The sequence below is a fragment of the Cydia strobilella genome, chromosome 5 (genome assembly GCF_947568885.1).
Source record: "Cydia strobilella chromosome 5, ilCydStro3.1, whole genome shotgun sequence".
Classification (NCBI taxonomy): Eukaryota; Metazoa; Arthropoda; class Insecta; order Lepidoptera; family Tortricidae; genus Cydia; species Cydia strobilella.
In genome coordinates this window covers 8,340,907-8,485,085 of record NC_086045.1, presented here as the reverse complement: position 1 = coordinate 8,485,085, position 144,179 = coordinate 8,340,907, and the positions used below count along the sequence as shown (strand labels likewise).

Below are 144,179 nucleotides of genomic sequence, written 5' to 3'. Positions count from 1 at the left end.
GCGGAAAGCATTCAGTAACAATGTTGTCAGTAACTTGAGTGCATCTATATTCATTCATCCATGTATATGTATGTACGGGGAGGTTGCTTACTCGTACATACATCTACACGGGGTTCACAAATAATGTTTTAAGTTTATACATAGATCTATACCTACAATTTTAAATTATACTAATATGCAGAAGTTTTTACGAAAGTTAAATTATACCTAATTTTATTATCGTCCCTTATGCTTAAGTAATGCGTAAAGCGGTGTTATTAGGCAGATAATATTGAATAACCAATCACACTGTAGGGTAATTTGAAAGAGCTGTTCTTGTATGTACAGGTACACATCACATGATTCTCAATACTTAATGAGTATGAGTCCCTTGACATCGTTTGTTCACATACAACAAACAATACAATTCAAAAACAAGCGTTCAAGTTTAGACAAAGAGTGAAAATGTTTTGGAAAAAAAAATTAAATAATTTACCTGTTTTGCCTAACAATAATAGTTGTATGCATGAAACTACCAAAAAATTTGGGCAGTGTCAAATCTCTACTAATAGAAACGCACTTCTCAGTGTCCCTGCATTTGATAAATGGAGGAAATTGTGAGGCATAACTATGGATAACGACGGATGATAAATGAATGTGTCATGCCTCGCGGAAAAAGCAATAGTCTTCAAATCCGATCGTTTGTGTTTCTGCCGCTCAGAAACTGAGAATGATAGAGACCAGTATTACTTTGTCAGAAAAATATTTTTTTTGTTGTGTACCATGTAAAAAAATATTTCAAAAGCCCGATCGATTTGTCCCTGAATGGATTAGACTTACTGCCATCGGACCCGGTAGATAGCGGTGCAATTTAGTTTGTAATCATGAACTTCTTGAAGCTGAATCAAGCAGTAAGTGGCGCTGCGATAATAGTAAGTGAGAATAATTTTCTTTTAATTACAAACTATTAAGTAGTAGCTACCTAGACGTGTTTACGTACCTAGTTGACAAAGCCATGCCCCATTTTTAGGGTTCCTTACCCAAATGGTAAAAACGGGACCCTATTACTAAGACTCCGCTGTCTGTCTGTCCGTCTGTCACCAGGCTGTATCTCACGAAACGTGATAGCTAGACAGTTGAAATTTTCACAGATGATGTATTTCTGTTGCCGCTGTAACAAAAAATACTAAAAACAGAATATAATAAATATTTAAGTGGGGCTGCCATACAACAAACGTGATTTTTTGCCGTTTTTTGCGTAATGGTACGGTACCCTTCGTGCCCGACTCGCACTTGGCCGGTTTTTGTGTAATATGGAGTACTTACTTCAAACAAAATATAGATACACTCGCAAATTCACTTATCGATATAATGCTATCCAGTTTTAATTCAGACCACGGTCCATATAATATATATTCCAAACAAGAATACCGTGAAATTATAATAATAATTAGATCTGTAGAATTAGTTGGATTAAGATACCAGTTCGTCAGCTAGACATCAAAGCAATTTGCAATTAATTAGTCGATCATCGCAAAGCAACTTCCTATAGGTACGCTTCAAGCGTCTCGTCATCTCATAATAATATCTAGCCGACGATTACGTCTGTTACGCACGATATTATAAGCCCGTACAACACGACCGTACAGTAACACAATTATGCACTTCAGCACGTGGAGTTCTCACAAAACCTTGCAAAATTGTAGGTATAATTTGTATTCAGTGTAAAATTCAAATTATAAACTAATTCGTTCTAATTAGAATTTGATATGAAATATATTGCTATTTGAAAAGGTAATAAAGAAGATCATTAATAGTTAATTAATGGATAGCATCTACAGCACGGATTCTCACTTTATCTTCATTTAAAACGTAATAAGAATAGAATAAAGTTATTCTTAGCTAGTAATTATATTATGGACACATTCCAAATAACTTAGTTTTTCATTCTTCGAATGTTTATTAAAGTCATTTGGTATATTATATTATTTTGTACATTAATCGTATGTTAAAATAATAACACCGGGTATGTGACCTTCTTTGGATTTATTCCACATTATGGTATCATTTCTGCGTCGAAGTGAATCCTTTATACGTATAAGCAACAAATATACAAGTTAAAGAGCACAGCAGTGTGCTACTGAAGAAATTACGTGGATCTGCTTTTACACTCCTTTTATGGTAACATGCACTCGGACACTACCGGTTATTTAAAAAATGGGTCAACGCATTTCTTTCTGAGTACTTATATACATTATTCAACATATTTATACAAGTCTTACTGGTATGTTATGTATATTTAGATAGCATTCTGTATGTTTTTTGGGTTCCGTACCTGAAAACGAAAAAACGGAACCCTTATAGGGTCACTTTGTTGTCCGTCTGTCTGTCTGTTAAGACCCTTTATCTCGGAAACGCGTTTAGGTATCGAGTTGAAATTTACAGGGAAAGTACAGGGAAAAATTACAAAACTATAAATTTATAAAAAATCAAAAATATATAAATAAAATAAGAAATAAGTTCAATTTGTACGGAACCCTCGACTCGCACTTGTCCAGTCTTTTATAATACACGTAGAAATACACGAAGTTTAAATAATATGTGTTCGAATCGATAATGTTAAATCAATGTACGTTCATTGATCTTTCATTTTTAAGAGTCCGCAGCAAGCTCGGTTCTCCATACAAAGTTTTTATGGAGAACCGAGCTTGCTGACTTTCGCATGCACGTATCTTGCGAAAGCGATTGTTGGAATTTAAACTTCATACTGCAGATACTATACAGAATACAAATCAAATATATTAAGACTGCTTGGTCAATGTATTCTTATGTATATGTTAAAGGTATATTTAATTATTATACCGGTGTCATTTTATCGATTTGTAAAATATTCCTATTTTAATGAACAAAAATATATATTTGGTCAGCCAAAATGGATACTTGGTTATCAAATTAAGGTTAGCAAGTATTTCTAAACCTGCCGGCCGGCCGGGATGAAGCTGTTGGATCTGGGTGGCTCCGGCGCTGCGGAAGAGCAACCCTTCCGCCCTCGCGTGACGAAGCACGGTCACAGCTCGCGAGGGCTGCCCTCCCTCCGCGCCTCCGTTTTCGCAATTGCTCTCTAGGACATAGGACAGACAAGACCACGTGGATAGTGTGGCGCTCTAATTCGGTTTTAGATGATCTTGACATTTTGATAACCTTGCGATTTTGGTGACCTTGAGATTTTAATGTACATAATATTTTCGTGATCTTCAGATTTTGGTGACTGATGATTGTGGTGTGGTATAAAAGGTAACTTGACAAAACACTATTTTTTGACATCTGTCATTATCCTTTATGTCATGGTAATTTCATACGAACTTTAACCATGGATATCTCCACAACAACATGGGGTTCCGCGCCATAGGGGTTGAACTGGGAGATAGATCTCTCCCCTCTCCCCCCAAACACCCCCCTCCAAAACGACGGTCCATATTGTAAAGCCTGCCGCCTGCAACTCTGCCGATTTTTCAAATTAAACGTATCGTAAACGTATATCAGATTACCATTCCATTAATATGCATACCTCTCAATTAAACTACTTAAAGACATGTTTTTTCTACCAATCAAGTATTAAATCTTACTGCCAAATTAATTATTTTGCAGTTAGACTATTAATTAAGCAGATAAATTATAACAGAAGCAGAGCGGCAACGCACTTACAATCCCTCTGGTGTTGCGGGTGTCCATGGGCGGCGGTAATCGCTTACCATCAGGTGATCCGTCTGCTCGTTTGCCTCCTATTTCATAAAAAAAAGAGCGATATTGGTTATAATGTTGACCGTTTGTGAATTTTTGCTGAACAAGAGTTGTAGCTCGATTTTTATTTATTGCCAGCAAAATTTTTGTATCCTGTCCCAATGATTTAATGCAAATGTAGATAAGACACAGGAACTCAATAACGGTTCGAGAAGCGCGGAAGAAAGCAGACAAACTCGTTGCCGTAGAGAGAGCTATTCGAAATCTAATAACATTGCCTTCCCTGTTGTTTAACTTATATCGAAAGAAAATATCGGTAAATAATTCTCATACAGCTTATTCGTACGTTTTTGTTATCATATGGTTGCACACCATGTTGAAGTTATACCTTGTGTGGGATCAGACGACCAAAACAATTGTATTTAATTTACGAGAAATTTGATGTCGGTGGTAATAAGTCCCAAATCGGTTTTGCAAAAAAATTGGGTTTGAAAGTACCTTTTATAGTTACAAGTAAATAGAAAATACTTGATTAAACCTATAACTTACCGTGGCACATGAAGGTATGAAGGTAACCTATATGATTGTAATATAAAAATATGTTTTGATGTAATCTTCCGTAATACATTATGAGTAGGTAAAGTGATTGTGAGTTACTTCGTCTTCATCACGCCGTTCGTAGTAGTTTTTTTAATCCAGCAGGCCGGAGAGAGAAGTATCTTTTTGTTCTTGTAAAAAACAAAAGGTTTAGCTAATGGACAGTTATGAAATAAAACCAAAACTGCAAACTATTAATAAAAGATTACCTTAACTAAGGTAATTTGGCCGATAAAAATGTTTAGATCGTGATAATATACAATTTTATTAGAACAATATATAATAAATATACGTATAATAGGTATAGAGAGTGTAAACAAATTAACGTGCTCGTAAATACGGAAGAACGTTAGCATAAACGTGCCGACCCCATCAAACCAGTCGTTGTCAAAAATATGTGTAAATCAAGAAACAAAAGAACCGGTTAAGAATGATCCGGATACGTCGACTGCGGTTCCGTGTTGAAATATCTGTGAATTAGTAAATCGTACTTCCCTCATACGAAAATAATAATCATATTCTTAGTAGTATATATACTTTATCACGCTAATGTTTTAGGTGTTCCAAGCACTTACTTGACCGACAAAGCGACGTATCTAAAGATTAGAGAAATTCAGTTTCTTTTAAAGCATTTATTAGCATCACCAGTCTAATATGTCCTACTGATTCTCAGGCCTCCCACTCTAGGATCGGTCACATATGATTATCCCCACGCTAGCTCGATATGGATTGGGGACTCTCACTTATTTCCATTTGTGTTCAGTTATAATATATAGTTTTCGTAAAGATGTTTTTTATTCACTAAATAGATAAATAACATATGATGTTTCGTTCGTACGTTCATAAAATTTCATTGGTCGAGCTGGCGTTCGAACTCACGACGCGCGACGCCAGTTTAGAAACAGTTCACATTGCCACTCGGTTACCATTAAACAATTTAGGCTTAGTAAGTGCCTTCGTGCCAACAGAATCTACATTATTAGTCACAATAAACTTAAAGGTCACGTAGAAGTTACATTGCATAGCTATAACTTTATGGCTTACCTACATGGTGAAAATATATATGGCCTATATTTAAGTGATGGAAGTTCTTCATACGAGTACAATATAGCGAAACTTCACTGATAATATCAATTAGCTCACATAATTATAACCGTAACATGGAGGACAAACACCGGAGCCTGAGCGCCTACTTAATGAAAGACTATTCAATGCGTGGCAAATTTAAATTCTACATTCTATTGTACTTACTCGTACTAACAATTCGTTACGCCTTTGCTCTCAGATAGAATTACATATAGGTACGTCAAAACAATACTTATGCCATTTATTCATGTCCAATCAGTATTGACCCCTAAACAGATGAGTGTCGTTAAAAAATAACAAAGCATCAATGAAAACCTCTTTATTGTTTTCGCATGTAAAGTAACGGATCCCTACTGGCCGGCGGCGGCATACGAACGTGAGCTCGCGTCACGCGCACGTATCTATTAAGTAATGCCTTTATTTTGACGTGAGACAACGTGCAAGCTTCCTCGTTGTTAGTTCATAATTTTTTTCTGAATGAATCGATGCAGCGTCAAGGCCAAGTTTATATAATTAGGCCGTTCATCGATCTTGACACACGATTTTAATTAGCATGCAGACATGTTATATGACCAAGTACGCTATCGTAGCTAATTGATCGTAGGCATATTAAAAACAATGAGACAGCCAGTCAAATTACTTTTCAGTCTTTTTTCATTATAATTTTATTTTTATTTTTTTATAGAAAACATTCAGCCTAAATGGCCTAGAATTCTTTCAAAAATGGTCACATAATAGGCCTACACTTTCTTATATTATTACATAAACTTTTAAACCGAACGAACTTTTCACGTGAGACACTTTTAAGAGCTAGTTTATAATCATAACTAGGATGATGTTTACGAGAAAACGTGATGGTTTAGCATTTCTCAGCATTTAGGACTTATGATTATCATTGTATACTTTGTCTTCTGATTTTTAATAGCCTCGTTTTAATATGCGATAAATATTCAGATGAAACGCACTGCTGTAAATCACAAGCATCTAGTAGCTTCCAGGGAAAATATAAAAAGGAAATTATTCAGAGTTACAGAAGTAATAAAAAGAGTCGTAGCGCAAAGAATTGTAATTTATACTAACGTACAAAAGTCATTTGTCATCGCGATTGTTGTCGGCATCTGCCACGTGGAAATAATCGTCTAAATTCGGCGGCAATGTCGGTCCGAGCACCGGCCAATCCTCGGTCAGGTAATAACTTCAATCTGGCTCGCGAGCAAACTCCGAAACGGCCAAACTTACAAACATTATCTTTTAATCCGGGAAGCACACAAATAAGATGATGCCGAGAATTCTCTGAAATTGAAAAAACTTTAAATTATACAAAATGAACCGACGCAGAAGATCGTGGCCCTTATTTACTGTCTCTAAAGGTATAAGAATAATATCTCATTAAAATACTATTCCGGGTGGAAGTCGGATATCTCGTTCTTCAATCGTCTTCTTTGAAACTAAATCAGAAGATTTAACGGAAGACTTTGATAATACGGTATCACTACACCTTACAAAACAAAGTCCCCCGCTGCGTTTGTCTGTTTGTATGTTCGCGATAAACTTGAAAACTACTGAACGGATTTTTAGGCGATTTTCACATATCAATAGAGTGATTCTTGAGGAAGATTTAGGTATATAATTTGTTAAGGTTTTGTGAAACCCGTGCGAAGCCGGGGCGGGTCGCTAGTTGAGTATAAATGGCAGCTGTCGGATTCAATTAAATAAATGCGAAGGAGGGGTTAAACGGCGCTGCGCCACGAAAGGACAACATGTCTGAACTCGGTTCATAATAACACCATTAAAAACAGAAGCGATTTGTAGACACTAGTTTGCCGACACGTGTGTAGTGGTCATCAATAGCTTTATTAATTGCTATCGAAAGAGTAAACTAGAAATATTGAATACAACTTACTTTTACTTGCCCTTTTATCTTAATACTTAGGCATATCCCCAAGGCGTTAGTTACAAAATACTCATCCATTTTTAATAAGCACTTATGTCTAGGGCACATCAAGCGCTCGGAAAGGTACAGTCAGCTGCAGAGAAAAGGCACCCCCCCTGCATACAAAGTTCTGTAAATTAGTGACAAGTTCGTTGTTTTAGTAGACGGTGAGTGAGCTGACTCATTCATTGAAAATATGCAGTTGGTACCTCTGAGTAAACCGCGCGAAGGTGCCAGTTTGTTATAACCTACTTACATTTAGTAATTTATTGTAAGATGTGATGGTTTATTAATAACCTTCTTCTCTCTCTACAAATTAAGGAACGAATGAAAGACAGAAGTATTTAACGTACCTATAAAGGCCAAGAATTATTGCCAGTAAAAATAATTAACAGATCTTTTGACGGTGGAACCTTAATAATATGGTTCTTCTCACAAACCTCGAACTTTATCACACTAGACGTTACCAGCATGTTCTTATGAGGCACTAAGTTGTACAATTTATGTGCAGTGCCATGTTATCCTCAACGAAATTGGTGTACGGTACCTGCAAACTATATCTTTAAAATATTACTAGATGATGCTACCATGTAACTTGGTTACATTGATATTTACTTATCGTTTACTATCTACTTTATGAGTATCCTGAGTCTAAAAATACGCCCAAGGACCCCCGGTCTCATACGATATGAGTATATTGATTATATTTTATCCTGTTTATCTTTACCTTTTCTGATCCCTGCATGTATAGATACGTCAGAACTCAGAATAGTGTTAATTTTGGATTAAGAATAAATAGGTACTCCTACTTATCCCTAATATAATATAACTACATCACGAAGTCACAATTAAGGGTGTTATTTAAACAAATGAAACAAAAAAAAACAAGATGTATATTAAATACCAAATGTGTGATTAACTTAAGTTAAAAAGTATTATTAAATAACTTAGAAATACATAAAAAAAATATTTTATCGGAATTCATGTGTTTGACAATGGTCTTTTGGTTCTTAGATATCTTAAAGACCATATTTCATAACATAAAGAGTTCAAGGATAAGTAAACTACTATTATACTACTCAATGGCCAATATAACAACAACAATATCAATTTTATACTTAATTACCTAATGAAGTCAGTTACAGCTGACCAGGCACCAGGTGAAGCGTTTTTCATCTCTTCTTGTATTATGTTAATCATCTTACAAACTTTCAGAATAGAATGAAATTTAATTTCTTCATCCAACTCTGCCCGTTTAGAAACTTATTTACTTGACTTAATTAAATACTGATTAATTTCGGAAACTCATTCTCAGTTTCATTGAATAAAACGAGTTTAATTAACACTAAAGTTTAATTTGGCTCAGTTTAATTTGTTTTTGGAAAGCTTTTCAATTAATTTATTTTAACCTATTTTGTAGGGTAGGTAGGTTGTTAATAACTTGTCACAGGCTATGTTAGTAGATAGACTAGAAATATTAAGGAAAACAATATCTTGTAAGTATAATTTATTATAGTTTAATTTTTAATTTTAATCTAAACATAAACCTAAACCTTAATTCAAAAACACGTGGCATGCGTGGCGTGGTAATCTATCTTAGTCTAAGAGAAAGATAGTTTTAATTATTCTAATTTAGAATTTGTACACTAACACCCAAAGGCATGACTATATATAGGCTTCGATATAAAGAATTTATTGTTACTCAAATTATGTGGCTTGGCCGTTTCGTTACTACAAGAACTCAGCTCAGCCACTTGCGAGCACCCCAGCGACAGCAACGGAGTTGAAAGCAGTCGCCGTGGCCGTATCGGCCGTGGAGTTTTTTTTTTTTTATTACTACAAGAACTATTGTATAATAAAAAAAATATGAATAGTGAATTAATTTTTGTCGTCAACGTCAATGTTACGTTAGCGAAACAGCCAAGCCACATAATTTGACTAAGGTGTGGAGTTTCTGAAGTTAGGGCTTTTAGAGTTAGAAGCTTGGCTCTACAAGAGATCTGATAACTTTTTGACAGTGCGAGCCTTATGGTTTCGTCTTGGCAACATTTTACATGAAAATGTTTTTGGTGGGATCAGGTTGAGCGATCATGTCTCTGGTGTGTGTGACTGTGTTTCTATGTTTGTGGTAAGTGACTCTATAGTTTGCGACATGGTAGGATTTAAGGTTGCATTAGTAGTTGATGGTGCGGTTGGTCTCGTGATAGCACGGGTTTCATGGTCAGTTTGTAAGAATTTTCTTACTACTCGGCTAGATGGATAAAGGCTTTCTAAAGGAGGTGGAATGTTTTGAGTTTATTATTTATTTTTCATCCCAGGTAACGTTTTTTACAATATTCATATTCAGTACAGTATTCAAAATATTTCTCAATATTTTGGTGTATAATTTGACATTTGATCTATTAAACTATTCTTCTACTTCCGATATTTTCCCGCCAGAAAACCACTCTTTCGGTATCATGCCGGCACCCCCTAAATGCCATCACAATTCAACGACTATAATGAAGGCATTTATATGTAATAATAATATTAAGAGGAACATTTTTCCTAAACTCAATTTATTAGGGTTCCGTACCTCAAAAGAAAAAAACGGAACCCTTATAGGATCACTCGTGCGTCTGTCTGTCTGTCCGTCTGTCACAGCCTCTTTTCTTCGAAACTACTGGACCAATTCAGTTGAAATTTGGTACACATACGTAAGTTTGTGACCCAAAGACGGACATGTAGCGTAAACAAATGAATTTTAAACATGGGGGCCACTTTTGGGGGGTAAATGAGAAAATTCAAAAATAAAAAAATTCAAATTATATCGTGTTATATATCAAATGAAAGAGCTCATTGTGTGAATCTCAAATATTTTTTTTTTATAATTTTAGGATAAACAATTTAGAACTTATTAAAGAAAATAGGCAAAAAATGACCATTCCCCCCCCTTATCTCTGAAACAACTGTAAAAGACCAAGAGGAACATGCTAAAAGAGGTAACCAATAAGTTTATAATAGTTAGCTGAAAAAAATACTCAACGATTTATTGACGTTTGAACCTATGTTCCGGCGAATTCCAATTATGCTTATGAAGGAGACATTTCCGTACAAACATTCATTAACTTCCATTCACTCGTATAGATGTGACTTAGGACCAAAAAGTTGTACCAAAATCCTGAACAGCCGTAGTGTGACTGGCCGCGAAAAATTAAAGAATTTATTTTTTTCAGTTGTCGGAGCAAATTCGGTATCAATCTAATAACTTGATTAACTATGTGACTACTTTCAACCAAAATCATTACTTTTAATGTGTACCTTAAATTACATATTGAAAATAAATTTGTCTCTTTACTTCCGGGACACCCCATTACATTGCAAGTTAATAAAAAGCTTGTAATAATCATAAAACACCCCCCCACAAGCTGGACTGATGATCTGGTAAAGGTCGCAGGAGTCCGCTGGATGCGGGTGTTGCAAGACCGATCATTGTGGCACTCTTTGGGCCATGCCTATGTCCAGCAGTGGACGTCCTCTGACTGATTTTTTTTATACCACGTCGGTGGCAAACAAGCATACGGCCCGCCTGATGGTATGCGGTCACCGTAGCCTATGGACGCCTGCAACACCAGAGATATGCGCGTTGCCGACCCTTTAAAAACCTGTACACTCCTTTTTTGAAGAACCCCATACTGTAGCCCCTCCCAAAACCGGGACCGGGATATAATGATTATGGTGATGATAAAACGTATTTACCTAACCACCAAATGCATGCAATTTGCATATTATATTTATTTTAGTCACTAATATGATATCTGCCATGGATCACTCTACTTATGGGGTATTGTAATATATATTTGAACATTATCAGGAAATCTATTCGGTGATCAAGAGTCAACCTACCAGTGTGCACGAAGCTTATTCGCACAGGGTCAGTCCAATACAGCTCTCTCTTCGACCTCCGACCCCTAACATACCTACACCATCCACTTACACAACTATTAGTTATGCTATTAAGTCTATTATGTCACTCATACTAGCTCGGAAGTCTATCCACATTATTAAGCTGCTGCTATTAGGTATACTTTACTTCTATTGTTAATTAAGTAGTCAGGTTCAATTACATAAACGTTTTTCTTTATATTTCTCATTATATTCTGGCGTACCAAGGATAGAATATAATTAGAGCATTATTAAACAAGAAAAATGTTTTGTAATTAAACTTGAACGTCATGGACGGATTTCACGGATTATTCCCGGTATCAGTAGAGAGATTTATTGTCACGTCTTATATAGACGTAAGTACCTAATAGTCAATACAAGTAATTTCCAGACAAGCAATAGTTATGTAGTAAAACACGCGCAATGCTTTTCATTTAAAATTGCTCTTGACAGTATGAAATTGATATTACCTAATAATGCTTTAAGGCGACTAACTTTCCCCTGACTACTTAATACTTACTGTACACATACTTAGTTTGATATCTCGAACCTTTAATCAAAACCTTATCAATTTATAAATTCGTCAGTACCTAAATAGCCCACCCCAGAGTCCTAATGTTGTATCTACGACGAGTAGTTAAGACTCACAAGAACCCGCCGCCAAAAATCGCACCCATACATTAGAAGTTACGTTCTCATTATAAAACGACATGGATCTTTGTAATACAATTTCGAGCAACTAAAACTAGTACTTACCATACCGTATATGTTACTTGAATGTTCATACCAAATTTAATGTTATTTCAGCATGTTTTAAAATGAGGGCGTCTTTGATTTTATGGTGGCGGCCAGGTTCGTGAGTCTCTTAAGAGGTATGCTATTTATATTGTCTTCGTCACGTATTAATAATAATAATAATAGGGCAGCTTGTGGCGAGCTGTTGGGGAGTAACGACCCCACGGACCAGAGTGCTCCCGAGAGTCGGTCAGGGTCTCCGTCTCCGGCGTGTCTTCGTCGGTCGGAGTGGACCCCAAAGGGACCCGCAGGACTCTCAGCTCTGGCTTGCCTTCATTGGCTGTCCAAAGAGGAGTCGCTAGAGCTATATGCTCCAGGGGTGGAAGTGAAAGATGCATAAGACGCGAGTTGACACAGTGGCTGTTAACAGCCACTGGGTAGAAAGCGGCGCACACCTCTCGACACCCCTGAGCCGCTCACACCGGTGTTGCTCCTGGTCGTCTTTACAACGGCAGTTTCAGGGGCCCATCTAGTCGGCGGCAAGTCACCACCTGCCTCGATAACTTGTGAAAACATTGTTATGGCAAGTGTCCGGACGTCTTTACAATAGCCCAGTCTCATTGTCCACCCAAACTTCAATCCATAGACCGGTATACTGCTCACTTTTTCTACAATAGTCCCAATCCCAATGCCTGCTGCGGCCGGTTCATGGGTGTCTATTGTTGCACCTGTGAACGGGTTCCAGCAGGCGTCCTACATGACATTAAAGCTCTCCAAGGGGCCTCTACGTGTTGGATCAATATCCCCACGCAAGCCTATCAAAAGACCGGGATTTATAGGCCCGTGAAATCCACAAGGAGATAATAATAATAATAAAACGTTTATTTATTTAGATAAAAAGATCCATTTTTGTTAGTAATCTACAAACTAAACCTAAAAACTATGTTAGTATTCGTACCTCACTAATGACAACGTATTTTTAATTCAGTGTTGCATTATTGAGCACTCATTCCTTACAGCTATTGTCTTCAGGAGGCTGTTTGGGCTGTCACGTATTGAACCTACTACGCCCCATTTCAACCAATGCTGACCGTGATTTCTACCTTTATAATTTGTATAATTATTAAGAACAACAAAGGTATAAAGTTCGAAACGAACGATTTTAATTAAAAGTTTCATCTGTTTTTGTTTCAGAAGGACAGAGCGGTACAGCCTGCCTGTTTGGTAAGTAAATAATTATTCCCGAAATAATGCCAGGTGTTAAATTACAATTCGAGTTCCAAAATTACTTTATATTTATCCGAACAAAGCCTTATGAAGTTTTTGAAGAATACTAATGAATGATGTAAACACACAGATACTGATAAAAAAAACAATTGATCGCAATAATTATTTAACCCTTTACCAGGCCGCGAAGAACAAGCGTGTCTTAAATAGTATTTTGTGCAACAGGTACATAATAAGGGTTCTTAAATGGACAGGCCCGAGAATTTTAAGACCTAATTATGTACGTTGCACACAATATTTTTTCTAAGACAGCAAACACCCAAAATTATAAATAAAATCAAAATAAATATTGGTTTGTAGGTCTTTGCCTAGAAATCAGAATAAAAAAAAAACAGCAGTTGCATAATATTCCTAAGAACACTGCTTCTAGGATCCTACAAACGGGTGCCTTCTTATGAAGTTCATTTCGATCTCATTGGCAGTCATTTAATCTACAAATAAGAGTGCTGGAGTAGAAAACGAACAAGACGTTCCATACGTATGAAACGTTCCATACGTATGGAATGTCTTGTACGAAATGGTAATAACAAAGGTTGTATATATTCCTGTTACCAGAAAAAAAGTGGGATACGGTAATCCCATTACCTGTCTGGGTAAACTAAGCTGCACATAATATTCCGTTTACTGTAAATCATTTAACTCCAAATCTCCTACTAGGCCAGGAAATGAATGCTCAAAAAAGGTTATAGAGGGAAATGCTTAAAATACAATTTTTGACTTCGTAACTTTGCTTGGACTAGTTAGGTGAACATATCAAAAGTCCCCGGCCGTAGCCCTTGAGCCGAGGGGGGGGGGGAGTGGGGTTGAAGGTTCCTTTTCTCAGTTTTTCGATTATATTTTATGCGTCTTAGCGACATGGCCACTTATACAAATTGAAAGGTGATTAGATAAGTAACAAGTTTTTTAGTTCATTTTTTGATCCTATAGTTTTTGAGATATCCGCTCTTGAAAGCTTATTTAGGGCTCTCAATATTATCTTGATATCTACATCAGTGAAGCTGATAAGCTGTATTTGGTATCGTTTTCGTATAAATCGGGGGTGCTGAATTCATTTATGGTATCATCATTGACACCATTCCTAAGTTAAAACAAAATTTAAAAAAATGCTTTTTATTAACTCCTCAATTTAGTTGAAATTTGGTACAGAGATGGTTTGAGTCACGGGACAGTACATAGGATAGTTTTTATAACCAAAATCATTTTTTTAGGGTGTGAAAAGTGGGGTGGAAGTTTGTATAGGGAATCAATAACCGCTGAACCGATTCAAATGAAATTTGGGATGGTCTACAATGTCGAAGTATATGTTTGATTTAGTTGAAAATGATACCAAACATGACTTCTCACCTAAACATAAACAGCTTCGGCGAAGAAGCTGAATTCCCCTCACACCCAATTTCACACCTTTAAAGTATGATTTTTGAGATAAAAACTATCTTATGTCCTGTCTCGGGACTCAAAATATCTCTATACCAAATTTGAACTAAATCGGTTCAGCGGTTTAAGCGTGAAGAGGAGTTTAAAAAAACAGGCATTTCTTTAAAGTTTATATGTTTTTATATCGGAATGGTGTCAATGTGATACCATAAATGAATTTGGCACTCCAGATTTATACGAAAACGATACCAAACATGGCCTAGTAGCTTCACTGATGTAGATGTCAGGATAAAATTGAGAGCCCCAATTAAACTTTCGATAGAGGATATCTCGAAAACTATTCAAGATATCGGAAAATTTGATTAAATTAAACTTGTAGCAAATTTAATCAGCTTTCGTTTTATATAAGTAGTCAGTCAATAAATAAGACGCAGTTTCCAAGATATGTTAAAAACCGACCAACCAAACCAAAGAAACCATCGTTATTGGTCAAAATGGCCATAATCATTATGATTATGGAAGCTTTTAACGATCGAAACCAAAATTTCATACCAAACATAGATCCAGCCTACCAAATGCACTTTCTGACGTTGCTTTTGATTTAAACGCAAACGCTGAGAACATTTGACAATTGACAATTATTCAACAGGGACCATATTGGTACCAATTCATCAAACGAATACTTCCATTCAGCGCTTATGACAACACATTGGTGCCAATCTTCTATGATACGCTACGTACATAAATTATCATTGAATGAATTATTTACACTTTTTCTTAGTCAGACGCACGTACAAACAAATAAATAAAATTGAATTAGAGTTTACCAAGGTCAAATGTGATAACGCTATTAGATTCGCTTGCATTAAATGCGAGAGATGCATCCAAATGAACCGTTAATTGGATTCAGCCCCGAAGGTGTCCCAGTTAGATTAACTCGCATGTCTTATTAAATTTGGCTCTGGGCAAATCGGAAACTATCGACCCCCGGGCGCCGGCGAACGTCGGAAATCAAACTAATCGATTTTCATTTCGCCGACAGGAAATTAAATCCTTTGAGAGTCGTTCTCGATAACGGATTTCAGCTAAGCACGACACGTGTTCAGCCACTGGCTTCATAATTTAGCTTGGGTTAGGAGTCCGCCCGGCGCAGGATATGTCAGACAAGTTGGTGCTGTTGGTGATACGAGTCTAAACGCTAATACAGGAATAACTTAAGACACCTCTAAGTATCTGAACGAATATGCTTTCAGTTGAGTAAGTTCTTATCGTTTGCGTTACTTATAGGTTTACTTTTTCGTGTCTCAATATTCTTTGGTCTAATTTCTACTGCCCGCGCGCCAATTCAGTGCATTCGGAGGTTGAGGAAGTGGGAGGGTGTGCGCCGCGCCCGTACGTACAAAATGACACCACTCGGTCATAACCGCAGAACGCCCAACATTCCTAACATTCCTCAGCCGTGCACGGAATTCGCGCGTGGACAGTAACTATGTTCTTGTAGGGTACCTTGTAGTTCATTAAAAACATAAGATGTTATAAAATCATAATATTACAAGAATTATAAATACATAAATATTATAGGACATAATTACACAAATTTGACTAAGCCCCTCTCAATAATCTTCGACAAGAAGGCTTGTGTTGTGGGTACTCAGATAGCGATATATATAATACCTATATAAATACTTAAATACATAGAAAACACCCATGACCCAAAAACAAATATTGGTGCTCATCACACAAATAAATGCCCTTACCAGGATTTGTACCCGGGACCATCGGCTTCCAATAATAATACCGGATCGAATCGGAAAATTTATCTGACGAAATTAAATTAGAAACTAATAAAACATTTAAAATTAAGTTGACACAATGGCTCCAAGAAAAATGTTTTTATAGTATTAACGAGTATTTGACAGAAATAATATAATTAAACATAATAATCATATTTGTAAATAGGTAGAATTCTAGATTTAAGTAGGTAGGTAAAAATAAGTGATGCTTAGCAGCACACTGCATGTATAATTTGCACACCTGCATGCAGGTTGGACATGTGGAACTACCTACATTATTTTTAAGACCTTTTATTGTAACCGTGTTCTTGCAAATAAATAAATTTATGATTTATGATTTTATGATGATTTCATAGGCAGGGTGACTACCCACTAGGCCAGACAGGTCGTCTAAAATGTTATATTGTATTAATGGTTGCAATAAATTTCCCATAAACTCGTTATTAAGCATAATTACGCGGCGTGCGCAAAAAATCCGATACAACATCAATACCGAAGCCACCTGCTCCCCACACTTCGTGATCACTTCCCCTTTTTATTCTACCTTTCAATTTAACATTTTAAATAATTAATATTTCTTAGCATTTTATAATTTATTGGGCATTTAATACTTGTTTGAAACTCACTCGGTTATGTCTAGTTTTTTTTCTTTATCATTGATAAGTTTCTGTTGAAATGTGTAAACATTTTGACCTACTAATAATGTACTTGAAAATATTAAAAAACAAAAGTTTATTTATTTCAAAATAGTGACCTATATATATATCACTTCTGTAACACTTAATTGTAAGCATTAACAATATCAAACTTGAAATAAGAATTAAAAACTTGCTTTGTAACATAAAACCATAATTATTTGCTAATATATAGCACTTTTGGAGGACCCGTGCTAAATCGCCTTTTCATACAAACGTAGTCCTCATTTTCCTCTCTGGATATTAGCATTACTGAAATTAATTTGACACGATTTGCTGTATAACAAACACAGCTATGCCCCTACGTTTGATTTTTTCGAATTTTGAATGATTATAAGCGCATTTACAAATTTGCATGAAATCCGTTTTTCGCTCCCAGTTTTTACAATAATCAAAAATACGAAAAAAGTCAAACGTAAGGGCATAGCTATGGTTAATACACATCAAATCATGTAAAGATATTTTCCATAATGTCAATATCCAGAGAGGAAAATGGGGAGTACTACGTTTGTATGGAGAAACGACCGTACCCTTTCCTTTAAAATTTTGTCTATTTCTAACACAGACTGATTTGACAGACGATTATGAATAACGCCATAAATATATAAGCCCGTACTCCAGCTGCCTCATGACGACGCAAATAACAGAAACTATATTTTACGGGAAAACCGTTCTTGACCAATTTTAATAATACTCATCGAACCGTTGCGCTTTTATTAAATTTTCTCGTCGGCCCATCTAACACTCGATCCGAGGCTTTATATGAAATTGAGTTTCTATTTATTGTACTAATTATTTGGAATTTGGTTGGTGCGGTTTTAATCATTTTGTGTCTATCAGAATATCTCATTGAAAAGTACTTAAGTATTTCAGTCACATTAATATTAAATGAAAGATCTGAAAAAATGTATTCGCACCGTGAAATACTATATTACAAAAACCGGACAAGTGTGAGTCGGACTCGCCCGCCGAGGGTTCCGTACAAATTTAATTTTTAGTATTTGTTGTTATAGCGGCAACAGAAATACATCGTCTGAAAATTTTAACTGTAGCTATCACGGTTCATGAGATAGAGCCTGGTGACAGACAGACAGACGGACAGTGGAGTCTTAGTAATAGGGTCCCGTTTTTTCTCTTTGGGTACGGAACCCTCAAAAAGCAAGGAAAAGGAGCTTCACTCTACACCACGTACCTTTTTTTCCTTTTCCATTAATACGGTTTAATTTTGGATTTAATTTAATGATTATTCCCGGTATCAGTAGAGAGATTTATTGTCACGTCTTATATAGACGTAAGTACCTAATAGTCAATACAAGTAATTTCCAGACAAGCAATAGTTATGTAGTAAAACACGCGCAATGCTTTTCATTTAAAATTGCTCTTGACAGTATGAAATTGATATTACCTAATAATGCTTTAAGGCGACTAACTTTCCCCTGACTACTTAATACTTACTGTACACATACTTAGTTTGATATCTCGAACCTTTAATCAAAACCTTATCAATTTATAAATTCGTCAGTACCTAAATAGCCCACCCCAGAGTCCTAATGTTGTATCTACGACGAGTAGTTAAGACTCACAAGAACCCGCCGCCAAAAATCGCACCCATACATTAGAAGTTACGTTCTCATTATAAAACGACATGGATCTTTGTAATACAATTTCGAGCAACTAAAACTAGTACTTACCATACCGTATATGTTACTTGAATGTTCATACCAAATTTAATGTTATTTCAGCATGTTTTAAAATGAGGGCGTCTTTGATTTTATGGTGGCGGCCAGGTTCGTGAGTCTCTTAAGAGGTATGCTATTTATATTGTCTTCGTCACGTATTAATAATAATAATAATAGGGCAGCTTGTGGCGAGCTGTTGGGGAGTAACGACCCCACGGACCAGAGTGCTCCCGAGAGTCGGTCAGGGTCTCCGTCTCCGGCGTGTCTTCGTCGGTCGGAGTGGACCCCAAAGGGACCCGCAGGACTCTCAGCTCTGGCTTGCCTTCATTGGCTGTCCAAAGAGGAGTCGCTAGAGCTATATGCTCCAGGGGTGGAAGTGAAAGATGCATAAGACGCGAGTTGACACAGTGGCTGTTAACAGCCACTGGGTAGAAAGCGGCGCACACCTCTCGACACCCCTGAGCCGCTCACACCGGTGTTGCTCCTGGTCGTCTTTACAACGGCAGTTTCAGGGGCCCATCTAGTCGGCGGCAAGTCACCACCTGCCTCGATAACTTGTGAAAACATTGTTATGGCAAGTGTCCGGACGTCTTTACAATAGCCCAGTCTCATTGTCCACCCAAACTTCAATCCATAGACCGGTATACTGCTCACTTTTTCTACAATAGTCCCAATCCCAATGCCTGCTGCGGCCGGTTCATGGGTGTCTATTGTTGCACCTGTGAACGGGTTCCAGCAGGCGTCCTACATGACATTAAAGCTCTCCAAGGGGCCTCTACGTGTTGGATCAATATCCCCACGCAAGCCTATCAAAAGACCGGGATTTATAGGCCCGTGAAATCCACAAGGAGATAATAATAATAATAAAACGTTTATTTATTTAGATAAAAAGATCCATTTTTGTTAGTAATCTACAAACTAAACCTAAAAACTATGTTAGTATTCGTACCTCACTAATGACAACGTATTTTTAATTCAGTGTTGCATTATTGAGCACTCATTCCTTACAGCTATTGTCTTCAGGAGGCTGTTTGGGCTGTCACGTATTGAACCTACTACGCCCCATTTCAACCAATGCTGACCGTGATTTCTACCTTTATAATTTGTATAATTATTAAGAACAACAAAGGTATAAAGTTCGAAACGAACGATTTTAATTAAAAGTTTCATCTGTTTTTGTTTCAGAAGGACAGAGCGGTACAGCCTGCCTGTTTGGTAAGTAAATAATTATTCCCGAAATAATGCCAGGTGTTAAATTACAATTCGAGTTCCAAAATTACTTTATATTTATCCGAACAAAGCCTTATGAAGTTTTTGAAGAATACTAATGAATGATGTAAACACACAGATACTGATAAAAAAAACAATTGATCGCAATAATTATTTAACCCTTTACCAGGCCGCGAAGAACAAGCGTGTCTTAAATAGTATTTTGTGCAACAGGTACATAATAAGGGTTCTTAAATGGACAGGCCCGAGAATTTTAAGACCTAATTATGTACGTTGCACACAATATTTTTTCTAAGACAGCAAACACCCAAAATTATAAATAAAATCAAAATAAATATTGGTTTGTAGGTCTTTGCCTAGAAATCAGAATAAAAAAAAAACAGCAGTTGCATAATATTCCTAAGAACACTGCTTCTAGAGTCAAATTTTCTCGTCGGCCCATCTAACACTCGATCCGAGGCTTTATATGAAATTGAGTTTCTATTTATTGTACTAATTATTTGGAATTTGGTTGGTGCGGTTTTAATCATTTTGTGTCTATCAGAATATCTCATTGAAAAGTACTTAAGTATTTCAGTCACATTAATATTAAATGAAAGATCTGAAAAAATGTATTCGCACCGTGAAATACTATATTACAAAAACCGGACAAGTGTGAGTCGGACTCGCCCGCCGAGGGTTCCGTACAAATTTAATTTTTAGTATTTGTTGTTATAGCGGCAACAGAAATACATCGTCTGAAAATTTTAACTGTAGCTATCACGGTTCATGAGATAGAGCCTGGTGACAGACAGACAGACGGACAGTGGAGTCTTAGTAATAGGGTCCCGTTTTTTCTCTTTGGGTACGGAACCCTCAAAAAGCAAGGAAAAGGAGCTTCACTCTACACCACGTACCTTTTTTTCCTTTTCCATTAATACGGTTTAATTTTGGATTAAAATTAGAAAATCTGCTATAAAATACTTGGATTCAAGCGGAATACAGCAAAGGACGGCCTCATCCGAGAGAAAATATGTCGTCCTCTTTCATGTTTCAGGGAATGTTATTATAAATAAATTCTTATCAAGTATGGTATATTGGGATGTTTGAACACGGCCTTCGATGAAATAACCTTTGAATAAAAATGAATAGACGTTATTTATTTGGTTGAGCATCTTTTATGATACTGACAGTTAATTTGATACATTTAAAGGATGACTCACGGTAGATCCGGTCGGGACCGGGCCGGAACTTCCGGCGCTTCGTTTTCTATGGAAAGCACCACGTAACCACCGATCAGCCGTCATAGAAAATAACATGTCGGACGCCTCGGCACGGGCCCGGCCCGGTCTAGCGTGAGTCATTTTTAAGCAGGCTTCGTTAATTTAAATATCAATCTGTTATAGGTTACCGAAACTACATATAGAAAAGTAAGTAACTATATCTTGCATTGAAAAATCAATGTTTGTTACTACTTTACACTTCGACATGGCCACAGCAACCTGGTTACGGGGTCCCTTTGTTTGTCATAATTATTGGAAGTCATAATGTAATGATTGTCATATTATCTTTAATCATAATTCTGAAACCGTTAACTTTTCAGGATTTTCCTCGGGTTATCCTATAGATAGTTTTATAGGTTAGTTTAGGTTATGTTTGTTTTATGGCAATCCTGAAAAGTTACACGTTTCTGAGAAAAACCAAATTATGACTAATGATAATATGACAATCATTACATTATGACTTTCAATAATTATGTCAAACAATAGAGACCCCCTGTGTACCCGTACCATGAGTCACTGGCAGTGTCAAAACTGACATATACTCTAAAGTCTGCGTAATTTACTTTCTATACATCTCGCTCGCACTAATATGTACGACCGAGATGCATAGAAAGTAAGTTACGTTTACGCTGGCGTTTATGTTAGTGCCGAACTGATGGTAGCCGTACTGGTTACACATTGTTAATCGTACCTAAATCACGCTTAAAGTTGACATGTTATTGAAAAATTAATGTGGGTTGACATATTTTTGCTAAACAGCCTCTACTTCTCTACCTTAAGTAAATCTTAATATTTAAGTTAAGTTAATTTATTCAATAAGTTACATTAGTTGTTTATATACTCTCTTTGAAATATACATGTGTGAGCTAAACATCAGTCAATGTCAATTATCCTTGTTGTAATGTACTAGTGTTGATGTATTATCCGTTGGTGATCCTTAAATAAAAAAATAAAAAAAACAGCATCCTATGCGCTGGTCGCCGCTGCAAAGGTACAGAATAAATAATAGTACTAGGTATAGAAGAATCACTCTAACGAAACGCGTATATTACGACAGATATGACTGCCAGGTGGCGCATGCGCGAACAGGCGTCCATTCCGTAGAGCGGTGCGCGGCAATTACTATGGCTAGACCTCAGAACTGGGGGCGGCCGCATGTACTTGTAGCGGCGCGACGAAATCGCGGAGTGAGTAACGCCTGGCAAAGGCTACGTTCAGCTTATGGTAGGGCCGTGTCGTACGGCTGCGATCGTGGCCCTCAAATGGTCTCGCCGGAAGATCAGCGCTGACTTTCGGGTCAGTACTATGCTGAGGCGAGACCATTTCGTGTTTATCTTCTACCTATTTCATGTATGCTTGTAGTTTTTAGTTATACTTTTGTATGTAATTTTTGTTTTAAGTTTATCACGAATAAAAAAATATTTGATTCTGATTCTCTTTAAATTTAAAAGTTGACACTAGTAACTCCAAATCTGTGTAGTTGCCTAAATTCGTTGGTCCATTGGCATTGTAAATGTATATCTCGTAAAGTGCGGCCGACAGTGTTTCTGTTTACTATGGCGTTAAGTTCATCCCGTCACTATTAATGTTGTTTATAAAAGTAACCCGATATACTAAGGGTACGCTGACGTGCCCCCAACACTTCGATTTGTCCGCGGCAGCAGGCTCCGTCCCCCGGGAAATTAAGAAACGAGATACCACTGACCACGTCTCGATGTTGACTCGTATGCGAGTGCGTGTTCACGTCACAATGTATTTCTAATAACAGACGATTTTTTATTTATGTGCTGAGCTGATGATACGAAAAATAATACATTTTAAAAATACCGATAGGAAATAGCCAATGTGACAGTGGCCGTGACGTAGTATCAACTATAACTACTATAGGCACAGAGCACACGTGTAGGTACATATTTAGCTTACGTATGAAATATCAGTTGCTATAATTTACCAGTCGCTTTACGGTGGAGAAAACATCACAAGGAAACTGGACTAATCCCAATAAGGTTCCTGGACCTCTGGGTTAGAAGGTCATTCATATGACAGTCGCTTTCGTAAATCGAATGGGATAAGGTTACCGATCTAACCCCAGGCCTCCATAGTGAGCGGTGGCAAAATGATGAAGATCCCGTACCTATTTAAAAAAACTTAAACTACGTAGAAGTAAATAAATATTATGTTTTTACAGATTCCAGTCAGCAACAGCAATAGGTAGCTAGCGAAAGGGGTGTTCATTATGACCTGAACAATCTTACGTGTCGTATCATGTAAATCATGTTGGATATTTGGCCGGCTCAGGCAGTTTTGCTACTGATTGTACTAATAAGCATAATATTATTTAAAACGAAATAATTAACCTCGTACCCATACCTACGTGTACTTTACTCGTTAGAACGTTTTCACATTGTCCGATCCGATATCGGATGTATTGTAGGATCCTACATCCGCGCAGTCAGGCCGCGTGGGCGCGCCCGGGCGCCGTCTTTAGCGGTCACGCACACTACAACAAGCATTATGCCTACACATACGCACACAAACAGATATTATCGGTCCGACAGCTGACGGGGGGCTCCGACATGGCTGAATTTATCGGAGGCGCCTTTCCGATATCGGATGTCGGAAGGCGCCTATGACAAAAACAGCTGCAGTATGTTTCACATAGGCAATAACTTTTTTAATAACTATGAACCGTCGAGTAATATTCATGATTCCATTTTACTCGTAGTTATTTCAAAAGTTTTTAGTAGTAAAATATGAACGTTTTGAAATCTCACAGAGTGAAGCCAAAAGAGTGAAGCCAAATTTGCTCTACTTTATAGAGATTACGGCCTCTGCGTGCCATCATTATAATGTACCTACCTACTCAGTAATAGTTGAGCTTTTATGGTTGCTTGTGGAACTTTTTGAATGCACTCAGTATCGAAGTTGGTGGTTAAACTAGAGCTTTTTGTTCCTCTAATGCGGTTATACGCTTTTATAGCACGGTCAGCGCGAAGCTGTCTGAAATTTATTATAGGTAGTATTTTATGCTGAAAAGCTTGTTTCCTAAATTATAAGTTCAGAGAATTAACGAAGGAAAAGTTTTTTTTTAATTCGGCTCAACCTCGTGTTTTTAATACTAACGTGTGTTTTTCTTGTTTAAACTGTTTGAAGTATTGTTCGTTAGCCGGTTCAAATTAATATTCTGTTAACCATTTGCTGGTCTTATTATTGCTCTACAATTTGAAAGAATGTAAATTAACCATTAAATACACGATTGTTTATCACCGTTCGGGATGAATAAATACGGAACAAATAACATTTTACAGATTGCGTGACGAGTAATTGTTTGAGCTCATATTAATCGTCTTTGATGCGTACCTAGTTGATGAGATGACTGTGTAAAATACTCAGCAAATGCTATTTGCATTGTGTAATGCCAGATTGATGGTTATTTCTTTCATTATTGCTGACGTTGAATGTTTGTTACCCTTCGAGGGGCAATGGCAGGCAGCCGACATATGGTTAGTTATAAGTTGTATAAGTCATAAAAGTTATAAGTTGTATACGTTTTATAGATTCCTTATAGCCCGAAAAAAAAATGTTTTTTTTATACTTTATTTTTGGATCAAAATTCTTTTCGTTGTCTTGTTTCTGACCACTCTGTCACGCTTATATTTCCGTCTTCTATCATATAAATAAAAAAGTCGAGTGCTATCGCATGTCTAGATTATATTTTACATGAGAAAAATTAAAAACTTAATTTCATCTCATACAAAAAGATACACTCCGTCACATTTTTTGAGGACAAAAAATAAGACAACGGAAAGAATTTTGACCCCTTTACGAATTCAAAAGGACAGACGAGGGAGCAGTCTCGGTAAAGCACGTGTTATCCGTCTAAGTATAGTGCAAATAACTAGTTATGATATTTTGTGTTTCTGGGACACCGATCGCATTTGCTTTGAAATGTAGAGGGTATACTGGGGACATTTGAGACAATTAATGTTTAACAGCCTCTGTACGTAAGTATTATATTTTTACAGTTAGAGATAATATGCGCCTGTATAATTAAAGGTTATTTATTTCGTTCTTAAATAAAATGTGTTTGAGAGGCCTATCACCCATGGTTACGTAATGATAGGGAATTAAAGAGAATGTAGAAGAGCGGTTTAATCGACTATAAGTAGGTGTGTTAATTAAAAACACTATGTGACGTCATTTGAAACACCTTAATATATTCGACAAAATAAAAGATCTTATATTATTTAAGCCCCGTATAAATATAATTGAATAACGAACAGGTGAATTCTTCTTAAAGTAAACAAAATGTGCTTATAAACGCACACGGTGTGCTTATGTATGTATAAACGCATTCTCTAACTCCCACGGCCTTTTATTGCAACTAGGACTTGGTATTCACCAAGCGTATTTACGCATAAAGGTTACATACAGATAGAGACTGCAGCAGTGTTACTGTTTGCAACGATATTGATTAATATTTCAATTTCCTTGACAAATTACGTTACTGACGTTGCGGCACTGATGTCGCGATTAGAACTTTCAATTAGTCAGTCAATTTTATCGAGGCAATTAACAAAGGCACCAACCGAGTTAAGAGGAAAACCCGGCCAAGTGCGAGTCGGACTCGCGTTCCAAGGGTTCCGTACATTACACAATTTAAACACTGTACTTTTTATGTGAAATGTCTTTAAAAAACCCGTAGGGGTCAGGTCAAAATCTAAGTAATTAAGTCCAAATCACGCTTGACTACACATTTCTAATAGGTTTGCCTGTGATCTATAGGTAAAGAACTATTTTGTGTATTTTTTTCAAAATTTTAGACACAGTAGTTTCGGAGATAAAGGGGGGGGGGAATGGTCATGTTTTGTTTATTTTCTTGAATAACTTCTGTTTATCCTAAAAGTATATAAAAAAATATATTTGAGTTTCTCACAGTGAGCTCTTTCATTTGATATGTAACGCGATATAATAGTTTGAAAAACTTTATTTTTTGATTTTCTCATTTACCCCCCCCCCCCAAAGTGGTCTCCATGTTTTAATTTTATTTGTTTACGTTATATGTCCATCTTTGGGTCACAAACATACATAAAGTATACCAACTTAATTGGTTCAGTAGTTTCGGAGTAAATAGGCTGTGACAGACGGACAGACAGACAGACGCACGAGTGATCCTATAAGGGTTCCGTTTTGTCCTTTTGAGGTACGGAACCCTATAAAGGACGGCCGCTTCTCCATACAAACGTTGTCCCCATTTCCCTCACTAGATAACGAAATTATGGAAAATATTTTTACATAATTTGATGTGTATTAACCATATCTAATCCCCTAAGTTTAACTTTTTTTAGATTTTTTTATTATTGTAAAAATTTGGTGCGAAAAACAGATTTTATACAAATTTTTAAATGCTAACTTTTATAATAATTAAAAATTCGAAAAAAAAACAAGATCATAGCTGTGGTTGGTATACAACAAACTGTCTCAAAATGTTTTCAAGAATGTTAATATCCAGAGACGAAAATGAGGACTACGTTTGTATGAAAAGGCATCTTCGCGCGGGTCCTCCACTTTCGTCTTAACGTTGCAACAGTATTAATGCAGTCGTCATCCAAATGTTGCCTTAAAATGTAAATACAAGCCTAGTAAGCACATAGCTGTGCGCACTTACAAGTATACAAACTTATATAACAATACTTAATAAAGTTTTTTTATTACCCATTATGATCAAGAAAAATGCTTTACCTACTGTGTTTTAAAGTAGTCATATATGTTCTAGTATATAGGTATCTAGGATATAATAAACTCAAGGTAAATGCACTAAGAATCTACACGAAGACCACAAGCCTGCATAAAATACGATTTTAAGTCATCACCGAGGCAAATAAAGGCAAGGATCCACGGCAAGCTTATTAACCCCGTTAAAGAAACCAATTTAAATCAATTATAGAAAAAAAAAACATGTCTTCGTATCAGTGTCCCATACTTAAATGGCTTAACACATGAGAGGTTCGTATTAAGTTCCGTCGTTTTGCGTGTACTGCGATTTAATAGTTGCAGTTCTTAAATGCCATTGAGCTATGTGGTCCTACATATAAGTAGTCTAACATTGACGAGTTAATCTTATATGTATAATTATAGTCAACTAATGTTGAGACCGTTATGGTACGCAGTTTTGTCTTGGAAGTTTCATCCCGCCGTGCTTCCCTTGACACGGAAAAGCCAGGTACTTGTATCTAGTGGAATCAGTCAACAAAACGTTGTTGCCGTATAATGCTACATTATCCATTTACGACTATGTCTCTAGTAGCTAATGTAGTATTTATTTACAACTATGTACCTCTAGCAAATGTAGCTGTATGTAATCCTTACTTTTCTATGTAGGTATATTGTAGGTGCGTTAGACTTTAATAATTAAATGATTTTTAATTAGTTTCAATCAGACAAAATTCGAATAAACTCAATATTGGTCACTAAAAGAACCTTATGCAAATCCTGGTCTTTATTTATTTATGTATTACATTTCCATAATCTACGACACTAAACAGCATCAGTGTCATAAAAAAATTAACTATGCATGTTTGTACAGACTAAAACAATAGCTTTGTGTGTATCTCTATTAGTTTTGCAAATTATTTACGCTTTGACATATTACAAATTACATTCACTTAACACAGTTTGTTATTTTGGTCAGATTTCATAATAGGCCTGACGTAAAGAAGATAAAAACAGTTACTTAGTTTGTAAAAATGCCATGGTTTCTCACAGAACAGCAATGTGTCAAAATAAACAAATGTCCGCTAGGAGCTAGTTTCAAACCATTTTTGGTTTAACACCTGCGTCTCGCTCTCGTAATTATTACGCGATAATGACGTGCAGTGTCAGAAAAAGGTTTCTTTTTTGACATTTAGTTGTCGCGAAATGTGCGAACATAACTGGCCCCTGGGCGCTTTTAAACTTTTCATGTGTTGCCTGTTTTTTACATCTCAGTAATTTACAGTTATGTACCACAACCAATTCTAACCAAAAATATTTGAGGTATTAGGTACATGTTTGTCGATATAAAGATAAAGTATCTGTAAAACAAATGAGTGAATCCGTGACACGGATTGTTCGAATATCAAAAAAGCGAAACTAAGTAAGAATATATAAGTAAAAATACCACCTTTTAGGAGATATTCAGTATCTTTCTAGCTACAAAATATGTTTAAGAGCCGTTTACATTTTGATCAGCTGTTCCATACTAAACGCCAAAACACGAAGTGTCAAATCGGCAGGTATTTTTTAACGCATGTGAAAGTAAAGAATGATATCAATGTCTTACTGTAAGGCTCAATTTTTCAGGATTTTTAATTACGATGCAATACTAATGAGAAAGTCCTAGTGATTTCAGTACGATTTTTCCTTAAAAATTCTATGATTGTTGATGTATAATTTTTTTTTATTACCCCAAACATAGATATAAAAAAAGCAATCTTGGTTACTCAGAATCTGCCAAATCCTATTTATTTTATTTATTAATTATTGTATATGTATATATAAAATATTATAGGTGTATAACTAATAAAAGTAATAAGTATGTATATGTATATATAGTCCTCCTCATCGTTTTCGATGACGGCGGCATGTATATGTATTGTCTTATTGATGTCGACTTAAATTTTAAAGGTATTTTTTCTACTGCTATTTAGTTTTAATTTGGTTTTTTGCACCTCCTAATTGATTAATTTATGAGTTTCATTTCCTCACTACCTAAAGGTTGTCGTGAAGAAATCGCTCTTTAGCGATAAGGCCGCCTGTTGTTCACCTCTGTCTTCATGTATTATTTGTGTTTCCATGTACATTTATTATGAGGTATTATCGTTATGCGTAGGTACACCCTTAAAATAAAAAATTAAAAAAAAATATAATTTTAATGTTGTCTTCGGTTACCGCGATAGTTACTCATGAAATAAAACTATGAAAACGGATTATATCGCGTATATTGAATTTATAATACATCCCGACGTTTCGAACCCTTTACAGCGTCACCCGTTGACCACGAACGCTGTAAAGGGTTCGAAACGTCGGGATGTATTATAAATTCAATATACGCGATATAATCCGTTTTCATAGTTTTATTTCATGAATATAATTTTAGTTTTGTCGGTTATTTATAATTACATCACAACCGGAATCAAACACCAGCACTGCTTGTTATAAGATTTAATAGCTGATCACATTATTTTTACGATCGACATTATTTTGTGATTGTAATTTCGTAATAAAAAAAAATAACTTTAGCTATTATTAATTTCACAAACCCAACGGAGTAGGTTAGGTAATTATTTTATTAAAAGACAATAACAAAACACTTATCAGCTTCTCTTGCTCCAGCTCCCTGAAAGAAAAGTTATCTATCATGTAAAATAAACAAAACGGAATTGATTCAATCAAAATCATCAATCTGCAACGGATTTAGTTAAACCGTATCTAAAATAAGGCGACAGCACATCAAAAGAGCGTTTAGAATACTTTCACTCGAACACACGCGTTAGTTAAAAGGAAAAGTGTCACAGTCATACTTACAAAACCTGTTCCTGTCAGCCTGTCTCATATCGTTAGAGAGAACAAATTATGCGTGGATATGAAAAAAGCATACAGAAACATCGCCCTCATTGTATAACGTGATGGGAATACTTTTACTTACAAAAGACGTGGAAGTTTTAGCTATATTTTTCTCACTGCTTTGGGAGTTTTAGAGGCTGGAGAACTTTTTCATTATCAGAAGTGATCGCGGTGCAGTCGCGCCGGTGTATTTATGAGCTGGCGGCGTTGTTTTCAACCATCTTCGGTTACTTAAGGTCTAAGATATGGACATTTTACATTGTATGTACTTTATAACGATGATTATGACTTTATAACGATGATTTCTCAATAACGTACTGTTTAAAACACCCGGGGGCCGACTTTTGAATTTCGACCGCACGATTTCGTGTATTTCGTTCAATAATATCTCCACTACTAGTCATTTAAATTCTACTCGAGGGGTACCACTAGATTCCCAATTTCTATCGCTCGTATTTCAAAAATTAGCGTCTCGCCGTTTTCCACCGATTTACTAGTGACGAAATCGAGCGATTGAAATTCAAAAATCGCCCCCCTGGTTTTACTTATCATGTTAGTTTATTGAATATTATTGAAGAAAATGACGTCATTCGAACGGTACACTTAGATATAAGTGTACGTTCGAATTAGCCTGCAAGTCTATTTAAAGCCGAAAATGATTTTTATAATATGCATGAAAAACTACAAGATCCTTTTACTCTAAGAACAAATTAAATTATTTTCTATGAAAATATTAAGATCCTTTTACTAAAAATGCAGAAAAAATATTACCTACAAATTTCTAAAATAACACTTCACATTTTATTCATACCTATACAAAAAAAGAATATGTTTTAGTGACCTTTTGATAAAACTACCATAAACGATAATTACCTTACAAAGTTAATTTCCTTTTAACAGCCTCATCGTGCCCATACACTGTAGCAAATAGTTGGAAACTATTATTTTTTTAAATATAAAGTGCGTAATGCGTAGATACTAGTTGGTACAAGAATTTGCAACGTAAATCGTAGCCTAGAAGATTATAAGACCGTATATTCACATGAAACTTGACGTTCTATTACCTTTTATATCTAGCGAGAAGTTATTGTATTCGGCCCTTGGTGTTTCCTGCGTTGGAAAAGTAATTAAGATTCTAGGTGAATAGTAGGTCAATGTCCACGTGACGCGCCGCTTAACAGTCACACTTGAACGTTGTGTTTATGCAAATGTAGATAAACGTTGCAGAACAAGCAAAACTATATCATTGCAATATTTGAAACCAACACTGCGTTTAATTGCTACAGTGTTCTATTATTTTTAGCTGGGGGAAAAAACTGTCAATATACCTAATATCAAAATAGGGTATTTGACTACTTAGTCTAATCAGTTTCTTTTTTCGAACTGTCAAAACGATTTGCTACTATGGAATTATATGAAACTAGTATGTGACGTCACGATCAAATTAGGTACCTACTTTTTATACATAGTTTTATACTGGGTTTAAAATAGAAAACGTGTCTAAAAAAATCTTTTTTACAAAAAAAAATAACAAATTAAATTAACAAAAAAAGCAAAAAATAATAAACCTTTTTTATTTAACCTTAATAACTAAGTTCTTAAACTAATGTAAGTATACCTAAGTGATTTTGAGTCGGCGCCAATCAATCAAGTTCTTCATTTTGTGTGGTGGTGGTGGTGGTAGTGGCGCGTATATAACAAAAAAGAGATCCTTCTCGGTTTTTTTTGTCGGTTAATAACGGGAACACCCAAATATTCCCAAAAAAAATTCACGATTTTTATAACCACGATTTTCATAATCCCGATTTTTATACGTCCGAAATATCAAAATTACGATTTTAAAAACACGATGGAAGATAATCACGACTGTGCTATTTCCGAATACTTAAAATTCGATTGTCACTTGAACGAAAGCTTAAAGTTCCAATTTTACATTTTTCCGTAAATATTATTTTCCGAATTCTTAAATTTCGAATAATCTTCTGGTGCGTTATTTCTTGCATGGTTTAAAATAATTTATTTTAAATACAGTCAAATACCATATTTCCCAAGTCATCAAAATTTGGTATCTGATTTGACATACCTTACCATTTTGCATGTAGTACCTACGTACACTCAGCGTCAAATACTCTGTAGCAGTCAATGTGGCCAAATAGTTTGATACACCATACTAAATATATGGTGTACCGAACTATTTGACTACTTTGGTTGCTACAAAGTATTTGACGCTGAGTGTACATACTTGAGCAATTTCGATACATGGAAGCAATTAGTCTTGCGGAGGATAAAGAAACCTGAGGGACCTTCAATCATTTATTGTATTAAAAGATAATGTTTGTATGGAACGAGTATGCCTCTGTACCTACAATAAAGATTATAATCTGTATTTTTGCCTACGCATGTATAAATTAGTTTTCCGATACCATTTATGCAAACACATTAGACTTTACCTAAAGAGCATAACGCCAGCTTCACATATCGTATCGTAAACAATGTGTTACAATAAAATGAAGATCATTCTCTGGATTCCAACCTTCTGAATAGAAAACTCAACCTTCACGCTTGCTGGGCAATCATTAGTTGTGATTATTCTGTAAATGATTACAGTACAGCGCAGGAAAAGGAAGTGGCGCTAGAACTCAGGCACGTTCAAGGTGTCGGATTATAGCTCTTATTACGCACTTGGAAATAGAATTTACTGTAATTATCGAGCCTTATTTTGATATAGATCAAGTAATTACCACTTGTCTTTATTTAGCTGAATTGAATTAGGCATAAATCGATAACTAATTGAGCGTGAATGTGTCTGTCAAAAATTTTAATGACCTGACCCGTAAAGCAATAAGAATAATTTCTAAAGATAATTGTGTAACACAAGGCAAACTGAGTAATTATTTGACTTTATATCTAACTCTAACTCTAACTCTAACTCTAAGCTACCTGGAATTCGAGAAAACAAATGTTAAATAAAAAGACAATTTATATATATATTATATAAATATGTATATTAACATTCGTTTAAATATTTTGCATGCACATACTAAGCATTGAAGTATCAATCCCTCACAATGGTATAAATAATATTTTATCGCATGAGTAGAGCCGAAGCAGCTAACAACTTTCTGACTAGCCCTCGTGGAAGTATACTAATCCATTACCTTTCTCCGAGATTATTATTCGTTAAAAAATGATTGTTAGGTAAAACAAAATGGTTATTTCGCAAGTACTTTCTAGGCCCGCCGCCGCCTCCGGCATTGAACATTCCGCGCTATCATCTATCTATGATCGGACGTTTCGACATGGCGTTTCCTCAGCAGGCAGGGACGCCCCTCATATATTTTCATGCTCCCGTGACCGCCTAATCCGTTGCTTGTTCACGTAAATTGAGCTATAAAATCGTTTGCGAAAGTCTTAACACCAATGCCACCAAAAGAAAATCGGTACTACACTGTGCACAATGTAATAATTCCATTATAATTTCGCAAAACCATTTGGTGCTTTACTATGTATAGTACTTATTCTATGTTGCTAATGCAAGTTAATTTGAACATTTCCAGTGACACAATCGTCGATCGACGGGTATATAGGTATATGTACCTAGTTACAAAAATCAAAAGTGACATTTTGTATTAATACCAATAATGTATTCGCAAATTTATGGAAGCATTCAGAGACGGGCGTACGAAACGACCCTTCAATTTCCTTTTCAGCCTGAATCTATTCATGGAGCGAAAGCATTTCCTTGCGCCTCCGAAGTTCCAATCAGGGACTTTCGAATAAAACGTAGGTATTATTATAGGTAAAATAAGTCCTTATAATCGAAGGCGCGATGAATATTAAAACAGTATTCTTTCATTACCTCCAGTTTTTGAAGCGGAAATTACGTTTCTCGTTTACATAAAAAATGGTAACGCGTAATTGAGAACAATCAGATCTAAATTCTCAAACATAATCATAAATCGTGGAGTCCGGTCGTCCGATAATTAAAATGGAGTATATGTATATACCTACAGATATTCTGTATTGAAATACTCGTAATAACGGCATGAAATATATAATTTATTAAAAAAAAACAAATACCCATTTGTATTTGTCATTTGTAAATATAGGTAAATAGCTTCTTGTCGTAAATATATTTTTTATTATTTGATAATTTGACAGCTAAGTTGGCAGCGATTTTGATAGTCCAGACGGTGCTAGTGTTATTGTATCGTCTAACTTCTATGAAATTATAACGTTTAAATAACACTTGCACCGTCTGAGCTATCAAAATCACTGCCAACTTAGCTTGGTCTAACTCTAATAGATTTCAATAACGGTCGGTGAAATTAGGCCCATAAAGGTTAAACGTTGCATTACGCAGCGTCTTACGTAATACGTTAGCGAACTCGCAAACGCGAAGCGAAGCGGCGCGGCGCGGCGCCGTGGGCCCACGCCACAGCGTTCGCGTTCGCAACGAGATCGCCCACGTAGGACACTTCTATAGGTATCAAAGGATTGATTCACCCCACGCCGCATCGCTTCGCTTCACGTTCGCGTGTTGTTCGCCTATGTAGTACGCTGCGTTATAGCTAGCAGATGTGATGCAGTGTCTCGGCGGTGTTTAGTATTCGCGGCACTTTGGATGACGCGCGAGATTGCTCGCCCGGAGAAAGAGGTCTCTTTATTAATGCACGAGCTCGGCTCTGACCTAACCAACTTTAAGAAAACTACCTTTAGCTTAGATGCTTTTCGCAACTCCGTCGTTTCCGCTAAGATAAACAAGTTAGGCCTCGACTTCACATAATAGGAGCTTAAAAGCGGCGGCGGTCTCATTTCGTATTTCGCTTAACATAATACTTGAGAGAGTATTAAAGACAGAAAAAACGTATAAGTAATGTTTGTCTTGTATGGGCGCCAAATCGCATTTTGGTACATATTATACGCTGAGGTAAAAAAAAATACTTAGGTATATATTACTCTTTCTATTTAGTCTTAATAATACAGTCCAAACGGATTCTAAAAGGTCTAAAACTTAGACATAAGGTCTGATACCTACAAAAAACTAGAGTATACATTATCGCTTCAGCTCGACCGGAGTATTTCAAACTACACCTGTCCGTAGCGAAGAAAATTACACAGCGGCTGATGAAAGCCGCCCCGAGCCCGCGTTAGCCGAGTACTGTCATTAACAAAATACGCTTTGGTGCGGGAGCCTGCATTGTTTATCAGAATTATCGCACAATCGATGACACATATTTGAATAACAAAAGTAGCACTGTTTGTCGTTAATGAAATTGTTTATGCAAATACCAGGTGTTATGTGGATCTGCGCGATATATCATCATAAAGTCCGGTACGGATGCCTCTAGCGAAGATAGAACAATGGTTCTTTCGTGCACGAGCGAGAAAGTGAGGTGTTGCCGTGTCTTTCCGTCACCAGATAAATAATGTTATCTCATCTCAGCATCGCCTCTTTGTATGCGCATACGCTAATAACGTCACATTAGTAAAAGAACGCCTTTATCTGCAGCTATTTAGAAAGTAATGACACAAATTGATACTCCTTTGTGAGGTATAATGGTGAAGGATGGATGGAGCCGTTCGCGTAAATAATGTTAACGTCAACGCGTTACGTTACGAAACTGTTCCGTATGTATTTTACATCTTATGTCAATCTTATATCAAGGAATATTATTGTGGCATAAAAAAGGGCAAAGAAAAAATCACTTATAGGTATTTCAGTGTAATATTATTTATTATTCCATTTCTCAAATTCAATCAAAGCAACTTTTTGCTTACGGACGTCAGTTATCTTGTCAGAAAAATATATCTGAAATCCCAGAGCTTGAAGATTTTGAACCAGCTACCTACCTTCTTCTTCTCCCTTCGCTATTGAGCCAAAATAATCTTCCATATTACTTCATTACTTCCAACACAACAGTCTGGCAGTTCAGTGGGGTAACGCAGCCAGCATCTTCGGGTCCTTGCCGCAGGGGTCTTAGTAGGGTTCCGTACCCAAAAGATAAAACCTGTCTGTCTGTCCGTCTGTCACCAGGCTTTATCTATGAACCGTGATAGCTAGACAGTTGAAATTTTCAAAGATGATGTATTTCTGTTGCCGCTATAACAACAAATACTCCGAGTCGCACTTGTCCGGTTTTTGTTTTATAGCAGAGGTTGGAAATTTTAATAGTGTTTTATACCTTATCCCACGAGTAAATACTCGTATTAGGCTTAGGTTTTGAAATTCTTTATTACTCATAAGAACAATACAGTTCATTTATAATGAGCTTAAATATTTGATTTTCTTAAAATTAACATACCGTCAAATAGGGTGAATAGAGACGGCGGGGGGAATAGGGACAAGAACCAAAAATGACATTTACCTGATTATTGAAAAGAAAATATCTATCACAAATTATATCTTGCGATTGAAAATAATAGTTGATTATATTCTTTTGATAATAGAAACACTGGAAAAACATAAAAAGTCGTGATATATTGATAAACTAACAGTTTAAAATTGAGTCTGTCAACGAATGGTTGATATGAGCTCCAAAACTAGCTTTAAAAGTAAAGGTTTTACTTGTTTGTTACACTTCTGAGAGTGAAAAATTGGTTTGGCATTAATTGAGAACATATTAATCACATGGTAAGTATAAATAATCTTTGTTTTGTTAGCAAAAAGAGTAAAAATAGAGATCCATGAATATTTCGAAAAAACACGAGGTATATAGGGACGCAACAGGAGGGGTGAATAGGGACGACTGAGGGGTAGAGCATGACGGCTCTGGTAGTTAATAGGGACGCAATAAGTGGAAATAGGGACGCTAAAGGGTCAATAGGGACAGGGCTGCCAAAAATTGCTTTTAAAATGAGTTATTCTTTATTTAGTGTTTTTTTGGTATATTAGTATTAGGCCCTTACTTACACCAACTAAAACAGGCAAAATTTCTGAATGGGATATAAGTAGGTATATAAATATATTAAGTATTTTTTTTTTACTTTGTTACTTTTGTCCGTATAATATAAGCCCCGCTTAATAATAAAATAGCAATTAAAATTAATCATTCTGAGCGTAATAATTTTATGATTATTTACCTGCAACAAATAATTAAAAAAATATTTTAATCATAGTTTTATTCGTGTTTTAACTTATAATATTTAACTAATCATATTTAAGTACTTAAGTACAATAAACTATCTAGACCAGGTCAACTTATTATATTTTTGACAACCCTAAGCACTTGTCCCTATTCGTACCTAAGTCTTCCCTATTCAACCAAAAAAAGGGCATTAAAACGACATTATTAATGAATATTTTATTACAAATCGATACTCAAACATAAGACAAAAGTTTATTAACCTTTACATTTATGTCGATCGAAGAAAAAATCCTTTAAAAATCTCTCTTAATGTTCAAAATCGTCCCCATTCACCCCATTTGACGGTACATAAATAGCATAATCGCTAGAGAACACATTACATTGTTATGTAAGTGTATATTTAATTTGGCTAAATGCGCTAAGAGACTCACAATTTTTCACATTATTACTGATGTTAATAAACTGAAATAGAAATGCCATATTCAAAAATCCAGCCTACGTTTCTAAATGACTTGCACAATAATATTAAATTTGTTCCATTGCCAGAAACAAGCAAGAATTTTGCGAAACTTGTCGTGATCACAAAACCGCAGCTTTTCCGCGTCGAGCATTTTATTACTTGGGGCCACTTAGCCGCCTGATATTTCAAGTCTCTTGTTATTAAATTACCTTCGCACGTGACGATGGTAATCCTGATATAGGCTCCGTTGTTGCTTGCATAAATAGTAATAGCCTGCACAATATCGTACTTGTTGCTTATTTATTCTAGTTACTGTTTATTGGAATCTTTCGCTTGCTCGGGTATCAATGTTAACATTAAGGGTTAAACAACAACTTAGTCCCTTGGTATTAAGTATTTTAATTTATTTACCTACGCCTGAAAATCAAATATTTAAGCTCATTATAGTCATTATTAGTGAACTGTATTGTTCTTATGAGTAATAAAGAATATCTAAACCTAAACCTAATACGAGTATTTACTCGTGGGATAAGGTATAAAACACTAATTCCAACCTCTGATATAAAACAAAAACCGGACAAGTGCGACTCGTGGAGTATTTGTTATTATAGCAGCAACAGAAATACATCATCTGCGAAAATTTCAACTGTCTAGCTATCACGGTACATGAGATACAGCCTGGTGACAGACAGACAGACGGACAGACAGAAAGACGGACAGACGGACAGTGGAGTCTTATTAGTAATAGGGTCCCGTTTTTTCTCTTTGGGTACGGAACCCAATACAGTTAAAATTACATTGTCAAGCAAGAAAAAATATTTTACGGAAATTACTTTTCACGGTCTTCCGGAAACGACGAGACTATATAGAATAAATAATACACAATAACACATTGAATCTATTTCCAGTTAAATGTTGCATAAAGATCTACTTATATATTTTGCATCTAACGACAAGGAACACTGTCACTGACCATAAGCTGGGCATTTACTAATTTGCCGTCGGTGTTTGAATCACAACGTTAACAAATTTATGCTACGTTTACATTGCGCGCTCCAGTTGCATTCTTCTCGGATGCTCTGTAGAATAAAAGCAATGTATAGACGGATTGTTAAATGACTCGTATAATGGGACAGATTCGATGTATGTCAGACTGGTATTGAACGGGGCCGTAGGCTCTCGGTCAGCCCGCCACAAACTGGTTTCATTATCAAAAGTCAATAACTTTGATCCATTCCGAGTCATGGCCAAGACCCCGATTAACACACGTAATAACCAAAAGCATTGTTAACAGCCGCTTGCGTTTTCATTGTGGCAATAAAAGCTGTTCGTTGTTTTATTTTAAATGTATCGAAAGAGAGTAAAATTATCTAAATTTTAAAGAATTCACACCATAAACATATTATATTGCATACATATCATAACAACAATTCATTTCGAGTACAAACTCAAGTGGGTACTTTTGATGAAGCAACGAGCATACAAAAAGTAATAATACATATATGTTAACATTTTTTTATTACGTATCTATTTATCTTCACGATTGAAACATTACGTCAAAAGCCAATTATTCGGTCCAACTGCGAGAATACTTTGCCGAGTAAATAATAGGTTCTAACTTGAATTATACTCTTTTTAATCAGAGTCCAGCAAAGAGATAATCTACATTGCGCAATCAGCTTTCTCTGGTGTCTAATTTTATATAGGTAACATAAAAAGTAGACAAATAAAAACAGCGACATTATACTGGTACACTATAATATTGGTCGGTTTCATCCTAGTTGAAACCTGCACCTCTTGGAACTCTCACTAACCATAGAAAGTTACAAATTGATTTACTTAATTATAGGCAATGAAAGTGCGAGTAATTGAATAAATCTCGGCAAATAATACTGGTTGGCTGTTTGATAACACGTGCGTCTCGTATATAATAAGACGCTTACTTATGTTTGTTTATATTACTTATCAGATCAGCGCATAATTATAAATACTCCGGGTTTTAGGGTTCCGTAGGTAAACAAGAATCCTTATATGTATATATGTAGTTACGCATGCCCGTCTGTACGTCTGTGTCCGTAGCGCAACTCAGTAACTATTTAATAATGCTAGAAAGCTGTAATTTGGCATGTTAATATTTATAACACCATCGACAGAGTAAATTAGGGAGGATTCTTAGATTTTTCGCTTCAATCCCCATTAGTTACGTTGAAAGAAACAAATACGGAATGTGACCTTCAAAAACTATTTCTGATTATTTATTAGAATAGAATAGAATAGAATAGAAATCATTTATTCAGACAACACATCAATACAACACATATATAGCAAATACAAGACAAAGATAAACGAAACAGTAGAAATAGAGATGTGAAGCTGAAATGGTCTCCACTCAGCAATGCAGCTGGCACGACTTATTAGATTTTTTTTTAAAGTTTTCTTCTAACATTTTGTCTTCTTAGACAAGATCGTAATTGCAGATATAAAAATCTAATTCTGTTTGAACATCAAAGCGTTCTGGATTGAATGAGTATAATATAATACTGATTCCTCGGTTTTTGTGGTTAAATCAAGGTCATTATTATCCGGAAACTTTTTGTTTCGTGATATCATATTCACACATTTATAAATATCTTATTTTATTTACATCGGTCATTTTATGTAACCTACATGACTGTATAAACGTTAATCAAAGCAAATAAAAGCTAATACGTATGTATACCTAATGTACCATAATTTAGTTTGATGTTTGATTTTTTTCTACCTGATAGCCATATTGACAACAATAAGCATTTAATTAAGTAAGTAATTAATTAATTGTAATTTCTACATTTTCTATCATCAATGAAACAAAATATGCGTAAAATATAGGTATTGTAAAGGTTGTTATCAGATATCTATGCAGCTGACTGTAGGTACCTGTACCTAAATGTAAATCCACATGATTGATTCCCATAATGCAAAAAAACTGCCCCGATAAAGGTCTGTGAGCGAAAGTAAGGTACCCATGATAATAATCGCGCTAAGGAAAATAACCATTTTAAAAAAAACCGGCCGAGTAAGTGTCGCTCCACGCATAATGGAGCATACACGCATACAGATTAACAGACAGGTAATGTAAAAAATATGTTCGTTAAAAGTATTAATTAAGCCTTCCATCCAATCCAATGATATATTGTAGGAATATTTGTAAGGAAAATAATCATAAATGATTGTGACCCTCATCTGAATAACCCTAATGCACCTTAGATAAATATAGTTCAACTCTGCCGTGTAATTCAATTAGCAGCATTGAAAACCGGTGAATAGAAAAGTGCAAATCATTCCAGATGTTACTCAACAAGAACAAAAAATTTAATTAACTAATGGACGTGAGAGATTGGATACTTGCATGATTCAATCATGGATTTCTCCAAATATAGACCAGTATTTTTATTAGTGCATATTGCTAAGTTGAAAGATGTTATTAAGTACATGATATAAACTTATAGAAACAATGAATATGAATGCTCAATAATAACATAATTAATTAATTCATAAGAGTAACTGCGTTCGCACAAAACTAACAATACCGATTTTCATAATTTTTTGACGTATTGCGACCTTAATATCTTTAACGACAGCTACAGAAACAAACACCCTATAAAAATCTCAGTTATAAGACTCCAGTAAGTAAATATGTATGTATGTACAATATACGCCGCAGTCTTTGTTTTACCCAAATCAGGCCATTTGTCACTGCTAGAGGAACAATCGTTCAAGGTGAATTCTTACGATTTCCGCAACGTACAATAATTTATCATGTTACTTATTTGGTTGGGCTTTAATAAATTACATGGACCTATCATGGTAGGTATGTACCTACCTATTATAGTCATATGTGTTGTATGCCCTCCATGACCGTCTGGCAGTCACGCAGTGTCAAAGGCTACGTAGGTACCTATTATGGTCTTAGAGGAGCTACATGCGATCATGACCCACCCTGAGTTCGGTTTAAATTACAAGCGGGAAAGTGAAAAATTTCACAAAAAAAGTTAACTTTAGTGACGAAAACCATTTTCTTGTCTTCATAACTGTTTCATGGAAAATACATTATACGAGCTATTTGCTTCACTTTAGGCAGTAACAAACTTAAAAGCTAGCCGCAGTCAAATAATTTTATCAAGACATTGATATTAAATTTGACATTTATTTCAGCAATACAGTCTGCACAATTGCTGTGCAGTATTACTGCTGCTTGCATTGCTGCAGGAAATGTCAAAATAAATGTCGATGTTCTGGATAACTGACATTTCCTGCAGAAATGCAGTAAGTAGCAATGCTGCAAAGCCAAGCTGTCGCAAATATAATGTAACCTTTAAGGCCGCAATTATAATGTAATGTAACCTCAAATGTATTTGAGGAAATAACATTTCATAATCTACTGAAACTGTTCCAACTTCAGGGAACCGCAATGGGGATACCCACAATCATATTAAGATATATGGTAACAAATAACAATAATTAGTCGTCTTTCCTTTCATCACTGTTCCCGTTTCCTGGCAATGGCGTCGCGCTGCCGGCTGCGGCGGTAAACAAAACCGCCTTCTAACTTCGTGATAAATTACTCCAGATAAATGCGTTTATAACTTCTTTCGAGGATCGGATCATGGATGTTTTCAGCCCTATTTCTGTCTCTGACTTCAGTCAATTTTGAACCTGTTGTTTGAGTTCGCAATTACTTTTTTCCGATTTAGTACGCGGAAAAACAAGAGGAAGGCCTTTGCCCAGCAGTGGGAAAATATCGGCTCGTAAATGAAATATTTTTTAAAAAGCTTCAGTACGTTAAATAGCGGTGAAGGTACAAACGAAAACAATACGCCATAATTTAATATACCGTTTAACTTTTCATTAAACATGACAATGATGAATTATTTCTATAAATATTACAGTTACGGTTACGGTGTTAAAATAACACAAAATAGTCAAGAATAATTACACTTTGGATTGTCAATTTGACAACGCTAAAGTACCTAAGTGGCAATAATGTTAACGAATTGTGATGCCCAATTTAAGTAAAAAGTAAACGTTGCGACAAATACGTTTTGAATGCCGCTTTATTCGCGTACAACGTACATGTCTATTTTAAATAATCTCTGTTGCTCAAGTGTTTTGATATAGGTAGTATTTACTCGATGATGTATGTATTTATTTGCTCGAATGCACGATACAGATTTTTAAAACCGCTAAAGCAGATTGGTGTGTGCTGACATATTTCAATGGAGATGTCTAAACAACTTTTATTTTTAAAACTTCAAACGTTATTGGAGATGCAAATTCTAGACGACTGAATTAATGTCTCGCTACTGTTAGCTATGCTTTCAGAGGAAATTTGTTTTTAAAATGCGACTTTGCTTGGCATGATAGGTTGTACGTGACGCTGAATCATTGGGACATGGTATACTTAGAATCTACTATTCCATATGGACCTTAAGACAATGTTATGTACATGTACCACGTGCTTTTTCATCCGGCCAATTACATATTTCCATAGATACAAAATGTTGTATCTCATTGGCCCACATGTTATTTTTATCTACATGATTTTGAGTTCCATACACAATAGACATTACAGTAATTAGATAATAGTTTTTTCACGTTTCAGTTTATGGAATTATTTACTATTATTTACTGGGTCTAAGATGTGCTCAGTATTTATGTATATGTATATCTGTTATGATCTAATTTTATTTCTGTACTTACATATGTAAAGTATTCTGTGTATTCAGTTTTGTAAATTCAGTTGTATTGCACCAACTTATCATTCGAATATATTGATTAATTTTTCCGCTACCGTTAGATAGGAACATCCTCTGTATTCCTCTACTTTTAAACTATGTCCTGTACCTACTTGCTTTTTTTATGAAGGGGTACAATAATGAATATTGAATAAAAAACAAAAACATTAAGAACACAATTAAATTAAGTTAGATCCGCTACCTCTCTTCCATGGACCAAACCATACAGCACCATCGGTCAGTCCAGCAGCTCACGATTAGGGTCAAGCTCCAAGGTCCGACATTACATAATTCCTTAAACATTTTAATTGTTGCCCGTCGAGTGCTCGCTATTGTCCGTCTTGATCGATTGATACCATATTGATACTAAGCAGTAGCAGAACCATTCAATGTAATGGTTTTCTATTAGTAACAGGAGTCTATTGATTGATGAACGATGTTAAATCTTAGAACGATAAATCCATTTTCTGTTCTCACAGGTTCTAAGTGCATCTCACAAAAATGGCACCAAAATGTCTATAAAACAAAACAAACAAGGACAATAGCCCAAAACTAAACATAGGTATTATTTTGTTAAATTTTCTCCCGTTTGCGTCAGCGATTAGGGCAAAACTCTAAACTCAGCAAATCGTCAGTTTAAAGGAGCAAAACTAGTTCTTCACTAACGACGCGAACACTCGTTCCTTTTCTACAAATTGTCCTGCTACTGTAGAAAGGGGTTTTAACGTCGGCAAGAATGGCTGAGCTCGTCCGTTCAAGCATTTCATACCTAGAGAACTCGGTCGTAAAAACTATATACCCATCCCACCTGTACTGCCCAAACATGTTGTTTTAAATCCGCTTTTGCTATCCTTACGTAAATTCCTGAAAAAGAGTCAGTCTACCATCTACCACTGATGGTCAGTACTCAGTAGATTTAAGACTTCTTTTTAACATATTAATAATATTTCAGTCTGATCAAAGCGAGTAAACGCAATTTTAGAACTACCCTGGACTGATTTATTACTTGACTTTTAAAATAAATGTTCTCAATTTCAAACTTCCTAGAGCAAGTCGTGACAGCGAAACTACCGAGCATACGCTCAAGTATTTTAGCGAATGAATGTCCCTCTTTACTCCATATGTAGAAGCAACCTTCAAGACTAAGTTATTGAGTTCCAAAAATAGTTCGTCCAACGTTTGGCGGTAACTTGCATTATATGTCCACAAAGCGATCGCGCGATCGTGACTTGGTCATCGCAAGTTCCGATATCTTATTGATTTGTTGTATTGTCAGATAATGATCTCAACTTAACAGTAGAGTTATCTAGATAAAGCATTCTTATTATATACGCTTTTATATTTATTTTCATGGCAAGGAATCCATTCCAAATGCCACAAACATTGCCTTGGTATTTACATCGAACGTACGTAGACACTAACCTTTACGGTACAGCGCAGTATCTACTTGCCATTATTTTGTTGATCATTAATTCAGGTCATTGTGCAAACAAATAATGGGCTGGTTATTAACAGCTGTCTAAAATAGTTTTTTTTTCAATCGACAAGCATCAGAGGTGGACATTTTGAGTTCATTGTCAAACTGACCCTCCGAAAAGCGAAAGTATAGCACGAGTCATGGCAAGACATTATCTACTAATGATATGTCATAACAAAATAACTGAGACAATGTGACCGGACCTTTAGAATCGGCAAATAACCTCTCACTGATATAATTGTCAAACAATGAATTAAATTTAAACAGGTTTTGTAACAGTGACCGTTAATCATTAATTCCGATGCCCATGCTAATCACAGTATTGTTTTATTTAAGTTGATAGGTTTTCCGGTAATATCAAGCATTGATTAGGTACTAATATGAGTAACAACTAAACTGCGAAATATTTATAAGCAGTATATTTATTGTAGGGGAGACCTGGTAGGTTAACACAAAGATAAGTTCTCGCATTTCGCGAACTCTAACCGCTAGAAGTAAATTATGACTCCCAAGAAAGAAATGCTTCATTTTCCATTCTAACCAACTTCATCACATATCTTTATAAATAAATAAATACATACAAATGTTATTTATTCAGGTATCAACCCATTACACTAAAATAATAATAATTATGTTTAGTACATGCCATCTATTCCTAAATTTAACTATTCTAAACTAAACTAAAATGAAAGCTATAAAACTAATGAAATAGTTGCAATAAAAATAAAAATAATAATTAAATAGTTATAAGTTTTGACATTTTTGCGATAGATATTTTAAGAATTCTGACAGGGATTTTTATCATATATGTATTTGGACTTATCAACGTTTTTAAGTAAAGTCCATGTTTTATAATCTAGAAGTGTAAACATTTGAAAAATACAACGGTAAGGTATGTTGAAACAGTTTGTTGCAACTTACCTCGTTAATTTTTTGTTTGAGTTTGGCAGAGGCTGTTTATACCAGACTGTTAAAATCATATTTTTCAAGTTTATTTTAGCACTTTGGTTACCAATTGAAAGCTTATTGAAAAATACGTTTATTTCATAATTCTTCAGTTAGTTTACTCAACAAAAATATTGATGAATGTAGCATATTTTTCTTTTTAATAATATTACTAGCTAAAAGACGAAATTGAAAACTAAAATTTTAAATCGAGCTGGCGGTTGTGAAAATGTTTTACTTACACTTGTTTTTTATTTATTGTTTAAATTCATAAATTGTAGATGTGTGTCAACTTACCTCAAGTACCTGTTTCAAGTTACCTCGGTATTAGGAGAGTTGAAACAGATCGGATTGATGCAGAAAACAAGTGTTTTTAAGGAGTTCCAAATTTATGTTGTTACTTTTTTGGGTTGGTAAATGATACAGACTTCGTAAATCTAGCTTCTAATACAACAGAGTTATGACCGAAAAAGTAAAATTTGTGTCAACTCTCCTTGATCTCCCCTGTGCATTATATTATTATATTATACCCCCGTCACACAAGTTTGAAATAGCACTTTCTCGTCTTCTTTTAAGACGATAGTGGACGGTCGCTCCTCCATGCAAATGTAGTCCCAATTTTCCTCTCTGGATATTAACATTATAGAAAATATTTTTACTCAACTTGATGAATATTACCCTTTGTTTGTTTGTTTTTTCGATTTTTTGATTGTTACTTATATAAAGGTTAGGATAATTAAAAAAAAAATATGGAATTCGGTTTTACCTCCTAGCTCTATAAAGTAATCAAAAAATCTAAAAATATCAAACGAAGGGGTAGTTAATATACAATAAATCGTGTAAAATTATTTTCCTTAGGTATAGGTACTTAATATCCAGGGCGAAAAATGGGGACTACGTTTGTATGGAAAAGCGGTCCTCCACTATCCTCTGTACAAACCTGACTCTTAAGGGGCTCACTGATTACCAGTCCACCGGACGATATCGGCCTGTCAGTCGTTCGGAACTGCCAAATTTTTCTTTTACATAGTTCTGACAGGATGTATCGTCCGGCGGACTGATAATCAGTTGGCCCCTTTAGTGTGATGATGTCAATCGAAAGGTTTATAATTTATGTAAAGACCAAGTTAATTCTTGGTTCACATTTGTCATTAATGTCATTATAATACTTTTGCTTTCTTTTCGATCATTAAGGGTCAATAAAAACAATAATAAAATGGATGTTCAAACAACTTCGGGAAGAAAATAAAGCTGCTAAATTTTAATACTGTGCCTATGATCTTCCCGTACTATATGTGTTACACCTGTGTAAGATTTCTGAGCACAAATAACTATTGGAGTAACGAATATTTACTTTAAAAGCTCTACGTATAAGTATAATAAGTTAATTAGCTTTAAATTGGCCTGTACTTATTTATTTGTTTATTAGGATCACCAACAGAAGATACAATTTACATGCTAGAATTAACATACTAAAAGAGCACATTTATTAGTGATTAAAAAATATTTATTAGTGATATAAATCAAAAATAGGTGATGTATTGTGTAGAAATAAGTTAAAAAATTGTGACCTGTGTGTGTGTGTGTGTGTGATATCTTATTACCAATAAATTACGTCTATGTCGATGTCTATTATTGATCCCCCCACTTAAAGGCAATCACAGCATGCATTAAATTATTATATTAATTTAAAATGAGTAATGTAATGTGAGTAAGTGAGTGTTACCTTAAGTAGCAATGTTTACATTTATTATATTATACACCAGTTTATGAAGTTGGTGGTAATTTTTCACTTAATTAATCCAGTATTACGCACGCACTAGCTGAGCAATGAGCTAATTTCTGGTCATGATTAGCGCATCAGTGCAATCAACAGCCCGTCAAAACTATTAAACCTAATTTAATTCCGCTCATCAATATCGACCTATTCACATTACATTGTTTAGTATACGCGCGCGGACTAAACGAGAGATGCATACACCTACACTATACCTACCACTACTATAGAGATGAATACCGTTAACTCAGGTACCTAACTATAGTCCTTTATTACAACTATGGTCCAGTTTTTAACGTTGATTCTTAACGAGGCTTTATGATTTGTACTCGTTACATTTCTTTTGAAGCTTAGATACACTAATGCTCTTTCTATATTATATACTCAACATAATTTGAAAAATATTTAATACATGTTTTACTGGAACTTGAATTTGGACCATAGTTGTAAGTTGCGGACTAGTTACCTGATTTTACGGTACCTACATGAGTTTGAACTGTTGAGATGAAAAAAATGGGTATTACCCTCATCTGGCATAATTTTGTTTGTCAGAAACACACTTCGCATAACATGTATCACAGAAACACTTTTAATCGAATGATAATTTTGCATAATTATTACTTGGCATTACTTTTACTACGAATACAAAACTAACTGTCAACATAAAAAGTAGATCTAAGAAGATAAATATGTCTCACTCACGTCTCACTAGATCCATTTTGGATCAATAGACTGAATCTATAGAGAATGATTGCATATTTATCTACTTATCTACAAAACAAAGCAGTTTTTAGGGTTCCGCACCTCAAAAGGAAAAAACGGAACCCTTATAGGATCACTCGTGCGTCTGTCTGTCTGTCTGTCCGTCTGTCACAGCCTATTTTCTCCGAAACTACTGGACCAATTAATTTTAAATTTGGTACACATATGTAAGTTTGTGACTCAAAGATGGACATGTAACGTAAACATATTAATTTTAAGCACGGGGGCCACTTTTGGGGGGTAAATGAGAAAATTAAAAAATAAAGTTTGTCAAACTGTATCGTGTTACATATCAAATGAAAGAGCTCATTGTGGGAATCTCAAATATATTTTTTTATAATTTTAAGATAAATAGTTTAGAAGTTATTCAAGAAAATAGGCAAAAAATGACCATTCCCCCCCTTTATCTCCGAAACTAATGGGTCAAAAATTTAGAAAAAAATACACAAAATAGATCTTTACCTATAGATCACCGGAAAACCTATTAGAAATATGCAGTCAAGCGTGAGTAGGACTAAATTACTTAGTTTTTGATGACCCTACGGGTTTTTAAAGACATTTTACATAAAAATACATTGTTTAAATTGTGTAACGGAACCCTTGGAATGCGAGTCCGACTCGCACTTGGCCAGTTTTATGTGAATATACGGATTACCTTCGTGTTTCCCCATAGGACAAGAAAGTTAGGAGTTTGAAAGAGTTAGCGGTGGTAACATTTTTCGAATATGCTTACAAAATTACCTACTTATAATAAACATAATGGGACCCCATCCCATGCTCTACCATTGAATATTGTAAGTTTTATTTTAAGTTTTATAAATGTCTGTGTTATCTTACTGTTTTTCAATGGGATATGGTAAATGAGATATGAGTTCGAAGTCACTGCGTGTATAAATAATCATACAAATTCCTGTGAATAGAGTTGCTGTGTGCTGTGTTAATCTTTTAGAGTTCTATCTATTCTAGCCCAGAAAAACAGTTGAGGGCGAATGACATTTGACATGACCGTGATATCAAGCGCTAGGTGAAGGCTTCTTGTGCGCCCATTGTGCTCGACATTCCGCAATACGCCCAAAGGAAAAAGGCTGTATCTCCTTGAATATGGTATACACTTTTATTACGTTTTCTTGAACTGATACCTCTAACATATAATTATACCGAGAATCAATTGATTTATTGGCACAAGTTTCGACATTTTTAACGAAAAGGGGCGGGCTGTTGAAATTAGATTTCTGACGACATAAACTCGAGAAGTTGATTAATTGTTTCGATAAGATTGTTGAATTAGAACGAACGGAGAAAATAATAGTTGCTGCCCGAAGTAGTGACATTTGTCGCCCTGCATCCTGCATCTAACTCCCGCAAATAATTAAAAATAAAAATTGTAGGCGTAGCTTATACATTACCCGTGGGTCAAAATATAAATATTGAGATAATTTAACTCAGATCCTCGTACTCGATCGCTATACCAAATATTGTAGGCGCAGGTCAGTCCCACATATCACTTACACTCCAAATTTTATTATTTATTTAAACGGGACTTATCGCGTATAATTCAGCTTTAAAAACGCAAGCACGCTTTTATGCATAATTAAGTCTTGTTTAAGTAAGTAAAATGTCTATAAATCGTGAAAATACGCATTGTATTTTACTTCAAATGCTAGTACCTACGTACGTACACTCCGCAAAACTATTAGTTTAGCACCCCTGCGTATATTTTTATGTGCAGGGGTGCTAATCAAATAGTTTTGGTGTCAGAAACTTACAGATAAATATATATTATTAGAGTTTCGAATGATTCACGGTTAGTTTCACTACTTATATCGCTCGGGAGCTCACAAATAATACAAAAGGTAATCACGGTCTATATCCCGGTCAATATAAGTCTAGTGAAATATATATTATGTAATTAAACTAGGCAGAGATTCCATTTTATTCAGTTTTGCCCTCGTTGCCGTTGCGCTACTAGTTTTTATTTTATAACGATTATAGTATTTTTAACCTAGTTTCGTCTACAAGTATCCACTGAAATTCACCGTAGGTCTGAGATATGCTAATTGAACCCCATTTTGGCGTTAAGAATATAAATATTTTTTTTAATATTCTCGTTAGATTTCATATTTATATAGTCTAGTAGTTTGTTTGTGATAAATGTATATTTATATTTTGTCCGTTTTTCTAAGATCAAGTACGCCATAGTAAGACTATGGCGAACTTAATCTTAGAAAATCGGTCAGGCTATACTCGTCAATACATTTAATGTAAGACCGATAGTTATTTATAAGCAGTGAGTAAACCCAACCCATCACTTGCAGTAATATGTAGGTACCTATAACAAACTTACTTTCAGAAAATTGAAGACATACCTATACACGCCAAATGCCTCAAAATTAATCACTTTGCCAACATAGTTTCACGCGTTCTCTAGCAACAAACATGTCTATTTTAACCAAACTTATGGCAGCAAATATGTCAGGGGTACGCAACCCACTGTAGTTTAGTATCGGCCTGTGCGGACAGGGCTCATCAATCTGTATCAGCCTGATCCCGGTCAGCTACCCCTGCATAGGTAAACCACCGCAGGCTTAGTGAGTCGCTTCCTACTTCCTAATTATTTTTCTTCGGGATTCTTGTCAAATGAGGTTTTAGGAGAACACCGCTGATTGTGAGTAATATTGGCCTTCCGCCTTCCGTTAAAAGGCTTATTGTAAACTAACGTGTCAATATTTTCTCTAAAACTTTGATTAGAACACTTGGTAATTGAACTGTACCTACAGTAACAGCTTTAATTCTAGTAAAATTAAAGAAGATTGTTACGTTTTGTAACCTATCTTTAACACGTAGGTAAACATAATTAATTATGAACGGATTGATAGGGATATAAAATTAATAACCGTAGGAATGACACTTCCCGAAGCCACTAAACCTATTTAATACCTCGCACACTACACTACAGTACAATTAAATAAGTGGCAACATAAATACTATTTTCTCAAACATGCAATGAAATATTGATATTATGTTCCTTATAATAGTATTAGTAGTTTCGAGAAAATCACTTTGCCGGCCTAGGCCTGCAATTTTGTGTCTCTAGTCTAGCCGCGCCTGAAACGTGATACTTCGCAGCCTATTTTCTCAAACATGCAATGAAATATTGATATTGTGTTCCTTATAATAGGCTGCGAAGTATCACGTTTCAGGCGCGGCTAGACTAGAGACACAAAATTGCGGGCCTAGGCCGGCAAAGTGCTTTTTAACTTAATTACAAATTTAACTACACAAATAAACATTTAAAATATTTCATCTAAATGTTAGCGGTAAAAATGAGTACTCAAACACGCGTATAGGTATTTTTTTTAATTGTTATGAATCAGAAAAAAAATCCTAAAACCACAGACAATCCGATCTTATATTGGGATGTGGCTGAAACGGCCTTGATGTATACGCGCCTTAAAAAAAGTAAAACTGAATGAATGAATGTAATGTACCTAATTATCAAATATTTATGTTTATATCATACATTTAAATATTAAATTCAAGCAGTATATATTTTTTTTTATAATGCAATGCAATTGATATTTAATTTCGATAATACTTGGTCTGAAAATGAGGAAGCTAATATGAGAGCTTTTAACTGAATAATATGGCATATATATGGCTGTTAACCGTTACTCGAAGTACAAATAACAAAAATACTTTCCAACCTAGGGTGGGAAATGCAATTTTCCACCGGGCTATCAGACTATGAAAGATGAATTTTCAGAATAAGAAGTTGAAAACATAATTTGCAGCTATAATATTAATATTATTAATATTGCTACGAGCCTTTTAGGTACCTCTATTTTTTTCCTAAGACTACTAAGACGCAGCATAGGAAATTATGAACGATTTTACGGTGGCATTGGCAGTTTCATCAGTCCTGCGGACCTTGCATGGTGTTCCTGGAGTCATGTTAAAATGATTTATAATTTAAACTGAAATTATGTCGTCCTATAAGCTTAGTACAACGGGAACATGGCCTCATCAATATTCCATCCATTTAGCATGAAATATTAATGACTAATGAACTCGACAGAGAACAACTGTAGGTAATTATATTAAATATGTAGGTAGGTGAGGAACTAATTGAATTCTGCATACGAGTAATACTTTATTGTACCTATTATTGCGAAAGGTAGCTAAGAGGTCACATTTTTCAATAAGGTATTAGGAAACAATTTCTTTCAAAACGGTATCGAAGCAATTAATCATAAAAAAGTTGTGGATTTATAGGTATCGCAACGTTGTTATTAATTATCCACAATATTTTCAGATGTTTAGGATAACTCATGAGTCATGATCAATATTGTCTTATATTATGAGCATACATCGGGGTTTTTGGTGCGGGAGCGATTTCGTGTATTTATAATTATGTTTATTGCATTGTGTGTTTAGAAATGTTAAAATATTATCCGTTATTACAGTTTTTACTTATTTTTTGGCTAGTGTAAAACATTCCCGCACCAAAAACCCCGATGTATGCTCATAATATAAGACAATATTTGAAGAGTTGAATTTATAAATATAGTTATAAATTAATAATTAATAAACAAAAAGTTATTTATTCAGGTATCTACCCATTACAGTGGCATAAGATATTATGTAGTTATTATGGTGGCTGTGACAATTGTCATCTCATTACAATTTATGACATGCAACGTAAAGGCGGGATTCCACCAGAATATTTTTGGTAACGTAGGGAAACTACTCAAGTTACGCTATTTTCCTATAATACCAACCTACTTGCACACCCAGTTTAACGTAACACCAGACCTGATTTCCTCCTACGCTGAAGTCGGTCGCTGACGTCGCTCGAGCGTACCATCATCATCATCATCATGTCAGCCGATAGACGTCCACTGCTGGACATAGGCCTCCCCCAAGGCTCGCCACTCCGACCGATCCTGTGCCGCTCGCATCCACCGAATTCCCGCGACCTACCGCGAGCGTACCATCAGAAGAAAAATCTGCCGCGGACGTGAGCGTCGCTGTGCGGGGGCCCATAGAACATTGTGTTAATTCGTACGCTCGACCGATGCGACATTAGCGACCGATGTTAGTATGAAACGAATATTGGTGTTTTAATTTCTATTCAGATACCTATCTACACAAGTACTTACTGTTTTGGTGGTAGGTATTTTATCACAAGAAAAGCAGGTATTGTGTCCTTAACCATTGGACAAACCCTGAAATCCCAAGTAGGGTTACTTTCTCAGGAATGCACATCCGTTAATATATTTTTAATTAGAATAAAAGATAAAAATAATAATTTTCAAACCAGTTACTTCCAATAATCGACAACAAAAAGAAACATATTAATCTATGGGGTATAGAAAGGACGACAATCTCTTATGGCAAACCGTTGCAAAAGCTTTCAGCTGTAAATAATAGTTCCTAATCTCTCCGGTGGCGCTAGGTAGGCTCTGGGACCAAAGAGTTTTGTAATATATAGGAGACTCTATGACATGAACCATAGAGGTATAATAATGTAGAGATGAAATGGGGGAGGGCAACAACTAACCCGAACAAATTACGTAGGTTGTTTTTGTATGTCGTCAGGAATGTTAAAACGTGTTTTTAATTTGGTCGCACGGGCGCACATCTATATAAAATACTAGGTGCATGGTAGGTACTTCGGTGTATGGTGACGCCGCCTATTTACCTTTTTTTTTTTTGATGGACACTTTTCATATATAGAAATTTTCCTCCTTTTACTTCTACACTCCATAATATTAATCATTGGCAGTGTTTTTCACAATTTGTTCATAAATGTTCGGCAATGATGACATTTGTCAAAAAACAGAATCTTATTAGCGTCATAAATAAAAAAGGAAATCAAAAAGGTCGAAAAAGGTTTCATACTATTCTATGAGGATACCTCAGGAGCTAACACGAACAGGCTGCTCCAAAGTAAAAAAAAGTAATTTGTTAATTTCTTTGTAACCGCTACAACCTGTGTACAACCTGTTATGATAAAGTATAGTATACTGGTTCTAAATACCATAATGCATATGTACATTTCGGCTTTGTCCAATGGCTAGGGACACACCGTATTTAATTTGTTTCTGACGGTCCTATCAACCAAATATAGCGAAAATTATAATTTATAATAACAGGCAAAGATTTTCCAGTTAAAACCAATCAAATGATTAAGCTACAACGTATGACCACGGAATTCCGTTTTCCATGAAACAGGCTAAGCTTATTCCCAAACGCCCAACCTTGAAAGCGAGACACCAAGACCTACATTCTAATAACCTTTTAACAAATGCAGTTCAGACCGACAGAAACATTTCGCCGGCATCAGCAGTCGTCAGAGTTTTGCATAATAATGGCACAATGGAGCGAAATTGTACAAGCTTGTCTGTTACAAAATGCCGAGAAAGAACACCTCCCGAAGCCGAGCCGCCCTCTGCAACTCATGAATTATTCGAAGTTGTGACAATCGCAGTCTATCACCACATTCACCACGGTACTCACAGTGGAACAATCTTGCCAGAACTTCATGTGTTAGCAAGATGTTATGATACGTAGTTATGATTGAAAGGAACCGGAATAGTCAAGTGGAAATCTTTTACCTAAATATCTATGGAAATAACCAAAATATTTATTCGTACTCGATAGTTTTTTTAACCCATTTACAACAGTACGACGACTTATGAAAATTAATTGACAGTAATAACGGAAGATCCTCTTGTCTCCAAAACGATACGCTTTTGTGACACATCACTAAATAAGGTATGATGCGATCAGCACAACTTTACGATAAATTACATTATTTTGGTAGAAATGTGGCAAAAATTAAATTTTTACACCACATGCTCGACATTGCCCAATTATATGTCATGCAAACCTGACCTAAAGTAAGTCATTATTGCTGTAGTAGGTCTCTATGGAACAATTTTTCATATGAATTCAAATCTCATTATTAACCAGCGGGTTATAATGAGATTCAGTGCCATATTATGACCCGGCGGGTTATAATGAGATTTAGTACAACCCGGCAAAATTAGAACTTATTTGAAAATCGAACTGGCCACTACAAGCCATATACGCAAAACAAAGCAAATAAAACAAAAGCTGCGAGTGTTGCAAAACGCTGCAGTATTAGCAGGAGGTTGAAGTTGAAAGATTATAATTTGTAATTTTTTTTAATAAGGATTCAATATCGCGCCCGTGACATAAAACAGTGCTTTATCCCCTCGGTGTATAATCTACTATTTCACATACATTGTCAAATAACATGGCCAATTAAGTGTATTCGGCGAGACGCACTCTGTTAACTACATACCTACATAGTATACTGCGTTTTATGCAACACCTACTCTTCTTAACTAAATGATTTGTTTCCGCTACCCAAAGGTTGTCTGGAAGAGATCGCTCTTCAACGATAAGACCGCCTGTTGTCTACCTCTATCCTTAATCAATTGTTTCTGTAAGCTGTATCTTTTACTGAGGTGTGCCAGTAAAGAGTATTCTATCTATCTATCTATACTGTAGGTATGTTATTTACGTGGAATATTAATAAAATCGGGAATTAATTGATTATTCTACGCAAATTTTTATTCGGTCCAGTGGATCAACATCAACAGATTTTGATGACAAACTTCCCGTGCGACAACGCAAATTTTTATTCGGTCCAGTGGATCGACAGATTTTGATGACAAACTTTCCGGGAGATAACCGGTTAAGAAAGATTATAATGAAGCTATGACTAAAGAAATTTGTTCCTAACTCGGGCTTTTAAAGTTACATTCTGATTCAGAGCATAATATATAGGTATAATATCTCATAATAATTAACTTATACATAATTTTCTCGTAAATTTGTTTCACGTTCGAGGGTTGGTATTATCAATGTTATCCGGCTCGGTGCGGGTTCCAAGATATAGCCTAGTTTGGAGTTTTGGAACACACTGGACAACACCTGTGTAATTTTATAACTCTGCAACTTGTTATTAATACATTATTGTATGTTTTTAGTTTTAAGATATAGTTCTTAGTTTTAAAATATATTGTTTGTAATTTGTATGCTAGTTTTATGGTATTTATCTATGGGCCACTAGTTGCCTGAAATAAAGTATTTTTATATTTTATATTAAGCCTACTAAGTGTCCCACTGCTGGGCAAAGGCCTCTCCCCTTGATTTCCACGACTCCCGATTTGGTGTTTCCTCCGGCCAGTTGTTCAGGAAGCTGTCCAGGTCATCCCGCCATCTCCGTTTGGGCCTGCCCCGTCCACGCCCCTAAAGTAAAATAAAATATTTCATTTTATTTCATTATTCTTTATTCTTCATTGAAATGTTTAAAAAAGCATCTTAATTCTCCATGTTGTTGAATCTGAAAGTCTACATTCGAGTATTTATGTATTTCTGTAATAGTATAAAGACACCGTGTTTCGAGTGCCGAAAGTACACGTACATCTATCCCCAGGATTATGTTACGGAACATAAAATACTTACCAATTGTATTCCGCTTAGCGTTTATTTTAAAGGCCTATAAATTTGTTCCCTCGGCGTTAATTCGTAATTCAGAACAAATTAAATTTTAATATACTTCAATAATATGCTTTCAAGCACGTGTTGGAGGCTGATTTTAGTACATAGTTTTATGAATGAGGCTGACGAGTTATTTCTCTGTTACAGATCATCACTCGTCTTGGAATATGAGCTCTTATGTCACGTACGTACTAAACCAACTCTTAATTAGAGAAAGCACTAGTTTTCAAAAAAATATCATTGGAACCTTCCAAAAGTCATATATGTTATTTGAAAGTTAGGTCAAAGTTACCTCTCAATAAGTTAGCAAAATAACACGCTTATCTTTATTCAATTGCGTGTAAAAATTCAATTCCTTGAAATCATTCGTCACGGCAGATTCGTATTGTCACCGACCTCCATGGGATACAAATATATTAATACCACACATTCTACCTTGATTTCCGACAAATAGTCACCGACTCATCACGACTCCCGCATCTTTTTATCCGCCTTTGAAATGTACTTGCTTCATTGTCTTCGGGTGGCACAAGTGCAATACTATTGACGGAGACGCCAGCAATTGCTCAAACCAAAAAACAACGCAATTATTATCTGAAGCTAACAAAATTGAGCACGATTGACATGACATGCTTTAAACGAAAATATAAATTGCAAAATGTTTACAACCAGTATTTTAAAAACTATGGCCTTCGTATAGCTAACTCCGCCTTCTTTTATATGAAAATGAGAATGATGTTAATCAATTCAAATAAAAGTTCTGCAATCAACAGCTGTAACCATTGATATGCGATAACATAAATCAACACCACTTAATTTTTTATTTATATTCAATAACCGATAGTGAATCTAAAAATCATAAATACGTCAATGTCGATCTTTATCATTGCGAATACAAGTCATTTACATTGGATATGCGTATTTACTATTTGTATTTGTTTAATACGGTTGTGTATGAACAATAGATTGTATTGTTTTAATTATTTTTCACTGCTGTTTAGCCAAATAAAATTAGATTTCTGATTCCAAGTTCCGAACAAGACAAAGGTAACATACCTGATACTTCTCATCTTTATTAAGAAGAACAAAAGCTATACCTAAATGTCTTAAAATAATGAGTCCTACCCTACCGTTAATATCTTATATTCTTATCTACCTTTATGTGTATAGCACTAGCGGAGAAGGGTTTGATAAAGTAAGAAGCAACGGGGATAGTTCTAAAACAATAATTAAATTTATTGAGGGGTTTAATGTCGGCGGGGCGGATCGCAATGGATTAGGGTAAACAGAATAAAGAAGCTTTTGTATCCGAAATTAAATGTCACCCGATGTCATTATTCAGGCCGCTTGACGCGCACGATCGCTGCCGACTGTTTGCTGTTACGGATGAGAGACATTTATAATACACGATTGGGTTTCATTTAACATTCTAGGTCACGATCTTTCTTTTTAAGAATTAAGACATACATTTTACGCGTATTGGTTTTGGGATTATTTACTTCCTAAGGGGCCCACTGATTATCAGTCCGCTGGACGATATCAGCCTGGCAACTAGAACAAAAATTTGACAGCTCCGAACAACTGACAGGCCGATGTCGTCCGGCGGACTGGTAATCAGTGGGCTCCTGCTTTACACATTACACAGCTCTGGTTTGTGACAAGTACTAGTTAGGTATTCAGTTGACACTGTTCCAAATTATTTTACGCTTTTATTCACGTGTTAAGTCTGTACACTGACGACCCGATTCGAACTTTAAGATACGTCAAATATTACGTCTAGATGGGATATGGATTAGATATGTCAGTGTCAAAAGTGACGTTTTTGTTTGAAGAAACGTCACTTTTCATTATCACGTTTTTTATTATCAAACGAATACTTTGAACCGGGCGTATTTATAAAGTTATGGAGAAAAGTAAGAAAATCGAAAATTATGTTAAACATGATCGGGTATGATTAGTATGAAGGTATAAAACCCTCCGTCATGCGTGGCCCGACACGCACTTGCTCGGTTTTTTCTTTAATTTAGACTACGAGATCAGTAATTAGGCACGTTGCGTGTTTTATTGCAAGTCGCACTTAAATATGTCTTACAGACACCTTACGGGCACCTTGCGTTCAGCAGACGCCTGACCGACCTGTTTGACGGCGGCGTCATTGGATGAGTGTTCAGTGGTGGTGCCGGTGGTGGTGGTGATAGTTATGAGTGCAAGACCCTTTTAGGCGAATATAATCAAACATTTAAATTATATTAAATTCTAGAACATCGTGTAGTATAAAAGACATGGAGCAAGCTAACCCATTAATTATATCTGTACCGGCTGTCGAAGATGCCTCCAAACCAAACTTTGCGCGTCGTACAATGGGATTCGGATACTATGCGTATCAAACCCAATTTATATAATGCTTTGGAATACATTTATTTGTTTGAATGAAACGATTCTTCTTTGTCATTTCTCATTTTATTACCCTCAATGCGTTTTGTCTGTTTATCATTAGCATTCAAGATTATTCTAGATTTTTTTTTTCGAATTTTTAATTATTATAATAGTTAGGAGCATTTAAAAATTTGTACGAAATCTGTTTTTGGCTCCTAAATTTTACAATCCAAAAACCGGCCAAGTGCGAGTCGAACTCGCGTTCCAAGGGTTCCGTACATTACACAATTTAAACAATGTATTTTTTATGTGAAACGTGAGTGAAATGTCTTTAAAAAACCCGTAGGGGTCGGATCAAAAACTAAGTAATTAAGTCCGACTCAAGCTTGACTGCACATTTCTAATAGGTTTTCCTGTGATCTAGGTAAAGAACTATTTTGTGTATTTTTTTCAAAATTTTAGACCCAGTAGTTTCGGAGATAAAGTGTGGTCATTTTTTGCCAAAATTGTAACAAAAATATATTTGAGTTTCTCACAGTGAGGTCTTTCATTTGATATTTAACATGATATAGTTAGAAAAAATGACTTACGCAAGAAAATACGACATCGTCTACCAAATTATTTACTACATTTCTAAGGAAAGGCGGCTCAAATGGCGAGATTATCGCTTAAAAGCAGACGTCGCCGGAGCGGACAGACGTTAACTGTATGAGGTTAGAACTGGACAATGTTTACAAAGCCTCACATAACACAGTATGATGGTACCTCTAGGGGTGGAATTACATTTACATATGTCAAAGTTTTTCGTAGGTAGGTAGGTAGTAATAATATATATCACTAAACTAAAGGCGTATTATAGTTATATTCCTAGAAAGATAGTAATGAATCGCTTTCGTATAATTATGTTACGACATATAATTACCTATATCCCTAGGGTTATAACTATATAACGGCTTTATCTATCGTACTGCGACAAATACACAACACGACGCAAAGACACAAAGACAGACAGACAAACAGATCCAGTAAGGGTTCGGTTTTTTCCTTCTGTGGTACAGAACCCTAAAAACAGAGTTCAAAATGGATGTGATGAAATCCACTCAAAAGGTTTTCCATGGATTATTAATTCCTATTCATAATAAATTTGGCTAAATCCCATTTGGCTGATATATTTTTTTATTTGTGGCCATAGTATTTTTTTTTTGAAGTTTTAACTGCTTCAAATGTTCAAATCGTCCCAATCGGGAATATTACGCGAAACTCTGCGTAGGGGGCGCCAGGGCGCTAGTACCACAATCTGAGGATTTATCGTAAAACAAGAAAATTTCTTTATCTAACATCTCTGTCACTTGCATATTCGAGCGATAAAGAGGCAGATAGCGAATTTTCGGATTCGCGTTTCCCGGTACATCCTCTGCAAACAAACCGCCTTTATGCATCAATGTCATATTTTATTATCTCTGAAAACTTGTCAAAAACCTGTTAAAGGTACAACAGTATGTATAAGTTACTCTATGGTTTATTAAAAACCCTAGTCCTGCACTCTAGTGGCAGAACATTGCAGTAATATCCCCTATTGCTTGTTGGCGACGAAACGGTTTCCCTTATTTGGGAAAAAAACGTCAAAATACTATTATTTAGTTAGTAAAAAGGCATTGGTTATTTTTTTTATCTAATAGGTACCTATAAATAAATTGATTGAGCTTTTATTTGAGCATTTACCTCTCTTCACCTTATGTACATAGGAGTAGACGAGAAGATTGATCCCCAGTCAGAAATTCGCAAATGTCACGAAATTTTACCAACTTCATATCAATAGCGCATAAACTACACGTGTTCATTAAAACGATCGATATAGCCCATAAGTTCCAACCTAATAAGCGCATCACTGAAGAAGCGAAGAAGCGCGTTTCCAAGTAATTGAGGTTTAAGGAGTGATTTCGCCATAATAAGTACTTGCAAGTTCGTCCGTAGGGCATAAATAAGCTGATCGTGCATGCCGCATGCCTCGTGTTTGAAATGAGATGTTTCGCAACGACTCTATTGTTTATTGTGCGCGTACGCCAGGCTTAAACGCGGGAACAGGCGAGCGCGGGCACGTACCTACTCATGTACCGTACGTGGAACCTCAAGACACAGGCAAACCTAGTTCGAGAGCTAGAGCCCAGTCTACCTACCTTTCTACTTACTAACGACTGGGGCGAATCGAAGAAAAGGCAGGCATTAATACCTTTTTGCGAAAAAAGTATTTAAAAAAATACTATTCGGTAGAAAATGATACGGATGATAATAAATGTGGTATAAAAATTTTCAAAATAAGGCATACGTAAAGCAGACAAAAATAGAATGTGTTTTTTTGTATGGGACCCAAATTTAAGCACCCTATTTCAAGGAAACTGTGAGAGACCGTGTCTTCTAACCTAACCTTCAGGATATTGTTTTCCTACTTTTACAGAGTACGAAATGATAAATAGCCACTAAATAGTCTAGTTTTGTAGGCGCCCGTTTTCTTGCTTAGTCCAGTCAAAAAGTCATCAAATACAGATATTTTACTTAATGCCTTTTGTAAACTTATGACGATGACGGTTTTCGATACTTTTATGCTATAACCGTAACAATTAATTACGAATTTGACGTTTTATTGGCTCATTTACTAAAAAAAGTAAGTTATTTTTAGTCAAAATGTGTAAATGAACAGGCTACTAGTCTGCAACTTGCTTATCGCCGCGGACGGTTCAACGGACCCTAAAAAAATTAAACAAGCTGAAACTATAGATAGGAAGCGGCGTGAGGGTCAACCCACCAGCAAATCTAATGTTGTTACAATCAAAGGTGTGCAAGCTATTTGATAAGAATCTGAGTATCTCTTCCCGGGATGTGGCGAAAAAAGTAGGAACAAGTCAAGCAAATGTCCAAAAAATATAAATAAACCGGATAAGTGCGAGTCGGACTCGCCCACCGAGTCCCGTACTTTTTAGTAGTTGTTGTTATAGCGGCAACAGAAATAAATTATCTGTGAAAATTTCAACTGCCTAGCTAGCTATCACGGTTCAGAGATACAGCCTGGTGACAGACAGACGGACAGACAGACACGTACAGATGGACAGAGGAGTCTTAGAAGTAGGGCCCCGTTTTTACCCTTTGAAACTGGAACCCTAAAAACTAAACTACGAAGAACTTGTCAACCTCCCGCTTCATTGACAGATTTTCAACAAATGGGATAAATGCACAAAATTGTTAACCGATGATTCCGTGCAAAGTTCCATGAATCACATAAAACGTTAAGTCCGGGAATTTTCTCGTCGTTCGTTAAAATAGCCATTTTTTTTAATGATTTTACGTTACCTACATAAAATTAGTCATAGGTATAAAGAGTTTTAAGCACCTTGGATTTTTATTTTCTCTTCTGTAGCATGTTCGACCTGCGACAATTTAATAGTGTTCACCCTTTAAGACTTCATTTAGAATCTAAGAAAATACGATGATACCTAAAACCACTGAAAATAACATGTAATTGGTACCTAAACCTAATTGGGCACTATTCATTGTTCACGGTGTAACGCGAAAGCGAATTCTCCTTGAGAGTGGATTTCTATTCGCGCGCGCAGGGTTTGCCTAACAAGTGTAGCAATTGTATTAAGAGTCCCCGGCAAGCCCGGTTCTCCATACAAACGTAGATACGCTTTCATTTTAAAACGACTAGATAGATTGCTCTGAAACTCTAATTACAAAAGGATAAGGTATATCTAAGTCTGTAATTAGTTTATGTAGGTTCAGATACAATAGTAAAAAAAAATACAGCGAATTTAAGTTTTTCATACAAAACTTGTTTTTGCTCTATTTCGTTTGTTTTATATACTAGAGCTATATAAACTAATTACAGACCTAGATATACCTCATATCATTGTATGTGCAAAGTTTCTTTACAATCTAATACGTAGTTTTAAAATGATAAAGAAACTCCGTTTGTATGGGAAGGTGAAATTCGGCCGAGCTTGCCGGGGAGTCTTAAGAAACTTACGAGGCCCATGTTCCATGTCCCCGATTTTTGATATATATGGAATACTAGGGTTTGACTCAGATATTTCTGAAAATTTAAATGTCTTCCTTTTCCTATTGAGATATAAGAAAACTGCAATATTATGAAAATGCCAGGATAATATGATTTACAGCAACATCATGAAAAGATCTACTAGTAGAGACTACTAGTATTTGTTCGATAATAGTAAGAAAAAAATAGAAATGAATAAGTTCGATTTGTCAATCTTGAAATCTCTACCTCGCCTATTGATAAATTTTCATGTAGTTTAACTTAAGTACTACATATTTGACTCTGAGAGTAAGTACTTTAATAAGCGTTAGTGCATAAGCTGACAAAAGCTTTAAAAAAACTATATATGCATAAGTAATTTACAACTTAATTATGAAACAGTCACACAGCTCATTGTACGTAAAACAATGCTTCACAATTTTGAAAATGCGCGAGCAACAGGGCTTTATCAGCGTTCTGCATTCCCACACAAACAAGGTAGTATGTACCCACCACCTTTATACAACGTAACTATGTTCTTTCTTGAAATGCGGCGATGCACTCGGATAAGCGACACGGTGGCGGCGGTTCTGCGGCTCAAGCCTCAGTGAACCAATGGTGGAAGTTTCCCACAGACCGTGTGACCGGCCTTAAGGCCAATAATTTACGCCTAAGCACAACTAACAATTAAAAGCGTGAAGAAACGCTGTCACTCTCGATAGTTGTAAACAATACGCTCTACTCGCGCTTTCAATAAAACAGTTGAGACTAACTTCACTTATGTATCTAATTATTCTAAACTAGACTAGTTTATGAACATTGAGCGCCCTATAATTTGAGAATTTGTCACTAAGGCATAAAGCTCCCAAGCAAATTACCCAGTCATTGTGACAGTAGGCGAATGACTCAATTTGTCAGTGAATCGTATCAGTTACTGATATATGTATTATGCTCAACTCATTGTTCTGTTTATACTCATGCTAATGCCGTTCAGTCTGAAACGTTATGCATTTAGGACGCTTAAACATATCCTCATAAATATTAATTGTTTTGTGAGCGAAACACACCTGTATCAGATTAATTAGTTTGGTAAGTTTGCTATCATTGAATAATTCACGTATGAATTGCGCTTATACGCTTGCCGCGATAACATCGCCTGCACCGTCAACCGCAATGGTTTTTTTCCTGTGCAGTGTTTCAACATTCAAATATACATCTACCTTTACTGCCTTTTCTACACAGAAGAAAGATTAATAAACGGAATGGCTATATTGGATATATATATAGTATAGTGTTAGTGTAGGTACACTATTCAATTTCTACAAATAACGACAATAAACATCAGAAGATTGTTATGATTATAACAGGAAGCCAATTTGAACTTAGTTTACATTTTGATATCAAAATGATGTAATTTCTCTATCATTCACTCGTGCATTGCGTTCGTACTGGTGTGTACAAAATGGTAACAAAATGTCACGATTATGATAATATCAAAACGAACATTCGAATCCAGATTAAGACACCTATTTAGGACACGGAAGTGTCATAGGTGTTCAATCTGTCCCTTCACATTTGTTATCAACATACAACATGTCACGAATATCATCATCGAAAATCACGTTCGATATTAGATAGTGCGCAATCCAATTTCATCTCTATGCCTTGCGTCGCGCCACAATTTGGCACAATGCAATTTGCTGTTCAATATTACAACACGCGCGCACGTTGTGCCTACAAATATTTCCACCTTTTCATCTCCCTGAAACATGAAATGAATGATGCTTTTTGTGCCAATGGTATACTTAGAATTCGAATTGACACATTCATCTACAAGTTCACGGAATCGGTTCGCTGTGCCGAGCGACCGAGGATTGCATGTCTCGCGGTCCGCGGTTCCGAAGTATCAAATTTATTTTTATGTATACTTTTATTGTTTGCGGTGAGGATTGTCGCCTCCTTAGGGGCTGTTTGTATGCGGGCTGAGAAGAATTACGTACGCGCTGGAGCGGATCCACTTTAGAAGGTAGCGATAAAACAATTTGTTTAGAGAATGAGATGTACAAGTATAATGCGGGTGAATATTTTCTTCTGAGCAAAATCTCGAAATTGGCGTACTTATGGTACTTAGTTTTACGCTAAATGTGTCCTCGGGGAGCTCTAACACTTCGCTAAGCATGGGCAAAATATATTTTCCCATGCGAAATACGTACTAAATAGAGGACGTGAGCTTGCACGCGGTACGTAATAATCTAATAATCTTTTTGTGGAGCAGTGGTATGGAGCCATCATGAATGCACGCTCTTGATTGTACTAATTTAGTTAAGGTAATCTCGCTGCGAACAGGAAGAAGTCTGCCAGTTTTCAATTTCGCATCTGAAAGCTATGAACTTTCTCTATAGGTAATTGTTTATTTATTTATAATTTGTTCGTTTGCTGTACGGTTATTGTAATTATACAGAAATCCTAAAATATAATTGTTCGCACCACTGATGCTCTCACAAAAGATGTATTATATTAATGCAAACTTATCTCTTTACAAAATCTTTTTAAGTACTTGCTGTATAATATCTACTTAAGGGGATCCCATGCCCCAATGACCTTCGATTTGAATCCCTTCGTTTTCTAATGTTTTTTGTAGCTTATAATATTAACAGCAACGGATTTTAGCAATATAGTATCCCATATTTACTTCAAAGTTCATTGTTTTCGAAATATTTGGCATCAAAGTTGAACAATTTTAGGCCAAAAAACTGGTTTTCTGGCCATAACTTTTGTGTTAATGAGTTTAAAATAAAAACCTTAGACAAATTTTTAGAGACGTCTAAGACGAACCCAAATATGTAGATTTCGATAAGTAAGATCTTTCACAGCAATCGAGATACGAAAAAACTGTTTTTTTAGACAATGTTTAAAACAATCATAAATAAATAAGTATTCATTTTTTTCACAATCCGGTAGACAAAAATGGAGATAAAAGATTGAAGAACCGATAGCCGCTTGTCTTATTATTCTATATGTAGTGCAAAAGTAGGAGATACGATTCAAAACTTGTCAAATATCGATGAAAACCTCAGGTAGCCCCTTAAAAGTAATTCCTACTTCTACACTATACAATTAGTTCCTTAAGTAAAAATAACAAAAAAACTATTTGGATCGTTGTCATCTCTGTTACTTAGTTTCTAATAGATAAAAATAGCATTGACATCGAATACGAGGGTATTTATGGGAGCGACTTCGAAATCCCAGTTTGTGTCCCGGTAATTTGAATTACGTCTGGCCGGAGTTTGGAAATGTATTCGACGACTCGGTATTGGACGCTCCCGGAAAATGCACTCTGGAAGCAATCCAGCCGGTGTTAACGTTCAAAGTAATTTCTTTGGCTTCATTCGCTTCGATAGGTACTTATTACGTATGCCGACAACGAGCTAAAGCGATTGACCTAACATAGCGGTGCACTTTATAAATCGCATTATTCAGGATTTAAAAGAATTTACTGAAGCGGGTCCATTCAAAAAGATATTTATGTTTAACTATCATTCAATTTTCAATTTAATTATCCATTTGGTCATTCATTTAACAACATGTTTAGAGGCTACGAAGTTCGGGCAAATAAGCAGAACACTAATATGAAAGCCAGTGACATTTCTTTAACCACAACGCCACTTTTGACACTGACAGATCCGATCCATATCTTATCTAGATCGAATTCATATCCTATAAATAAAATTATAATACGCCTGAGTTACGAGTCGAAAAGCTCCCCTATCCTATGAGCATATCTACCTACCTACCTAACTAATACAGATAAGTTGCTGGACCGCTGAGCGCACACGTAATAGGTGACAACCTTTGTGCCTTGCTGATTCAGCACTAATGACTCCTTTCGCTTCACAGTTGATTATTGCCGGTTAAGCTGCTGCAAGATCGCTTTCAGGAAGGGATCGTTTTCCTCGTCCATGCACCCGGCATAATCAACCTCAGCGCTAATAATCTGCTGCAAAGCTACTAAATTAAGGTTAACTACTTTATCAATTCCGCACCAATCACAACGTTTTGTATGGTAGTGACTGAACAAAGGTATTTGAAAATTTTACATTTATGCAAATGCATCGAAACATAATGACAACCCGAAAATTTGGCGCAATGGGCGGTGTAGACTGGTATAGAACAAGCGCTTTTATTAACTGATTAACCAATACAATTGAGCGTTGCAGCGATTCATTTGTATTCACTGTGACGTTCTTATTTGAACATATAACGATTTGAATTTGTACAAAACATTGGCGGGTAGTAAACTGGAGCAAAACTGATAAATAATAATATAATCGCTAATTGAGTTTTGTTCCACGCCGCGCCGCGCTCGGTTTTGCCGCCGCTCGCAGGAGCCGCTAAAGGCCGTAGTCGATTTTGGAGCAAAAATGTAAAATTGATAGATTTAGTCGTTGAAATTATACACGTTTTGTTACGTAATATCTAAATAACAAGTATTGATTTCTATTAGCACGTCTTCTCATCTTGCCTTTTAATAATGAGGTCGCGAGCGTGCGTCATCGGTAATGCATGAAGAGAAGGGGCAGTTTTTAAAAATTCATCAAAAAATCATGGTAGTAAATTATACAAATTGATGTATAAGAATAGTTTCAGCGAATGTTGTAGATTGTTTAAGTATCAAAATTACGTTGAAATTAAGTCGATTTTTAGAGAAATTGTCACTTGTTTTGAAGTAATTTCTGGAGAAAATTTATTTCGTCTAACTTTCATTTACACTACTTCAGAGTCATAATAATAAAAATGTAGTCTAATAAACGTCAAGTACAGGATTACCATGTTTAGCAGTCCAAACTTAACGAAATTTACAAATAAGAGCGACAAAATCAGTGCTTTACGCGCGTTTACCTAAACGTCCATCAGAAAACCAAACATTACTAATTTAGTGAGTCTGTTTTCAAAAAATTGATCTAATAAAAGGTGAGATGAGAAGACGTGCCAATAGAAACCAGTACTTGTTATTTCAACTAGGTAACAAAAGGTGTAAAATTTCACGGACTAAGTCTATCAATTTTACATTTTTGCGACTAAAATCGACACCGGCCTCTTAACTGTACCTACTCGTATTCGCAAACATTGCGAGGTAGGTAACTAAATTTGGTATTTCGCTGCTATCAATGGTAAATACTTGCAGCGAAATACCTAATATAGTTACCTAACTCGCAATATTTGCGGTGTCTCAAAGTTTCAAACAATAAGTGAAGAGCACGTTGCCATGCCTACTGTTAGGGCCACTTGCACCATCCCACTAACGCGGGGTTTTTTTACCTGACTTGGGCTACAAGAATAACTACTAACAGATACTTACTGTCTTATTTCAAATTAATCGATAATTTTTGTCTAGGTTTTTGTGAATAAAATTACAGTTGGTAATAAAATTGTATTTTGCTTCCAGAAAGGCATACTTAGCAGATAATTAATTAAATAGATACAGTTAACGGTCCGCGGGCGGCCGGCACGCCATCCCATTGCCCTTTCACGATATAAATAAAGCCATTCTCATCCGACTCCAAACGAAATCGTACAGAAATATGTCCATTTAAAACTTAATTGGACATTTTAATTGGATGCTCACAATGTTCTAAAATATTAAATAGAATATTAAACGGCGAGGGATCAAAGGTCGGGTTAAGGTATTATTCCTCAACTAAACTTGCCTTCCGCTCGTGGTTTAACCCAATTGAAACGAAAAGGTAGGCTATGAAATAGAAGAGTCGAGTATTCCTAAGTTTGCCTAGCCAAACTATTTAGTCCTCAAGTAAAGCTCAAAACCAACGCTAGTAACATACATATTACGACCTTGATCCTTCCTCCTTGTCGCATTCTCATGGCTGAGGGACGTGACGAATGTGGACACTCTTCACCAGTGGTTTCCAGGGCCGCTCTGTCTTGGGCCCAGTGCATGCTAGCTTGCAGTGTGGCTGGACTTGATCCTAGGTATGACCAGCTAAACCAGTCAACCAAAAATGTAATGTCAAATTTCAAACGTCGGATAAAATAATAAAAGTGCACACGACAAATAGGCGTATTCAAATTTGTATTATAGGATACGATTTCGATCTGGATTATGCACGGATCGGATCTGTCAGTGTCAAAAGTGACGTTTTTGGTTGAAGAACTGTCACTATAATTAAAATTAGAGCACGCCTGTGACTTCCGTTTTACTTTTATTGAAATAATAAGCCAGTCAAACCCCCCAAATGAAAAACAGACACACAAAATAATTCGGACTAATTTGAGTCTAGTTCTTAGCCTAATTGAACTTTTTATTAAAAGTCTAAAATCTCATAATAAATAATACTTTTTGGAAATAAAGAAAATGAAGAGGTAATGAAACGTCCTTTAAATTGATACTAATATAATAGAATAGAATAGAATTAATTTATTCAAAAAATAATAAAATATAATATAATATAATAATTAGGTATAAATTATTATTATTATTATCAGGTAGGTATTATTAGGCTAAGAGCTAGACTCAAATTAGTCCAATTTGTGAAAAAGGTGGGATTTTTTCGATAGCCAATGTATGAGAATTGTAAGAGGGAAATTCAAAGGGCTGGTGGGGGTAACGGCGCCACTTTTCAGCCCGGCAACATCGGGTTTCTAGGAGCCTAGGAACTCCACTACAAGGATCAGAAGTCAAACTGCGGTGCGCTATTTTTGCAAACGGACATCTCCTTGGAGCCTGCTCTATTAATTGTATTATTTGTTCATTACCTAAGTCCAAGTCCTCACGCTTGGCCAATTACTATTATCACTTATATTATTCTTTATTATCATACCGAGTTCCTGTTAATATAAAGCCAATACTAGTTAAGCCACCTTTCAGCTTAGCAATTCACCTACAGTTTTTCTATGTCAGTTTACTTATGATATGGACCGAGATCGCATTATCACAATCACTTATGGTAAAATAACAGCATGACCTCAATTGTAAACTTTGCAAAAATGGCACACAACTTTTAAGTATATCGATATAAATCTTGTTTATTGCATTTTAGCCCATTACGCACGATAGTGTTCGTTTCAAGCCAAAATTTAAAAGTCTATCGCCCCTCGTACGTTGATACATATTGAGTTTTTCTAAAGATTTACGTTGAATGAGATTTAGAGTGTAATAAAATCGTGGCAGACCAAAATAACGCCAGGCGCTAGCTTTGTGGCCTTTTTCGTTGAGTTTTCCATAGTGATAAATCGAGCCAGGCTACGATTTAGTTCGTTTATATGTACCATTGGATATAGGTTGGTACTTAAATAAAAGTGGTTTAAATAAAATTCAGATCAGCAAAGTAGGAACCTACAAATAGAACACTATCAAAATTACCTTTGATTTTTCTTAGTGCCTAATCGTATGAAAAGGTACCGTAAAATGGGGTGAGTAGGAGCAAAACTGACATTCAAACCTCGATAACATTTTATATCTACATATGCTAACTGAATGGTGTATATAATAAGTGTTCCGGACGTTTGTATTTTAGTTTTTATTTTATTTTGGGTAGTTCCATTTCATAACTTTGACGATAAACAGGAAAAACCACCTCACCCCGTAGTCCCTCGTAATTGGGGTGAGATGGGTTTTCATACCAAGGTGATTTGGGAAGATTGTTGGCTTGATTTTTTTTTTATTATGAGTATGGCTTCATTTTAAATTGGAGTACATTATTTTTGTAGCAGTAGCCCTAAAAACCCATCTCACCCCTCTTTCAAACCTTCTCTCCCCATTCATAACCCAACTCTCCCCACGAAACCTACTCACCCCATTTTACGGTAGTTAATTTTTAGTGTTCCGTACAAAACTTGCAAATCGGTTAATTTAATTCTTGAAATTACCATTGCTAAGCACAAAAAACTTAAAACAATAATTGTTTGCGCGTCTAATAAAAACCGAGTAAATCAAACTCATTACTATTAAAAGACCTGATTATTTGGTGTAATCTTCTCACAATTGTTAATTGAATTTCAACACATAACATAACAATAATTTAAACAATGATTAAGTTTTACTTTGTTGGTTTTGGCCGAGACCAGGAGGAGTTATTCTCATTGTAATAACAGGTTATACATTTTATCTGGATTTGTAATGGATGTGATCTCGTAGTGTCGAAAGTGATGTTTCTGGCTGAAGAAATGTTACTTTTGACCCTGACATATGCATGTTAATGATAAGATGAATTTTTTTGAAAATATGTGTCCCGCCGAGTTTGTTGCTGGTTCCATATTGGAATACCCTCCTCTCCTCCAATTGAGGGGCGATTTAAATCTTCTCGGGGCAGAGGTGTAGGGTTAGAGCCGGCGTAGCTTTATTTGACGTTCATAAGCGCATTGTAATATGCTTACTTGAATAATAAATTATCTTTATCTTCATGTGTCACTGGTTAGTTATATAAAGGTTGAAGTTTGAAGTTTGATGTTTGGACATAAATACTTGGATTAAACAAATTCATAATGGGTAGGTATATTACATAGGGTGGTCCTTATTTCGTCGAAGTTATACCCTCATACAAAGATCCGAAGGAGGATCCGAATTTTAAAAGTGCGGTAGCGACCCCTCAAATATATTTAAAAATTCTGAAAAAGAAATTACATTGACTTTTAGTGGTAGATTTTACAATAAGCGGGTGCCCCGTAGAAAAATATAACTTCGACAAATAAGGACCACCCTAATATTATTATTAGTATTACGAGCCTTTTGTGTCCTCCCCCCTCTTCTTGCACTCGCCCCGGTTTTAAGTAGAGGTATATGTTTAGGTATAAGACAAGAAATGATTCCTTTAACTTAATACATGGTAAGGGCCATTTATTTGTGTGATGAACACAGATATTTGTTCCTGAGTCATGTATTTTCTATGTAATAAGTATGTATTTATGTACCTATATATCGTTACCTAGTACCCATAGTACAAGCTTTGCTTAGTTTGAGGCTAGGTTGATCTGTGTAAGATTCCAAATATTTATTTATTTATTTATTTATGATTTCAGCAAAGGTATTCTATATTCTTTACTTCCAAATTAGAACATTCCACATTGTACGAGTAAACGTTAGTCGTTACTTAAGTTGAATAGTTTAATTAGTCAAAGTGCATGTAGATTAATAGATGAATACAAGAACTGATGGTTCATGTGTAATCACATTAACAATGTAACAATCAGACGTTTCCCATTTCGATTACTTAAATGCTGTACAATGACAAGGGAGGAGAGATGGAAAGATAGGGCCGCAGTAAATTTTTAACAACTAATTTATTGAAACCGTTCATAATGAGGAGCACTATGCTCTTTTGAATAATAAGAATTTATATGAATATTTGGGGAAAATCGTACACAGATCAACCTCGTCTCAACCTATACACAGTGGGTATGGGTACCTACTACGGGAATTAGAGTCAATTAAATATTATTTAGACAGTATGTGCATACTTAGCGCCGCTTGTCCACCATCCCACTAACCCGGGATTAGCCGCTTAAACCGTTAACACAGTGTTAAATTGTACTGGTAACCATGTTAACTCCAGGTTTAACCGGTTAACCCCGGGTTAGTGGGGTGGTGCAAGATGTAGGTACCATCCCAATAACCCGGGGTAAACAGTTTAACCGATTAACCCCGGGTTAGTGTGATGGTACAAGTGGCAAACAAAAAAAAAGTGGCGCTTATCGACATAAAACGTATAACTCAAAACAATATGTTAATCATTTTTTAAGTGTTCCTATTTATTGTTAATTTTAATTGTGTATGTAATTTTAATATGGATCATATGTTATCTGCTTAAAAAATTAAATATGAATATGAAAAACACAAACAATTATTGCTCGTCACACGGATATTTTTCCTAGACCATGCACAAGCATCACAGGAAGAGTCACAACTTCACAACCATCGATACTCAACGGACAAGGCTACATGGCCGTTACATATTGTTTTATCTGATTCGATAACTTGTGCATCAAATTTTATATTTTATTACAAGTTTTTATTTAACTTGCCCTGTTAGTATGTTAGTGTGGGTCAAATTTTGGAAGCTAAATTTGACCCACTTCCCGATTTCCGATTCAGATGAAGTTTTGCATACATATGTGAATTGGAGGACAATGCAATATTATGATAACATTGAGCTGATCTGATGATAGAGACAGGAGGTGGCCTTGTGAACTCTGTGATCACACAACGCAAAGTAATCTTGTTTGGGGTTGTTAAAATTGTCTCGATGAGTTTTTGTTGCCTGTGAAAAAAGTCAGCGATAAAAGCTTGTACCCAAAAAGTTTTTTTTTTTCCACAAAATTTGTTATCATTTTTATTTACTGAAGGTGGCACAAAGTAAGCTGGATTCTACGAATTACGTTTTTTACTATATTTGCACAATACTGACTGTGGAAAACTCTTGCAACATTGCAACATGCAACATGAATAGCCGAATATTAATAGCCCTAAAATATTCTGAAACTCATCCAAACCTGAGCTCTTGGGAGAAGTCGAGAAGTTCTATGGACAGTTATACACAACAACCCGAGCACCCGTCGTGGATCTAGCTAGAGACCCTAGAGCTAGACTAACTCGACACTATACCGAAGATATCCCGGACGTCAGCCTGTACGAGATTAGTATGGCTCTCAAACAACTTAAGAATGGCAAAGCCCCAGGTGATGACGGAATTACGGCCGAACTCCTGAAGGCGGGTGGTAAACCAGTCCTTAAGGCCCTTCAGACGCTGTTTAGTTCCGTCATGCGCGAAGGAAAAACGCCGCAAGCGTGGAACAGAAGTGTGGTGGTGCTCTTCTTCAAAAAAGGTGATAACACCTTGCTGAAGAATTATAGACCCATCTCACTTCTGAGCCATGTCTACAAGCTGTTTTCGAGAGTCATCACGAACCGTCTCGCACGCAGGTTTGACGACTTCCAGCCTCCCGAACAAGCAGGTTTCCGTAAAGGCTATAGTACCGTAGACCACATACATGCGTTGCGGCAGGTTATACAGAAGACTGAGGAATATAACCTCCCCCTTTGCCTTGCATTTGTGGACTACGAGAAAGCCTTCGATTCGATCGAGACTTGGGCTGTGCTGCAGTCTCTCCAAAGGTGCCAAATTGACTACCGGTATATCGAAGTGCTGAAGTGTCTGTACGAAAACGCCACCATGTCCGTCCGACTACAGGGCCAGAGCTCGAAGCCTATTCCATTGCAGCGGGGAGTCAGACAAGGAGATGTAATCTCCCCAAAGCTGTTCACCGCTGCATTGGAGGATGCCTTTAAGGTTCTGGACTGGAAAGGACGAGGCATCAATGTAAATGGCGAGTATATCACTCACCTTCGGTTTGCCGATGATATCGTAGTCATGGCTGAGACCATGGAGGACCTCAGTGCGATGCTCGCTGATCTCAGCAGAGTATCTGAACGAGTTGGTCTGAAAATGAACATGGACAAGACGAAGATCATGTCTAACGTCCATGTTGTGCCAACTCCCGTATTAATCGGAGGCTCTGCGCTCGAAGTTGTTGACGATTATGTATACCTAGGACAAACAGTCCAGTTAGGTAGGTCCAACTTCGAGAAAGAGGTCACTCGTCGAATCCGACTCGGTTGGGCAGCGTTCGGGAAGCTCCACAGTATCTTTTCGTCCAAATTGCCGCAGTGTCTTAAGTCAAAAGTCTTTGACCAGTGTGTGTTGCCAGTGATGACATACGGATCTGAGACGTGGGCGCTAACGATGGGCCTCATAAGAAGGCTCAAGGTCACGCAAAGGGCAATGGAGAGAGCTATGCTCGGGGTTTCTCTGCGTGATAGAGTCAGAAATGATGATATCCGCAGTAGAACTAGGGTCACCGATATAGCTCGCAGAATTGCAAACCTTAAGTGGCAGTGGGCGGGGCACATTGCTCGCAGAACTGATGGCCGGTGGGGCCGGAAGGTTCTGGAGTGGCGTCCGCGTACCGGAAGACGAACTGCCGGTAGGCCTCCAACGAGATGGAGCGACGACCTGGTGAAAGTCGCGGGAATTCGGTGGTTGCGAGCGGCACAGGATCGGTCGGAGTGGCGAGCCTTGGGGGAGGCCTATGTCCAGCAGTGGACGTCTATCGGCTGACATGATGATGATGATGATGAAAATATTCTAAATTAATGAAATTCTAATTACATTATTAGATTAGATTACGATAATGTATAAATTGATTTAACGAGTAGCTCCAGTGCACAGACATCCCGCAGCACAGGTCGCCCGGTGCGCTAATATATCGCATTAGGCCTGACATTTGTGCAGGCACAGATCAAAGAGACAATTTGTGCAATGCTGTTGAATGGTATTGTTGTGTAATAAACTTGTCGCAGCCCGAAGCTTCCGTAATTGACAGAGCTGGCAATCGACTAATTATAGTAAGGTTTATCAATTTCTAGAGTAAGTATACAGGGTGGCTAAAAAATAAGTAAATTCCCTTTGCCAGGGAGGTTTTGAGATTATACTGAGCAACTTTTACTATGCGACCAACCACAAAATCGCAAAAAAAATGTACCCTCCCATAGAAAATGGACCAGCCAAAATGTATGAAACAGCCAATTTTCGCGATTTCTAGATTGGTTCCATAGTAAAAGTTGCTCAGTATAATCCCAAAACCTTCCTGGCAACGGGAATCCACTTATTTTTTAGCCACCGTGTATAGGTATGATAAAACTGAACTGACAAACATTTTTTTATTACAGAAACAATTAAAATCTGTTATTACAATCAAAAACGTTTACGACGTTGCGTTTTTGACTGTAATAACAGATTTTAATAAGTAATCAAGTTATAAGTGAGAAATTTCTCAAGTGCTATAATATTTCTGTAACTAGATATTTTAGTAAATGAAGAAACTTAAACAAATGAGAAACCAATATTAAGTTTTACATAATAACTTTTATAATAAAATCAGCGACGACATTAAATTGCAGACATCAGAAACGCTATTCAATAAGCAGTTAAAGGACTTTTTAATTAATAAGTGTTATTATAGGCTTAGTAACTTAATTACTTATAAAAATATGTCTGCTTAAATTAAGGTGGGCCTTATATGCCTCACCTACCTTATAGGTGACAAGGTGACTGATTCAACGTATGAAATAATGTCAATTTGGTCTATGTTTGACATCACAAGCCCGGGCGTTGTCGAAAATTTCTTGCGCTACAATTTTAATTTTAGGTTTGATCATGAATAACTTCGAGACTATAACTTCCTGCGCGTGCACACGAAATTTTCTGTAACTTTATTAAGATTAGGATTACCTAATGGTCTTTGAACCTTATCCCAATTCAGCTACCCATTCATTAAAATTCACCGGAAGTTACCACATATGATGGTAGGCAATAATGGTAATTTAATCAAATTTATTTATTTTATTTATAATTGCGAGTGTTTTAGAAATATCATAGCTGATGACATTGATGACGTCATGTCGTGGGTGCAAATGTAACACACGGTTACGTTACGGAGTTACGAACCTGTAAAATATAGCATTGTTAATTGATTCCTTTGTATTGTCTTCGGTTACCGCGATAGTTATTCATGAAATAATACTATGAAAACAGATTATATCGCGTATATTTAATTTATAATACATCCCGACGTTTCGAACTCTTTACAGCGTTTGTGGTCAACGGGTAACTGAAGAAAAACTACAATGTGCAAAAATACCCACATACAAAAAGAATGAACCATAATAAACTTTAAGGCTGGTTGTACATGCAAAATCGGTTCATAAGGCTAGTTATACAATAAAACTCTTTTCAAGTAGGTAAAGATATACGCGATAAAGCTGCATTCCTAATGGAATTTACGACAACTAAGTAATCAATTTATATTTTAAGTTAATGCATCAAATGTGTTGGCGTAGACTAAATATATGTAAACTTACGTGTATGAATTAAGTATAGGTACAATATGATTTGCACGGTTAATTTTCGTAACGCAATGGAATCAACTTAAGATTAATTACAGGTCAACTATGACAAATTCACGTATTGAACCCCGCAATATAAAACGCTTATATTTCCCAATGGTGCAACAGCGATCAACTTTATAAAAAACAAATCAGCAAAAATAAATCCACCATCCAGTTCAATTCGTACATTTCCCTCTGCTCCGGTAATGTGTAAGTAGATGATTTCCAAGTGACAAACATAAAGCGACGGGGACGCGTGTCGAATATGTAACCACGCATACTTCATACTCGACACACGTGCAGCGTCACGACTATAGAGCATTAAGTTAAAAATCGAAATCATTCTAATTTAGATCTTAATGCGTTACAATTGTGTTTAATTTTTAGCGTTAGGAATGTTCATTGTGATGCTGTTTTGTTTGAAGTTGCGATATATGTCAGTGTGGCTGTTTCGTTCGCACTTGCAGCCGACGCATCAGTCACAGCGAGGAAATTGCCGAAGTGGCAAATATAGTGGCGATTACTGTTGTGTAAGCACGCACACAACCAAAGCTATTGGAAATCTCTGTACCGCGTTGGTATAGAATAAATGAAACACTGAAATATATTTGTTTCGAACTTTTTAAATCGTCAGTCATGCCACTCATGCCTACTCGTACTACTGACTTTATGGTTTGATCGGGAATACGCCAGGAGACGTGCATGCGTATGTATAATTGAACTATCTATGCAATACCGATTTTATTTGTCTGTTATTTCAAAAATATTCGCAGTTTTTAAGTTTTAAGAAAAAACTCTTTACATAATTACCCACTTATACAAAACGTCTAAATTACCAGTTAATTATATTTATTTCATTAAAAATATGTCACTATATATTTGTGTCACTCGCCCGTGCAACATTTTTCTCCATATTTACCCACGAGGTTCACCCGGATGAACTCACAACAATAGCAACGCTGCTGCAGCCGCCACCCGAGTGTTACTTTAAAAACTACTTTTAACATCCTTAATTTACAAAGAGTTATTAGCCTGCGTGAACAGAGTTAACTACAAAGTGTTACTAAGCATATGTACTTAACGAGTGAATCATTAAAAATTGCCACGCAATAGCACATTCGGGCGAGTAAAGGGCGCGATGCGTGGCAGTTGATAGATGATGTGCAGTCACGAGCCACGAGGGCAATCAACGCGTGCCCCGGAATAATTACCGCCAATGAACCGGGCTGACACGCGACGGACAGCGTGGCCAGCATACTCATAGCAGGCCTACTTATAGCCATTACAAGTCGATACACATCAATAACTTCGACAGCTAGACGTATGGATCAGCTTGATCGTATGTCTGCTAGGTGGATATAACTAACACATTATTTACTATGTTCCTTTAGGGGATTGAGATGGGATGCGTGAACAGTAGATATATTGTACGAGTACTTACTCAACCTAATATCATATCATATAACAAATATCAACTACGGCCTCCGGCAACGGTTATGTTACCTAATATCTATGAAACATACACATACAAACATACATATTATTATGTTATTGTGGTTAATTATTTAAGTTTAATTTGTGTACTTGTCGTTTATTTCTCTGATAAGCATAAGTAAGTCATTTACTGTTGTTCACAAGCGTCCCTTGCAAAAATGTTCTCGCTCAGATTATTAAGTAAGTAAGTAAGTAAATATTCTTTATTGCACCAAAATTATACATTTTACATACATGTAAAACTACAAAGAAATATTTAAAGAAAAAATAGAACCAGGTAACAACAGGCGGTCTTATCGCTAAAAAGCGATCTCTTCCAGACAACCTTTGGGTAGCAGGAAATGTAGAACTCATACAAAAGTCAACAGGTAGTGCAAAGAGCTTAAATATGGAGACTATTAAACACAAACACACATACTACAATTACTACTTATACATATAAGTATTAAAACGAAACCTAACACACAAATAAATATACAATACAATATATATATATATATATAATATATATTTATACAAGCATATATACAATATATAAAATGGCAACTTAAGGCAGAGATAGAAAGTATAGTTTTAGCTGATTTTTGAATATGGGGAGAGATTTAGCTAATCTTAATTCTACTGGTAAAGCATTCCACAGCCGAACAGCCCGGAAGGTAAAAGAGCTATTATAAAATTTAGAAGTAGATGAGGGTATTAATGACAACTTTAGAGGTTTATTGTGTTCTGGTTGTTGGTTGGTTATTGTGATTGAGTTGTATTTCAATATAAACAGAAAAGTTTAATACATCATCACCTTCTAGGCGAGTACCAGTAATAATAACCATAACCAATAAGGATACATTTTGACCCTAACTATTACTAAGACTCCGCTGTCCGTCTGTCTGTCCGTCTGTCGGTTTGTCTGTCACTAGGCTGTATCTCATGGACCGTGATAGCTAGACAGTTGAAATTTTCACAGATGATGTATTTCTGTTGCCGCTATAACAAAAAATACTAAAAATAGAATAAAATAAATATTAAAGGGGGTACCCATATAACAAATGTGATTTTTTTGCCTTTTTTGCGTAATGGTACGGAACCCTTTGTGCGCAAGTCCGACTCGCACGTGGCCGGTTTTTTACGACCTGTCTGGTCTAGTGGGTAGTGATCCTGCCTATGAAACCAATGGTCCTGGGTTCAAATCCTGGTTATGGCATTTATTCGTGTAATGAGCCCGTGCTCATCCCGCGTGAGTCAAGGAACAAATATCCGTATTATTATTTGTTCCTGAGTCATGGGTGTTTTCTATGTATTATATAAATATTTATATATTATATTTATCTTTGTTTACGTACCCACAACACAAGCCTTTTTTGGCTTAGTGTGGGACTAGGTCGATTTGTGTAAGATTGTCCTATAATATTCATTTATTTATTTAGATATTAAAATAAATCTACCCATAAAATGCGTCCAATAAAACCTAATAAGCGTGTCATAAGCCTTCTTATTAGCCTATCAGCATGAGTTTGCCTAGACATTTCTGAGCTAGATGATTTTAAAAATACAGATACTTCTTAAACTAAACCTTTTTCGCCAATGTTACTCTCAACACTAGTTTTTACAGGAATATATGTATGGTTAAAGTTGGTCGGGTTATTCAGGCTCACTGTATGCCGTTGTCATTATTGCGGAGTAATCTTGGAAGAATGTGAAAGCGTCCCGTATGGAACATATGCGTGCGCTGCTTGTATACCAGCAACTAAACTATCAAAATACAGTAATACCTAAAAGCAATCTTATTCCGCGGAACATAAGGACGTGTTTAGGTATTTTTGATTGTCTTGGCGTCTTCAGTGTATACTTTACCTGTGTGTCTGTACTGATTACGTGGCTCTAACACAAGTCTCTTTGGTAGTACGTAGTACACAAAGGATACGTGACGATGCGTACCGCTGTTAAGTTTCCATGGAACACACGTTTTCTAGACTGCGTTTAATAGCTGCTGTCTACGTATGATAACAAAATCTTACGTTTTCTGTTTACCATTACATTTTTTTTTCCAATATATTATATAAAACAATGAGTAAATAAGTATAAATGCATAACTTTTAGATAACTAAATTAAACTTTATAATTATTTTATTGTTAAGATGAAAGGTTTGCCAGTGTGTGTTGCCAGTGATGACATACGGATCTGAGGCGTGGGCGCTAACGATGGGCCTCATAAGAAGGCTCAAGGTCACGCAAAGGGCAATGGAGAGAGCTATGCTCGGGGTTTCTCTGCGTGATAGAGTCAGAAATGATGATATCCGCAGTAGAACTAGGGTCACCGACATAGCTCGCAGAATTGCAAACCTTAAGTGGCAGTGGGCGGGGCACATTGCTCGCAGAACTGATGGCCGGTGGGGCCGAAAGGTTCTGGAGTGGCGTCCGCGTACCGGAAGACGAACTGCCGGTAGGCCTCCAACGAGATGGAGCGACGACCTGGTGAAGGTCGCGGGAATTCGGTGGTTGCGAGCGGCACAGGATCGGTCGGAGTGGCGAGCCTTGGGGGAGGCCTATGTCCAGCAGTGGACGTCTATTGGCTGACATGATGGTGATGATGATGATGGAAGGTTTCTATTCGAATTAGACCTTAGACTATTTTACCGTTTTGTTTTAGTAACAATTCTTAATAACAATATTAATTTACTACATAATATAATCAGATCAGCATGTAAATCAAATGCAAAAGTACACAAACGTCAATTAGTTGTAATCGATAGGGTACTAGGGTAGAACGTATCTGAATCAATTACGCTATACACAGAAATGCAGTGGAGGGTGGTAGGCTGGCAGCACCGAATGCCCTCAAATAATAAAAGACTTATGAGCTTTTGCAATGAATAAAGATACGACTTTTGGACTGGTCCGATCAGTCTAAGATCCCAGATTGTACGTGACTTATCAATGCGAATCCGAGTAGCTATTACTGGCAGTCATCGGACCACAAGATCACGGCGCGGTTGTTAGACAAATAATTGTATAATGTTACGTACCTACTTTTGCTCTTAAGGATTAAAAAGAAGTTGAACTGATGTAGCATAGGTACTAGAGCCTGATTAAGATTTAACAATTTGTCTTGAAGATCGATCACGCTGATTGTGGTGCATGCGAAATGAAATGAAAGTGGAGCCAGTTCAAAACCGCAACAAGTTGTTAAATATGAATCGGGCTCCTGTTCGTAAATCATACTCATCCGCTTTCATTATTCTTAAAAGTAAAAAATAAAAAGGATATCAAACTTCACAGTGAGATATTTTGATTTACTATTGCTGTGTTGACTAGAACGATATGAATGAATGAATGAATGAATATTTTTATTGCGTGTAACACATGGACACATATCATGGATATCAAGTATCTATTTGAAGGATCTAATTTCTCATTCCGTGGGCGACTCAGGTGTGCAGCTTATCAGTTCCCTTACTAAATTAATAAATTTTATGTTTTCAGGCAAAATTAACACTGAAATCGTCCCTATTCTATACGGTGCAAACTTGATCGCCCTAACCAAAAAGGACGGAGGGGTGAGACCCATTGCGGTGGGGTCTACTTTACGACGTCTGGCATCAAAAATTGCGGTTAGACACGTTAGATCAAAATTGCAGTCCCTTTTGGAACCAATACAGGTAGGTTTCGGCACGAAACGTGGGTGCGAGGCAGCCGTCCATGCCCTAAGGACCTACCTTTCACTCAATGATTGCGAAATTGTAGTCAAAATTGACGTCAAAAATGCATTTAATTCGGTTAGTAGGGACACTATGCTGACAGAAGTAAAGGACAAAATTCCGGAGCTATACAATTACCTTTTCTTTTGCTATTCAAACTCATCTAAATTAATCTACAAGTCACATGAATTATCTTCTGAGGTTGGCTGTCAGCAGGGTGACCCTCGCGGGCCAGCAATTTTTAGTTTGGCTATAAATCCAATTATTAAAAATTTAAAATCGAAATTCAATGTCTGGTACTTAGATGACGGAACCCTAGAAGGCGACGTGAATACTGTGCTGAGAGTTTCGAAAATATTGGTTTAGAACTAAATTTCAGCAAATGTGAACTCTTTATTCAAAAACCTTCATGTTCTTTGAACGACTTACAACCCAAATTTGACGATCTGGCCCCTAATATCAAATCAGTATGCAAGACAAGCGATTATGCAGGAACACGAAAATAAAATTAAAAGGAGCAGAAAGGGTTACTTTTACTTATAATCTACAAAGGAAGAAAAGAGCGTACTCCCATCTTAAAGGCCGGCAACGCACTTACAACCCCTCTGGTGTTGTGGGTGTCAATGGGCGGCGGTAATCGCTTACTATCAGGTGATCCGTCTGCTCGTTTGCCTCCTATTTCATAAAAATAAAAAAATAAAAAAGGAGAGGTAGTAGGTACTTAAAGTAAGTATTTCTATTCAAAATGTACATATTCACAATAAAGTATTAACGATAAATTTTATATGGCCCACGTTCAAAACAGACCGTACTAAGTCTCATACATGTTTAAATAGAAGAGCATCTATCGAACCTTACACGTCTAGGTAAGTGGGCTTTCAGCGTGGCAGGATAATATCGGCCGTCAATCCCGCCCGCGTCTAGAGGACCAGCGACATGTGATGGCAACTTCCATTAAAATATTAATGAGAACCGAAAGTCATCCACTCCGCCCATCAATGTTGTATCTGGAAGGATTTGCCTTACGGATACGTAATTGTGGAGGTTAGAAAACAAAGAACCCTAAGGCCGGGCAGGCTGAGAGCCGAGGGGCAACCATTTATAATGAAATTAACCTAGGATAATGCAAACCATTTCTCCGAACCGGGTTAAATATCGTTTTCTCCGAGTACTTCGAGCGGTGGCTTAGCTCGGCCCAGCTGCGGCTGCATGTCTCCGAATAATGATGCGGGTTATGAGCGTGACAACGAATAAAAGCCTCCGCGATAATAAAATCTTAAGAACAGAGTCTGCATTTTTAATTGTACGCGCAAAATTATTTTCTTTCTTTCTAACAGCTCAAAATCCCAACAGAGCATGTTTCATGGAATACGTGCAGTTTTGTAACAACTTAATTTAGTTAAACGAATTTTGTGAGATCCCTAGTTTTAACACGTAAACTGTTTGAGACCTACCTTTTCTCTAAAGCTTATTTAACCTAGTTTTGCAATATCTAAATAAACCTATACAAGCGCGCAAGACAGGATAAAGAAGTTGATGATGCTTTAAGCGTTGCGCTGCAGTGTTACATAATGCTCACGGTGGCATATGAAATAGAGCGAGCTTCGCACAAAACAAACACACACGTACACTGTGGTACATACCTATATACCGGCTCAACGGTAAGCCCTTTCATTTGCATGTTTTCCCGGCAATATCAAATATCGGAACTAGAGCCGAGGCTTCGCACATTGTATCGTCGCCTCTGTAATTAAACTTTGACAGCTACCTACATAATTACAATACGATACTACTGACTCGGCGGGACCACGAATAAATTATTCATGAAAGGATAATCGCGATTAAAGTAAATATCACGAAATCCATTCATATTCGTGACCTTCGGCGCTTCGGGCTTCCCACATAGATTATTTTTGTTAGACAATAATAATAAAATATTTGTGGGATCTTGGGTTGTTAGTTAAAACTAGCACCAAAACAAGATAATCTTATAAGTTATCTATGTGAGATTGAAAAAAATGCTTTAGTCTGAGACAAGTGAATCAGCGGTCTCGAAAACCGCAACCGCGTTGAGGCTAGCCATGTAACGTTTGTCGAATTTAGTGACGATCAGGCTGATAGGATTCTGTTACTGGAAGCGGTCAGATAATCGAGTTCCTTGTGTTACGAGTAACACAAAACAGACAAACTGAACAAAAGTCCCAATTTATGCATTTTTAAACCTTCCTTCAGAAATAACATGTCTGTTTTACAACGGAGGGCGTTAGTCTCAAATATTTCCCGCAACTCAGAAGACTGTTGTTACGTTACGCAAGCTCTAGTTCCTGAGAGGCTACAGCATCTTTTGTAGTTTGAAACAGTTGCATCGTCAAATTCTTGTAACTAATAGCGTATTTGGTTACAATGTGAATAATTAATAATAAAATATTGATAACAATGGGTATACATATAAGTACTACCTTAAAACGAGTAGAATATAATAATAATACCTATATGTATTTTCTAGGAAAATGAAACGATGAAAATATTACTAATATGTACGAGTAGCAGAACCATCTTTTTAGACAGGAGCGACGGGAGCGACCATATATTCAAACGTATTTTCACCAGAATTTTATGCATTTATACGTCAAGTTTAGTAGGTCTTTAACACAGTGCATAGTTAAAGGTGTGAGTTATGAGCGCGGCTGATGGCTCGGTGCCCTAGTTGCATGCGAATGCAGCTGGGATAAAAGACAGTCAAGTGGAAGCCGATTTTACGATATAGACGCCTAAGATCACGGCGATGTTTCTGTGAACTTTTACTACTAGAATTTTCATCGGACTGATGCAATCTAAAATAAGTTTTTGTAATGGTCTGAAGGTGAATATTATATCAGGTCTTGACAAGTCCAATATAGTACTATGCCTTATGGGAAACGGTCGAAGAGATAGTTCAGATCCGGAAACCGCTACCAAATTTTAAATGTTGTTGGGCATGGTACTGGGTCTCCAAAACTGTCAGGAGACAGCGGCGCCGGCCATCTACTTCAGCGGAATGACGTCATCAAAATGACTCCCGCCTCGTTGCGAATATTGCATTTTGCACCCAAACTATGCATTGTACATACACGTGTGGGATATTAAACGAAAGCCAATAAAATATTGTATATTTGGCCAATACACTATGTACCAAAATATACAATAGTTTAAGAGAAATTTAAAAATAAATAAAAATGATGAAAAAAAGTTTCGATTATTTGGGTTTTTCAACCAAACCAAAAGTCGGACGTTAAAGCAATGTACTACAAAATTAAAGCTGATGTCTCAAGCCATACACTGATATCAAAATAATCAACATCAGACCAAAAATGTGAAAATTATGCATGAAAATGTAGGTATTTGCTAGAACAAATGCATTAAAGTTAAAAAAATCGAAATTGATAATTTTCAGGATAATTCGCATAAGCTTCTAGTATGTTATTAGCAATATAAAAAGGATCATAAAACTGCTGGGAGACGTGTATGTGCATTTATTCTCTTTTTAACAAACAATTGTTATCTCTCGTAAATAACTCATACTAAGAGTGCTGATATATACTATGTTATTTATTGCATCGTAGAAATAAACTACTTAAAGTGCGAGTCGGACTCGCGCACGAAGGGTTCCGTACCATTACGGAAAAAACAGCAAAAAAATCACGTTTGTTGTATGGGAGCCCCATTTAAATATTTATATTATTCTGTTTTTAGTATTTGTTGTTATAGCGGCAACAGAAATACATCATCTGTGAAAATTTCAACTGTCTAGCTATCACGGTTCATGAGATACAGCCTGGTGGGAGACGGACAGACGGACAGACGGACAGCGGAGTCCCGGAGTAATAGGGTCCCGTTTTTACCCTTTGGGTACGGAACCCTAAAAAGGGGGCCGCTATGTACTGTATTTTGTATGTTTTTATGTTGCTGGATTCGTCAATCTATGAACTCAAAACAAAAACGGTCCTTTTAACTTTGGACGCATAGATTGACGAATCCAGCAACGTAAGCACTATTATAACATTATTGAATACATATACAAAAGGTACCTAAGTACAAAATACAGTACGTAGCGGCCCCCTTTTTTGAATATCTATAGTTCTATTTAAATAATCACAATAATTATTTGCCAGTGGCGCTAGTGAGGGCGTTGATGGGTTCTTAACGTTATAGGGGGGGTAATCACCAAATATTCACTATACTTTTTGCGTTAAGGTGTTGAAATCCGTCAGTACCAATTACCGTTCTTTAAAGAATGATAGATATAGAGCCATTAATAATACTCATCTCCATTCGATTTGATTGAAATGAATACTTAAAGGAACACTTAAAGCTAAACGCCCGCACGTATTTTAGTAAACAATTACAAAAGAATATTTACGCACGCCTTGACTTTTCGATGTCAAATAGTCAAGGTTGAATTGTAATGGTGTTATTGTAATAGAATATCTGAAGCTCTGTCAATGGATTAAAGTTCGTTATAGGAAGTTACGCAATTATTTCATCTTTGGTTTGAAATTGTAACGAAACATTTTTTTACATCAAGGTAACTGAGCAAACGCAATGTTTACTTTACCTTTTGACCCGATTTAGAATATTCTCTCGCAATCGAAAACTGCTTCATATGATTATTGCGACTTCAAAGAAATTATATATGTACATATAATAAGTAAGGATCGAGGGTAAGATAGGTACAGGGGATCACGTTTCTTGAAGATGTTGTAGGTGCGCAATTTTTGCTACAAAGAAATTACTAGTATTTTAGGTTTACTTTGGCATAAATAGAGCTGCAATAAGACCCGCTATATAATAAATGAGTGGGTAAGTAATAAGTACTAAATATTTCTGTTTAAATAACAAAAACAATAAATTACTTACTTTAAAAAACGATACATTACCTATCTACATATATACAAAAAGACAATTTTCTCGTCATATTGTTCAACCAGACCAATAACAGGAGTAACTCAGGGACAACCGAGCAGTTTATTCTAAAAAATACAAGTTGTTTTTAGGTTTAAGAGTAGGTACTACTCGCAGGTAGCACAGGCGTTTGGCCCAAAAGTCTACAACTACGAGTAGGTAGGTCCCATCACTGACCGTAAAATTTATGAATTGATGAAGGCGGTAAGGTTAATAAGCATTGTTTTGTCTTTCTAACTAAGTAGATAGAAAAGGCCATCAATCTGAGCAGAATCGTGTGGGCACAGAGGTCACGGAGGTGTGACTGGCATCGGATAGGAGTAGGACATGAGTTACGATGACAGTTCTAATTACTCGCGTGAAGTAACTTAAATGTTACGATTTAGTTGTCGACGGCAGCGACCTTTAAACGGACAATGTCATGTCATTAACTTGGAAAATGTCAGGCATTTAATGTTATAAATAAAAGTGCCTACGAGTCTTATTTGGAATGGTGTTTTTTTATTAGGAAGTGTATTGAAGCTGTTTGTTGCCTTAATTAACCCGCTAGTAATAAAAGTTTGCAGGAAATTTTAAAGCCAATAAATGGAATTTGTCATGAGTGAGCGGTATTGATCACAATTATGGAAGAATAATCGATACAAAATGATCTTAAGGTTTTTTTATACTAGTAATTATATTTGAAAATAAATAGATTGATCTAGGAAATTGGTCGACGCATTGAAAACGCCTGGAGGAGCTTCTGGTCCATGACCTTACACTGACATGTGTATTCTGCGTATCCTAACCTACGGTGCCCAAACTTGGTCATTAACAGGAGCTCAAAAGTTCCGACTCAAGATTTGCTAGCGAGCAATGGAGCGCAGCATACTCGGAGTCCGTAGAACCGATCGGATAAGGAACACAGAGCTGCGCTCCAAAACTGCTATCGCAGATGTGAGTGCGAAGGCCGCCAAGCTCGAGTGGGATTGGGCGGGACATATCTGTCGGATGCACTCAGACAGATGGGCCACAATAGCAACCGAATGGGCACCACAGATCACCCGAGGCAGAGGCAGGCCAAAAAGGAGATAGTGAGACGACCTGGACTGTTGTTGTGGCGACTGGCGGGAGCATACACAAAGCCGTGACGAGTGGCGGAAGACAGGGGAGGCCTTTGCCCAGCAGTGGGACACAATATAGGGTATAATATATATATATATATATATATATATATACAGAGTGACCTTAGCCATTGGGCAAACCCTGAAATCCCACGTAGGGTTACTCCTCAGGAATAGTCTAACGTTAATATTTTTTTAATAAGAAAATAAAATAAAAAATAAAAAATTTCAAACAAAAGTTATTTCCAATAATCGACAACAAAAAGAAACATACTGTATTAATCATTGGCAGTGCTTTTGACAATTTGTTCGAAAATATGCTCCAACGATGACATATGTCAAAAGTCAGAATCTTATTAGTTTATAAATAAAAAAGATAATCAAAAAGGTCGAAAAAGGTTCCATACAATTTATTACCTCAGGAGCTACTAACACATACAGGTTGCTCCAAAGTAAAAAATCGTAATTTGTTAATTTCATCGTAACCGTTACACCGATTGTTATGATACTTTGTATACTGGTTCTAAATACCCTAATGCATATGTACATTTCGGCTTTGTTTAATGGCTAAGGACAGCCTGTATATATATATATTTGGCTGCTATGATTGCTACCTACGGATTTCTTTCGTTTCATTTATTTTTTAATAGCTCTCAGTTTCCTTCCCTTAGTTAAAAGTAGGTACTCATATAGTTAAATTCATTGGTCTGGCCTCAAAATATCTTATTACGTTCATAAGTATTAGAGATGTTCATAAATATAATCTATGAGTCCGAAAACAAATAACGTATTCTTACGAAGCGTATGGATTAGACGTCTCGGATCAGAACAAACAAGGCTTTAGAAACTCGTTATCTTTTTTTTGTAAATGACCGAATTAAAATTGCAAATGACATTTAATGAAAACACACTTAGTCCGCCTTTGGAACGTTAAAATTTTATTTTGTAGGTACAATCGCCATCAGATATACAGGGCGTCCCAAGACTATGCGACATGAAAGGAAAGTACCTTAAATATCGTAGATGGGATATTTTGCTAAAAGAAGATAAGATAAGATAAAAAATATTTTTATTGCACAGAAAGAATACAGATTTAGTACATAACACAAGTTTCTGAAAAGAGTTGGTGCATAACTGACTTCACATTCGGAGATTCCAGGAGTCCCCGCACTAGGCTAGGCCTACTGTATCGCGGGAGACCAGCTGGCTTAGCACGGTAACATGTTTATCGCCTGTCACCATGCCTGTCACGTTCAAACAAGGAGGTAAGTGTGAAAGTGACAGGCATAGTGACAGGTGATAAAAATGCAACCATGCTGACACCGAAGATGTACATTTTAATGTCATGCAAGTTAGAAAACTGTTATTTTTAAAAGTTAGTAATACTGCATTCAAAAATTTACTGAAAATGACTTGCTTCGTCTGGGAATTGAACCGACTTAAATGTGAAAAAAAAACAGCCGTATTTTTATGACGCCAATCGAAAGAATGAACAAAAAATAATAATATTTCTTAAGTAACGTAGTAGGTATCTTAAAAGAAAGGAATAACGTAATAAAAGTTGGCGCAATTAACATGAAGTTGAAACCGAGAAAATAAATATTGAAAGTCTAAACCTAAAACTTCTGCTCTGCTGTACCTAACTGTATAAACAAAGCAAAAACATTTTAAAATATTTGATATACATATAATAAAGCATAAATATTATTTTAGTCATTTCCCTTTTCATCTTAGTATAAAAATGTTAGAAAAATACTGGGTACAAAATAAGACAGCAGTAAGTGACTGACAATACGATAAGTATAACAATGGTCATTTACGTCTTTTCTACTTGGTTATAATGACATATGCCATTTAATCAAAGTATTTGTACTCGTTGCTGTAGTCACGGAACAAGAAGAAGAGGCGTAAGCGATTACTTGCACCTTTTCTATTACGTTATGTTCTGTTGAGACTTGGCACATCAAATCTAATTTATACTCGATATTTCAAAAGTGAATTAATTGCCTCCGATCTACCCTATTTGAGCACGTCCGATTAGGGTAGGTATGGACAAACATAATAAAAAGGGTGCATTAACAAAAAACATCACCTTGACTTTTTGTTGAAAGAAATAATTAAATTTTACCCGAAAACGTTAAGGTTAATATGCCTATACAAAAACCTGTTGTAATATTTTCTTCGGTAAAGTCTGGTTTGTTAAAAAACCCTTTGTCAATTCATTGTTTGGTATAGAACGATGGACAGATTTCAAAACGTTTCAGATATATAATTGGCGGCCTGTGAATGGGATCTCCGAGTTTTGGCGCACAATACGCGACCCTTTTGGGGTCTCTATAACATAGTTTATTCACAATATTGGGGCAGAGGTTATCTTAGGTGAGTCCCGTCCCGGAAAACTTGCCGTGAACCTGGGCATTGTACTGGCTGCAATTTTTTTTAAAGCTTCAACAGTTTATGTTCAGTTATTTTTCTAAACGATAGTAAGTTCATGACTAGTTTCGCTATTAACGTGAGCGTTTCTTTTTTTTTTGCCATTTTTTTATGTGACCTTTTTTGCCACTTTTGTGTTATTTCTAGTCAGGAAGCCCTTTTCATCCTTATAGGAGAAAAAAAGTGTCCCACAATTTCCATACATTTTTCAAACTTTCCTTTTTGTTACCGCCATACAAAGTATATGGGGAAATGGTAACACAATATGAAAAAAACTTTGGGACATTTTTTTATCCTATTAGAATCGAAAGAGCACGCGATTCTGAGTAGAAATAATACAAAATTTATGAAAAAATACAAAATTAATAAAAGTGGACGACCGATTGACCGATGATTTCTGATACTGAGAGCTTCTTGAATACATGAAACATCGAAGTGCAATTTGCAGCGGTATAATGCTAGTAGGTTATTGATTGAGAGCCATTATTTTTATTAACTGTGCACGGTGCCTTGGTTTGATAGGGATATTATATTTATAAGTATCTATTCATGACGTACATTGAGCTGCGAAATTGCATGGAGAAATTATGAATGAATTCATTGATAAATTCGCCATGCACTTTTGCAGCTGATGGTACATGATGTACAGTCAGCATCAAAAATAACGGATCAGACTACGCGTAAAATATCTCTAATAGCTTAACAAAAACATATAACGAAGTACCTGTAAGTAGTAAAATTAGACTGTGGCGGAGACTTTAAACGCGAATTGAAGAGATATAATCTTTATTTGGAAAATAATTTCAGGATGGCAAATACTTTAGGATCATTATTTCATCGGCTACATAGATGCTGACAGTAGTGACAGTACATGAGTGCATGTCACCCCTTCACCTAATAAAACATAGAATGTTGTTGTATCCCAGGTGCAACTTTATTATGTCCATGAAGCGTTAACAACATTATGAGAATTAAGCACTATTTCATTAAACAAATATTTCGTCATTTCATTATTGCTAAGTTATTTATGTCTTACAAATATACATATATCTGATTTACTCAGTTCATTCACAAGAATCCAATAAATAAATAAAAACTAAACATATTTAATACATTAACAAATTAAACCACATTGAAAAAACATACCTATATAGTTCGTATTAGGTAGTGTAGTAAACAAATGTAGGTATATATTTGTGTTCATAGTGTAGGCGGCTGTCATAATCTGGGGTTAATTAAAATTGCGAGGACGGATTAATGATCCGCCTATATTCGTTACATCGATACTGTTCAAGCCGCTTCTCTCCCTGACATGAACGAGCTTCCATAAGGTCATTGGTCGTTCATGATTAGTTACTGAATCCGTTTGAAACTATATGCGATTATCGTATCACAAATCACAATAAATTACTGAAAATTGTCTGTTTCGTATTGTTATACTTAGCTACAAAAGATTGGTTTATTCAATGCACAGGATAAGTAATAGTAAAAGGTGAGACTACTTGATGCACAAAACAAATAATTGAAATTGAAACCTACTGAACATTTAACCTTGTCTCTGTAAGTAATGGCGTTCGAATTGCGGCACCTAGCTTACAGCGCGTTCCCGATAAACAAAGGAAGATGTCACGAGAATGTTAATTCGCTTCCGATTAGTATTCAAGACAAAACAACAACTAATAAAAAGGAGCCACCGTTGGGAAAATTGAAAATATCCGCAACCGTCAAGAAAATGAGGAGATCTCTTAGTCACGCCGTGAAATTAGAATCGTCCCGGCATTCTGATGCCAGTCACGTGGCGCGTAAAGTTTGTTTACGTTTCCATCTGATTATAATCCGAACCACATCGACTAAATGAGCGTGTGCATTTTACATACACCTAATTAATAGTAGGAATGTGTAATCTGACCGCTCAACCTTTTCTCGAAGCGCTTCGGCGTTTTTTTAAACCCTCATAACTTGGGTTTGGATTATACATACCACATAAGATTTTTTTTTCGGGATATGTTTTTATTAGTGGACTTATTAAGCATAAAAAATTCAATTAAATACATACATAAAAAAATCAAAAATTATTAAAAATTAAATTAAATTTTATTCATATCTAAAAAAACCCGGATTTTGTCACTCACTCACTGATAATCATCAAAACCTTTAGGGTACTTCCTGAAATCCTAGGAAGCTGAAATTTGGTATGTAAGATAACTTAGTACACAAACAACAGAAAAATTAAAAAACATGAATTTTTTTGCTTCTAAGGAGGTGAAAAGAGGCGTGTAATTTTGTATGAGGAATTAATAACCGCTGAACTTTGGTTTGTAGATAGTTTTTGTTATGGGGAAGGATATAAAATAGTTTTCAACCCCAAAATCACCCTATATGGGGATGAAAAAAGAGCGTTAGGGGGAAAAGGGGGGTTGAATTTTGTATGGGGAATCAGTAAAACGCAGATTGTGTATAAGATGCCTCCAGATACGTATTTCAGGATTTTTAATAGTAAATTACCTCCAACACTTTAAATTAGGGGATGGAAGATTGTCATAAGCAACTTACAAAAAGAAGTGAAATCCCACCAAAAAGACGAAACCATAAGGCACTGTCAAAATGTTATAGGACTCTTGTAGAGCCCAGCTTCTAACTACAAGCCCTAACTTCACAAACTACACCTTAGTCAAATTATGTGGCGTGGCCGTTTCGTTACTACAAGAACTATTATATAATAAAAAATAATGAATAGTGAATAAATTGTTCACCTTACGTCCATGTGACGGTACCGGTAGCGAAACGGCGAAACTTACGATAAAAACAGTAATTATTAGGTGGGACTATTAGTAAACTAAGGGTACTTATTCAGTACCTATTTACCGATAGGTAAATGAGTAACCATTGGCTCTCATTAAAATGAATGAAATGTAAGTACCATTTAGGTGGATGAGTGAGCGATACTAGCGATATTCCAGAACTGGAGTTTGGGATAGAGGCGAATAAACAACGTTAGGTCAAATCACAGCGAAAATACAACGGCTCAAAATGATACGGATAAGGTATTGATTATTTGCACCGCTCGCTCTTTAGCAGAGCCACATGTGTTCGACTGCGATGCAATGATAATAATTTGAGTGTGGATTTTAATGGTACTGAATTTTTGTTTTCGAATGTAGACCCGGAGGATAAACTGGCTTATTTGAATGAGAAGTATGCGGACCGCAAGCGCAGGCAACGAGTGCTCTTGCCGACTCGAACCAATAGACCGATACACGTGCGCGCCGCAAATGAAACCCGAACGTGATTTTCATGTTGTGTGTACGTACGAACGTATTTTGTACCTGGGCTCAAACCTGGGTGATATGCTTAGTTGGCACTTCAGTTTCAGTGATTTTAAATACACATACCACACGCACGAATATATATTAAAAACCGGCCAAGTGCGAGTCGGAGTCGCCTACCGAGGGTTCCGAACTTTTTAGTATTTGTTGTTATAGCGGAAACAGAAATACATCATCTCTGAAAATTTCAACTATCTAGCTATCACGGTTCATGATATACAGCCTCGTAGCAGACAGACGGACAGACGGACAGCGGAGTCTTAGTAATAGGATCCCGTTTTTACCCTTTGGGTACGGAACCCTAAAAAACATAGCTATGTATAACTATTAACTTGGGCACATGTATTATGCTAATCATCAGTCGCACAACGAATGATGTTCTTAGGTATGATAATGTTTCGGGTAGGCACTGTATTTCAAACGTTATTGTATTGTCATTAAATTTACATATTTAGGTACCGAGTAGTTACTTGTACTTAACAAAAGTACAAGCCCACAAACGATTATTCGAGTAAAAACAGTTAGTAAATATTTATCATCTTTGGAATCATATGATGTGCATACGTGTTGAAAATCTCTTAATGATATCATGTATCAAGGTATGCGTGGAATATATTATTTATTGTTCATGATTTATAACTAAACATAGGTTATACAGTTTTTAGTTTAAATTACCTCGTGTAAAATACAAAACCTTAACCGCCGGTAATAATTGAAGGGGTCGGCAGGTTAACGCACATTAGCGTACAATTGTAGTTTACGATAATTTTGATCAATAACACGTAATTCTATTGCTTAGCGAGTCGGTTGCTAAGAAAAACCAGTGAAACAGTCACCTCGAGATAAGTTTATATGCGAGATCGGAAAGCACACTTTATACGGGTTATTTTTAGCGTTCGAATCGCTTGTGCTCGGTATGCAATAGGGATAATACTCCAGCTCGAGTGTGCATCAGCATACGAGTGTCGATTAGCCCAAATTACCTAGCAAGCTTTCATCACGGCCACAGAACATAAAAGATTACACAAAATTAGTATAGTTATCCTCCTTCCACAAAAAATCAAGAAACGCTTTACCTTAACTTCTATGTTATTTTTAACACGTTCATATTTCACGCGGTTAATCGATTTTTGATGTCGACAACAATAGACAATTGTCTAGACGCCGCATGAGATGCATTTCGAGTCGTGTCATGTTCGCATCATGTAAATAAAATAAAGTTATTGTGAAAGCCTAACTAACCTACAACCCGTACTACGACATGCCATGCATGGGCTCCATGCCCAAAACAAGTTCAAATAATGTATTTTACTTCAAATGATCCCACGGAAAAATCGACGCCTACTCTGATTTAACAATTTGTTACGGTTTTGATACGAAATTGACAATAACACACGCTGATTGCTGCGTACGAAACGCACTGAAAGTCGTGTAATTAAACATGTTTCTCGTGCTTATTGGTGCGCTTGAGATGCTAATGTAAATCAAAATCGGCCTTGTGATTCTTGTCTTTCATCAATTTTCAGAAATTGATTCAATTTTCCAACGAACTAGAATAAATAGAAATTCGACTGGAGCAGCTCCAAAAAGACCCCACTTTTATTCTGCTGCGAGCGACTTAACTGTACCTACAGCGCGCAATTTGACAACGCCAAATATTGAAATGCCACGCAAGAGGGTTGACATATATAATTTTATTTTAGCCAATCAAAACTAAACTTTTAATACAATTAAGGCGATGGAGACATCGAGAGGGAACGCAGAGCATTGTCTGTATGGGCTAATATGATTTAAATATTGTTCCGCTGAGGTCACGGTCACTCTGTTTAGGGCCTATAATATTGTACAACAGCCTTCTATACCAGCAGCCTGTGGTGTGATTATACCCAGAAACAGTACAATGCTCTGCGACTCCAATATAATGATGCGTTCATAGTGCTGATGAGGTTGCCCCGATTCTGCAGCGCGTCAGGGATGTTCGCGACAGCCCGGGTAGACTGCTTCTATGCCACCATGCGCAAGCGCTGCGCATCCCTGGTGCGCAGCTCCAACAGCATCCTGACAATGATTGCGAGCAGGTACACATGATATGACTGACTGTGCATATGTGAACCATTGTTGCATGGCCTAGCATTGTAATAAAATTTTATATATGATAATTATTATTAATCAATGTATCTAATCGTACAAATTGTGTAATGTAAATGGGACTAAAGTGTAAATAGCTAGTAATAATTTGTATTGTATTTGTAATTTTTATTTGTAATTGAATTTTTATTTTATTATATTTGTACCTAATTGTAATTTTTATTCGTAATGTTAATGTGTGTATGTTACTATGGACTTAGTCTGAAATAAAAGCATTTTATTTATATTTATTTATTTTATTTTTATTTAGTGACCAATCAACTTTGTGTTTGCTACATTTATGGAGAACGAATAACTGACAGTGATAGACTCTGACCACGCTAACTGCACAAACTTGGCAGTAAAAACACATACATACCTATCCCTAAAGGCTTCGTACTTGACGTACGAGTAGTACTTGTACGAGTAGTAGTAGTACTTGGCATGAAAATTTAGCGTGATCCGATTATGTGTCAGATGAGTCAGTTATGGGCCGTTTTTTCGAAGTCATAAATGTTTTGAGAGTTTCATCTATATTATATTCCGTCGCTGCAATTGTCGATAACCAACCACCAACCAAGAGAAAATAAGAAAATACGCTCAGAAAATAAAACAATAATTTATCGTTTATCAATAAACAATAATTAGATTTAACCACCGAATTAAAAAATGTATAAAAATGTAAATACATTGTTTTGTGTACTTTGGTTCAATTTAATGCGATGTCTGTTATTTATCTTGGTATGCTTTAATTTTATTTTATTATGTACCTACAATATTTTTGGCAGCCGATTTTCACTTTAAGTGGATAACATATTTTATAAGGGTCATTGTTAAGGTGACTGTCCGTTTCCAACCGCAGCTGCACTGCTGCTCCGACACTACTGCGGCGGCCCAAACGCGTCGGTGTTATTGTCAATTTCCATAGTAAAATGAATGACGATATCGACTGCACGTAATATGGTGATTTTAACGTTTTCCCGACCGCAGCTGCACTACTGCTCCGACACGTCGGTGTTATTGTCAATTTCCATAGTAAAATGAATGACAAGACCGACTGCACGTAGCATGGCCATTTTTGCGTATTTGGTGTATTATTGCAACTGCGGCTGCAGACCGCACGTCAAATCTGTCACCTGCACTGAATTGTCTTTGATCACAGATATTAGTAGTTTTAAGCAAAGAGGATATAACCACTACGTTCTAAGGAGTTATTACACCCACGGATAAACAACCCCGATGGTACCGTCGCCATATATCGCAGATATATCGGGGCGGCCAAGGAGCTCACAAATATCTGAACACGCCTTTATTGTCAAGGCGCTAGAGTGCATGTTCAGATATATTTAGCACCTCGGTCGCTCCGACATATCTGATGGCGACTGTAGTACTACTGTAAACTTTTTTGCTAATCTATATTGAGCCATACGAGTATCACAGAGCCAGTTAGGAAACTAGAATGATAGGTCCGAAAAAGAGAGTGTCAAATTCGGAAGTTAACTATAGTCTGGCAAACCCTTCGAGCAACACCGGCTTCCGACACGTCGGAAGGGAGGAGCCCAAGCGATATCTTACCGTACAAATCGTTCTGCCATTTTTTGCGGGGGGAAACGTGCACACAGTCGCACTTCTTACTCACTACTTGCAAAATCCAATCTCTAATTAGGATTGTTCATTTTTTTTAATGTTCTATTTCGATAACCATTTCGAGATATTAGGTTTTTAAACAGTTTCCGACATTTGCTGCGATATAATAATCGAGGATTGAAGATATTTCAACAAATATACTGATGACCTTAGTTTGACCTTCTCGCGAGGCTGAATATAATAATGTCATCGTATAGTAAAAGTTATCGAACCATAGTAAATAAATCCGTCACTCACGTAATTGTCAAAGATGTCATTGTCATCAATTGTCATAATAAAAAAATTCAGTTAAACCGCTAGTTTCTTACGATTTGATTTATAATTTTTAATACCTAAACAGTAGATTTTGATTGCTTAATATATCAAAAACCTTGTTTCCACTTGTGGGAATGATTTACAAAAATTATAGTCCGCGAAGACCTACGTGAAAGACGGTGTTGTCGTGAAGTAAATGTGGAATGGAATACTTCAAGTGTTACACACAATATTGCTGTGAGGATCACGTCGATGTAAGTATAAAATTAATATTATTTTACTACGAATATTTAAAAGTCCATTTTGGTGGTCGGGTCACTATTACCTATTTATTTTCTGTGATGATGTGGCCAGAATATCTAAAGACAAACCGTTTAACACAGCTTGTCCGCTACTAGCTCCGTTTTACTGATTTGAAGTTAAATTCAACAAACAGACATACATATATGTAACTTGCAAGCAATAAATCATATACATACAAAAATACATAGTTATATTCAAAATACAACATGAAACTGAAAAGATAATTTCTAATTTCCAGGTACCTACAAGTTGCAGTTCAAGGCTCAAGCTGCTGATATCACGATCATGGCGGACAAAACTAAAGTTAATAAAGAGTTGTGAAAAATAAAACATGTCTTATTTTATACTTTTTTATTAATTTACGAAAAACCTGTTTCCCAAAAAAGTGTATACATTATATGTTCAACATGTTCTGCACGTAAGGCTGACATTGAGGGCTTTGTTTAGTAGCATTCAGTTGAAGTTGATTTAGGTTCTACTCTTGTTGATCCAGAAAATAATTGTATAGTTTATTATTAAATCTATGCCCACGCCCAGGCACTATTCTTGCTATAACTTTACATTCTCCGCCTTCTCTAGAAATTTGTACATTATTATTATTTTGAGATTATTGATTTAGGGATTCAAATAATACGACGATATTATTTATAGATTCATTAAATAAACTGTTCTTTTATTTTTTCGTAGTTTTGCGAGGATAGCTATAAGCTCGACAGGGCACGAGCGATAGAGAGGCAAATAGAATACCAAATATCCGGCAAAGTGGCCAAATACCGAATAGTTGCCGAATATTCCTGGCAACTGTAATTGTATTGTAATATATCATATTATATAATGTCGTTTATGGTGACAATTTCTCATTTTGTCATTGCAAAGCCATTCCTGAGCTAAATAAAAGAAGCAATCATTTATTTTTATTACAAGGGGCAAAGATGTTATTTAATACCTCATGGTAACATATTGATATCCAAACATACGAAACGATACAAAATTGAACCACGAGAGAAGCGAATGGTTTAAAATTTAGAATATTGACAGTTGCGGAGGTCTCAAGGCATGAGGGTTAAACAAACTGTGTTACAGTGCAACACGTAATTCTTCACACCAACACGAGGAAACCATTTATTATTCAAATTAATTTATTAAAAGTTCTTTCTATCGGCCAAGGCGAGGGAAATATCTTTCTTAATAAAGGATTTCTTGTCTCGCCCGTCAAGTTTTATATGGATGGTGCGGTCATATCATAGAGTGCCGTCGCCCATTCACACCTGCAACTGGACAATATGAAGTGTAAATTACAAATTATTTTATTCATCATACTTCACTGTTTGGTACCTAAGGAAAGTAAAATTGGCTTAATATGGATACTTAGAAAGATAAATCTGTAATATTTTGCTAACACCGAATGACTGCCTGCCCACCATTGGATAATTTTATTCTTACGTGTCGCATCGTCATCTCCAGAACCCACGAATCACTTTGCAGAAATCAATAAAAGGCCTGCTAAAAGAGCCTACCTGGCATGGTTTTGAGGGGACGTTTATTACAGACTTCTAAATCCAGCCGCACGTTTCTGACGGCCGAGTACCTATACGTGATGCAGGTGGATCAAGTGCGCACTCCCCCCGTATATATCACGAACTCCATGAGTCCCGTTTCCGTCGGATTGCTGTGTGCGGTGGTCACGCATTTAGGCAAGAGGATGGGGAAGAAAATTTCACATTGTGAACTTACCTTAATGTTAAGAATAATTTTTCCTCTGCATTAATTTTATTTGAGTAATTTGATTGTATTTCGTCAATTATTAAGTCTCATTCAATGTTGAATTGCTTTTCATTTAATCGGCAATATTATCTGAATGAAGGATCACCATTAAATATCAGATTTTTTATTAATATTGCGTAGCTGCCTTCGTCGGACTCTGACTATTGTAGAAAGGCAAACTGGTCTTCTTTTTCATGTAGCATGTAGCATTATCGTCACTCGCTTCTTCACGTAAAAAATACAAAAGTAAATTAGTATTTTATTTGTACGTCTGACATTATATGACTTGACATTGACAAGCCATCAACGAACGCTGTCGCGACTGCACGCCGCAACAGCCGCAGTCGTGCTGCTACAGTAGTGCGGCACCGCGTAACGTCGCAACTGCAGTGCAGCGGCAGTTACAAATGGACAGTCACCTTTAGTATTACCGTCGACAAAAAATACATACATACATACATTTTTTTTCTTCGTTATGATGCTTAAGATAGCTTGAAGTTATTTACTTTGGCTTATATGGTCGATAGAATTTAATGATAATTCATAACTCATATCACACAATCAGCGTGTAACACTGTAACAGTTGTTGACGTACGACTTACCTAAATGCCTGTCTAAATATTTGTTCAAAGGAATATCCGCGTGATCCAGATTAAGTTGTGTCCCGTCTACTAGACGATATCATAGCAGTATATATATGACCTTGTTATTAAAGTATTTAGAATACTGGTTCTAGAAAAACAATATTAGGAAATGCATGTACAAATTTTGCGAATTTATGTACCATGCACGCTTTATACAACAGAGGAGATCAAGACAGAGTAGGGGACAAAACGGAGTAAAAATCGTCGTTTCTGCAATTACTCTTAAGCGTACATTTTAATTAGTAGTAACATTAAACGTCAAATATTATGATAATTATTCAATTAGCTATTTTTTTGCAAGTGAACTATTTAATCTCATTTCTCTTAAATTTGCGGGGTAAGAAATACCAAATATTATTATAATAAAACAAAATGTTGCCTAAAGATAAGAACAGGCCACCCGTTTCCGTTTTGTTCCGCTCTCCTCTAGTTAAAATCTGAAGGTGATTCTTAATCGGGCTATGCCACCCCATATTTATTTATTTATTTTATTTTAATCTTCATTGCACAGTAAAAATATACAGTGACAAAAGGCGGACTTAATGCTACACGGCATTCTCTACCAGTTAACCTTTAGGACCCATACCAGACTCATTTATTTAAACTTTATTGTACAGTACATGAAGGTACAAAAGGCCGACTTAATGCCTTAAGGCATTCTCTACCAGTCAACCAATGGGTTAAATAAGAATGATTTAAGTAGGTGCAGTGTCTTTTAAAGTAAATGAATTTGTAACCAAGACTAAATTAATATAAACTATATTGATAAACTTACACATATACTTAATACTAATAAACATACATACATAGATACTATACATATCTATACACCTAATGTGAATCATTAAGTTGACGAAGAAGAAAGTTTGTCATCTTAATGATTCACACTAGGTATGGTAGGAAATACTTGCGCAACATGCGCTTGAATGTGAATTTGGTTTGCGCTTGTCTGATAGAGAGTGGGAGATCGTTCCAAAGTCTGATAGCCTGGACATTCATTGTGTTTGATGAGTTTATCATTTAAACACACTTGTCTCTTTTAATTACGTCATCGTCGTACACAATACCCGTCCTGAAAGGCCAACGACGCGGACATTCTCAGTAATAAATCCGAGTTATTCCCGAGCGACTATATTTGAGATCCCATTACGGCGCCCAAAATATACAGCATTATTCATCCATTAGTAACGTCGTCCCAGTAACAATCTAAAAATCAAAATTCCATTCAAATATAGAATTTATATTCCGTTTTAAAGTACAGTCATGATATACTAAAATTACAGGCCCAGTATTTTACTATTTAATTTACAGTTTACTGTTTACATTTCTCTCAATTCTTACTATGCAAATGAAAATAATTACGAAAATTGAACTTATTTCTTCCCTGGTGAAAATACATCAATAACAAACAGTCATAAATTGTATAAATCCAGCATATAGTAATTACGCAAAGTAATAGAATGCTAAAGAATGGTAAATCGTGTCCGTTATGTTATTAGGATTTCAGATTTTAATTAATTAATAAGGAAGGTGTCGGCTTGCTTTTTTTAGCGTTGTTTGTGTAAACACAACAACGTAACTGTAAACTATTTGTGCAATGAATGGACATAAATATGTATTATTCGCTTAGGTATTCCAAAAACTTTATCCTAAAAGATTTGAAATAAACATTGTAGCTAGCAAGCTACCGAGTCAAAGCAACTAACAGGGATTTTAAATAATACTGAGGATGTGAAGAAAGCGCCTCTGACGCCTATAAGCAGAATTAATCTCAATAATTCTTTGGACTGCCATTTTACAAGAGCAAACTTAAATGGGTCATGTAAACGTCTAGTCTGATAGCGGCGGCAACACATATGTATTCAACCCGCCCATAAAATTAGTGAACAGTACAAAGTTTGTAAAATTGTCCATGTCCGTTCGTAAAATCCATCCATCCAATGTACGTAGGTACTACGTAAACATCGCATAATTTCGATACATTCGCAAAATGTAGAACCAGAACCAGGCGTTTTATCCGCCGGGCGCGATCATTCGATGGGCGGCGCCCGGCAGCGGTATTAGTGTAGTATGTATCCCGACGCGATGTGCCTTGTAATAAATTTTGCGACAAACAAGTCTCCCCTGCCCTTTGTGGGGTTCAGACGAACATCGATCGCGTCTAACAATGGCAGACAGATCTCGGAGATGCTTATGTCGCCGCTTAACCGCGCACAATGGGGAACAAGGAGATCGCGCAAACATTATCTGCCTCACCTACCAGCCTGCCCGTACAAGCTTACAAAATAGGCAACAGCTGTTATTGCACCTATAAATCTTAATATTTTGTTCCCGTACTTATTATTTATCTTCACGATCGATTCTATCCAAAAACCGCCGTAACCACCACCACCATAACCACCAACTCGTAATAGGTAAATTAGTGTAAATACTCGTACCGTACGTGTATTTCTGACGCGTGTAACCTTTGCGACCGGTGCGTTTAAGACGCATGATTGTAAGAGTGTATATAGTTTATAGGTAAGTTTTAGATGTATAATTGAATTACAATAAATCTACTAATGTGGCTACCTCGTGGCTACAAATCTGAGTCAACAAACAAATCCTCACTTGGATAAAACTGTGGAGATGGTTGCACATTATTATTATTTATTTATACATAATACAGTAGAAACCGCTTACAATGACATCGAATAAGGGAAGTGACAAATACGTCATACTAAGCGGAGTTGATTAACTTCTTATTTTTGTATTTTTTTTTTCAAATGAATCCCAAATTCTTTTGGAAGAGATGTTTTATTAACCTTGTACCAATTATCAACTTGTCACTGAGAATCAAAATTAAAACAACTTACACGCCACGCACGCCCTAAACATCCTCGCAGGGAAAGACATGAGGCCACGAAAACCAGCGAATGTGTCAGTATAACCAGACATAATTTCATGAAAATAGGATAGTAAGCGGTGTGTCGCTATAAGCGAAGTCATTTTATCCGACTTTGTCACAAATAATTTTATATGAAAACCAAACTTCACACAGAAAATTACGTCATGTCATAGTAAGCGAGCGGTTGGTCAGTATAAGCCGAGTCATAATAAACGGATTCCACTGTATTTGATCCAAAAGCATCGTTAAACCAGAATGGTTTGTTTCGATACTCCATTCCGCAGTGTACTTAAATAATTAAATATACTTACAATACAATACTTACACATCTAATCACAAACTGAGCGCATCTGTTATCACACCGTGCACCGGCCGGCCAAGCCAAACAAGAACCGGTCGGCGCATCGGTACAGACAGGCTGCTCCATTTATGCTAAATGGAATAACATAATTATGCATTTTAGTTGTAATAATTTAATTGATTAAGCATTTCTTTTATAACAATATTTCCTACATTATAACATGTGGTTGTGATCCAACGCTTTTATAATTATAATAATAAAAATTAGTTCACAGCCAGTATCAAGTACTTATTTGGCTAGAAGTAGTGGTGGTCTAAGGTTTCTATAGGATAGCCAGTGTAATTAAAATAAATAAGTATTATTTCAAATAGCTATGAAATTACTCATACATATTGTTTAGTATTACAGTTTTGGATTACATTTCACAATACAGGTTAATCCTAATACGGCTAATACCTACATATTATTATGGCTAATTACAATGCGACAACAAATATTAATTAAAAGTTTCTGACCCAAATAAAAGCTGTTAATCAGACTTATAATTGCCTGACAAACTGGCGTAAATCCTTACATAACGATGTACTACGGTAACGTGGGAGGTTCGGCGATAACCTTTCGGCTGGCAGTTAAGGATCCATTGTTGTTATCGGCCGAACCGTCGAAGGCGCGCCCTCGTGGAGTGACTCATGCCGCGCTGATCAAATGCCTCAGGCCCAGCTCAACCTTACGAAATAACCCAAGGAATAGCATTTTAACTGATTCGTGTTAAGGAAGTTACCGGCAAGGCTTTGTTGGGTAATTCAGCAAATGCATGGATTGTGTTTCTGATTAATATGAATTATTGTTCACGTCTAACTTAACCCTTTTAGACGTTGCAACTTATTTAGAAATATGTGAGGTTTAGGTAACTTGTTTTTACTTACTAAGCGCCACTTGCTGTTGCACCATCCCACTAACCCGAGGTTAACCGGCTAAACCGTTAACCCGGTGTTAAATTGTACTGTAACCTTGGTAACTCCAGGTTTACCCGGTTAACACCGGATTAGTGAATGGTGCAAGTGGCCCTAAGAGACTGATCGATTAACCATGCATCAATCATACCTCCAGGCTACATATGTAGGCTCCACAGCTAGGCGGAGCTTTTTCTCTTGTGAGGAAAAATCCACACATTTTCCTTTAAGGCCCAGTAAGTTCATGTTCTTCTCTCACTCTTACTGAGCGTAAGCGTGAGCGAGATGGTAGTGCGTGCCCGGGAGCGCCGATATCATGTTTTTAATTTTAATTTTTTGTAATAAAACTATGAAAACGGATTATATCGCGTATATTGAATTCATCCCGAAGTTTCGAACCCTGAGTCATCCGTTGACCACGAACGCTGTAAAGGGTTCGAAACGTCGGGATATAAATTCAATATACGCGATATAATCCGTTTTCATAGTTTTAATTTTTGGTTTGGTTTGGTGGTGATATTGCCGAATTTTAGAAGCAATTTCCATATTTTTGCTTTTGTGCATAATTTGTATCGAGCGAAAGTCAAGAACTCTGGATTCGAATTGATACAGTACTTCGAGAAAGGCCTCAAGATTGCTAATTAAATTTATGGCAGCCATATTGTGATCCAAACAAGCGCTACGATTTTTTTAAATTTCTGAACCTACTTCACCTTAACTGATTGAGTAGTTCATCCACATCATTTTGTTTATACACAAGTTTTAACTTAATTTATAAATGAGAGTATTTTCATGTAGATAAAAAATTACCGATGAAAATTAACGATGTGTTTGTACGACAACAAAAAACCGGCCAAGTGCGAGTCTGACTCCCGCACGAAGGGCTTCGTACCATTACGCCAAAAACGGCCAAAAAATCACGTTTGTTGTATGGGAGCCCCAATTAAATATTTATTTTATTCTGTTTTTAGTACCTATTTGTTTTTATACCGGCAACAGAAATACTACATCATCTGTGAAAATGTCAACTGTCTAGCTATCACGGTTCATGAGATACAGCCTGGTGACAGACGGACAGAGAGCGGAGTCTTTGTAATAGAGTCCCTTTTTTAGGGTTCCGTAGCCAAATGGCAAAAAACGGAACCCTTATAGATTCGTCATGTCTGTCTGTCTGTCTCGCACTTGGCCGGTTTTTTACCCTTTGGGTACGGAACCCTAAAAATCGAAACTGTATTTTATATTTATTTTATTCATTGCCGATTTCATTTGTCAATTTACTGAATGCCTTATGAAGCATCCCTTTATGTTATTTTAATATTCATTGCGCATGTAAAGCGTACGTATTGGACGTTTCGTGGTGCGCATAATGGATTTGCATTTGAATGAGATGTGGTCGAATGTCTAAAATGAAAATCGGTTTCGGGCAACTGTACGCAGGTACTGCATTGTGTGGGTTTTTTTTATTTATTCAGCAGGAATTGACATAAAATAAATATAGTAGATTGTACAACAAGGGCATAAAGCGATTCATTTTTACCGGAGGCAATTTATTGGTCCGAGCGCAGCGAGAACCAATATAGTCTAGGATAACAATGGACACATATACCTGAGTTTATACACTGCTTTTCACTTCGATTGTGAGTGAAATATACAAAAATATCCAATATTTTAGGTTATTTTATCGTATTTATTCAAGACCAAAGAAAATTGTACTCCGGCCGGTCGGGGGCGCGGGCCACGCTGGTCGGGAGCGCGCCGGTAGGGAGCGCGTCGGCAGTGCTGGCAGTCTGTATGGTAGATTCTGGACTTGCTAAGTCAATAAGGGTCGTAATAGATGATTTTACTTTATGCACTAGAGCTTAAAAAGCGCTTTAATGTCGTCTACACACGACTTTATTTCGAACTTTACGAGCATGAGAAGTGAAAAATGAAACTTAACAATATTTAATCTCCAATCGCAATGTAAAATTCCATTTTAATGTAAATTTAATAATATTTGATCTCTTATCTAATGTGAAATTCAATAACATGTAATATAATCTTTAATTGGAATGTCAAATTTAATATATTATGTATTGTAACCTATAATCGTGATCCTTAGCTACTTATTACTAATTACTTAGTTAGTAAGTTACGTAGGTAAGAATGTGGTTAATTAGTGAGTATTAAGTTGCAGTGCCCTACAGGGTTCATAGCTGATCAAAATTATTATGTAACATCTTACTATGTACCTATGAAGGCAATAAATGACTGAATACTGAATACTGAAAATATTTTTTTACATTATTTTATCTAGTAGGTATTTACTTATTTAGCTTTAAAATATTTTAAATAGAACTGAGAATGAAAGGAAGAACCCTAAGGCACAACGAGATGTTTCTCAAAATACTTCAATCTGGGGCAGTCAATAGAATCAAGTTAAAAAACCAAACAAGTGCGAGTTGGACTCGCCCACCGAGGGTTTCGTACTTTTTAGTATTTGTTGTTATAGCGGCAACAGAAATACATCGTCTGTGAAAATTTCAACTGTCTAGCTATCACGGTTCATGAGATACAGCCTGGTGATAGACAGACAGACGGACAGAGGAGTCTTAGTAATAGGGTCCGTTATTATCCTTTGGGTACGTAACCGTAAAAAGATCGGCAATCAAAGTTCAGGGCAGCATACCACCTGTTTTGGAGATTGCCTGTGTCCAGCGGACTTTCGGTGATATGATGACTTCTGGTGTGATGATGTGAGGAATAAGGTTCTCCGAGCTCCAAACGATGAACTGTATAGGCGGTGCAGCCGCTAGCCATACACACTAGGGTACGCCTGCGCAGTTTTGCCTGTACAGTTCAACTGCACAGTCGAAGATGGTTAGAAAACTGCACAGTCGAATGCCACATACGCTACGTTTTACCCGTGCAGTGCAGTTGGCAAAACTGCGCAGGCATACCCTAGTGTGTATGGCCAGCTTTAGGCGAGCTGTGTACATGTCAACACATTTACATGTAAGTAGTTAACATTGTAATAAATATAAATATATTGACATATTATAAAATAACCTTTGTGTGTAAATTCTAGGATGGTATTTGTAGTTATGTTTCTATTTGGCCCAATGGTTGACTGGTTGCCTCAAGGCATTAAGTCCGGCTTTTGTACGTTTCACTTGTTTTGTGCAATAAAGGTTAAAATAAATAAATACCTAAATATAATAACTACCTACTAAATACCTTTGGAACGTTAACCTTTACCGTTTGCGGCAGCGCCCAAAGTGCCCGATCACGTTTTCATACCAACCACACAGCCTGGAGCTGTGACGAGTGTGACGGTATTATAGCAAAATTGACTTGCATTCCTAATGTTATTTAGTTATTGCCATACTGCCCATATTCCTTAAGGCGCCGTGAGTTCAGGTCCTTCTCCGAACGCAACTCGCTGTGCAATAAGCGGGCGGCCGTGCGTATTGTTTTTAGGCTTCCGTACACAAAGGGTAAAAACGGGACCCTATTACTAAGACTCCGCTGTCCGTCTGTCCATCTGTCTGTCTGTCACCAGGCTGTACCTCATGCACCGTGATAGCTAGACAGTTGAAATTTTCACAGATGATGTATTTCTGTTGCCGCTATAACAACAAATACTAAAAAGTACGGAACCGTCGGTGCACGAGTCCGACTCACACCGTACCTCAAAAGGAAAAAACGGAACCCTTAGAGGATCACTCGTGCGTCTGTCTGTCTGTCTGTCTGTCCGTCTGTCACAGCCTACCCAGGTAGCAAAGTAACGTCAGCGACGTCGTAATGACGTCATGATGACGTATAAATGATACCTGGGTATTTTCTCCAAATCTACTGGACCAATTAAGTTCAAGTTTCAACATAATGTCTTCGGACTATATTACCCCGAAAACCTTTGCAGTGAGCGCGACCCACTGGGTCAGCCGCATTCGAGGAAAGCCAGTGCTGTCAAACTGGTTTAACTTGGCAGACATTCTGAATCAGATTAACTAACCACTTTATTTAACGTACACAATGTCTAAATGGAAAAGTAATGTCTTCAACTTCAAATTGATATTTGGTACACATAATATGTAAGTTTGTGACCCAAAGACGGACATGTAACGTAAACAAATGAATTTTAAACACTTTTAGGGGTGAATGAGAAAATTAAAAAATAAAAATTTTCAAACTATATTGTGTTATATATCAAATGAAACAGCTCCTTGTGAGAATTTCAAATATAAACAGTTTAGAAGTTATTCAAGAAAATAGGCAAAAAATGACCAATCCCTTATCTCAGAAACTACTGGATCTAAAATTTTGAAAAATATACACAAAATAGTTCTTCACCTATAAATGACAGGAAAACCTATTAGAAATGTGCAGTCAAGCGTGAGTCGGACTTAGTTATTGATCCGACCCCTACGGGTTTTTTAAAGACATTTTACTCACATTTTACATAAAATAATACATTGTTAAAAATTGTGTAATGGACTGAACCCTTGGAACGCGAGTCCGCCAAGTGCGAGTACCTACTACCTGAGAGCTTTTATCGATTTAATTATCCTCCACTGAAATGCTATGATTTATACGCTACTAGCGGGAATCCGGTCGAGATGTAGGTACCAGCAGCGCTGACGGCTCACCGCACCGCTCAGGTGCATTCGAATCACGTCACAGTAGTAAAATAATAAAACTTTGTCCTTCAAGTCAACGTTTTGAATAAAATGCAAAACGTGTCTGGGATGCAGCCAAAACTGCGGCACGGTCGCGCGTCGTCGCCTTGTTTGCTTAGCATATTTTTTCGCTATCTTCGCACACGTTAGATATGTTTCAATTGAATCAAACATCTGCAGGCGTATTCTAATTTTAATTATAGGATATGAATTCGATCGGCATTACATATGGATCGGATCTACCAGTGTCAAAAGTGTCATTTCTTCAACCAAAAACGTCACTTTTGATACTGACAGAGCGATCTATATCGAATCCAGATCGAATTCATATCCTATAATTAAAATTAGAATACGCCTTCTCATCGTTACAATTGCTTCTAATTCAGACGTGTTCCCGCAAACTTTCTCGTAGTGTAAACACAGGAACTCTGGCAAACAAAGAATAAGCATCGGGGTTTTTTGTTATTTACGCTCATTTGTATCACTTCTGGTAAGTTCTTTATCGGTTTCGGCGGGCACGGGATGTTTCCGCGGGTAGCTCCGGTCCGCTAAAACTTGGGATATAAATTTAGTCTCGAGCGGACATGTTGTTCGTCCAAAGGCAATAGGCGCGGATCTGCTAACATAAATTACCAGACAACATTCGTCTCCAGTTTATCTACAGCGGGTCTTCCAATATTTACATACTACTTGCTGACTTTTGCTACATTTGCACCGTCCCGCGTAAGTTACCAAGTTATTTTTCTTTAGGAAATCGTATGTGTAAATAAATAGCTATAGATTTTAGCTGTCTCTGTCTAGGTAAGGTATACCTACCTATAAATCGGGCAGCATATAATAAATACGTATGTATAGGTATACCTACGTGCCGACCGTGCCGTGTTGCTACTAGGTACCTACGCTACGTTGTTTTCGAGGTAGTCTTCATATTTTTGATTTTCGAACCTTTTATTTTTGGTATACACTTTATTGTTACCTAATAAGTAGTTTATTTCTCTTAAAAAAAAAGTACAAAACTACGGTACAAAATAAAATAAATATTTTACGTCATTGTAAGTTTACCTGTTTTGCAATTAAGAAAATGTGTGGTCAATATATTTTACTTCTAGCCGGTGCTGCAAAATACAGATAATTTGTATGAACAAAGAGCGGTACCATAAGAGTCGCAGTCTTTCAGCCGGGCCACCTCATTAAATGTTGTTTGAATAGAGGGATGAACCAACTGCCGGATCCGGTAGAGTCGGCAAATACAATCGACTTCGATCCAATTCAATTCGCCCTTAGTAAAATAGCGGTGACAGCTAGCGTAGTCATTTTTGTAAAATAAAAGTTCTTCGTTTCATACGTATCGTATTTCGTATTGCAAATATCTATGCTGTGGTTGTAAACATCTGTGCCGCTTTGCTATTATTGACCATGGTTACCTATTATTTTAAATGAGGTTTCAAATTAAAACGGCGTTTTTGTAGGTATGGAATAAATATATAAAAATAAATATTATAGAACAATCTTACACAAATCTATTTAGGCCCACAGTAAGCTCAGTAAGGCTTGTGTTGTGGCTACTAGACGACTATATATATTATATACGAATTAAAAAAAAAATGTACGTAGAACAGATTCAGAACTCAGGAACAAATTCGAACAGGTTTGAACCCGCGGGACCTCCTGCTTCACAGGCAGGGTCACTACACTACCGACTTGGCTAATAGGGGGTCGTTTCGAATTAGGCCGCAATAATAATTGAATTACTACTATCTTGTTTATTTCAGCCCAATATAATATAATCTTCAGCCTAGGGGCTCTCGTTAATATATTCAGTATTTGTTGTTATTTGATTATTATTGTTGACATTATATAATTGTATATATATATTATGTTTGCATGCCAAATTATTGACGATCATCAATATAAGCCCCCATTCAGGGGATGTGTATTTTTTAAATTAAGTATGTTTAATTTAAGTTCCTAGAGATACTCGTAGTTCGAAAAATGTATACATGTTTATGATACTGACTATGTATTAACAGTATAAGTGTCTTGGCGTAGGTCGCTGTAAACTTATACTTGTGTTTGTTTGAATAAAGAATAAAGAATAAAGAATTGAGTGTAAAAATATTTTTAGTATAAATAACCTAGCTTTTAAGTAACTAACTAACAAATTTGGAACACCGTGTCTGAATAAAGAAATTCTTAATTTATTTTTTAATATAAAAATATAAATTCATATAATTTATTACCATGAAATAAATAAACTAAACTAAACTAAACTATTGGAACATGTCAAATTAAGTGTTACGCAAAAATCTCATGGAAACATGTGTCCATTTGGTCCTTGCTGTTTTTCTGTCTCTCCCTACTGTAACCCGAGCATCGGCTTAATAGTTCCAGACAGCCGCCAGCCGCCACAAACATCGCGACCATCTCCCTGGCAAACAGTCGCCCATTCACGCACATAACGCCAGTCATAAGACCGCACAAAGCTCCTTCACGTGACGATGGGGCGCTCGACTGTTGACAGCTGCAGGGAGTAGGTATCGGATGTGGCTCAAACAGATTTGCCGAGAAATATACAGGCCAATTCGAGTTTTAGTTATTAGATCTGTTTAAAATATGATACTGATCTGTCAGGGTCAAAAGTGACGTTTTTGGTTGAAGTAATGTCACTTTTGACACTGACAGATCAGTATCATAATTATTGGAAACAGATCTAATAACTAAAACTCGAATTGGCCTGATAGTTAGAAATTCGTCTCAGGCACCTGAGAAGCTCTTTCCTGTCATGCAGTCTGGAGTTACTGATCATTTTGTACAAAACGTTTTCAAAATTTGCTGTTAAATAAATTCTAATCATAATGGAACATACAGGTATAATGCGAAAACTCACGGTCATACATTTTAATATGATTGTTTTTAATTTAAAAAAAATCATACATACACTATTGATTTGATCTGATATGATATAATACCAAATCAAGTCATGCCAGAATAGAACATATCTTCTTTTCTTAGGTAGTGTCTTTTTTATTTAAAAAGCAGAACAATACAATTATAGCTATCATGCTAATCTCTTTGCCTAACGATTCATGGGCTCAGGCTGAATAGAATGGGACGTCCGTAGAATTCCCCTGCATACATTTCAGTACTCCAGTGATGCGACTACTGCCTACAATCGGAACTTACTAAGCATTCAAATGCTTTCAATACGCTCCGCTATGCCAGACTGGACTTTGAACAATAGATGCCAATCTACACAGAAATTCGGCTTGACGAGGTTCTATACGTACAAATGTAGATGCTTGAGTGTGTCGCCAACACGCCAGATACAATTGAAGCCGTCGCCTGCAGAAGTGATAAGTCAACAGATGGACGCGAGTGGTAATTGCATGAGACATCGGGACCTTAGGTAGGCGCCCTAGTTCGAGACAAATGTACACTTCACACGATACGACAAATAATAGTATTTTATATTTCTCAAGCTACTTTTTAAAGCAGTGAATCTAGAGATATTATAAGTTTATGTGCAACTGCTAAAGCCATGTAAATAAACACCAGCCAAGTGCGTGAGTACATCGCACTATGAAGGGTTTAATCTCTTCGTAGGTATTATACGAAAAAACCGCTAAGTACATACGAAATAAAAAGATATACCAGCAAAAGGGCGTATCTTCCCGGCACTTACGTTATTTTAATAAGAAGAGAAGTTTAGTGGAGAAACCTCATTAATGAGTCAACCGATCATGTTCAAAATAATTTTCCTGAAAAGTCAAAAGTTATGGTGGAGGATACATTATTTTCGACTTTCGGAGTACATAATTATTTTATTCTTAAAAGTATTTATTTCATCCAAAATTATTTTAGAAACTAACCTTATTCTTAAAGACCTATCAGTCACATGTTGATATTTACTAAAAAAAAAAAACACTTTTAGTTACATAAATATACGGAGTGTCCCTTAATAAAATATTAACGTAAAATAAAATAAAATAAAAATCGATTAATAATCTTAATAAACTTAATTGCGGCTCCCAACATACACCCATGTTACAAATTCCATTAAAATATAGGTGTACCTTATAGTTTCCGAGATAAATGGCTGTGACACACTGACAGACGGACAGATGACGAAACTATAAGGGTTCCGTTTTGCCATTTTGGCTACGGAATCCTAAAAACGACAAAAACGAAACACCATAGATTTCGACCACGCTAATTTTGTCCGACTTTGCACGTTTATCAGTGATAAATAGACAATGTATGGCCGAACATTACGTAAAACTTGGCAGGCGACTTAAAGTGGTGGAATGATTATTTGCAGAAACATAAAAACAGGTCAAATGAACTTGTTGTAATTGTTTATAAAAGTTTACTTTTTTTGATCTACCGTTCAAAATTTTGGAAAAGAGGTCCCTCTTCTCTGATAATTGTGTGGACTTTCAGTTTATTATTTATGATTTGGTCCGAAAATACTCACTTTATAAAAAATATTTTATAAACGCAAAAAAAAATGATCGCCAGACCTCTATCAACTATCAACATAGCTATACTATACTTGCCGCAATACCAATTGGCTGAACTGGCGACTGAGATCATAATACTCCTCCTTCTCCTCCTCCTCCTCGATCCTTTACCTTTGTTAAGACCAACCAGGAGTGAAAGAGATGGCATTATGATCTGACTTGCCACTTAGCCATATCTCGCCGCAAAAGCGACAAGATATTCCATCAGAACCTGTTCTGTTTTATCAGTCGATAATTGAAAACAAAATAAGAACATCTTACAAAAGAGGGCTAAGGTTCTCATCTTTACCTTTTATTATTTCGCCCGAGCATCAACGCGCCGGAAAAAAGGGAACTAATAATTACGCCGCATAACGCACAGCTATGCGGATAGCCGAGCTTCACGAATTCAATATACTACCCAACACATCTCGGAGCAAAATAATGCCGCGTATGTGTACCTGATGGTCTATATTGGCATTCCTAAGATAGATAGATCCAAGCATTCGATGATAGCCCCTGCTCCTAAATAATGAATCAATTATTTGTATATCTTCTTTGTGGAACTGTAGGCCTCAGTCTGTGGTCTTAGTCGGCGGACGCTGTTTTTGTGCTTCTAAAATAGTTATTTGTTATACAAGGGTGCAAAGTTGTATTTTACCCGCGAGTGTGGATTAAGGCAAATAATACATATTTATGAACTCGACTGCAATCATTTTTAAATGAAAGAAAAAGTAATTATTGATTATTGTTGTTCTAAAAGGTGTGCAGAAAATGATAATTATTATGTACAAATTACGTTTAAAATACAATAACTAATAATCTTAAATACTATTGATTTAATATTATATAATTTTAAGACCGTAACTAACTGTTTAACTGATGTATTTACATTTTATAACTAGGTATAATATGTGGTGTTCAATGCCACAATGTTGACAAAGCCTATTACAACCTGGTATGCGGCCGTTGCAATAAAAAACTATTTTCATTTAATTTATCCATACGAGGAAATGAACAGGTACATTACCATCAGGTCCACTTTAATGGACAATATAATCAGTCCATATGCAAAACGGTCCGCGGTCTATCCCATTTGTTCGGGCAAACAATCCATTGCACAAATCCGATACCGATTTTAAATTTAACATGTTTGCGCAATTGTTCACTACCTCTATAATTGTTATTGTTCAACACATCAACTTGTATGTTTTTGCGGCTTAAGGACGTATTGAATTTGCTTTATCGTTCGCCAGCTTTTGATCAACTAATGTTTTATTTTATTTTATATACATATTAGTTCTGAAATAAAGCAGATCTAAATTTGCTGTATTTAATAGTAATGTGTGTATGTACATCATCTTAGGTTACGAAGACATTAGCTTCTTCACATTTTTATTATTAGATCAGTATTATAATTTTATTTACAAAGCAAGCGGGATAAAAAATGACCTTGATATCAAATAGTAATTTATTGTCGTAAACCGGTTATGGATTTGATATATAATATCCATAACCGTTTTATGAATAGCCGTCCTTTTGGCAATTATATTTCTTTACTTTGGTACGGTTACGTATTCATTTGATATAATTCATTTAATAATTTCACTTATTTTTGTTTCAGGTACCGCCACAAGTTACGATAGTGTATCAAAATGAGATCACATGACAAACAAGCAACTTTGTTTTGATCGTCTACTCTGAGATACATCGTTCGCTTTGCCATGGATCCAAGACTCATTATTCTTTTTGGCGTGAGCGCCCATTTATGTAAGATTTTTATCTTCTCTTACAACATACGGCACACATATATATACATTATATATATACTAATTTGGATTTAAAATAAGTTTATTATTGCAGCGCGCTTTCATATTATTCATTATTATATTTGGTTTCATTTGGCGTTATTCATAAACGTCCAGCGTCAAGTAGCGGAATTATCAGTACTACTACTCGACACTTATAGCTAGATGTCACTTGTGTCGCGACTGACGAAAAGTGTATTGATCAATAATTTACAACTAATATTATAAGCAATAGGAGTTGTTGAAAATAGAGTTAAGAATCATTGAGCATTAAATTTTCCGTTCGTCGCAACGAGTAGCAGTACTGATAATTCCGCTACTTGACGCTAGATGTCGACTACGAAAATAATACTCTTTTTTTATAATTAAATAAAACTTAAAAGATTCGGGTCGCCATAACTTTCCTAAATAGATACTTAATAATAAATGTAAAATTCTGGACAAGATTAGCTCAGCACCGGGACTAGTGGCGTACTATTCTAGTACAAAGAGTTTTTCGAAACTTATGTAAGTACGAAATATCATTTTGATATTTACCAGTCGCTTTTCGGTGAAAGAAAACATCGTGAGGAAACCGGACTAATCCCAATACGGCCTAGTTTACCCTCTGGGTTGGAAGTTCGAAGGTCAGATGGCAATCGCTTTCGTAAAAACTAGTGCCCACGCCAATTCCTGGGATTAGTTGTCAAGCGGACCCCAGGCTACCATGAGCCGTGGCAAAATGTTGGGAGAACGCGAGGAAGATGGTAAGAGGCCTGATATGATGAGAGCAGTGTGCGATAAAGGGCTGATATGATGATGATGATGATGTAAAAAATACCCATTAAACTGCAGTAGGTAAACATGTTGTAAATACGCACGTTAACGTGTTAATTAAAACGATAATTCACGGAACATTTCACATGGCCCAGATTGCGAGTATACTTATTCAAGCGTAACAATATTTCGATTATTAAATATGAATAGCAAATAAATAGTGCTCTTACCATACACGTATATTTCCTGATAGGTTTACAGGGAAAGGAAGGTAAGCCTGCAGAACAGGAGAGACGGTCTACTGAAAAAAGCTAATTTATTTAGTCGAATATCTATGAAAGCTGAATATTTATGTAATTACAGATTAAATAGGGGAGACCGTTTTGTTTGAGTTTGGCAGAGGCTGTTCATACCAGTTCCAGTTCATACTGTTAAAATCATATTTATCAATTTTATTTTAAAACTGGATACCAATTGAAAGCTTATTGATAAATTCGTTTATTTCATAAGGCTCCATGTCACTGACAGCAGCTAATTAACTCAACAAAAATATTGATTAACGCAGCATATTTTTCTTTTTAAAATTATAACTTGCTAAAAGACGAAATTAAAAACTACATTTCTAAATCGAGCTGGCGTTTGTTATCGGTTAAAATATTTTACTGCCACTAGTTTGCTATATATTGTTTAAATTCATAATATAATTTATAGATGTGTGTCAACTTACCTCAGCATCTGTTTCAAGTTACCTATGTATTAGGAGAGTTAAAACAGATCGGATTGATGCAGAAAACAAATGTTTTGAAATAGTTCCAAATACATTATGGTGTTTCTGTTTTGGGTGGTAAATGGTTATGAAATTTGCTATCAGATGACTTCGTAAATCTAGCTTCTAATACAGTTATGATAGAAACAGTAAAATTTGTGTCAACTCTCCTTGGTCTCCCCTAATATCTGTAGTAATACGGCGCGATTCGGGAAATGAATTAGAGATTCACTAGATATGAAATAGTAAAGATATGTGACTTTCCACGGCAAAAGGTACCTTATGGCGGCTGTCGCTGGCGCTTACTTAATTATTGTGGCGAGCGCCATCCAATATTAATTGGAGCGGCGTTAATTAATAGCGTAAATTGTATGTATATTACCCATAGCTATGCCCCTACGTTTGACTTTAAAACAGTTTGGCGAAAACCAGATTTCATACAAATTTTTAAATGCTCCTAACTCTTATAATAATTAAAAAATTAATAGGGGCATAGCTGTGGTTGATATACAGCAAATTGTGGCAAAAATATTTCCAATAATGTAAATATCCAAAGAGGAGAATGTGAACTACGTTTGTATGAAAAGACGATTTCGCGCGGGTCCTTCACTTTCGTCTTAAATACGTATTCCTGAGACCCAAAAAAGCAAAAAGTACCAGGAATGTGATAGGAATTATGGCTTACTTTTTTCGAGTGTTGACTGCTAATTACTTGAAAATTAAATTTTATTTACAGACGATCACTTAAAATAAATATTTTTTTGATTTACGATAATTTTTGCTTAGTGTTCTTTCTCACTTTGATGTCTGTAAATTAAAAAATAAAACCCTAATAAAATTTAAAAATACGGCATTGTAGTCTGAAAACAAGATCAGGAATACACGAATTATAATCCTTTACGATCCTCTCAAGCACTCTGCCGAGTAAACAAACATGCAAAGCTCGTAAAAAGGGTGAATAAAGCTTACGGCGAATTAATAAATACGCATGAACAGATATGTTACTCGTATATATGTCTTATAAAGAGAATCGAACCGTTTACTGCTTAGGAAGCGACGTTACTACAGAATATAAAATGGCGGAATATATAAAATATATATTTTGAAATAAAACGAATGCAGTCCTAATTTATGTCGACCTCATTCCATACTTAATATTAAGGCGCCATTATTATTACTTTAGACGATTTAGGGGGGGCGCGAACATATATATTTTTCTTACTAGGGGTAGGGCCGTTTTCATAGTTCTTACGTAAGATCACAAAGATGCGATTTTTTTTAATTTCTATGAAATTATGACATTTAAAATAATATTTCCACACTATGCTATCAAACACGGTGAAGAGTTGGATTAAACGGGCTCCAGTGCCTTTGTAAGTACAAATAAACATTAAAAAATGTTTTTTTTTTTTTAATAAACACTAAAACAAACGTGTACTTATTTTTTCCTTTACAATCTTACGTAATATAGGGGGGATTTCTTACATAGAGGGAGGGGGTCAAAAACTGTCAAAAATCGTACGTAATAAATGAATGGCGCCCAATAGTTATAAGTAGGTATAGCCTAAGATATTAAATCAAAAAATATAATGGCTTACGATACGAGTATGATGGTACCTATATTTTGCTAGGTATTAAAACCTTAGTTTCGTTCCCATGAAAATTAATTTCCTCCGTGTAATGCAAAAATTAACCTTACTGACAATTCTAATTCTAATAATATCTTCCCGATAATAATTTATTTAATACATGCGTCCTATTGCTGGGCACATGGCTCCTTTCTTGCACGAGGTACTCTTTTGAACTAAGTATAATCGCATACTACATACTACTTACATTAATGTCGAAATGCCTAGCGTCTAACAGACTTGTATATTATACTTACATTTGTAAGCTAAGCGTACAATCTAGGCAATTTTCAATTACATTAGATTACGTTTACGTATTCCTTTGTACCGAGATAAGGAGGTCTTTCTAATAAACGACGTAATTGTTATACAGGTTAAACACTCCACGAAATGGTATCACACATCGTGGCTCCACGTGTGTGTGGGTACACAATGTTTGGAGTTAAGTAATTGAAAGTATAAACATCACAGCGCTTGAGGTTCCCGATCCGTATCTGAGGCAGACTATCTCAACCCACTTGCTGGCAAATGGCCCGGAAGGAAGAGCTCTAGACACAATCCTCGTTGAATTTGTTACCTTTTGGCCTCGGAAACACAACTTACATATAACTCCTATACTACCGTATGGTATTCTAAGTACATAAGTTGTACCTACTTTGCACAACTTTAGCTATCGCATACGGAATTTCAAATACAAATATACGTTCGTTAAATAGCTTATTGGCACTCTTAACTGTATTTTTTATTACTTAAGTATATGAATTCGAATATAACAAAGTAACACACATATAATAAAACTATGAAATCGGATTATATCGCGTATATTGAATTTATAATACATCCCGAAAACATTTTTGAAACGTCGGGATGTATTATATAGTACAGCGGGCAGATGGCCTAAAACACTGTACAGTATACTACCGACAAGTGGTATCGTTGTGTTCGGTAGACTCTACTGAGTACGAAATAAGAATAAGAGTGTGGGGGGATAACTGTGACGTCACATAATCGGCAGTACAAAGTTTTTAACATTTTTATTTTAAACATACCATGTGGGGTACATCGTACATCGAGAGTTGATTACAAATATATAATATAGTCTAACATTTTCACTACTTGGTCTAACAAATTATTAGAAAACGCTCAAAAATTTCACAGTCCTGAGTTGATTTTGAACTGCTCTAAATTGAAAATGGCTGAATGGATTAGCCCAAAATTTATATACAATGACTGTGAATATCCTCTACATTATATCTAAAAATAATTAAACCAAAAATAAGAAAAGTACATAAAGTTGAATATCAGTATAATTTTCTGGTTTAATGTATCAAATGTATGTATTTTGGTATAGTATAACAGAAAATTATAGTGTTATTCAATTTGATGTATTTTTCTTATTTTTGGATATATCTGGTTAATTATTTTTAGACATGATACAAAGGATATTCACAGTCATATTGTATAATATTTGGACGAATCCATTCAGCCGTATTAAATTTAGAGCAGTTCAAAGTCAACTCTGAATTGTGAAATTTTTGATCATTATCTAATAATTTGTTAGATCAACTAGTGAAAATGTTAGACTATGTTATATATTTGTAATCTACTCACAATGACCTTTCGTTTGATACCCCACATGGTATGTTTAAAAGAAAAAAGTTAAAAACTTTGTACTGCCGATTTGTGACGTCACAGTTATCCCCCCCACACTCTTAGAAAGTGACAAGTTTTTATTTCGTACTCAGTAAAGTCTACCGAACACAACGATACCACTTGTCGGTAGTATACTGTACAGTTACATCAAATGGTGTTTTAGGCCATCTCGCCGCTGTACTAATAAATTCAATATAGGCGATATAATCCGATTTCATAGTTTTATGTCATGAGTAACTATTGCGGTAACCGAAGACAATATTATTACACACATATTTAACACTTGCTTTTCGGTGAAGGAATATAACGTGAGGAAACCTGAACGAACGAACGAAAAAATTCAGGTGAAGTCCCCAATCCGCATTGGGCCAGCGTGTGGACTATATTATATAGCCCAAGCCCTCTCGCGCATGTGAGAAAGCCTGTGTACAGTGGGACGTATATAGGCTGAATTATTATTACAAGTAAGTATTATTATATATATTCATAGCATGGGGATCTCATATAAATGTATGAGTATCACGTTATGATTGTAATAGTCTTCTATCTATATACAATATGCATATATTTTTTTGTTTGATATTCAAACAAATTATATTATCAAATAATTTCAAAACCGATTGTTTAGTAAAAATAAATATTAAAATCACTGACAAATAATATTTATCATCAATTCATATAAAATAGTTGTTGTTGTTGTAATAGTTGTTGTTGTAGTAGTTGTTGTTGTTGTTAGTTCGCAAAATAATAGGTTTATCACCAAATTCGAGTTACCAAAGAATGTTAAAACGATTATAATTATGAAATTACAAAATAATTATTAAACGATTAGGTTACCTATTATTATATTAACTTAGTTAGTCTATGAAAGCGCACTTACAACGCGAGCCGAGCGACTAAGGCGGTTATCACACATCCGATGTGCGAGCGGGATGTCGCTATACACGCATAGCGTTGTCTCGCTCAGACATCGGAGCGACGTGCGAATCGAATGCAGTGTGATAACCGCCTAAGGATAATTGCTCACGGTGGTTCGGCTTGTATGGAGAAAGTGACAAAATAAAAATATGGTCGTGTTTGTTGTTTAAAGATCTAATCAAAAAACAAGTAATAAATAGTTTTACTTTGTGTATTTTGTCATTTAATTTTTTTTAACTGATAACAACGAAATATATACAATATGCGAAAAACATACAATTTTAAAGCCTTATAAAAATACAAATAAAATAGCTATTTATGCAACAAGTGCGGAAAGTGTAGGAAAGTGTGTGATGTCAAGTGTGTGTGCGGAAATCATCTTTACGCACGTGTATCATACAATATTTTACTATGCATTGTGCGAGTAAATAAAAAATTATTAAAAATTAATTATTAAAAATTGAAAACAAAAAGCACTAGTGCGGAAAAGTAGTACTTTCCGCATGATATGGCTCCGTAGGAAACGGACTTTTCGAGCACATGCATTGTAAAATATTTTACAACGTATTCTTCAATAACATATTGAAACAAATAGTTTTCATTAATTGTAGTGTAAAAAATCTATATTTAACATTAAAACTTATATATTTACAGAGATGCTAACATCGTATAAATTATGCAACGCCGGCCTTCACCACTGGAGCCCTTCGTCACTTTTTCTATAATATATGACATCTATTTCAGTTTATAATTTATATACGACTACTTAAAAACACAAATCAAAATATTTTATAAAATTATTTGATTTGTTCCCAAAGTTGTGTATAGATGGCAGCACCAGTCTCTCTCGCTATATCGTAATTCCGTAAGGAATTCGTATAGGAGGTGCAAGCGCGCACTGCTTGCCCTTAGAGCTGGTCAAAAACGCCTAGTCTTAGTAAGATGGCATATAGTCTAGAAATTGGAACGGGTTCCGCCGTGGCGAAGTGGCCTAGGGGTTCAAGGCGTTAGCCCGGATTGCTAAAGACGCCGGTTCGTATCCGGCGTTCACCACTGGAGGGCTTCGTCACTTTTTCTTTAATATATGACATCGATTTCAGTTTATACTAAAACACTTGCTGTTGACGAGGTCGTACCTACCTATATATGTAAGTGTACGGCTTCTACACTATTAAACAACTCATAATATTCAGCTATTGATTGTTAAATACTGTAACCGTATTTCTACTCTTTCTTCCAAAATGTTGATAAACTTCTACTTAAACTATTAAGCCGATTATATAGACTGCTAACATTAACGTTTTCATTTCAACCTCTTCTGGTATTAGCTGTTGCACAAGTATTTGGAGAATATTGCGTGTCCTGACAATATATGAACCATCGTTAGCGCACCACAATTCAAATATGTGCATCCTCGAAAAGGTGCAGTGAAAAAAAGTACCAGAAAAGAAACAAAAATCGTCGTTTCAAGATTGGTAAAAACACAACTAAAATTTCGTACCGGGTGCTACGAAATTCGTAGAGGGCTTATAGCCTTCAGTACGGCAAGACTTGGCCGACAAAATACAATGATTCCACAACTACGCTTTATGGGCAATACGACGTATATAAAATTATTGCCTCCATTTGGCCCCGTACTTTTAAAAGCTACCGTGAATACTTGTAGTAGTAAATAACTTGGTAACATTAAGAGGTCACGTAGACAAATAGCTATGCTATTTGATATTATTAAATAAATACCATGCTAATAATACCAATCAATAGTAATACATAGTACATACCTTTGATTACAACTTCCATAATGATGCAATCGATAACAATTAAAGAATTTCGAAATATGTGCCGTCAACAAACTTTTTCTTGACCGTGTCACTGATAGCTAATTACGCGTGGTCGATGTGCTCACTTCGAGGGTCCGAAAATTAATGATCAACTTAAATAATTTAAAAACTATATATACCTATAGTCTCAGGTGGTATGGCTATTGATAATTTGCCATAGATAATCTTTACCCAAGTCACTATGGATTTCCTAGACTTATGGCCTACTTACGGGGTCACTGTAAGCACTTTCATACTGCACTTCTTCGGCGGCGCGGTGGCTCCGGATTTGTAACGACACTAGGAGTAGGACAAACAAGACCACAAGGTTACCCTCGTGCTTTTATTCGGTTTTTAGAACTATTGTATATGTCAAGCAGATTACCTATTTTAATTGAACCCTGTTGTTATTTTTTCTTAATATTAAGGTACAAATCTATTTATTTATTGACAGATCTACTATTTTAGAAACAAACAATTTTTTTTAGGACATATTTTTTAGGCAGTAAAAATATATTTGGGATACACATTTGCATTAAATTGGTAATTAAAACTTGAAGACCGTTTTGGTTAATACGCTGATAAATATTTTTGTTGGGGATATATATTATAATTTGGGCATACAAGGCAGGCATAGAGACAAATCAAAATGTTGGCGACGTAAAATATATTTGCCGTAGTAAAACTTCGAACAAAAATAAATAAGCGGTCCGTGAGCAAAAACCAGTAAATTGCCTGTTACGAATACCTACACTAGCAAATATACCTAGATGTACCGAGATTTGACTGGTCCAAAAAGACCAACTTATACTGTGACCTAAATCTGGACCTTTTTATTAATTAATAGTCGTCCTTACAGTCCGAGCTACATTCGAACAGACTTTTAAAAAGGAGGAGGAGATTCTCTATGACCAAATTGATGGCCGGGTTACAGTTTTTCAGTTTTCGTTGTGCGTACTTTACAAGTTTAACAGTTAACCGTTGATATGGTATGATGATACCAACTATTTTTATATTAGCAGTGTGCTGAACGATAAAAATGTATAGACATGAGGCGTAAATAGATCGCACCACGTCAGTGGCGCCAAAAGTCTTAATCGTAATCGTAGGGGGAAACAAACAATAACAAGGCAAAAAAAAACATTTATCGGTTTGTCGTTAAATATGAGTACCTCAAATATTTTTATCAAAAGTTAATACAACGCTAAACAGCATAACACGTCATTAAATAGTCTGAATACACTCGTATCTCGCCAATGACTTTGTTTTGCTACGACGCTACGAGTAACACCCTTTTTTAAGCCATATGAAGGTACTATTACGGATCATTTGCCGACAAATGGCTCTGAAGTAATGCCGACACTGGTTATCTTCTTTATCTCTGTGCTTTGTTTCAAGCTTTTTACATTTTAAATGTAAATAAGGACACAAGAACATGTTTTACGCATACCTACTTTAATAAATTATACAATTGTGATGTGATGATTGAACTGTTTAAGTAAGTGACTAGATTTGCATTACATTTAAGTAATCAAAATTACTTTCGAATTTCAGGTAGTATAGTTCTAGCCGAAGGACCAGTTTACGATGGTGGAGCGCCTCAGCCGCCGAGCCCACCGCCTGCAGCCGGGCAGTACCTCACCCAGACCGTCTACGGCTTTCTGGACTTCACGACAATAATAGGCAATACTGTCATGGTCTTCTCGCCTCAGTCAGCTCCGCCACCAGGTCAAAGAATTTTTCATAACCCTATGCTATTTAGAGTATTTGTTTGCATATATTTTTGCTTATACATACAAGGTACATGTATCTTGAATATAATTCTTATTACACTCATTGACAAATTTAGAGGAACGCAAATAAAAAGTTTAATTACTAATTTTGAAATTACTTTAGGTGCTTGTAATCCAGTAATTAAACTTTATTTTTGCATTCCTCTAAATTTGTCCATGAGTAAATTTCAACGAATTAAATTTTCACTTCACTTTTTAACTTGGTTCAATACTTGGATGGGTTTATCAATGATTTAATGTAGAAAATAACAAATCCCTTTAACTGCCTACACGAGTGATTTCTGTAAATAGTAAAATCTGTCACGAAAGTCGTATCAAGTAATTAAATTAACAGTATATTCTTTCATTTCAGAACCACCAAGCACCGAAAAATCTGTTCAAGAAAACATAATTGAAACTAAACCACCGCCTCCATCAGTTACAAGTGTAAAACCTGAAGCTATCAAGCCAAGCAAAATAGCGAACAAAGACAAAACTAATAAGCCCACTGGTCCTCCTGCCGTTTCCAGCGCTGTATCTGTAGTTAGCTCGAAAAAAGAAGACAAAGTATCTAATAGTCCAAAATCTGTCGCTAAAGAGCAGAAACCGATTATAACGAAAGTTGAAGTTGTAGCTGGTCCACCTAAAATTGTAGAAAGTGCAGCATCAAAACCGCCTCCCCAAAACCCAAAAATTTCTCAGTCTAGCAATAAAAAGTCGAAACCTGACGCTTCTAAAAACAAACCTGTTACATTGAGTAGCAAAGTTGAAGTAAAACATGATTCGCCACAGTCCGCTGTATATAACTCAAAAGTAAGCAGCGTCGATGAAATTAAATCGGATAACCCCGAGGATGAACCGGCCGTTTTGATCACTAACAATAATATTGGTGAACCGGAATACGATTTCCTATCGCGCCAACCATCAGAGTTTGTCGAAGAAACATACAAGGTTATCAATTTAAGACCATCCAAGGTCCCCGGCCAAAAGCCAAAGCATGGTTCTAAACATAGAGTGCACCAGCCAGCTCCTCCTCCGGATGATGACGAGCATCCACTTGGCCTCGTAACCACTCTCGGAGGGACTATAGTTAAGGATGGACTAACTACCGTACATGAGACTAGCGTTATTGGCACCTTTATATCCGGGAAATACGCCCAAGTCTTAAACAGCAACTCGAAAATATTACAATCGCCGGGTCATAGAGCAAAAATTTCTCCAAGCCAAACGCACAGAATTTTGAAAACGGTCGGACCTTCAATACCTAAAAATAATAATAGACATAACTTAGAACCAACACCGTCAAACAGCGATGAAGAAACTATTAATGGTAAACCTCGAAGGCAACCATCCAATGGCAGTTCATTCAAAAACAGACATCGCCCTCAAAGCAATTCCGACAACGATAATCATGATACTTCACCAGCATCAAGCAAAAAATTCAAAAACCGTAATTCATCGCACGCCCAACGAGTTCAAAGGTAAGATGGGTACAATACAACGGGTTAAGAGTAAAAAAAAACTCATCTGGCTACTTTTTTTTTGAAACGTTCCTTTTTTATAAATTTTTAAGGTTCCGTACCTCAAAAGGAAAAAACGGAACCCTTATAGGATCACTCATGCGTCTGTCTGTCTGTCCGTCTGTCACAGCCTATTTTCTTCGAAACTACTAGACCAATTAAGTTGAAATTTGGTACACATATGTAAGTTTGTGACCCAAAGACGGACAATGTAACGTAATCAAATTAATTTTAAACACGGGGGCCACTTAGGGGATAAACAAGAAAATTAAAAAATAAAGTTTTTCAAACTATATCGCGTTACATATCAAATGAAAGTGCTCATTATGAGAATCTCAAATATATATTTTTTATAATTTTAGGATAAACAGTTTAGAAGTTATTCAAGAAAATAGACAAAAAATGACCATTCCCTCTTCATCTCCGAAACTACTGGGTCAAAAATTTCGAAAAAAATACACAAAATAGATCTTTACCTATAGATCACAGGAAAACCTATTAGAAATGTGCAGTCAAGCGTGAGTCGGACTTAATTACTTAGTTTTTGATCCGACCGCTACGGGTTTTTTTAAAGACATTTCACTCACGTTTCACATAAAAAATACATTGTTTAAATTGTGTAATGTACGGATCCCTTGGAACGCGACTCCGACTCGCACTTGGCCGGTTTTTTCGTAAAAAGAGCCTATGTAATTGGGACCATACAATTGAATTAATTGACACATCATTACACAAAATTTACTCAGTACTTTCAACGGATACTCAAAACAAGTATACCGTTTTGGTACAGGTTAATAAATGTTTGCGTGTCAAGTTTCATCCAAATCTGTTCAGCCATTTTTGAGTAATTGTGTAACATTAGCAAACGTCCAAAGATACAACATTGTATTGTTCTGTGATAATTAAATAGTTCAGTTTTTTATTTTAATGTCAACAAAACTCACAAGATAGATACAAAATATATTTTTTAATAATGTTTGCTGAATAAATAGTCACATTTTCTGAGGACTGGTTGTGGTTACAAATTAAACAAATTACATATACTGAAGTTTATCATTTTTGTTTTAGTGAATCCGCCACTCCATCATTTTCAAACAGAAGAAAGAGCAATCGTAACTCCGGCCATAAGACTATCGTTACACCTTTAAACAACGATAATCAATCGAGACGTGGATTTAAGCCTCGTGTGCAAGCCACACCAGTTGAACAAGTTACTCCTGTTGCATCCACCAGCGTCTACAAATTCAAACTTAATCGTACCCCAGGTTCAGGGCGTTGGCAATACAAAACAAGCCCTAAACCGAAGGTTACAATCAGAAAAATGATCGGTGATGATGAACAAACGACACCCAACTCCAACCCACTCCTAGAGGACATCAATTCCAATGATGTATCATCTCAATCAAAAATCGACAATGATCTCGAGTTGCAAGGCTCTCAAAACGGCGCTAGCTCTTTGCTAGAAAACGATGCCGACGATAACTCTATAGAGAAACCTCCACCAGTAGAAACATTAAAGGTTGAAATATCAACACCTGCTGACTTTAAAGATGTTTACTATGAAATCGCTACGATTAAGTCTCCCTACACTTTCCAGGTATCATAAGTGTTAAAGAGAGGCGTTAATTAAGTTTCACATTATGTACAGTCGTAGGCAAAAATATCGATACAGACAAATGGCTCAAAAATTTGTGAACACGACTTTATTCTCTAAGGTGTCAGAGCGTATATATATATTTATGCCCTTGACTGTACATACTTTTTAACATCTTAATATATACTCTAAGAACAAATTAAATTACTTTCTATGAAAATATTTTAATTTGTGTTATTATTTCAAGTAGACGCTACGCACTACTATATTTGCTACTATTTAAACTCTAACGGAAATAAATGTCATATACGAAGGAAAACATGACCGAGGCCTCCAGTGTCCAGCTGGAATCGAACCAGCGTCCTCTGTTTACCGGACAGATGCCTGAACCGCTCGGCCATCCGGTCACGGTGGCATGGGTCGAAAATTTCCAAGTATATGACAATTTCCTGAAGGCTTGTGGCGCCCCCTGGCCATCCCTAAGGTAGAACAGTATAGTTCGACCTCCTAACCGAATCAACTCAAGTGATTAGGGGTTAGGGAAGAGAGATGGCGCTGCCATTAATACTCTAAGAACAAATTAAATTACTTTCTATGAAAATATTTTAGTTTGTGTTATCTTAATATATCTTTTTTTATTACAGGTTGGACGCGTTAAAAATACTCGTATTATCACCGTCACGTCAACGATTCAAAAACGTATCGAACCAACTGCAGTTATTCATGCACCAAGCGCTCTGAACGAACCTTTGACAGAAAATATACTGGCCACGGCATCTCCTTATGGAAAAGATCATAATTTAGATTCAAGCATAGCTACCCTGCCTGCAATAACATTAGCTTCTGATATGGAAACTCCTCCGTTAGAAACTATAACAGAAACTTTTAGCACTACACAGCACATGCTAAAAACGCATATCTTACCAGTAGTAAAAGACGTCAATTTAACACGCAGTCTAACGTTCATTCAAACCTACCAAGTCACAAGATTTGTCACAGCAACTAAAACACTGCCACCAATGGACTACTTCCAATTCATACCCAGCAAAACACTAAAGGAATTCAACAGTCGTCTCGATGAAGCTGGGTCGGAACTACACTTAGAATTAGATTTCGGAGACAGTAATGAAGATGAGGAAGGAGTTCCGCGTAGAGTTTTTCCACCAGACCTAGATCTAGCAAACATTGGATCTGATTTCGATCTTACTGAAGTTGACAAATACAGGGTGCCAGATAACCATCTGAGATCAAAGAAGGCCCACGGTCAAAGCAAGGGCAATCACGTGACGGAATCCCCAACACCCCCCACACCAGCCTTAACTCCAGAACAAGCACAACAGCTGGCTCTATTGAGGCTACTCAACCCTGCAGCGGCTGCACAAATCCCTAACGTGGTAACCACTTCCAAACCAATCCTGACATACGAGACGATCTACGAGTCCCACGTGATTCCGTTCTTCGACGGCAAAAGCACTGTCCACAGCACAATTTCTAGACCAGTAGCTACAGTTACTAAAACAGAGTACGAAATCGGCACCAGCAGTCTTCCCGCTCTGCCCCTACAGCCACTTAACCCGTTATTCCCTCAACAGTTTTCAGTAACTTCGACGCCAGTTGTCATAAACACAGAAGTAACAGCGACAGACAGCCAAATTTTGAAATTAACTTTCGGCGCGAAGACTGTGTACACAACGTTGTACACGACTAAAGTTGTGCCGACGGTGCTGACGTCGTACGTAACTTCCTCGCTGCCCGTCCAACCCAGCGCCGGCTACCAAGGATATTTCCCCGCGCCATTTGCACCTTTTCCATACGTAGGATAAATACTTAAATCTAAGAAAAGCTGTGTGTGATTTTGGACGTGTATAAATCATAGTGCAGAACTCTCAGTGCCAGTGATTATGATAACACGTAAGTTTTTTAAAACTAAACTTTAAGCGAGTGCGTCGTTGTTTGCAGTGCATGTGATAAACTATATTGCGAGTGGGTGAGCAGTAAACTGTGCAAAAGCAGCAGAATGTTGAGATTTGTGGCCTTTGTGGGAACACGAAAACTTTAAAGTTGTAAATTTTATTTTCTTATAAAGTTTCCCAGCTTAGTGCGAAGCTGCGTTCATGCGCGTGTGGTAACAGAAATAATAATGTTTTGATTTTAGAAATAATACAGCACAATGATAAAATAATCATATGAATATATGGATGTCATTTTAGTTATTGCTTTGTAAATAATGGTATTTAATAATGAAATCATTGTACATAAACCATAAATATTTGTAATTAGATTGAATTACTAAAATTACACTTATACATATGTAATTAAATCAAAAAATTTGTACTTTTGTATATTTTTGTAATTTTGCGTATAGAAATAATTAAATAAATTAAAATTGAATATGTATTTTAATTATTTAATTATTGACTAACTTCATATAAAATTCACAACAGTTATTTGTTTTACAAGGGGGCAAAGTTGTTGTTGTAAACAACAACAACTTATTAAAACTCTTCGTGCTAATATTTATTTATTTATTTATTTAATCTTTATTGCACAAAAGAAAACCTTACAGTACAAAAGGCGGACTTAATGCCATAAGGCATTCTCTACCAGTCAACCTTAAGGCTAAGCAGAGAAATTGTGGGCGGTGCTACAAATACAACAGCAAAAATAAAATAAAAATAACATATAATCACATATATATACAAATATAATATACATATATAATATATATATAAATAACGACGAGACTCATTATGAAACTAATAAAAATACACTAGGAAACTTTCTTTCCGCTAGCATAGAAAGCACGTAAGGATTTTTTGAACGCGAACTTATTTGGCGCATTTTTTATGTTAAAAGGAAGTCCGTTCCAAAGGCGCGCCACCTGCACAGTGAACGAATACGACATGAACCCGGTTCGGTGAAAAGGGATGGACAGAGACATATTGCCAGAAGAGCGAAGTTGGCGGTCGCGAGAAATGCCGTAGTATTGAAATAAGGATTTGAGGTACTCAGGAGAGTGTGGATCGTTAAGCACAGAAAAGAGAGTGGAAAGCAAGCGAATATTGCGACGTTGTCGAATTGGAAGCCAGCCAAGCTGAGAGCGAAAGGAAGAAATGTGATCATATTTGCGGAGGCAAAAAATGAAGCGAATGCAGTTATTCATCAGGCGATCCAATTTGTCGAGAAGCTCTTCGTTTAAGTCCGGATAACAAACATCACCATAATCAATAATGGGCAGTATAAGGGTGTTCATTAATGCAACTTTAGTTTTGATCGGTAAAAAGTGTTTCAGTTTGTTGAGAGAATGAAGTGAGCCCATGACCTTACGGCTGATTTCAGTAACCTGTGCCCTCCAACTCAGGGTATTGTCAAAAAGAACACCCAAGTCTTTAACGCTCTGACTAAATCTTATTGGGGAGCCGTTAAAGCTTACAGGTGCAAGTGCGTCCAAGTCTAGTTTTGCAAACTGTCTGGAACTACCTATAACGATAGCCTGGCACTTTGACGGATTTACAAAGAGGCCAAACCTCTCAGACCACTGCTGGATATGCAAAAGGTCCAGGTTAAGTTTACCAATGCAAGTTGGGAGGTCAGTCACGGAGCACTGATCGTAGAGTTGCAAGTCGTCAGCATACAGATGGTAGGAAGAGCGAAGGTCAGGTGTAATAAAATTGATAAAAGTGGAAAAAAGAAGTGGAGATAAGATACCTCCTTGAGGCACGCCAGTTGCCAGATCACACCAGTCAGACAAAGTCCGGTTGACTCGAACTGCCTGCTGGCGCCCCCGCAAGTAGGCAGCAATCCAGTTAAGGGCTGTTTCAGAGACACTGATATGTTTGAGCAAGGCAAGGAGAATGTCATGGTCAACGGTATTAAATGCGTTAGAGAAGTCAATAAGAATAAGGACCGTGACCATTTGATTCTCCATGCCCCGCCTAATGTCTTCTGTTACCTTAACAAGCGCAGTACTGGTGCTATGACTTGGTCGGAAACCGGACTGCAAAGGGCTTAAAAGGTTATGCGAGTAAACGAAGACCGAAAGTTGTTTATGAACAACCGCTTCAGCGATTTTCGAAAGGAAAGGAAGAATTGAAATGGGCCTAAAGTTACTGAGAGTAGTGGGATTACTAATTTTAGGCAGTGGAATCACAAAAGCTTTACGCCAAAGAGAAGGGAATTCACCAGAGGCCAGTGAAGAGTTGATGATGTCAGCTATCACAGGAAGTACGCAGTCGAGGACTGACACAATCATGCAACGACTGACATCATCACAACCTACGGCTTTTGACTGGATAGCTTTAATAATGACCTTTATGTCAAATTCAGAGACAGGACAGAAAGAAAAGGAATCTGTGGCAGGAGAACGCAAAGAAGATATGTTCAAAAGAGTAGTGGCCTTAATAGTGGTGTCAATTGAAGGAGCGGAGGAAAAATGCCTGTTAAGGTCGTTGAGAGAAAAGGAACTGCCATTAAAACTGTTGGGGGGTTTTCCCAGGCCAAGAGATCGCAGAAATTTCCAAACATCGGCCATAGACGAAGAGGAAACATTACGGTGAATAAAACGCCGCTTCGCTGTACGTACCACCTGGTTGCAACGATTACGTGCTGCCTTAAAGAGTTTCCAGTTGTCATCCGCGCGGTCACGTTTAAAGAGCCCGAAAGCTCTGTTCCTCCTCCTCATTGCCATTCGGACGTCCTCAGTGATCCAAGGAGCCGGCGGACGCCTAACTCTCACTGTATGAACAGGCGCGTGTTTGTTGAAAAGCCCTAAAATTGCATCATTAAAGAGAGAGACCTTAGTGTCAGTTGACGAGGTCGAGAGCACAGGAGACCAATCGATAGCAGCGGCGTCTTTTAAAAGAGATTCAGTATTAATCTTGGCGAAGCTACGCATGTGAATTAGAGCAGGTTTGCATTTAGGTGCCTTGATTTTGTAAGATGCATATATGAGGTCATGGTGAGAGAAACCAGGCGCCATGAACTGACCTTGCTTGGTAACAAGACTTGGCGATGAAGTAAAGATGACATCGAGCCAAGTGTCCGATGACGCCGTATGATGAGTTGGATCCAGTGGAAGAAGAGAGAAACTGACCGACTGAAGGAGTGACCTGAGTTTACGAGAATGTGTTGTATCTTTCAGAAGGTCCGTGTTTAGATCCCCCATGATCAGGTGATGTGTGTAATCAGAACTTACGGACTCAAGAATTCGTTCCAGATGAGAAAAGTAGTCGACGGTAGGGGGACTATAAATTACACCCAGTACTGCCCTAACGCCTTTAACATTCACCTCGAGGAAAATCCATTCCGCTGAGCCAGAGTAAAGGGAAGGAGTCGAATTAAGCAACTTGTACGGAATGGTACTTCTAAGGTAGATGGCTACGCCACCACCACCCTTGCCAATTCGGTCATTCCTGATCAGCACATAACCAGGCAAGGCATAGGAGGTAGAGTCGAGGGTAGGCTTCAACCAGCTTTCCGACACCAAGATGGCATGGACAAAGTCGGACTGAAATGTCTCAATAAGTTCACTATAGTGAGAAGGGATACTTTGGGCATTGATGTGGCATACATTAAAGTTCCCGGAGTTGAGAAATTCGCGAGACACGAGAGTGCCCAAAGTGTGAGAAGTATCAAAGGAATCTACAGAATGGAAAGAAGTACTGTCAATACTAGCAGAATAAAAAGTTTCATCGTCAGACATAAATAATTAAAATACGTAATAAATATATATATATCAATGCAAATACAAATATTTATAATACATAAATTATAATTACAGCCAAAAAAAAACACAAACCCTGCTTATCCTGCTGGTTAGCTTGTGAGATTACAAAGTATGTATACGATTAACAGAAATTAAAAACAAAGTAAAGTTGTATGGCAGCAAGTCACGATTATTATGACATAATATTACGAGTGTAGTAAACAGAAACGGTTTAAACATTGACTCAAACTCTCCAGACTCAACAGACGTCAAAAATGTCATATTGTGCCAAACGTCAATGTCACTGTCAGACAGCCAGTGTGAAGTGAGCGCACAAACAATTAAAATTATAAAATTTATAAACAAAAAAACGGGTAAGAAGATGAAAATGTTAAGAAATGGACTATGAACTACTTACTGCCATGGTGAAAAGAAGAACAAAAAAGAATCAGGAGAAAAATGGAATACAACACACTACAAACTTAAACTATGATTTCCCGGCGCGCCGAGATCGGCCGGCCTGGTTGCTGGGGACATCTAAGACGACATTCTTCGCATCAGTAGTGCCGGGGTCAGGCGTCGACGACGAACCAGTTTGCTGATTGTCACTATGAGGCTTCAGGCGCTCAACATCTTCCTTCGATTCAATCCGTCCACGACCGCCAGAGGCCAACTTAACAAAGATGTTGCCGTCGATGGACCAGCAGCTTCTCATCCCAAAAGCTTTACGAGCCTGCACAAACAATGCTTGCCGCTGAGGCGTAAGGAACTCAGAAATTGCATAAGTGGTTCCCTTACACGAGGTCTTCTTCTGCCACACTGCTGACTTCAGGTGCATATCAGTGAACCTCACAAGAATAGGCCTGTTGCGACCCTCGGAAGGTTTGCCAAGTCGGTGACATACTTTAAATGAAGCAGCTGAGACGCTGGGGATTTTTAATTGTTCAGTAATAATGCCAGCGATGCGCAGACTTGCAGTTTCAGCCGGATCCTCTGGAACACCATTGAAGAGTAGATACTTTCTCCGATGTCTCATCTCCATAACATCCTGAACGTGGCTAAGGCTTTTAATCTGGTTCCCAAGAAGTTTCATCAAGCTCAAAGTTTGCTCCTTAAAGATTGAAAATTCCTCGCTAAGACTGGTGACCGTTGCCTTCGCTGCCGGCGACCTGTGTAGCTTGGCCTCAAATTCATCGAGCATCTTCTGCACTCTTGTCTCCAGTGACTTCTGTGACTCGGCAATATCTGTGTAGCTTGACATTGTTGTTTTGTTGCTCTTATAGGTTATGTACTTGACAGTTTTGTAACCAGCAGGATAGCAAGTAATAGACTATTGAAATTAACACATGTACAGTGTCACAAATACTACTGCAGTGAATTTGCAAGTTAATTAGCACTTATCAGTGAAAAGGGCTTCAAAATGTGAGTATTTAATCTATTTTACAATAAATAATTCAACAGTGCTATGTTACGTTTTTTACGTCTACCGCCCAAATATTGATACCCGAGCAAGCAAGCAAGATTCCAAAATTGAACCACAAGCGTGCCGAGTGGTTCGAAAAGTTGCTAGGGTTTCACGGCACGAAGGCTAGAGGGGGCTAACGCAAATTGCAGGATTTATATTGGATTTTTGATCAAATACAAATGCCGTGAAAAAATTCACACGTAAATTTGATTATATTTTCAAGGGCAGACTTCAATCAAAACCTTAGAAGGTTAAAGTTGGCTCGATAGAAAAACAATCACGAAAACATGTCTAATTGTCATTTATTTTCAGTTGTATGTCACTATTGTATACCCTGTATATCATAGCTATATAATTTAAATAGGTATAAAATATTCAGCCGAGGGATCTGGCGAGTAAAATTTTAATCTAATCTAGTAAAAGTTGGGTCGTGCTAAGATGCTGAGATGATGATATGCTAAGATAGTTCAGACTAGTAGTAGTTCAGTTAGTTGTTATTACAAAATATAACAATGTAAACTCCAATTAATACCAATATCAATCAGGTGGTGCAGTTATGCTAACACTTAGGTCCAATTTGTGAAAAAGGTGTGATAATTTAAGGGGAAATTTTGTGTTTCACTGTGTACTAAAGTTTGTTTAAGAGGGGGCTTAAAGCTAGGAAATTAGAAGGAAACAAAAGATATGGTGCCCCGCGCAAAACTTTCGACGGAAGATATGGCCGTTGCGCGGGTTTTTTACCTTTTATCGCAATAACTATGAAACTGTTCCGCTGTTTAAAATTTTACTCGTCAGATCCCTCGGCTATATCACTAACTATTTTATACCTACTTAAATTACATTGCTATAGTATGCAGGGTAAATACAACTGAAAATAAATGAAAATTAGACATGTTTTCGTGATTGTTTTTCTATCGAGCCAACTTTAACCTTTTAAGGTTTTGATTGAAGTCTACCCTTGAAAATATAATCGAGTTTTCGTGTGAATTTTTTCACGGCATTTGTATTTGATCAAAAATTTCGAACCACTCGCCACGCTTGTGGTTCAATTTTATAATCTTGCTCGCTTGCTGGTGTATAAATATTAGCTCGAGGAGTTACACAACAACTTTGCACCCTTATAAAGATGGCGGCGAAGAGGCTAAACCACTCTCCTGATTCGGCAGTACAAATCATCGAAGGCTATAATCGGCTGATAATAAGGGACAGCAGTCGCCTTAGCCCTTAGCAACGTGCGATTATACTCATTTATCACCTCTGAACTCCGACCAAAGTTCGTCGATAGTCAGCAGCGTCGCGTCGAGGAAATTCTCGCGACTCGCTACATCTGTATCAACAACTAGCGACTTATTGTAAATGCCCTGGACGAGTTCAAAGAAGATGTTGCGTTTTGCTTCAAGCATCACCAACTCATATTCATAATACGCGCTGTCGACCCTTACGATATTTTTTGTATCTCTCGACATAGCGCGGGAGACGGGTTAAGTATGCGGTAAAACAATTTATGTTCCTATAAATAAGGATAAACTTTTATAAACGTATACCTAAAGTGCGGTAAGGTTAAGAAATTATATTTAGGTAGGAAACTAATTTATAAGGGCGGCGCGGCGAATAATAATACTCATATAAATAAATACACAAACTGCGGGAGCGATTAATAAAGAATAATTTAGGCAATATTTGTCGGGGCAGTGCGGGAGGAGAACGCTTCGCAATGAATGTATAAGGAGAGAAAAGGGAAAAGAGGAGAAGAGAATCCGGTTCGAAGGACCAGAAATGGAGACGCGAGGCTAAAGGACCAACGGTAAGCGCAGCCCTGAAGATAAAGGGGTTATGGCTATGTATACATAAATGAACTGATGTGGCCGACCTTACCTGCTGGGTATTATAGTATGAATTTTCCCAAATGATTTTTACGCCTCTCACCCTAATCTGTTAAACAAAGCGTTTATTTCTTTTGTTCAGCGGTTACCAATGCTACCGCTACTGACTGAACGGGTACAAACTTGTTTAAAAAGAAATTTTACCGTCCTATTTATATGGTTCCAATTTATGTAGCAGCTCTGTATTCTGAAACCACAAACAGGCAACCGTTCGTCCTTCATTACCCAAACTCGTTATCTCAGAATGAGCTGTTTCATTTTGAACCTTAATACTATCACGATAGTTGCTTTTTAACGACATGGTTGCTTTGCCAGGCGCTCGGCACGCGACTAAGGCGTCTCTCCATAAAAGAAACAATAGTTATTTACGATACAAGTGCGGAAAAGAGGAAATTCGAAACGAGTGGCGATAAATTAAAACACGACCGCAGGGAGTGTTTTAAATCGACACGAGTTGCGAATTACCTATTCGCACGTGTATCGTACAACGTTTTACAGTACATATGGCCCTTTAAACTTTCGACATATGCACGAAAAGTGCTCTTTACGCACTAGTGCGAGAAAGTAGTACCATATGTACTGTAAAGGCTTTTTCACCTCAGCAGCTCGAACAAGCCTACTTTCGTCACTCCCTGGAGTGAGGAAAGTGCGACTTTCCTCACTCCAGGGAGTGAAACAATGTAGCTTTTTAATTTAGTGAAGGCCATGAACTTCATACTTTTATTACATTTTTTTTATGGTACGGTACAGTACGGTACGGTCCGGTACGGTCCGGTACGGTACGGTCCGGTACGGTACGGTCCGGTCCGGTCCGGTCCGGTCCGGTCCGGTCCGGTCCGGTCCCGTATCGTATCGTATCGTATCGTACATATTATAATACTTTTTTTTTCTGTTTATTCTGTGTAATTCGAAATACATTTTAACCTTTAATATGTTCTCACTACTAAGGTGAAAAATTATGTGTGCAACACGAGAGCAAAGTTATTTTACATCTCGTGTTTTTGAGTCCCTCGCTATGCTTAAGATTCTACCTTAGAATCACTCGCTTCGCTCGTGATTCAATTATAGCATCTTTCGCTTTCTCGGGACTCAAAATAAACACTCGCAAGAAAAACCAACTTTCCTCTTTTGTTGTACAAATAACTATTGTTCAACAGATCCAACTAATTAACCACATTTAAATATGTTTTTTTTTCCGAAATATATACAGTGGTATTACGTAAACGAAATTAATAACTAGCTTAAATCTAAAATAGGCCCTTGAGGCATTGTACCAAGGATGCTGGCGGCATTTCCCCGCTGTATCGCAATGCTGATATGTATTTAATGTTATTTTACCTAAATTACACCAGTTTCCTATTGAACGAATTATTTTTACGTATCACTGTTCCAGCATCCGAAGGACCATGTTCTTTACGGAATAAGGTTCAATTTCGATTGCAGGATTTGCTGGTGAATTTTAAAGCAAATGCGTCTGGTTTCTAAACATTATTTATTGTAATTAACGAGAGGCTATACAGGTAGGTACGAGTACAGGTATAGTACGGGTACGGAAATCGACAGAACACCCTATGACTTTTGATATACGCTGTATAGAATGCGACAAGACGGCACATTGAGTAGGGTGACCAAATTGTATGCTTTTCATACCAAATCGCTTTTCATGTTTTCTATTAATGTGTCTTTTTACGATATTTCAAGTTCACTATTTACAAAAATGTTCGTTTCCGATTCAAACTTTCAACACTTTTTTCACCAACTAAAGGTATAAATTTTCAAAAACGGTGATATCAGTTTTCGTCTATTTTAATATACCCTTTTACCAAGTTTCAACTTCTATCCCCGTTTTAACCCCCTTAGGGCCACTCGCACCATTGACTAACCCGGGGTTAACTGAATAAACCTGGAGTTACCGTGGTTACCAGTACAATTTAATACTGGGTTAACGGTTTAACCGCTTAGGGGTTGAATTATCAAGAACGTTGAAATATCAAACTTTTTTTGTGATCATATTTTATGCCTTTTTAAGAAGTTTTAAATCATTTGTAATGGATTCAAATTTTCAACCCCTTTTTAACCTTTTTAGGGTATGATTCTTTTTAAAACACTGAAATTACCTTTCTTGTAATCTAATAATATGCCTTTATACAAAGATTCAAGTCCCGTACTCATAAAAAACTTGATCTCCATACATACTTGCAACCCCTTCTTCTCTTTTCATAGAATATCTTTTTACGAAGTTTCAAGTTCCTAGCTTAAAATAATATTTCAAACCCATACAAACCTTCAACCCCTTTTTAACCCTTTTAGGGGATGAATTTTTTAAAACTGAAATTATTTTACTTGCATTCTAAAAATATGCTTTTATTCAAAGATTCATGTCCTGCACTCATAAAAATGTTTGATCTTCATACAAATTTTCAACCCCTATTTTACCACTTTGGGAGATGAATTTTCAGAAACGCTGAAATCAGTTTTCTTCTCTTGTAATAAAATACTTTTTAACGAAGTTTAAACTTTCTAGCTTAAAATAAAATATGAACCCCATACAAACTTACATCCCCTTTTTAACCCCCTTAGGGTTTGAATTTTCAAAAACGTTGACTTAACTTTTTTGTAATCTTATATTATACCTTTTTAAGAAGTTTAAAAATATTTGTAATGGATTCAAACTTTCAAACCCTTTTAAGGGATGACTTTTGAAAAACGCTGAAGCTACTTTTCTAGTATTCTAATAATATATCTATATACAAAATATTCAAGTCCCGCGCTCAAAGAAATGTTTGATCTCCATACAAATTTTCAACACCATTTTCAAACGCTGAAATTGGTATTCTTGTTTTTTAATAAAATACCTTTTTACAAAGTTTCAAATTCCTAGCCTTAAATTATACTTGTACCCAATACAAATTTTCATCCCCTTTTTAACCCCCTTAGGGGTTGAATTTATGAATCTTTGTACACAGTCTCTTGTACACTATAAATACAACCTGGTGTGCAAATTTCTATCTTTTGTAGCTTCGGCTCTGCGTTGATGAATCAGTCAGTCAGTCAGGACACACGTATTTATCAATAATTTTAGATTCATGCATACTGATCGAGATTTGGCATTTTCGCGTCCGCACTTCCTGATTTGATCGGTAACGTCACAATCTTGCAATCGAATCAACCACTTGTCTTGTGACATTCATAAATCGAAGTCGTTTGTGAACCTTTTATAATAATTATCACATGGGTAATAGACTGTGCGGAACGAGAAGAATCATAGAATGTATTGGTTCCCATACATTCCACGACTCTTCTCTTTCCGCACAGACTCTAATGAGGGCTATCGTTTTTTTACTCACCAGTTGGCGCCCCTGTTGATGGTGGTCCAAAATACTATGAAAATACTAAAGAACAGCTGTCAGTCATTGAAGTGACAAGTGACATTTGACATTTCGAACTATGGAAAAGAACACCATCTACACTAGCGCCCCTAGCGGTGAATTCATACGCGTTCGCCCTCATTGCAATATCTTACTTATCACATTATCGACATAACTATACTCATGACTATTTTTTCTTTGCTATTCCTGGCAGCTGGTATCATTTTATCTGTCAATCTCATGTCAACTTAGTTCGCCTAATTCTGGAGGCAAGTTAGTAGTGTACGTGATCAGCGGGCAGCGCGCGTCTACCCTGTACGCCAATTTCACATTTCCAGTACAAAATGGTCAAATGGGGTGAATAGGGACAATTTTGAATTTTGAGACAGATTTTTAAAGGAATTTTTCCTCGATGGCCACAAATGTTAAGGTTTATAAACTTTTGTCTTATGTTTGAGAATCGCTTTATAACAAAATAGTTCTTAATGATTTCGTTTTAATGTCCTTTTTTTAAAAAAAACGGGCCATTTTGATTTGTAACGTCCACTGTTACCATTAGGGGGGCTTGCTTAAATAAAACACAGTGTGGTATTTACATCCACAAACGGTACGTCTGCTAAATATAACTATATAAATACACATATATATGTATATTGTATATACCACACTCAGAATGATTAATCTTAATTGTTATTTTTATTATTAAGCGGGGCTTATGATACGGACAAAAGTAGTAGCAAAAGACAGAATAATATAAAAACAGTTTACTTAATACATTTAAAAAAATAAAAATAAATAAATAAATAAATAAACGTTTATTCAAAGATCTTACTTACAACTAAATACCTATTTTCTTCTGCCAAACCACACAGTGGTTTGTTGGCAGACGAGGCTCCTTTGCGTTTGTGCTGTTGATATGCAACTTAACTTTATCTTAAACCTAAACTTACCTACTTAACCCTTTACTGCACGCGCAGCCTTATATAGTTGTTATGTTTTTAGCTATTAAAGTTTACTTTTAACCAAATACTTATTTTATTTTTGACATGAAGTAAGGGGTTAACTTTCCAATCTGAGCGTACAGTTTACAAATGTAATGTATTATAAGGGTTATGTATTGTAATGTATTTGACCCTTTATTTTATTTAATAAAAAGTAAGTTAGTTTCTTTTTAAATGTTTGTTTTGTCATCCTTGTGGTCTTTAAATCCGACGGCAACTCGTTACAGATCATAGGGATTAAATATTTTCTACATCTTTGGCCAAAGTAATTCGTAAACCTAGGTACCAGCAATTTATTACTATCTCTGTTTCTCGTTAACCTTTGGTTGACAATAGGTATTTTAAACTCATCATTACACATTTGTTCCAAAGCTAATAATAATGTGACTTGTTCATGGACTGTTAAAATTTTACATTCTAAGAAGAGTTGTTCATAGGTAGTACTTTTACATTTAAATTTAGTTTTTTCGTCAACCATTAATTTCATGAATCTAATCTGCAATGCCTTTATCTTATCTAGATACGTTTTAAATGTACGGCCGTAGCTTGACAGCCCATACGACAAAAGTGAGTCCACTAGAGCATAGTACACTGCATACATAGTAGCCCTATTTAAAACGAACTTCAGATGGTGGAATTTTGCAAGTACTGCTCTTAGTTTATTGCATAAGCCATTTACATGTGGCTGCCACGAGAACTTATAATCTATAAGCAAGCCCAAGTACTTGTATTGTTCCACCACCTGGAGCTCGGCACACCCGCACGCGACCCCAGCCGGCGCCGGCCGCGCACTGTGGAGGCAGTCGAAACTGTGCCCCACAATGCACGGCGGTCTGTACTTATCTCTAGAGTAGGGCGACCGTATACACATACATTTTGTTTTTGCAATGTTAATAATAATCCCATTATCATGTGACCATTTAATAATGTTAGTTAGATCTTCCTGTACTCTGTTTTCTATTAGGCCTAGGTCTTTATCGGCGTATATAAGGCAGGTGTCATCTGCATACATGTAGACACTACAATTTTTGACAACATTACACATACTGTTAACATGAACTATGTACCCAACAGGCCCGGTTACCGAGCCGGTCGGCACGCCGCAGGAGACGTGAGCGGGCGCGCCGCACTCGCCTCCTACGGCCGTGCGCAAGGTTCGACCCTCGAGGTATGCGCGGAGCCACCCGTGGAGTGGACCCGCGATTCCACACTCTTCCATTGCCTGAAGCAGCTGATTGTGGCCCAGAGTATCAAAAGCTTTTTTGAAATCAATAAAGACCACAACCACCTGCTTCCGCTGGTCCAGAGCCTCGTTGACCTCGTCAGTAAACCGAGCCAGCGCGGTCGCCGTGCTGCGCCCTCGACGGAACCCATGTTGCGACTGAGTTATTATATTATTATTTTCTAAAAAACTACTAATTTGTGCTGTCACGTACTTTTCTACTATTTTATTAATGACTGATAAGATGGCAATAGGGCGATAATTTGTATAATCAGTATATGATCCTTGCTTATATATAGGCCTTATTATTGCTGTTTTTAATAGCTCTGGGTACATAGTTTTCGTTACACACAAGTTAATAAATTTCGCCAACACCGGACTAATTTTTTCACTTAAATATTTTACATCTCGAACCCTGATCTGGTCTAATCCAGGCGACTTTTTTTCACTAAAATTATTGATAATTTTCTTTATATCGTTAGTTTGCGCCTTAACAAACCTTAGTGATACTTGACTATTGCTTACGTACTGTGACCTATCTAAGAATTTCACATTACAATTATGCCTTATATCTAATATTTCCTTCGTGAAAGTTTCCGAGAATTTATTACAAATATTCAAGATGCTATCATGCTTTGCTAAATGTTTTTGTATTATTCTATCTATGCTCAATTTTTCCGTCCCTGTCCATAAATTAATTTTTTCCCATATTTTTCTAGGATTGTTATTACAGTGTTTTAACTCTTCCTGTCTAAACTTATTTTTAGCTTTGTTTATACATTTGTTGACCCTGTTTCTATATCTATTGTATAGTAATCTTAAGTTCATATCGTTAGGACTACTTTTACACTTTTTAAATAGCTTATCTCTTATTATTAACATTTTTTTAATACTTTTATTAATCCACGTTTTATCTTTGCGCCTACCAGGCAGCGTTTTTTGTACTTTAGAGTCATTGTAAACACAAGAAAAAGCTGAGCATAACTTATCATACAATTGTAATGGACAATCGCAGTAAGTCAGTTCGTTCCAATTAACACTATCAAGTTGGGTTTTAACTGTTTTTTCACATAAAATAGTCACAGGTGCTCGCTTACCAGTCTGTGCGGGGTCAACAACCTCGATGCTCACTCCAATAGGATAATGGTCAGATACCTTGGTGGTGAGGACGTAC

At 36.4% G+C, this 144,179-nt stretch overlaps 1 protein-coding gene across 1 annotated transcript; it reads left to right on the top strand.

Moving 5' to 3' along the window:
* Positions 1–56,882: 56,882 nt before the first annotated feature.
* Positions 56,883–130,505, top strand: LOC134741406 (uncharacterized). Its single transcript, XM_063674176.1, has 6 exons — positions 56,883–56,921; positions 115,752–115,897; positions 125,031–125,204; positions 125,622–126,729; positions 127,837–128,365; positions 129,007–130,505. Exons 2-6 carry the CDS (start codon positions 115,852–115,854, stop codon positions 130,183–130,185), a joined length of 3,036 nt encoding a protein of 1,011 aa, XP_063530246.1. The 5' UTR covers positions 56,883–56,921; positions 115,752–115,851; the 3' UTR covers positions 130,186–130,505.
* Positions 130,506–144,179: the final 13,674 nt, after the last annotated feature.

Bases quoted from the DNA above. Each gene is read 5' to 3' on its own strand.
- LOC134741406 (XM_063674176.1), top strand. From the start codon at position 115,852: ATGGATCCAAGACTCATTATTCTTTTTGGCGTGAGCGCCCATTTAT. The intron at 125,205-125,621 runs GTCAAAGAATTT...CTTTCATTTCAG, and splicing joins TCAGTCAGCTCCGCCACCAG to AACCACCAAGCACCGAAAAA. The intron at 128,366-129,006 runs GTATCATAAGTG...TTTTTATTACAG, and splicing joins AGTCTCCCTACACTTTCCAG to GTTGGACGCGTTAAAAATAC.